This window comes from Centrocercus urophasianus, unplaced genomic scaffold, assembly GCF_019232065.1.
Source record: "Centrocercus urophasianus isolate 14NV4802_14NV808 unplaced genomic scaffold, USGS_Curo_1.0 seq_69, whole genome shotgun sequence".
In the NCBI taxonomy this organism is placed as follows: domain Eukaryota; kingdom Metazoa; phylum Chordata; class Aves; order Galliformes; family Phasianidae; genus Centrocercus; species Centrocercus urophasianus.
Genome location: NW_024885299.1, coordinates 198,344 through 342,522, shown reverse-complemented (window position 1 = coordinate 342,522; position 144,179 = coordinate 198,344). Strand labels below are relative to the sequence as shown.

Below are 144,179 nucleotides of genomic sequence, written 5' to 3'. Positions count from 1 at the left end.
TCACTGGGCATAATATTTTGAAAAGAAAGAATGTTTCCTCTTCTGGAGAGACAGCTCTTAACTGTGTGAAATGCCCTGATGTGAATCCAGGCCCCGGCGGTCCCTTCTGTTCCTACAACTTATTTGTGCAACATCTTGGAATTTTATTTCAGCTGAAAACTTCTTGGGAAAAAAAAACATCTGAATTTGATTTTCATCGGTAGTCCAAAGTCAGGGGGCCAAAAGGAAGCCTTTCACCAACTCATTCAAGCGTACCCTCAGACTGGGCAAAAGCACCCCTAAGGTGATTTGACCCTGTGGAGGTGCTGCCACCTCCGACGCTGCGCTGAAGAGCTGAGCGTTGCTACGGAGCACCACCTAAGGGCTCTCTGTACACCCTGCAACTCAGATGTAAAGGCTGCAGCTGTTCGTAGCCAGCTTTCAAGTTCCCTAACACACCGGGTGCTTTCCAGTTTTCTCTTCGTAAGAAAACGTCCTAAGCAATCTTGTTTTCTCTGTAAATCATTGTCACTGTTTCATCGAGAAAAAGCTAGAAAATGAAACTGAAAATCACGAGTAGCTTGCATTCTATCTAGCCCGTACAATATCTAAACCTCCATTTCACCTTTTCAATGCAATTTCCCTTTTCTTATACAAGTCTTGTTTGCGTTTTTCTTTTTTTTTTTTTCTGATTTTATGATGAAACCCATGTGAGGAAACATCTGAGGAAACGCTTCATGCAGTCTTAGTATTAAGCAGAAGCCAATAAGGAAAAAATTACAAGATCAAGCTCATTCAAACTGTTCAACAGGAATGCCCTTGCACTCTAGATGTTCACTAAGGGATACATGTTCAAAATATTAGATGAGAGATACCCAGATTGGATTCCTTTACGGGATCTGTGCGCATCTACAGAGTGATGTTTTCCAAGATGAAGGAGTTGGCAACGGGCCAGACAAGATTAATTATTCTAGTTCCCCTTCAAAAGTTCCTGTCTCACTGTAAATAAATCTACTACCTCAAAAGTGGGAAACAGACTCACTAATGGGACAAAAATCAGGTGGCCTGTCTTCTAGGACGCTATGCAATCACACTTAAGCATGTGCTCAAATGCCATCCCTTCCTGATGTCAGGATGTAAAGACAAAGTAGCATTTCCAGATACACAGCCAGGAAATTGTGCAACTGTGTGCAGAATGGAAATAACTGTAGAGAGCGGAGGCCGAAGCCAATCTAAAAGCTAAATGCACCCTGCAAGAGATGAAAATGAGATTTCCCTCTTCAAAATATTTTTTAAACAAAAGAACTGATTAATCTTGGTACAGAAATAAAATACATAGTGCCTTTTACTTGTGCAGCATAGTCAGCCCACTCGCACAGATGTGGAAATGACAACACTAAGAAGTAACAACATAGTAAAGACATTATTTCACTCCTAAGAAAATTACACATTCCAAAGAATAGGTAAAGGAAAGGTGAAAGATGATAATATCTTAATTATCTGAAATTGGAAACAGTGATTTTCAAATCTACTTAGTTTCTACTGTCACCTCACCCAGTCAGGTATTCTGCACCACAACACTTAAGAACAACAAAAATGATTTTGCTTTTACTGAAATTGTTTTTAAAAGCTTATTGATTTTGACCAAAGTTCGTTCCTTCTCCTGTAAATCAGGAGCTCAAAACACGAGTACAGCTACTTGCTTTGAATCCTGCATGCATAAAAAACAGCAGTTGTTCACTAGACAGAAAAAAAAAATCACATTCACTCAAAATGTGAGTGAATTAAGCTCAAAAAATGTGCTCTGTTCAGCAAGCGAGGGCATGACAATGAATCTCTCATGGGCTCAGGCAGGCAGCAGGCAGGATCTCCAAGCAGATCACTTTTTGCTAAAACATGTGCAATTTGAAAAAAAGCCAGATTTTTATAACAGAAAATTTTGCAAAGTAATTCATATTCCACTTTGCTATTTATTTCACTTCACTGAGCTCTGCAAGGTGCCAAAGATGTCATGCTTTTGATGTGATACACAGGACTAACGAGTTTCTTGGGTGGCTCCCTTTTCTGAAATGAGTATCTGATCTTAATTGTGCAATTCAAGCAACAGTAGTTCTCTTCAAGAGTCTTATGAGATGAGGACAGTTGATCAAGAAAGTTTATCTGTGAATTTCAGAATAGAAGAGACTGCAGACCAAGTGGGCTTGTGGCACACACGCTGACCTTTTACGATGCTGGCCCAAACTGCTTAACTTCGACCATTATCAGCTATCAACAGATCTTGAAGGTTAAGGGCAGAAGTCAGTAGTGGAGGTGAAGGGAGAACAGATGAACCTAGACAGCCTCAGCAAGTATTATTTTCCACTTAATGCCCACAAGCTTACAGACGTCTCTTAGTCATAACATTTTGGGCAGGAAAAGTGAGCAAAATAAAGTATGCTTAGCTGTGTCTTAGCTCTAGAATTAAAAGACAGGCACCTGGGTTAAAGAGCTCCTAGCCTACGCTTCTGACATCTAAGTCACACTAACTATCGCAGTTTGTGATATCACTATAAAACTATTGTTCAGATAGACTAACAATTTATAACCTAGAAGATGAAACATGGAACTTCCTCCTTGCTCTTACCCTCCAGGACCTGCCCAATTTGATCAGAGGTGAAAAAAACAAAAAGCTGTCCTGATTCATTGCAGACGCTTCATTACTTTCAAACGCATCCAATGTCCCTTCTAGTTCAGTTTGCAAAATGCCTCCTAAGAGATGTAGAACAGAAAATTCTTGGCACCCTCACCTCTCCTTACTCTATGGAGTATTTTGCTTACTCCAAAGTACTGAGAAAGCTTCTATAAATGAGAATAAACCTTACTGTAATGGCTGAAATCTGTTGCTGCTTCCACGAGTGCAGCCATACAGCCTGGGGATTAGCTAGGCCTCTTTTCTCTGTAAGTGATAGAAAACTTCTTAGCACAGCTGGATCATCTCTAAGCTTCCCATCCTTCCCAGGATGGTGCCTGTTTTCTTCAAAGGTTTGACCAAAAGGAGAAAGAAGACTAACGATCAAGTGTAATTAAGGGGTCAAGATGGTTTCTCATAAATGCTGCTAGCACTGAGCATCAGTTTCACATGACTTCAGAATTACTTGTCTTTTGCTGGTGAGCTCTGTACAAGCCAAGGTTCGTTGGAATTAGAAGAAAATAAAAGGTTGCACTTTTGTTGATCAGTGCTGCTAAGCAACAAGGCATAACAACTAACATTGCCCTTGTCTTCCACTGGTTGCAATTAGAAAACTACAAACGGTATCTTAGAGCCACAGTTGCAGGCCAAGATAAACTGTTAGCTGCGTGACTCTGAGCCACACAAGTATGTGACACGACACACAATAATGAGAATACTCTCATTACACCTACATTCTGTATCCTCAGCTAGCACGTGACCTCAGCCACACTGCGAGTCAGCACAGTCATGAGAACCTGTAGGTGCAGGTTTCTTTCAATATAAGAAGCAAAACAAAAATAATGTTACTCATAAAGCTAATCACTTGTTAAAGCCAATCAGTGATTATCTAAATTATTTTAAAAGGCAATAATTGAACAAGCTGTTTGTTCACTATTCTACTAGGGAAAGATCTAAGCATAAGAGAAAATGAAGACACTGAAAGTAATTAACATATTGCAGATAAACCACCTTGTCCTAGTGTTTTAAGGAAGAATACATGAAATTCACCATGAAGGGAAACAGAAAAAAAAAAAGTTCTGAAAAGTAAAGCTTTTGTTTTCTTGTTGCAAGTGAACGATCGGATTACAAACAAAATCACCTAGTTCCAAAGTACAACTCTCTACATTAGACTAGTCCCTCTTCACAAACAAACCCAAAAAAAACCAGAAAAGGGAATTTATCACAGAATCACCAAGGTTGCAAAAGACCTCCAAGATCATCCAGTCTAACCATCCACTTACCACCAATATTTCCCCACTAAACCAAGTCCCTCAATACAACTTACAAACGTTTCTTTAACACCTCCATGGACAGTGACTCAACCACCTCCCTGGACAGCCCACTCCAACATCTGACCACTCTTCTTTGTGAGCCTCACCCAGCAAATGCTGCGTGTATCACATCAGTTGGCGAGGATTGCCAGTGAAATGTCTGTGGCAATCCTTATGCTCTCCAGAGAGAACAGACATGCCGATTGCTTCTCCTTGATGCTCATTCCACCTAGACTACCATGAATGTCAGCTCCTCTATTGCTTACTTCTTCATCAGCTGAACCACTCTCTGGTGTGGCAGCAGGAAACCGAATACGCCTTTCACACTTCCACTCTAAAAATGTACTGTAACTGGTCAACAATTTCTCCATTTGGAAAAAAAAAAAATCTCAATCCACAAATATTGTTAATGTTCTAGTATTTCAGTAGTGGAGCAGGGCTTAAAACTGTAAGTGTATTACCACTGAGTACCTGATCTCAGTGAGGAACCCTGTGGTCAAGTTGTACACTGTAAATTGTTCAAGTATGTTCCAGGAAAACCCGCTGATTTCTCTTTAAATATACCTTTTATCTACCCCTGTTCAGTTACGTCGCCAATTATGTGCTCTAGAATGTCGAGCGTGAATAGAATAGTTTTGAAAGCATTAAGCTCTGGAAGAACATTTCCCATTTTAACTCACAGATAATGCTATATCTTGACTGCGCATTCAAGAAGGGAACAATGTAACAACGAGCGAGAAAAAGAAGAAATAGGTATGCTTGTACCGGAACAGACTAAGTCAATAATTATGTCCTGCCAAGGAACTCTAAGATCTAAAACTTTAGGAGGATACTGCATGAGACTGATTTTTTTAAAAAAAAACTTCATGTGTATCCTTTAGCTTCGCTCAGCCTCCCCCAGGAAATCTCAAAACCCACGAAGAGACATGTAACACACTGCAAATTCATATATTAGCAACATACTCAAGGAGAGCAAAAAACTGAGCAAGCCATGAAATTACAAAAAGGTGAAGGCAGACTAATTTTCAGAGGTAAGTTCTCTACAACTTCAAGCAGGACATTACTGCAGAACAGTAGTCATGAAGGGGTCACTGTGTCCTGTCGCTGAAGACAGAGAAATTAGATATGAAAGGAATAAGTCACACTGGGAACATGAACTTGCAAAGAGCATTTTTCCAACCTTAAGTAACACAGACGTAAATATACTGGGGGCTCGGAGTAAAGACTACTGAACTGTAACCCTTGTACCCTACTGACCTGTTTCAAAGGTCTGAGTAAATCGCTTATCTCACACTTGTTTTTCCAGCTGTTAAACAGCACCAACATCTATTATACAGGGACCTGGGGAAAAGTTTCACACTTAGATATAACTGCAAGACTTGATAGGACACAAGAGTTTATGCATCTGGAAAGTTTGTTCCTCACCTCCCATGACAATTTAACAGCTCATTGTGTTCTCTAGCAATCTTGCTATTTTCTCATACAGTTACATTATTTTCTTACGCTGCTTGGTAGTAGCTGTGGTTTACACATTAATGTGAAAATAACAACTCTAGAAACTAGACTAGATGTATGTCAACATCCTACTCGACAGATTTATTTACTATGTTTCAGAAGCCTATTTTCTTGAACGGCAATGTTTCAGTGCATTTTACCTTTTTTAATCTCACAGAGCTAGAATTGATGAGATGTACTTCCCATCTCAGGAAATACTGAATTATTTACTAAATTCTAGCCTACCGGCTCAAGCTAGGCAGTCCTGAACACAATGCGCTTAGTCATTTTGTTTATGTCAGTGAGGACGTAAAGAAAACTGCACAGCTAAATGAACAGTTGGCTTTAAAACATTTTGTGGCTGTATTTTACTAGCTAGAAAACAATCTGATTCCCACATGAGAAGCTCAGCGCTTAGTTCACGCAGTACAGCTTTCCAAATTGGTAGAGGAGCTACAGAAAAACAAAGCAAGGACCCTTACCTACCACGCCATTTCTGCAGATCCTTGTCAGCATCAAGCGTTTCTCTGTCTACTGAAGCGTGAGGCACAAACACATCAAGAAGGCAAATCTAATTCTTCTGATTTAAGAGGAAAATGCAGCTGAATAAAAAGTAGAATTTGCTTAAACCACCGCATTAGTGTTCATTAGCAAATTAACTACTCTTTAAGAGAAATAACAAAACAAGAAAATAACGACCCATCGTTTGAGTAGATACATCGATCTGGGTCCAGAAAACAAATCTGAATAACTACTCTACAGCAGCCCTCAGTTAAACAAAGCCACAAGTTCTATTTTACTTTCCTGACAGTTCCCACAGAGGAGACAAAGAATAAAGCAGTCTCTGACACCAGAAGAAAAAAAATAACGACCAAGAAGAGTTGATCTAGCAGATAAGTACAAGCAAGGTTATTTTAAACACTGTCACCTGAAACAAATGGACCATCAAAAAGTCGAGAACTTACCAGTTAAAATACTGCTGCTGTCATTCATTCATTTTCCATCCGTCTTTTCCACTGCTAGGTACCATCAGAATATTGTTAATTTTTAAAACTGAGAGGATGAAAGACATGGCCTTCGGTTTGGGGTACTTTTTGTCACATTCAATGGAGACCTAAACTGCTTTTAATTAATTTTTTTTTTTTTTTTAAGTGAAAAAAAGTAGCATTTTTACAGTTTCTAATGCAGAAAGGCAACAATCAAGGCCACGTTCTTCTGCCACCCCTTAAACACTCCTCTCTAGGTACCTCTACGTAAATGGCTGCAGTAATCCCAAATCGCTCATCGGGGATGCAAAGTTTAAGAAATAAGTGGTGTTAGAACATTGAGATGCTGATAATCCATGTGGTGGAAATCACTAATATCAGCTACACTGGTGCCAAACGTCTTGATAAAGAAATGCTTAGGCTTCATGTCCTAAAAAAGCCCACAGCGCTCTCTGTTAATATTTCACTACAAATATTCAGTGGGATCCTTGCTAAAAATTACTAAGTATTTGTACTTTACATTGCAGCTTCATTTCACTTTCTGCTCATGCTTCATATTCTCAGAGTAAGATATATGGACAACAAAACATAGACCCTCATACAATGGAAGAAGTAACTGAAATGTTAGCAGCCTGATAGATATTTCTTAGATATCAAATAGATATTGTTTAATTTATGCTGCTTAAAGAAGCACTTAAATACTTAATAAGACAAACCAAAGGGAAAAAATCCTCAGCATTTTCATTCATTAATCTTTTCTGATAGTTGCACTACACCTATGAAGGAGTGAAAACTTGGAAGTGCAGAGGTCTAGCAAGATAAAGTAGACTTAACTGAGAACACAGTATAACAATTGGAACACGGGAAGAGAAAAAAAGTCTCCAGAAGAAAACAAAAAACAACAACACAGGAAGGAAAAAAGAAATAGAATCAAAGGAAACCAAGTCATTGCTACCCTGGAATTGTTAGAGAAATCCAGACTCAGGTTGCCAGAACACAGATGCTCCGCAAAATGCACACTTGTTAGGAATCTGGACAGGTAATACTGAACTGAAATTTAAAAAACAAACAAACAAACCCACAACACTATCTCACATACTATAGTACAGCACTTAATACCTTTTACATTCCTTCATATAAGCAGTAGTAGACTCATTAATTTATGTTAACTTAATTTTTTTTCCAGCCCTCAAGAAATCAACTATTTTACTTATTTTTCCTATTTTACTCTTCATATCGAGGAGATAAAACCCTGCTTTCCAGTTCATGAATACCTCCAGATGCATTCCCAAGAGAAATCTAAAAAAATAAAAAATAAATTAAAAAGAGACCGCAGCTCTTAAGTACTTCAGTCCTAAATAGTCACGTCATCCACAAGAGAGGAGAAAAGTAGGCATTTTGTTTGAATACGGAAAGCTTACTTCAGTCAAATAAGACCAGAGATCAATTATTCTAGTATAAAAAGAGCTGCGATTAAAAACCTGCTGGATGACACTGGTTCCATATGCCTGTATTTTAAAACATCTAATTAAACCGTGCTTTCGTATTAAAACATCTAGTTAGAATCTATGATAGGTACAATTCTCCTCTCCCAGCATACAATAAACTTCCCAACAGCGATAGAACAACCCTTTTTATATGCATGCAACGTATTTAAAACTAAGACTCCAGTCAGGTGCTACCAGGAGGTCCAGTGTTCTTGCGGAGGCTTGAGAGGAAGAAAAAAGTAAATCAGAATGGAAAGTAGAAGTGTTTATCACCTCTAAGACAGTCTCACAATGAAACTGCTGCACCAAACCTCTCACTCACCCTTTCAAAGCCACATCACATTTTGACACAGGCTCACATTTTTGACCAACAAATCCATGATAATGACAGACTCAAACTAACTACTGTTGACCAAACACCATGTGTAGTAATCTCTGAGCGTGTTTGCACTGAACTTTGCATATACAGAATCCTACACTATTTTTTGCTCAGTATTTTTTTGGCAGAGTAATAATACATACTAATACCAATAAATATGTATTCCATTAGTGTCTGCTGTAGTGAGACATCTGAATTCACACAGACAAAAACTGAATTTAATATTTACGTTTACATGAAGAAATCAGCAAGAACACAGTAGAATATAATGATTAGAGACCATCCTTGAATGCCTTCAGCAGCAAGAACACAGCAGAATACAATGATTAGATACCATCCTTGAATGCTTTCAGCAGCAGGTCGGCTGCCAGCCCGGGAGACAAGACACCACTAAGAACTTTTTCTTCTAGAAGTGGAATCTTATCTTTGACTGCCAAATGACTCCGGAAATGTTCCAACATATTTTCTTGGATGAGATTCCACATCCACACTTTCTGCTGTTTCCGTCGCTTGGCAATCAGCTCACCGCTTGTGAGCATGAGGTCGCGAAATTCTGTCATTTTATCCCACATATCTGAGATCCCTTCTCCAGTCTTGGCAGAGATACGCATTACCTGTTGGATTCAGAAGAATTTTTAAAGCCAAGTAATTACTGGACTTGCGGGTTCAATTACTGCACCAGGTAGACTGCCACAGTCAGGTAACATGGAAGGCAAGTTTGCTTCAATGCACCTACACCCAGTGCCACTCAAAACAGTTTTGTGCTGCTCACACTTCTCTCCACGAAGAATGAAAAATAAAATTAAAACTATCTCAAAGACAGGATTGTACCAACCATAAGTAGATGGTGAGATCCATAATATTTGGGACAAACAGGGCTTGTCCAACTGCTTGTATAGCAAGTGAGAATCATTTCAAATATGATCTTTAGCTAAAAATGTACAGCGTTTCTATTTTACATAAATGTAAACTTGATTATGTATGCTGGTAGCCAGACTCTGATAGCTACCCTTCTGACTTCAAGTATTCTGGGAACGAGGCATTAAACTTCTTCTTACATGTGCTTCCCAGCCTAGGAATTCATTCTGCCACAGTATTTTAGGCATCCAACAGAACCTTTTAAATTGAGCTGCTTTTATCTTTTCCAAGAAAAAAATCTCCAATCTGATGGCTTAAGTCCCTGCATGTCAATATTTCCTTTTTTTTTTCCAGTAGTCAAACAATGCCATCACTGAAATAGAGACAGATTTCTGATAAACTGGTTAATTCAATAAATAAAAATAGGTGTTCCGGGTCACATTTATAAGGCTGAACAAACAGGTACCTATGCAGATATACTAGCTGCTTATAAGAAGGTGATGAACTAAAAATACAGTGATGAAAAGCAAAGAACCATGTACCACGTATACGATTACGTCACAACAATATGCTGCACCAAGAGGAATCCAAGTATTTTGGTGGAAACAGCTGTTTACGCCTGCAATAATTTACAGCGTTAAAAATCTTATCTGAAAGAGAATTCAGCATTAGAAACTCTTCTGCACTAACTTCAGTCACTGCATTTCTCATTGCAATGACTAGCAACTCTAATCAGATCTAGAAACAAACGTGGCAAAACAATGGTTAAGCCTCAGGCAGTTCAGCTGATGTAAAATTAATTCAAGGGGTCAGTTTTAGGCAGCGTAGAGCAAATCTCCTTTATACACTCACATACAGAGTGAGAATGCGTGCACATGTACTTATATATTAGTATTTTAGTATTTTTCTTAATGATTTGCTGTTACCTTTTAATATACAGGATAATGCATCGATACGAAAAGCACTTGGGATGACAAAACCAATAATTTAGACATTGTACACACCATCAAATGAGGTTCCTGTTCATAAGAACTTCTATTATGTGATTTAAAAAAGAAGCAAAAAAATGAACAAGTCAAAGAACAAAGATAATCACAGGTCCGAGAGTTGTAAGAAGGGAAAAAAAAGCTCAGAGAACATTTTAAGATACACATAATTTGCCAAAAGCGAGACAAGGTAGTCTAACTACAACCCATGTTAGAAATTGGTCTGTTAGCGCTCAGATTGTAGCTCACAACAGAAACCGCAGTGGGCAGAACTGTGGCTGTGCAGTGCCTCATGCAGCACGCCTTGAGATCAGAGGTGAAATAGAAACAGCAGCAAACAAGTCTCTCGTACAGGGTAAATAAGCTAAGCAATCATACTAAACTTTTTATAGAAGAGCTTAGAGAGACTTTATACAGCTAGGTGAGACAGTAACAGCTGTAAATCATTCAGCACTTTCTAGGAAAACAAAACCAGACAAAACACCTCAACAAAAACGCCATAGCAAAGTATACACACCTTTGGTCTCCAAACCTTTGAACGCTTGCGAAGCAGCTTCATAGCACTAACATATTCAGCTTGTATTCTCCGTGCGGGCACAATTAAATCACCATCAGCTTTATTTACAGCAACTAGATCTGCCATCTCAATTATACCCCGCTTGATACCCTGAACAGAGTATAGAGAGAAATCATGAATTCCCAGAATAGCTGCGCCGCGCTGAGCTAATCACGGAAAGCCGATCAGAAAAGCTTGGCTTTGGTGGCTCCTGCTGAAGGGAGGTTGGATACGCCAGTCATGCAACAGTTGTACCACTGGCCTCTATCAGCACCAGTTATTATTTTGACACTGGGATGCTACGTATGGATATCCGAGTTTGCACGAGAGACTACTTTATGCACAGAGTCTTAAGTTTAACCAAAACAAGACCAAGTTTGCAAAACTAGTTATATTGTTTTCCTGTAATAAAAAAAAAAACACTCCCAATACATCATATATAGCCAGTAAATATCAGAATCTTACAACCTAGCACTTCCTACATATGGAAAAAAAATCAGACCCCAACTATGTGATAAATTGGTAAGATACTGAAAAGACTCCAGTAACAGCAGCGTAATTGACAAAATGCTACTGAAGTGAATTTCCTGCATAGACTACATTCCTAGACTTAAATTTCTCTTTCCAAGCTTAGGTAGTACTTAAAAAGAGAACGTGAAAAATACCTGTAATTCATCACCGCCCGCGGGTGGCAGCAATAATATAAACATATCAACCATGTCAGCCACAGCAAATTCTGACTGTCCCACACCTGAAAAATTAAATCCAGAGTTTACCAATTCTGGCAAGCTTTCACAGTCGCATTAATGACAACACTTATAGCAAAAAGCAGTTTTGCACCATCTTGACAGCGGGTGTCCGTTTTCACCCAGTGACCTTGTGTAACAGCAGGAGCAAAATTCAAGATGAAAGATGACAAAGTTTCAAGTGAGAGACACATTAGATATTAGGTATCAGAGCAGGATATCTGGAAGAAAACCCTAAGCACCTACCTACAGTTTCCACAAGAACAACATCGTAGCCTCCTCCTTCGCACAGCAGAATGGCTTCATTTGTAGTCCTTGTTACACCTCCTAATGTTCCTCTCGTTGGAGAAGGTCTGATGTATGCATTCATGTCTCTTGACAACTCAGTCATCCGTGTTTTATCACCCAGTAAAGAACCTTAAAAATTTACTATTTTACTACTAAATGCACAAAACATTCAGATCTCCCTTCCCTGTTCCCTGCCACCCCCGAAACGAGCAAGAAAAAGCCACTGCCTGGCTCTTCTGGTTTTCAGAAGCTGGAAAGGCCTGACAAGCAGATCTCACTCCTACAAAATATGAAGAATTCCTTCTAGGTCAGAGCGGCTTCCAAAATTTCTAAGCAGCTTTTTTTGTAGCTTACACACCGCAGGCCACAAAATTCACCTTCATCGTTTCTTTCCAAAAAGACAAATTCCCACGTTATGACCCTGGTACTTGTTGCTGTGCTGGATTTTACTTGTTTAACACATGTTCCACAAGATAAGAGATGCTCAGTTCACATACGTGGTATAATCCTGGCATATTGCCATTCTACTGATGTGTCCTGAATGTACACACGCAAGAACATAACGCTCCCTAGTTTCAATTCAGTGTAAACTGAAATTTGTTTCTGTTTAAATAGTTCCAGTGCAGCATCTTCTAACAAAGTCCCCAGAAGTTTTGTTCTGAGAGTGACAGATAACAGCCACACAACCCTGAAGAATCCCAAATTTTAAGAAGCCACCTTGCAATCTGCACTGCAAGTCTGACAAACTGCAACAATACCGCAGCAGGTGACTGTGACACTGAGCCAGTCATCTCAAATCTGCAAATTCTTACTGAGAACTAGTAAGTTGAGAATGACTCTAACCTGATATACACATCTGGATCGCAATATACTCCAAATTAAAGTTATAAACTGGCATGTGCTTGCTGCCTAGTGATCACCGCTATCACTTTTGAAATATAAATACAAATCTATGTCACTTTACTGTTTAATTCACGCAACAATAAGCAGATAAATAAAACCTGAGAGAGAAAAAACAGCAGTTAACTGTAGTTTCAGGGAAAAAAAAAAAAAAAAAAAAGATATGAAAGAGCATTCAAACACTGGTCAAACACTGGAGAAGAATAAATCTGACAATGATGCCTAATTTTTGATTTCATATCGTGCGGGGAAAGTGAAAAAATTGACATAATGTTAGTTTTTAATATCTTATAGGCACCCTAACTAATCCTGTATTTGCCCCAAAGAAATATTTATACATTTCAAAACACATTAGAAACCTGACTGAAACATTACGACCTACTTACCACCACTTGTACTAGAAGAGGGGTCTACAGCCAGCACTGATACTTTGTGTCCTCTTTCTGTAAGCATTTTCCCAAAGCATTCAATGAAAGTTGATTTCCCAGCACCAGGAGGACCAGATAATCCTAAATAAGCACGCCAAGAAAACAGGAAGACAAAAAAGCCTCACCTTGTTAATGAAATAAATAACGCACCACATAAGCACTGTCAATGCTAATTTGAAAACAATTCACGTTGTATCACAATATCACAACAAAGATAAATAAAAGGCTGTGCCACAATTGATACACTCAACTAAGCACTTGTAATTAGCTTCAAAAACACCTTGGTCAGCAATGCTGACTTCACCACCCCTCATGCTATCCATACCATTAAGTATTTATCCAGCCTTACTCCCTCCTTTCTAAGAAATGTAACTACAGCAGCTTATAGTCCCTAAAAAAAAAAAAAAAGTAATAATCTAAAACTCTATTTTTCAGATTTACTTTGAAGGGCTACAGGGCAATTTGCCAGCATTTCAAAGCATGTAAGATAAGACCAGCTTGATCGTTTGCACTAAATACTTCTCATGCTTCCCGCACTCAAATTCTCATTTTTACTGCTTTTGTCCGCAGGAAAAATGGCAACTTGGTATGACAAGTTTTCTACGCAAGGTAAGAACATTTTAGAGTTTCTAAGAGAATCCGGTTCGACTCTCCTCAGATGAAAACTTGCTGCTTGAAGGCAATGTAATAAAGCAGAAAGATACATATTTTTTCTCTTACGGATTTTTGAAAGAGTTGAGAACGTACTCAAAGAAAACAGCAACTTCAGGATAAGAACAGATCTGTTACATTCTTCCCTAAGTTCAGATGACAGCTATATCAATCTGCTAGCTACATAGCATTTCAGTTCATAATGCATATCAAAACAAACACCACCACCAAAAAACAAAAAAATTAGAAAATACAAAACCCGAACAACCCACAACAGTAACTATGCCACAACAACTAAGGAAGCACAAATTACTTCTACTTTTTTTTTTCAAGAATTTTTCCAGCCCAAGCCATAACTTCACTGGCAGCAGAAGCAATCAGAATTATCAGAAATCATAAGAAACTAAAGATGCAAAATTACAGAGGATAATGTTTAAATTACAATAGTGATAATAAAAGGTGAACACCGTTGTTCTGCCAAAGCAACTACTGAACAGGTATAAAAGGACTAACCCACTCTAAAGGCAAGCGGCCTTCCTTGATTTAATTTTTCTTGTTCCCTGTGGTAGGATAATACCTTCTGAAGGAGCACCTGGGCTACTTTCTTTTTCCTAGTCTGAGATGATTCTATAAGTGTAATGGCTTCAGCTAAACAGGCTCTGTGACCCTGGACAAGCCCATTGTAAAGTCTATCTATAAGCCCTTTTTCTCTGTTGGAAAGCCCTTCTGCTTCCTGCTCAGGGGGACTTTGGTGACACAGCTCTCTGCTCGAAAACTTCGACAAACACATCTGTTTTGAACAATGTAGGTGCACTGGTGTAAGAGACTCAATGCACAGGAAATCTGATCTGGAAATGCAAGTTAAGTTCTTGAAGTAAGTTCTTTTAGAGAAATAATGATGAGGGAATCTCAGCAGTACAGAAGGAATCTTCATTTTGTTTGGAGTACCAGAGGTATACCACTGCACTTCTGTCTGCAGAAACCCTAAGGAGAGAGGAAAACATTTTTACTTCCTTCTAAGATCTCAAAGTTCTGAATCGTGAGGATTCAGACAAAACACACAGGCAGGCACACATCAGCTATTTCATCCCAGCCTGCCATCTTAAGCAACAAAGATGGCAGAGAGAGATCATCCTCTCTCCCCATTGAAAAAAACAAAAACAAACAAACAAACAAAAAACAGAACAGAACAAAAACGATGCTACGGAATCAGCAGCAGCATCACATCACTTTATTACTGTACGTAACAAATGAAGGCATTACTTGCTGAATGATCAGACAATTAAAAAGCTCTTTTAAGTACAACAGCCTCCAACAGCGTACAGACCACCCTAAGGTCCTAGGAACAAACACTGCAAACCCACCCTCGCACACGGCAAGTCAGCACACGCTTTACTTTGACGAGCGCAGGGCTTTACAAACTACGACACGTTATTTCCAGACGAAGCACGGCCACGACACGAGAACATTGAGCAGCAACCTGCGGGCGCCGACACGCTGTGGGCCTACAGCGAACAAGCTCAGCCAGCACCGGCCCGAGCCCCAGAGGCTCCCACAACCGCTTGCCTCTCGGCGGCGCTCCCGCGGCTCAGAACGGCGCCCACTCGCGCCGCGCCTCGCCGTTCCGCTCCCGCCTCCGGGACCGACGGTTGGTGAGGGACCACCGCCGCGCGCCAGCCTCTCGGGGCGCCTCCCCAGCGCCGCGGGGACGCGCCGCTACCCGCCGTCCCATCACCGGCGACCGCCCCCAGGACCTACCGGCGGCCGTCCCACCCCGGGGAAGTGACGCCTTCGTACCGTGCCGGAACTGCCGAGCAGAACCCGCCCCGGCGCCGGGAAGCGTAGCGGCGCCCGGTAGGGGCTGCCCTGAGGGAGCGCGGCGCGCGCGTCGCTTCTCGCGCTCGGCCGTTACGGGGATGGCGCTTGAGCGGCCGTTAGGCAGCAACGGCGCTCGGTCAGAGCCCCGCAGCCGCTGACGGGGGAGGGAACCGCAAAATCGCATTCAATTCCCGACGTCTTCAAAACGGCAGACTGTAATTTCTGCACGAGCACTACCCGTTCTCCGAGAAGAAAAGCTGAAGCCCGCGACCGTTTATTTATTTGTACTTCTTCCTTGTATTTATTAAGCTCAACGACCGCATTTTAAATAATCCAGAAATCAGCGATCTGAGGGTGAGAAGTTCTCGCTGTATAGTCGTCTTGTGGACCAGAACTAAACAGTGCAGTTGGCAGTTCAGAACACGTAGTGCTCCATGCACAACAGCAGGGGCATTGCCTATCTGCTATGACCATGAGAAACCATGCATGTATTCTACTGTACTGATCCTGGAAGAATCATTTCGAGACACTTGAACAAATATGATTTCCTGGTGGAGCTTCACCAGTGGTTAAGTCAGCTGTTTTCCATCCCCCTCTCCTCAACTCCAATTTTAAACAGTCCCCCCACATGCGACATGGCAGACAGGCTTCGTATTGCACTGCAATTTACATTCACTTGTTCTCTCAGACCATTGGAAGAGAGATTGCACAGATCTACTGCAACTGTGCACTTTCCTTGCCTCCCTGACTTCATATAAAACAAAGTACTTCCTTAGAAGCTGGACCATAGCTCCTGTCTTCTCCATCTACACTCTGTCCCATTACAGCGTTCTCGTTTCCCAAATGGTGTCTTAAGGTACACTACCAGACATGCTGCTTTTTGGTTTTTATTACACCCACTCCAATACCTTTTGGTTAGTGTCACTGTTTTGTGCTTTCTGATCTCTAACACCAGTAGCTCTCTTGGCCCACATGGGTGGTTGGTTACTTACAAAGTTAGTGTCATAGTTCTGAGCCAGTACGATAGCAGTCCTGCTGCAAGTTGTTAAAAAGCATTGTGCCATGGAGTAGAGGTGTGTGGGATACATATATGTTTGAACAAAATATGCAAGTGGGTCCCAAAGTAAAAAAAGGAGTACGCTGTAGCTTGTTGCAACGCAAGCAGTAATATGCCATTAGCATCTTTGCCTAATTCTACCATGCATATTTACATTTCATTTAATCAGCTTCCCCTTGCAGTTTTAGTTGGATTATTTCTTCCCTTCTATTGAAGAACTCAGATTTCCATAGCTGTGCTCATCTCTTAATAAGTCCAGAAGCAATTTTTGTGCACATTATTGTCAGCATTTATAACATTCATGGAAACAGCTATAAGCTATGTGCTGCTAAGGCAAGTACAAAAGTGAAATCCTCAATGACATAATTGCAAAACGCTGATAAGAAATTTAATCAAGACAAATAATTAAATGAACAGCATCAGCTTGAAACCCACCAGCTTTTGCCTGAACATAGGAAGACGTACTGTAGCTGTATGCAGGAACTAGCTGTATTGGTCTCCCTCTCTGGATGTTCAGTGGTTCAGCAAGGCTACACTTGGTACTGGTTATGGTTACAAGATAATTATATTCATTTTACTAGAAATGATGTTTATTCAGAGATGAGGCTTTATTCCATTTGTTCCCATGCCATTCTCCCCTTGCAAGGATAGGAGGGATATTTAAGAAAGCTCAACCATTCCCCTTCTCTGCTGTGCCTTCTTACTAAATGATCTTCTCGTAATGAAAAACAAATTCAGTGAAATTCCTATGCTGCCAGCCCATTCTGCACTTGCAGTAGTACTATGCTACAAGTCTTTTTTGCTGTCACTCGGGTGCTCCAACATTTATCCATTCTGCCTCTCAGTTCACCCTGCTTGCTTGCAAATGCATGGTTTTGGCTAGTATGGTTACAACCAGACTAGTAGTTTCACTGCTATTATAAGCAGTTCAAGGACAATAAAACCATACTTAGACCACATTAAACATTTTGGCTGACATAACAGAGATCCATACTAAGTATCCAAACAAGCTTTCTTACCCAACCACTGTACGCTTGTCTCCCAGCTCCCAGAGACAGCAGCAAAGCACTTCTTCCCCTTTCACAGCTGTGAGCGAAACACATTGCATCCCAATGCACCAACCGGGGTCTCCATTGCAATCTCCCACTGCCGACTACAGCAACAAGCCATAATCTTGGGTGCAAGTTAAATCCTGCCAATGTGTCAGGTGTAGGTGAGTTACAGAATGACTATAGTCCCTACTACAGTACAAAATGAAACTGCAGTGGTGACCAAATGACTGCTTGTCCTTTATTTCAGAGGACACTCCTCAATTCATTTCAGTCCGTACACAGAGAAGACTAAACTAATCTGAGCTTCACAGAGCAACATTAAGCAAGGCACCGTCTGATTAACAGCTTTGTTTTCAGCTAAGAGCATAAGACTTAAATAAGAACAGTCTCAGACTTAAAAAATCCTTCTGCATAGTTTTAAAGAAAATCGGACATCTGAAAAAAATACAGCAGGAAACTTATTTGCATCAGAAAGTTCACCTACTGCAGTGCAAAACCCGAAGCCTTGGCTCAGGATATGTTCATGACTCAGTTAAGGAAAGAGCCCAAAAGAAATAATCTCCAAATACCCAAAGGCTTATTAACAGTTACACAAGCAGATGTTTACTGTGTTCAAGACAGAAGCAAAAGTTTGCCCTTTGGCTAGGTCTGGGGACAAAAGCCTTGCCCCAGCTTTCTCAGCTGCCAACCTACACACAGGGAATGACTGGAGTGGTTGAGCAGATTCACTGTACTAGAAAGGAGCTGTAACATTGTGAGAGCTGCTAAAGCTGTCCAGTCAATGTGCAGAAAAAGAATTTGCTCTTAACTTTGCCTGAAACCTATCAAGAGAGTACCTGAAGAAAGAGGAGACAGACTTCATCTTAGATCATATGGTTTATATTTGTAAAGCATTTTTATCAGCAAAGAAGCTGAAATTTCTCCACAGAATTTTATGGCAGTGACTTCAACATTGTCTTTTTGGTATTAGCCGAGCTATGACAGAACATTAGTAAGCCATGGCATCACCCTCTAGAGGACAATTTCCTACTGGTCACACAGAAGTTTTTCCAACTGTTCACAATGAACTGCCTGACGTAATATGAAATGTAAAAGATCTTAAAAATGTTTATCTTCTAGAAGTAGTTTTGTTATGTTTGCTTGCAAAAGCAAACTAAATTATGTTGCCCAAGACTGATTAATTCTTAAGAATTATAAGTCAGGAAAGCTAAGTCACCATTAAAATATTGCCCAAAAAATAGCATCATTTTTTCTTTCTATTATTAAAAAAACACTTGGTGTAAGGAGTATCTTCTTCTCCACAGCCTCCAGTGAGTCATGATATCAAAATATTTCACACACAGGGCATCACTGAACAGCTGGTAACTGTTAATTGCCTCCTGATTATTTTCAGCACAGCAATGAAATCATAGCGAGCATATTCAAATACAGCATGTACAGTAAAATCTGGTGCTTGACTTTTACAAAGCATCCTCATTCCCAGCTACTTTGTGCCTATGGAAATCATTAATGGGCGGCAATTTTTAAGTTCTTTCAGACTCGACAAAGTTGGTACCAAAGGCAGATGCTTACAAAGCATTAAATCCTACCTGCCTTCTCCTCCCACTCTAGTATGCAAAAAAAAAAAAAAAAATTCCTTAGATTGGTATGAAACTGGCACAGTCAGAGATATAGGAAAACTTAAGTGTTTGCAGTTCAGGCCAAATTCCCAATAGAAACAGGGAAGCTGTTTCCTGCAGTCCAGGTAAACATCTCAAACATGAGGCTATCGTTTATCTTGCAATTACTTTTGGTTCCTTGTATGCTTCCTCTCCAACACGTGCAAAGCTTCAGTCTTCTTAAAATCACTGAACTTTGCACTGTAAATGTCTCTTCTCCAGGCAACTGCAGCGAATAGAGAAGAATCTTTCAACTTTGTCTAAGATTCAATGATATAAGATCATCCTACCCAAAACAGTAGTAACACAACATTGCAAGGGCTGGCAATCTAGCTGAGAAATGGCTTTTAAAAAATGTCAGTTTGTGTTGTGCATGCATGGTTCCTCTATGCCATCAAATAAACACACTCATGTCAGTATATCTGCATTTACCAAACTTGTGCTAATGCTACAAAATATTATGCCACAGAATGAAAAATAAGGAAAAGCCTTTAAAATGTTAAGACAGAGCAAGTAAGCAAGCAAAAGGTAAATTCCAAAACGAAAGTAACATCCGTAATGGATTCAGCTACATTGGAAATACCGACATAAAGAATACAAAAACGCAGGAAATTATTTGTTTCTAGCATCAACTGACAGGAATCTAACATGGACACTGGGAACTGCACCATTTATTTTTTAATGTCTAGTTTCCAAATTGGGCCCTCATTTAGAAAAGAACTCTTTTACAACTGTCACCCTATCTCATTCCTTTATTATATAATGGTTCCAATAAACTGTGTCTCACCAGCACTGTCCTTCCCCCTCACTGGCAGTTAAGTGCTATTTTCTGCTATACAATAAGTAGTTTCTATCTTTAGCATACAGAAACAAAAATGATAGAAAATTCACGCGTATCTTGCCTCCAAGATCCTTTCCTTCTTTTGGCCAGGAGGGGAAGCTAATGCTATGTATTTTGGTCACACAGCTTGGATACATTCTGAACACAAAAGAATTTATTATTACCTCACCATCACAATGATAAATCTATCCTCTTTGGTCACAGCAGTGTCTTAACAACCTGAGGAACAATCTCATTCAACATTTATGTGGGATCATTCAGTTGGATTCAGAATGTGAAAGGCTGAAGTGACTTAAGTACCAGCATGAGTTCCATCTTGGCAGGCTTATTCACATAAGACCAGCAGCAATGGGCTGTAACCCTCTATGGGGACCTTTTTCAGACAGTTTCAGCCTTTTCAGCAGAATTTTGGTGTTTCCTTCTCTATAATTGCTGCAGTAAACCAGGGAATCTCCCTACAATATAATGTGTATATATATACTGACGTCATCTTATTTCCTACAAAAGATAGACAAAATACGGAGTTTTAACCAGTAATTCTATTTCCACATTAGGAGACCTACCCAAATTAGTAGTACAGGGAACAGGATTCAAACTTCATATACAAGATACGCAGTTCTCATATACCATAAATATTTATTCAATATCTTCTTGTTAAGAATGAAACAGAAAACTTCATCATTCACCTCAGATGATTCACCATCAGTACCCTTATTCATTTGGAGACCACATTCAATTGTGTTGCAGTATTAGAAATAAAAGGGAGGACAGACAGTGAGTCAAGTTTTTCTCCCTATACCAATACCCTATTTTAGCTTATCAGCAAACAGAAACAGCTATTTTGCTGATATAAGCTAATCCGCTGGCGATACTAGATTACCTCACAGTACCATAGAAAGAAACCAATAGTCAGATATCAAAAGCTGTTCCTGGTCCTCTTTAAAATTTTCTAGTTTTGCACCTGCTTGCTCCTAATTTGGCATAGTCTCAGACTGTGCACTCTGAAAAGGTCAGCAACTGACCCATCTGCCAGGAGCGCTCCAACTCTCAAGCATCCAAGAAGCATCACAGACACCTGTCCTATGCCCAACAGAATTTTTATAGCCATCTCCATTGGTCAAGTCTCCAAAACCCACCCAGACAACTTGTTATGGCATTTTGCTACTTCTACTGTTCAGAAAGGTAACAACTCCACATTAATCCGTATTTTATTCTCTGCCATTTAAGCCCGCTATTTCTTATCCCATTCCCTGTAAAGGGAAGAAAAGCAATAAACTCTTCTTCAGAGTACCTTCCTGTGCACGTTTTGAGACACTTAACACCCCTTGCCGTCATCTCTGAAGACACACTCAGTGGATGAGTCAGCCTTTCTGCCCAAGTCTCATTCTACGTATTCATCATCATTCACACCGATTTCTCCGGACGGTTTCAATCACATTCTGATGCACAATGCCCAACTACACACTGTATTCAGTAAAACACCACCGACCCTTGGTAGCACAGTGAAGTGCCTCAGAGGCCACGCAACTCACTGAAACATCCGTGTGTTCCCTCTTACCTCCAGCTTCGTTGCAAAATTTTGAGCAGAAGCCAAATAGGTCAAATCAAACCACTACAGATGCGCACTTCCTATCTAGTCTCCATATTCATGCAGTTGTTTATTCTTGTAGTGCAGGCTATCACATTTGTCTCCATTAAAAAGCAAGCTACCGTTTCCAAGTACAAAACTACTGATGTCAGTACCTCAGGGGCTTTGAGAGTCAATGAAGTAAGTAAAACAAAACCTTGTCTTCACTCTTTACTGGTCCTTGTAACTATTATAAATAAACCACAGTAGTAAAAAACTCTTCTTGTTTATTTCTACCAACTTAACATTATAAGTCACCTTTTATCCTAGAAATGTATGCGGTAGATGAAATCTCATCTTTGTATCACAGAAAGCAGAAAAAAACAGCAAATACTCACTAGTAAAAGCCCCAGGACAGAGTTATTGCATGACACTACATAAAACTAATGGTGTAGACTATGAAGATACTTATTTGTCTAAATAGTTAAGTCTGTTTCTTGTAACTGTATTATTAAATGCTAAAACAGGTGGTAAACGAAGTTTCTTAACCATAAAATACAAAATCCCATACTTAGTTATTTTAGAATAAAACTTTCCATAAGTAATATCAGTAATATTATATATAAAAACGTATTAATTATCAGTTATATATTTATGTATCAAATAATCAGTTATATTATATATCAAAACATAATAAACTCTCACAGGCAGTATCATCACTGGATGTTCCTACAACGCACACAAATACTCCTGCATTACCTAATGAGGACTGGTCTCATAGAAGCTTAGACAACAGCAAAACAAATATTTTAGTGAAGGTTATTTCTGAGAAATTTATGATTGACCTTTCTGGAAGAAGGCTGCAAGTAAAGACCTAATGCTAGCTAACCACATGCTTCCATAATTCATATGCTCTATACTGCTAAGACCAAACTTTAAATGTTTCACCTGCAAAACAAAATTGTTCATTTTCTCATTCTTGATGCTCAATGAAGATGACAGCACATGCATTTTCCATTGAAATAAGAGGGGAAAAACATATTTTACCTCTCTCCTTTGCTTTAAAGCAACCATAGAAGGGTCTGTTGTTTTCTAAAATCATTCTCAGATGCTCGTCAGCTAAACATTTCAAGGCTTGCTTAAAGAACAGCAAATACTTACTAAAAAAGTTTTCAAAAGAATTTTAAACATTGAGGTTTTTTTGTCAAAAGGACAACTAGAAAAGTATGACAAAGGGCAGGAGGAGCACACCTTTCTTCACAGATGTAAGGCATTATCAAAATGACAGTGAATGATTTGCTGCATCACCAAAGGCAAACTGAAAAGGAATCAAGTTCACTTGCAGAAAGGCAAATTTTAAATAGTAAGGGAAACTAATAAATAACTCTTACAAATAGTAAGAGAAACTAACTACAAAGATGACTAAGAACTTAAAAATGGTACACAGGGAGACTTCCAAATACCTCCCATTTGAGTTCTACTGAATCCTTGTACTCAGTCCTTCTGTCTATACCATACATATCAGAGAGACCACGTGTATGGCTAACCCACCACCTGAATGGGACTTACTGCTCTTCTCCACGTCTGTAACACGTACAGGGCTCAAACAGATGCAATATGCCACATTACTGGAATAACTGCTCTCAAATATTTACGCAAAAAGCCACATTTTCCACTCACAGCCTCTTTACAGACAGTATCCAAAAGAGCATTTGCAAAAACAAGGCGATTCTAACAAGTGACAAGCTGTCACTGACTCTCAACTACTCAGTTTGACAAACCTTTGCTGTTTCCGCCTCCTCTGCCCTCATGAGCATTTTTCAAACCCAGACCTGAAAGCAGGCTGAATAGATTCTACCAACAAGAGTCCCTTCCTATAAATCCTGAAAAGGGTGTGGGTAACCAGTCAAAACAGAAAGATGGGGTTAAAAAAAATCACTTCCCACTCCTCCCTCAAAAAAAAAAAAAAAAACCAAAACAAACCTTCACCACCTACAGCTTGCTCCTCCAAGGGCTTCTCAGAAAAGCAAGCAGCCAGAGGCAGCGCTGCTGAGGTGTGCTAGGAGGCCAAAGCCTGAGCAGACATTTTCTTGGATGTAAAGCAAGTAACATACAAAGCCACTGAGTTCCCTGTTGAATCTCACTTTTTTTTTTTTTTTTTTTTTTTGCCTTTGTTATTGTTTTCTGATATTCTCAAAACCCTCAAGATTTTAAACCAGACACTGGGATCTATTCCCCCATGAGAACTCCTGTTGCCGAGTCAGCTTGAGCCAGAAGGAAACCATATATGCCAGTAAGTTCATCCAGACTTATCCTTTCCCTCTGGCAGGACCCCCAGGGGCAGAATCACTTTAGAGGACTGGGTAGTGAGAATTGAAGCACCTCTCTGCACCTTAATTAAAGGGGAAAAAATGAATATGAAGACTATTATCTCTCATTTCCTTTAATCTGCCTTCCTTCGGCTTTCCAAACAAAAATAAAATGAGATCATCACTTCAGCACATTTGATGAGACAACACAAACCTAATAAATGAAGTGATGTGCACTCCAAGCTTGGCTCTGTTATTAAAAAGTATTTCCAAATCACTGTACCACATCATTATTGCTGAGAGGTGCTACGGCATACGTAAAAAGTATGAGCACCTATAATGCAAGATCATTTCAGCACTGCATGAAGAACTGGGATGCAACGGCTATGCCAGTTTGTAGCAAATTCACTGGGTACTGTAGAGATGGGACTGGCCTCCGTATTTCAAGTACAGTCATTTCAGATAGATTCTACTTTGACATTCAGGGAAAATAATACACGCACAACTCACAACAGATGCAGCTAAAAGAGAGCAACAAACCAGCTCCTACAAACACCACAGACGCACCTGTTTGACCGTTATCCTCAAAATCAAAGCGACTTGGGAGTGTGAACTGTCACACGCAACAAATCTGTGATGAGCTAAGTAAAAAATTACTGCTTTCTATTCCTACTTCAACAATATTTTCAAGGTCTTGTGAGATTTGCCTTTCATAAGGAAAGTAACATACAATTTAATTCCTACGTCACTATTTTTCACATCAGTGGTAAACCAGCAATTCCAGGTTAAGCACATCAAACTTGCAGTCTTGAAGCTACACTTCTCACCAGCAATACACTGAATACTCTTATTAAACACACATAAAACAACTGTTTTCCCAGGTATACTAAATGTTTTCTCACAGTACCACATGTAGTTTGTACTCCACTTGTATAAACCTGCCCTTTTCGAGTTCCATAAAAACTTGGATGGAGGGAGCAGGAATGCAAGGCAGGAACTTCCCAAGGCATTTGAAAAACAAAACAAAATATTACCCATAGATTATACACAAGAAAACACAGAAATTGACAGTCAAAATTTCATATGACAAGTGGGGTATCAGTCCACTGCTGTATTACATGGTACTCTTTCTGAGGATTTGAGAAAGTTAAGCCAGCTATCACTTACATATTAGCCAGCACTTTCAAACACGCTGTATTCTATCTTTTTATAACAACTCTGTATTTAGTCATAACGACCACTGTTGATTACAGTTCAAGTATGTTACTTCTGTGGGCTTTGTTTTGTTATTTAAGCTATTTATTGTTGTAAGAAACTCAGATGATCGAAAAAACCTCAGCCTCATTTGGAGTGCTACAAGTCCAGCCCGGTTCCCATGTGAACACTTTTACACATGCAGACTTGTACTCAGAATTGCTTCATGTAAGGTATTTGTGCCTCAAACTGGTTTTAAAGAATGATTTAAATGTGTAAGGCAACAGCTGATATCCACATATTCATTGAGCACATTTTCCAAACTTGTGTGGCACAGAAAGGTTACCATATGGAGATGACTAACGGTCTTATTTAGATTAGGTTTTCAGCTACATTCAGTCCCCTACAAGAGTTGCTTCCTGTTTATGCGATATGCATGTCACATTTTTCAGGCTATGCACAACTGTAAAAACAACTAAGTCTGGCTGGGCTCCTTGTGCACATTGATTTGAGGCCATCGCCATTTCCCATGCAAACTCAGTAAAGGGATGACCAAAGCACAGAGAACAAAGGCATGGCCACACACCCTGCATATGCTTTCATCCCCTAACTAAAGAAAGAAAGAAAAGCCGTGCCAGACAACCCAAACAACACAAAATAAACTACACGTATGATAAAACTACTCACAGGGTGATCAGGCCATCCTTTCCCTGTCCCGAGTCCCACACAGTGCTCACACACACAGCAGCCTCCTTGTAAGTTCAGCTGCAATGCTACAAGACCAATCAAGACATGCAGGACCATTCCATCCAACTGAACAGCCATAAAACTGCCACCCACCCACAGCTGCTGGCACAGAAAGGAGCATTTTCCCTGTACTTTCTCAAAAAAAAAAAAAAAAAAAAAAATTGTTTGCAAACACATTTGCCTCTAGCTCCTTGGCCAGTTGCTCCTCATCCACCTGTCCTTCATCACTGACTCCCACCACTCTCTCTCCAGCATAGCTGCAGGATATACACACGCACTAAAACTACCTCCAGTAGAGTATCAGGAACGTCGTTCCCCTTGTATAACTCTAATCCTAGCAGCCCAAACCACACACACAAAAAAACCCAAACAAAAACATCATGAGCTTCAATGAACCCTCCTCTTTCTGCAACATGCACACCTTTTCTTTTCTGTTGACTGCTCACAGAACAGATTACTCGAGGGTTTGTATAACACTAATGGATACCTCAAGCCAAAAAAGATGGTGCCCCTAAGATGGCTCTGCAGAATCAGGTTCCTCAAGCAGGAGGCTCCTAGCTCATTGCAGTTGTTTACAATGCCACGTGCCTTATCAACATCAAGATCAACATCCAAGCGCTTTTCCAGGAAATGCTTTGAAGAGCATCAATTTCTAGAACATTTAGGATTTTAGTATTTTGATTATAAAAATGCAAATAGCTGCTTTCAATAAATGCTATGTCATCCAATTTAAACTGAACTCCACTGCTATATAACTGTTCAAATTTTCTTCTTGTGCAAATCATGGAAATATTTACTGCATTTACTACATGCTAAAAAAAACAAGAGGAATACAGTGGGCCATAAAACAGACTGGCCACAGCACAGGTAATATAATTGGAATTGGCATAAAATTAACCATCACCAGCAGGGGTACAAAGAAACCCCAAATACAGAAGAAAAACATACCCCATGAAAGCATTTTGAAAAAACTCCTCTCTTGGCACAATGTAAAAATCCATCTCCTGAACACCTAATTCTTCAAGGCACCAGACTGAGATAACTTCCTTCTGTATTGCTTCAGAAAATGGCATGGACACAGCACAAAGCTGCGTTTGAGTTTTTTTGTAGTCAGACCATTGCTTGAGTCATGCTCATAATGAAGCCATGCTTGGATCCATTTTTTAACAGTGCTGTCGCCAGTTCTATGGTGATTCTGATTTGGGAAAGCTGGTCCACAAGTTTGAAGAAATATCTGATGGGATAGTAGCCATCTTTCAGACTCTACATGTATCTGAAAATGCTCAGGATTACCAACGCCAGAATGATCAACAAAAGGCAGAAGCAGAAGGCTCAGAGGTGAGACAGAACACTTTCTCTCCTGCCAAGAACCAAGTGTTCTGGGAAAACCATCTCATTGCAGCGTTGCACACACCAAGACTCATCCCCCTTCTTGTAACGAGTTAGGCTCAGTAAACCAAAGAAATATAAAAAAAAAAAAAAAAACTAATTCCAAAGTTACTATATAAAGGTAGTGAAAAAGGAACTCAGGGACAACATTTCTTCACGTGAAGGAATACATCTACATGTTAGAGGGATATTGCATACAGAAATAAGTCCTGATTTAAAGATTGGAATATCTTTAAGAAGGCCAGTTGTGTTTTTCACCAAGCCTAAAAAGCAGCATGCCTACTTAAACCGAATTCTTTGAGCAAGGAAAGCCTACTTGTCAAGTCCCCACTGCAGTACAATCATAGCTCACTTCATATCTAGTGCAACAGAGTTGAATGTGACAGGTTTTTCATTGCTACAAGAGACCCTAAGACCTCTTAACAATCCGAAGCATGCGAACATTACAGTTTCTCTTTCAAAATTTACCTTAACACCTGCCTCCTCCCAGTTTCATAGATTTCATACAAGTCTCAAAGGAGTTGACAGGATTATGAAGTGAGGATGCGGATTTTTAAACTCATCCATTCATGACAGAATAAACAAACCAACTCTAAAAAGAAAAAATGGGGACTCCACACTTGCTAGAATAAGAATTCCTACACTGCTTACAGACGACTGAAATGAATTTCTGTTTGTAAAGTTGGCTTTGACGTTATTTTCAAGACTTTAGATATCTTTGCATGCATATGACAAAGAAACATACAATGAAGATCCACACACCATTCATAATTATAATGCATTTAATCAGTCCCAAGTAAAAACCGTACCCTTCTTTTCCATTCACAGCAGTAGAATTGGTCATCTTTGTACCCATACTGCATACTAATGGTATGCCTGCATTATAATCTCACTGGAGTTACATTTGTATTTTCAATAGGCTTGTATGAATCAGGAGTCTGTCTCTCCACTGAAACAGCTTCTTGATTACGACTCTGCCATACACCACAATCAAACCCAGCTGTTGCAGCTGAAGAGATCATCAACTCCTACAGCTGGGATAAACAGCCATCTTGTCAGCTACCTCAAATGAACAAAAGAGGGAAATCAGAGCCCTCTTTCTCAGAAGCTCAAAGCACTAACACAGAGGGACAGTTGGTAGCAGTCTGCCACTGCACACCAGCATGGGCCTGTGGCACCTCAATAACAAGCATAGCATCTCAGGAGCTCTGCAGACTATGGCAACAGAGCCACTCCAGCCAGCTCTCACGTATCTGCTATCTGAGTGAGCTGGAGACACAGTTTTGTACGTCCCAGAGATTTCCTCTCCAAGGAGTAGTCACCCAGGCTAGCAGTCAACACAGCAGCTTCATTCTACAAACTACACTACTTGTTTATTCCGGAGTCCATTTGGAGAGAGATGGCAAAAACAAGTGTAGGATTTATCTTGTAAAGCTGATGGCAACAGTCAGAGAATACTGAATGCAAAACCTGGCCGACCATTTCAGTCCACTGCAAACCATGCAACATACAACCATAAAAAGAAGCCAAGTTAATGATATAACGTGAACTCCTGAAAACAGTAATCCCGAGCAAAACAGACATTCAGTAGCACTCATTTCCTCTCTCCAAAAGACTTATGATTTGAGATAGCAGGGGATGAAAAAGACTCCAAAGCATTCATATCTTCTAGTGTCTACAGCAATCTATAGTTCTTTACTGGCCTTTGGCAAGCATATTTAAGAGGGATTTTTGTTGGACTGAAATACAGATCATCCAACAGGTATGAAAAAATAATCTGACAAAAAAATACAAGAATTTGTCAAGAAAAATAAGACAAGTCACGAAAAATAAAGGAGTTGAGAAGAAAGTCTAAAAGAATAATGAAAAGGTAGTTTACTGAAAAGGGACAACGTGATAAGGTGGTGTCTTGGTTTAACTGTTTAAGTCACAGAACTATACATATATTTGAAGAAAATGAACTGAGAGACACATGTAAAGAACACACGGCTCTACTATGACTGGTGGTGGTAAAGTTACATAGCATATTTAGGCACAAATCCAGAAAAAGCAATTGCCAGATCTCAGTTACAAATCAAAGAGCAGAGTAAGAGGCAACAACATACTGAACAGAATGAACCAGGATCAATATAACAGATCATCAAGACACAGGCAGCTTCCAACATTCTGATTAAAGGCTTAAAGACAATTAAAAAAAAAAAAAAAAAAAAGAGAGAAGCACATTGAGAAAGGGCCACAACATTTTTAGACACCTCTGCACTGATTTACTGCCTTAAAGTGATTATATTCACACAGCAGACTAGAAAAATCTTCAGTTGTGAAAACCTCTACAGTAACAAAATAAGCAATTTAATAAGAGAACAGTTTTATTTGAACTTGTAATGCTATAACATGATGGAAATCATAGCAATAACAGTGAAGTGGCACAATCCTAGGCTGTAACAAATGAGAACAAGCCCAAAAGTAGCAGCTCTAGATGCAAAAATAAAGGAAGAAATAACTACTTACCTTTTAAAGGCCTCTGGAAGGCAGGGATCTCCAGCAAGAGGTGCCCTTGCCTCCACTGCCAACCCTTAAATGAGGTCTGGAAAGGAATGGATCCTGGCTCCACCCCTCTGCTCACTCAGGAACATTGCATGCACCTGAGCTCCCCCGGGTGAGCCCTGCCTTCCCACCAGGTGTTCAATCACTGCTTCAGGCCATGTCTTAGCATTTCTGCTGCAAAACTACATGGCAATACCAGCTGTACAAGATTAAAAGATCAGGCCCATGATTCTTTAAAGCAAGATTTTTCTCTATCCCCTCTTACAAGTAATAACAACTACCTCTCTTAGCTTCCATCAAGCCTTTTACAGATTCACCAAAGGCTTTTACATAGTTAAAAGCCTATCCTCATTTGGAAATAATTTTCTCCCTAGCACTAAAATGCCAAAACATGGTACCTCCACAGAAGTATTTGTCTCAACTTCAGCTTTAGACCTTGGAATCGTCTCTTCCACATTTAACCGGGTTTTCAAGAGATCAGGCCCATGAAACCATGAGGAGAAAAAATACCATATAACCAACAAGGACTCACCTGGTTAGAGAGTGGACAGTGCAGGTTCTCCCTGAGGAGAGCTCAGAGAGCTCTTATCTTTCTGTTCTACGAGAGGCCAACACAAAAAAAAGCCCTTTCCTTCTGTCCTGCGTCTTTGCTGACTTTCTGATTTCTGATTCCAGCTATCTAGAATAGAGCAGGTCAGTAAGAATATTTCTCCAAGCTGCTCCAAAAGGTCTTCACAAACACCTCAGGCTAGCAGTTACTTTTAAAGTAATTGCCGTTCTATCACCTGTTTTTCTGGCAATCAGTCTCAGGTACTACTCAATCAACTTATATAACCAAGTCCAGCTGGGATCTTCTCAGTCATCACACGAAGGGGTACTTTTCCTCTACAGTTCATGTCTCCTTACCACAAACAAAAAGCTGTATAATAAGTGAAGAGAAAGTATGCACACATACTTATACACACATACTTTTGCACACAATTCAACTATACCAAAAGCACAGAAAAATTCTTAACAATTTCAAAAGACTGGGACCCCACAAAAGCATTAAGTTTCTGGCACACCACAAATACTAACTGATTTCAATCCCCAGTTAGGAAAAAGAGAGGAATTATGGTAATATATTCAGAGAGTTTCTTGAAATATAAATCCATGTTTTCTGATTGCATTAAACCAGGAAACTCAGTATGATTTTATAAAAAGAAAAAAAGACATCAGGGATACTGACAAACTTTGTTTAGCATGTTTTTAAAATTAATCTTATGGCATTATCTCTATTATTTCCTCAAACAGCAACAGAAAACATACATTTTGCAAAATCCAGGTCTGTTAGTATGCCTTGGGAATGAGAAAGGTCAAACTGACCTGAACTGGTTTGATTGGTTCAGTCCCTCACCTGGCTGCCCAAAACTTACAAGACAACAGCACTCAAAAACCACTTGCAACAGAACTGTCTTTACTTCAAAGCTATTTCAAAGTTTATTATAGTTCTTACAGGATCATCCATATAAGGGGAGGCAGAAACACTTATATTACTTAAGACCTGCGTGACTGGTGGATGGTTGTAGCACTTTAAAAAAAAGCTGCCCAATTTCTGTATTCCAACAGAAGAAACGAACCTGGTTGGGAACAGCTGAAACTGAATATGGTAGAGGTTGAAGACAGGAAAAAAAAAAAAGGCAGAGTGAGCCAACAGCAAACAATATTATTTTCCTTCTATAATCACCTTTAACTTAAACTTTTAAGACTTGTGCTTGTGCATTCTACTTTGTAAGAAATCTAATTTTTTAAAATCTAGATTAAAAAAAATTGTTGTTAAAGGTTCTTAAAAAAAACCAAACAAACAAACAAAAAAACCACTGCCATTACAGCCTTCACCTCCAGCACATCTCCAGCAAAACAGCTGGGAAGCAGCAATGCTCTGCACAAGGCAAACCAACCCAAGGCAAACAGACAAGAGATTGTGAAGGCTGATACACAAAAGCTGCATCCAAACAATTTCTTCATGGAACACGGGCATTGAAACAATGATGATTAAAGAAATGATTACAAAAAACTGTAAAGGAGGAAAGTATTCATTTTAAAGGAGATCTCTAAATGTTTCATGAAAGAGGATCGGGTAACTTGTTTATCCTGAAACAAGAGAAAAAGAAGGCCACAAATGAAGTCATAGCTCATTCGAGTTCTTACATTATAAGAATTTCTTACCGAGTTTCTCAGAACTCAGTGAATATGCACCTGTACTGACTCAGTCACTTCTACACCATCTACAATCTGCTAGATATTTCTGTAAAAGGCAGAGAAACTCCCTGCTCATTCAGATATTGCATGCTGAAAACACAAATTTTATTAACTGGAACTTCTGAGTCACTGCATCCGTGTTAATATATTCTATAATTAAGTCGTCTTTCCCTCTAGAGAGCTCATTTATCTTCCATACTAATTCTGTAGGGTTACTAACCTGTACTAGCCATAAATGTCAGTGTCTCTTCACTCCTAGCCGTTCCTCCCGCAAGATCATATCTTTATCTGGTTTGTGAAAATCTACTAAGAAGTGGACAAGACGAAGTTTTAATCAAATGTAAGCAGTAACAACAGGTTTTATTCAAAACTTCCAGTAAAGAGAACCCACTAAGTTTGGAATAAAGGTACTTAAAGTTCTACAGCTTACGCGAATATAAAAGATCAAAGAGAAGAAAATAAACCAAGCAGTAAAAAAAATTAAAAATATATATATTTTTTAGAAGTTTGAAACAGACCCACATGGGGATTTTGAAGCCCTCCAAACAATTGACAGTTTCGAGATTTGGCAAAACAAGATTCTCTTACAAAATTAAAAGCCTATTTCTGTTACATACACTGTATAAAACTGCTCAATAGTTAAAGAGCACACTGTACAACTTTGTCTTGAAATACATAGAGCTGCAGCCTTCAAACTGCAGGAACTAATCATTTCGTCCTCTTCACAGGTGAAAGAATTAACCAGCTGCATAATTGCTCTGGGAGAAAAAGGAGGAGTCCAAGCAAAAGTCAGGATTAACAAGGTGAAGCCACTATAAAAATGAAATGCACAGCAAAACTCAGACCTCAGTTTAAACTAACAACCTATGTTTACAATATATTCTACATGTCAGTTGTCATCTTCTCTTCCCGCTCCCTCTTCCCCCCATTCAAATACTCCTAATTCCTTTACGGGTCTACGTCTAAAGGATTTCTAAACTTTCATAAACACCGTACATTTACCAGAAAACATACCTAACATTCTTACAGCAGTATGGTCAGGACACAATTTCCAAGATTATTACAAGTTATTGATATTAAAACTTCATGTCAGGTGTTCGGGTCGTTGTTTTTGGTTCGTTTGGTTTCTTTTTTTTTTGTCTTAAGAGGAGACTAACCATCAGTTTAAATAAATGATTTTAAAATACACTGCAGAAAGCCTGTTAAAAGCAGGTTTCACCAACATCAGCTCTTAGCCCAAAAGGACAACGCGGAGAAAAAAAATAAGAGAGTGCTGGATATCAAAAAGGAAGAGAATCTCAGAATGCCAACTACAGGAAACTCCTTTGTGAACTCGGTCCAACAGATAGTTGTTTTGGCTCAGTAGCCTCATTTACGATAAGGCCTGTAAATCAACTTTGCAATAGAATGTTACTATGTAAACTAAAATACTTGATACCAACAGTATGACGCCAAAGGGCTTGTTTTTTGTTTTTCTTTGTTTTGTTGGCGTTTTTTTTTTTCCCAAATCCAACAGTTGGTTGCAGAAGTAAATTATTTCCATGGCTCTTATTCAGCTGTTACAAGTTCAGGGGGGGAAAAAAAAAAAAGCGTGTGTCTGACTCATACGTCCTTCAAGTACATGCAAGGCTCAATTGTTTCCAAAATGCAGGAGCTTGGGACCTTAAGACACTGAAGAAATAGGATTATGAGGAGAGCCCATCTGAGTAAGTACTTTATCCAGCCACTGAAGAGGACCGTGAAGGTGTATCTCTATCCAGCATGGAGTGCTTGTTACATCTTGTCGATGGTATTCAGCTCCCCAACCCTGGAAACAGAATCATAAGCAGGGAAAAAGAAAATCATCTCATTTTATAATAGCAAATATTTGAGAAGCACACTTGAATCTATTCCCTTCTTACTGAAATAACGTAGCGTTCATAAGCAATTTTCAGCAGAATAGTGTCTGATTATTACCACATTTCAACAAACAAATCTTAAGTTAAAAAACACAGCATCTGTAGAAATTGTCATTTTGAGATCTCTTGGAATTGAACTCTAAGTTCTCAAAAGAGATGACTTTCGGAACGCAAGACTTCCCCACACTTCACTGCCAGTTATATCATGTCCAATAAACCCTCTAAAGAGAAAGGTAATCAAGTCTTTGACATCAAGATCAAAAACAAGAAAAATGTTGATAAATAGACGAATAAATTAAAAACTGAGGTCACAGAGTGACACTGCGGAATTGGGGCTGAGGTATTTGCCTGGTAAGAACCAAAGCACCTTTTGCAGGATAGAAAGAATACGAACAGCAATATATCAGCAAATACCTCTTAGAATAAAGAAAGCATGATCACTCCCCAGCAGGGTATTTCCCAAGTTAAGGCAAGTTTCTACCCAAGTCTGTAACACTTATTATCAAGGATACGTGCAGACACTTAAACAGCACTCACGTGAACTGTTTTGTGTCTGTCCATATTAAACCCGATGAAGGAGTAGCTGGGCTCCCAATAGGTGGCAGCAGCTATAAACACAGTGCAGCACAGCACTGCACATGCAGGAGTCATGCGCATCCATACAACGCTGCAGTACAACTATTGGGCTACATCCCACACCAACAATCTGCTCCATTTCAGGAACCCCTGCCCTAACACATCTGAAAGATGCTATTCTCTTCCCATACTAGAGGGCATTTCAGCATCATATCAGCTTCATTTGTCTAGTTTCAAAGATGAGACTAGCCATTTTACATCAGAATTTACATATATAACTTATTCATAGCCACATAACAAATCTTTACCTTACATAGAATAGAAAGGTACATGTGTTCATTGAAATAATTATTGCCACTCCTAATATGGGAGCTGCTGTTCAAAACAGACTCCCACAACAGCTACAGTGACTTACAAGCTGTACTATCTCACATCAAAAATACCAGCCAAGAATAAAGGCATAAAGTTCAGCTGGGAACCTTTGAGAACAGGAGATGGCACAGACCACTGCAGCATCATTTAAAAAGGCAAACCAGATGCTATGTAATTAATTTGTGTCTTTCACAGTTTTAGGCCAAGCGATTGACAACTCAACCATCTAAAGCTTATTTGTACTGTATCATGCCATATCCCACAAAATTAAATAGTACCATAATTCCAGACTAATTATTGAAATAATTATAGAAATATACACGATCATATTAAATACAAGTATTCAACCGAATAATTATCTAACACAAGCAATTTAATGAAATAAGAGTAGAGAACAGACATGACAGGAATACTTCAGAAAGTAACTGAAGTGATTGTTAAGGAAACACCTTTTACAGGTCACCTCAGTTTTCCAAGTCTATACCAACAGATGGATTTTTTGTCTATGGACAACTTCAAATTGTTAAGGTCCATCTTACACTTAAAGAACAGTATTCATAAATATTTCGATTTAACAGTTATTAACAGGCCAATGGAGGGAGGCAACCAACAATTCAGAACCACAACATTTTGCTTATTTTGCTTAGAAAACAGCCCCAAGCAAATGTTCACATACCTTTACAAAACTCATGCGGAGAGTGCACATCTTAGTAAGCTCATACACCGTCTCAAAGCCATGGTTCACCGACTGTGCTAAAAGCTGAGCGAACTCCTGATTATTGAAAATCTTCAAACTGCAGCCACTGGGAATTTTGCACACCGTGGTTGGATGGAAACCATGGTGGTAGTTGCAGTTTCGACTTTGCACAAAAATACTGCTGTCGCTGAGGCATTCAGCATACACTTCTCCACCAACATAATAGAGATGAACACCTGGGAAAAGAATGTTGACATGAGGAGGTCAGATTAATTCATACTGAGCATCTGTTTTTCATGGTCTGTTTCCATGTGTTTCTTCTCAAAGAAATGAACATTAGTAGTGCATCAGACCATCCATCCTGTCTTAAAACTCTTTTTTTTTCTCCATGAGTAGATTTAAAGGATGGTCATGTATATATGTATGCCTAAGGAGAAAAATCAGTAATTGCTGCATTTTAACACGCTGTATATTCACCAACAACAAGCCAGTAAGTAACTACAGTAGTTTTGATGCGGTGCATTGGATGGATTGCTCAGCTAAATTTTCTTTCGCTACATTTACACAAAACAATAATTGGGAATGCATGAGGAGAGAGCAGAATCTCTATTATATTGATTGCAAATACTAAAACAGCCCTAAGCTGGACAACCTGTAGAAATTCTGACTCCTATTTTGGCAAGTTCAGTGTAGTTGTTTTCAAGTTTCACACTTGAATGTTTTCACTGCAGAAAACTAAGAATAAATAATGCATAGACGTATCTCTTAAATGAGGGCACATACCTACCAACTGGACAGTCCCACCCTCCTATTTCTCACTCCCTCACCCACTGCTGATGGCAGCAAGTCCCAAAAATGCACCCCATAGGGAACCTCTTGAGATGTGCTGTCAGGATGATTCGATATGCAAATCTTTGACGAAGCAAGAAAACTTTCCTTTAGTGTTTAGAAATTGATTATTTGATGCCTAAACTTTTCACCTCCCACAGTGCAACAAGTCCAAGAAGCAGACAATTCAAATACTGAAGTCAGAAAGCCTCGACTGTGCTCGGTCACGTGAGATGTGTGTACGTGTGAGGGAACACATAGCACCATCTGATCATCAAAACTATTTATGGCTGCCTTCAAGTACGGGATTTACTACCTTTCCTCAAAGACTAACAGTTCTGCGTCATCATTAACTGTGTACATTTTCTTCTTCAACAGCTCCCTTGTCTTTTCCGTTCTACTTTGGTATCTACACGGTTAAGTGCTTCAGCAGAACTCCGCTCGCAGCTGGGTTACTTTTAAAGGGAAAATGAATGAGGTGTTAAATAAATATCCTCATACTTGGTAAGATGGATGGGGAGGAAAAGAAAGAATAAGTTTTAGGACTTGAGTCCCACAGCACAGGTGTGGCGTACTGCTGAGAGCTGCACACACCCTCACGCAGAGAAAGGTTTTCCAGACTAACGGCTATAATTTGATGACTGAATAGTTCTCTTCAGTTTCAATTCTTTTCTCCTCAAAGAAAGGGGAAGATAATCAATTGGCATTTGTCACATTCTCACTGCTTGGGCACGCTCAGCCCTGAACCGTAAGCTCCTAAGAAAGGTGTCTGGCAGGAAAAATCCATGGCAAGGGCGACATCAGACTCACATGTAATCAGTATTACAGACAAGTCCTCAAAAGAGGGGATGGTATTAAGTCTGACATAAAACAGAAGGCCTTTCTCCTCCGCTGGACACTGTCATGGCCATTAAAGAAAAGAGAAGCACAAAATTCCCACTGAAACAGTCACGATCCTCTTTAAAAATGCATTTGAAAAAAACCTGCTTTAGCAAGCTGCCCCTCTAAATACATCTTAGCGTAGCTCATTTGTGTCAGAACTGCAAAATAGATAAGATTTTGTGAGAACTATCATTTGGATTTCCACATTACCAGTAATCAAGAGAAATCAAGACATATCATTTTAAAAAGCCTTAAGCTCTTGCACAAATTAAGATTACGATAGGCTTTAGGCAATAAAAATGGCTAGGGATAAAATCTTCTGGTAATTATCCAGCTGGTAAGAAAAACACACTGGACTCAAAAGACATAGCCAGAAAACTACGTATTTATTAACATTCTAAATAAGCATTTATCCCACATACTGGGAAGAGCAGCCTGCTCTTGAAGCAAGTGGCTCAGGCTACCGTGCCTAGAGGAAAGAGTCCCAAAGAAACCCCCCAAAAAAGAACGCAAAGATTGAAAATTCACCTTTTCCAATGTGTCTCCTTGTATTCTCAATGGTGGAATTGCGATTAACATTGGAGAGCAGCCCCAGGCAAAATCTGTTTTTGTTGTTTGAAGGATCAGTGAAGCCATCCACCAGGATGCTGGTGGAAGAAGCGTGGAAGGCCTCCCCAACACGATTATTCAGCTCGTAATAAACAATGGAGCACCAGTGCTTCGGCTCTTCATAAGCAACAGCCTGAACATCTGCAAAGCAACCGGGCAAAGTTACAGTCTGGCAGTGCTGGAACACAGGCCTCAGATCTAAAGATTCATAAACTTGCAGATTTTGGCAGAAGATCACTAAGAGATGATCTGGATAATCAACTGCAGTTAAATGAAGTGTCTTCTGTTCTCAGATATTTTTGAACTTTTCATTGCCACAGAAACACAATAGAATAATTTCACCTTAGCTTTACTTGCACAAGACCCAAAGCAGAAAATACTGGCAACAGTAAGGCGCAAGAGCTCCCAAGCACAGAACAAGCTGTGCCCCAATAACCCTGCTGCACATTCTACAACCCACTATGGCACCGGCCCAGACAGCAGAGAAACACCTCAACCCTAGAGCTCAACTTTCTTTCCAATCTAGTAAGTTAAATCGTATTTCAGCATCATTTTGCTCTTTTTTTTTGGGTGTTTTTTTTTTTTTGTTTTTTTTTTTTTTTTTTGTCATTTATTTTACCAAATTAAAAGTAATCTTTGTTCTTACTGTGAAGTTCTATCACAACAAGGAGAAACTGCAACTGCAGAAGAAACCATTACAACTGGGTACCAGCAAGCCTAGAGCTATCTTAAAAACAAACTCAGCAGACCAGTAGTTTGGCCTTTGGGGCTTGCACTAATCTTTCTTCAAGAAATAAAAGTTGTTGACATCTGTCTGCAGAACATGCAAACTACCTGGGATCCAAGGTTGATCAAGGCCATAACACGCAATCCTAACAACTCTGCTGGACAACAGAATAGATGCAGAAAAAGCAGATATTACTTAATGTGAGCCTTTTATTCACCAAACGCTAGCCAGTACAAATCCTGCAATTGTTCACCAACAGAAGAATTACTTGTTGAGCAATACCAAGCATTTCTCAGGACTTGGTTTTCTAGATTATGGCAGCAACAAAGTCCTCCTCAGCAGCTCCTAACTAAAGCTGGGAATTGCACAGAATGCCAGCAGAACATCCACGGTTCCCCATTTCTATCAGGCTCTACAAATGCATGAAAGCCTTGAGCTAACACCTGTGACTCTGAACTGGGAAAAATTTCTTCAAGGTACAGAAGGTCTTCACCAAAAGCAGTTTCTCACTGGGTGTCCAACAGCACCGGCTTCTTCAGAGGTCTCCACCCAATAGGTATTCTTTCAAGTGTCAAATACAGTTACAAATTATTATACTGTCTCCAAATAAAAGGAGGCTAGCAAAGGGATGTGGTTGCTTTATGTGGTTTCTTTCAAACTAAGGAGACTACTTCCCTACTCAGCCTAGCACAGTTGGACCTGCTGTTGAGATAACAGCTCAGCAGATTGAAGCTCTAACTACAGGCCAAAGTGCTAAAATGAAAATAAGATCAGTATTCCAGGGAAGCTTGTTTCTCTGGCTGAAGATTCCTTCTCTCAACCCCAAGCCTACACTGAAGTCAGCCAACTAAGTCCAGTGTTAATATTTTCCTTTCTTCACACATCGTGATTTTTCTGATGTACAGAAGCAAAATTAAAATCCCCTCAAATAAACATTACATATCAGATACAAACGGTAACAAATAGCAGAAAGCAGGACAACATATCCTACTTTATTGTGCAAAACTTGAGTATGTCTGCATCTGATTACTACCTTGCTTAAAAGACGGCTAAAAAGGAGCTAGTCTTTCCTGATCCCTAGCATGTTCTATCGTCTCACATCACTGTTAAAAAATTAAAAACCATTCATTACTTATTAGTAAGAGATTACTACACTTTCAACTCACACGAAGATGCCAGCAATTATCAAAGCTGCAGCTTTACCCCAGTTCTCAAAAGTCAGGAAGAAATCCTGCCAGCTGGCCATTCTTCCAGAATGAATCATATCTCTCTCACACAGATTTCATACTAACTTCCTTACATTTGCTTTAAGTCATGCAGAGCAGGTGCGCTTAGTCTCTCTATTCCCAGCATGGGCCAACAATGGAAATTACCCAACTTCATTGACAGGATGCAGCTTGTTAAGTCAAAGCTCTTAAGACTAACAAATCACCATGAAAAACACGCTTCTAAAAGCTTGCAACAAAAATGCTGCAGCCAGTTTACACTAAGAACTGTTCTTTTTTGATCCGTGACAGATTTTTTTTTTTAAATGTAGTGAAATCACAGTCTGGGTATAGAGAGAGCCCGTATGAGTGTGTGTAAATGCATACACAATACAAACAACACACAGCGGCATACAAAAGCAAGGGTTCTAACTTGGTTTTGCTTTACTTATTTATTAACTTTATTAACTGAAGAGGCAGAGGCGAGATTCCACCGTACTTAACTACTAAGAGGGAGAAACACTGACAGTACTTTTATTTGGAATGGCTGAGTATTAAGAGAACGGTTTGTATTTTCCTTCTTGCTTTTTATTAACTCGTGTAATAGAAGAATTACACACACATGGATTTTTAAGTAGGATAAGCATGCAAAAGTTTGCAGTGAGGCACCAACACTGATAAACGTACTTCGGGCCTTCAGCAGCAGCGAGGACTGTACGCACACAGTGTATGGGATCAGAGAATACTGGAAATGCTACACAGATGGGGTTTATCACATGCAAAATTCATTCCACACAGAGTAAATAGTTTACCAGGGAAGCTATCCAAACTGTTTAAAGAGTGCAAATATACTTCCTGAAACCAGACATCAAGCTTAGCAACAAAACAAGCACAAAAAAAAAAAACCAAACAATAGTTAAATTGTTCATATGCTTGTGATCTTCATAATCATTCTGGCACAGCACTCTGCTCTTTCTTGGCACGGTCAGTAACTGTGCACGACTGTTTGTTCTCTAAAGGGGCTATTTCTCACAACGTTATGGATGCACTAAATCCTTTACCCAGCAGCAAAGCTGACCGAAAAGGCTTTAAAAAACAACATGCTAAAAAGATTCCTACATCACAGTAGGTAAAGCAATGGGTTATACATTTTATTAAATATAGATTTCAAAGCCTGTAGTGCTGTCATCTCAGCAGACAGCTTAGAATTCTGAAACGCTGTCATTGCAGGACTCATCAATGGAACAAAAAGGTTCCAGAAGCAAAACTTTTTTTTTTTTTTTACAGCTCTTATCACCAGGAGAAATGGTAACCGTACAAAACAGAGCATATGCTTCAGGGACTTGAAGGCAAGCACTGATTTTAGAACCAAAACACAATGAGAATGGGAAGTTTTATTACATTTACTGACATGTGACATGTACTGCCTGGAAAAAACGTCTGCAGGCATTTACATAATGGCCATATTAGCACCCATTCTCTGACCACATCCTCATTTAGAGACTACATGACTGTATCTGCCATCTACAATTCAGTAGACGCTATACAGAACCAACTGCACTGCTTCAGTCATAGGATCATTGAAGCTGGAACAGAGCTCCAGTCCAACCATCCACTGACTCCCAGTACTGCCCACTGAACCACATTCCAAAGTACTACATCCACCCTTTCCTTAAACATCTCCAGGGACGGTGACAATAAACCAATGTATAAGAGATAAGGAGAATCCTTTCCCTGCACGTGTACCATTTCAGAATTGAATGCAAAAATTCAATTCTGAATAATTGTCTTCTCTGAGACAAACAGAATTTCCACACAGAAATATAGAAAATGATCTTGACCATGACGTGATTGGGCATCAGAAAGTAATAAAGTCCATGTTTTTTTAAACAAGAGCGTTCTGGTCCTAAATAACTACATACTTTAAAATTAAAAACTCTTTCTCTAGATTTATTGTTTCATGCCTTACAGCAACAGGGAAGAGAAATGACATGTTTTTTTCTTTTCAACATATAAAGATGTCCACAAACAGTATGCATCCAATATTGAAGTAACCAAACAATTCTGAATACGCACTCTTAAGAAGCGAAGCAGAAGATGAGAAGGAAATGTTTTTACCTCCTCTGTGTATGTCAGGGTGGATTCCAGGTGCCAACATGTTGGTATCCATTGGCTGGGAGGTATCGTGTGTCATCTGATCTTCCGGAGGCAGGTAAGCAGGAGGAGGAGTATCAGCTAAAAACAGAAGAGATAGAGATAGATGAGCCCTTTCTTCTCTTTAAAGTACATACATATTCACATAAACAGCATTTGTCTGGAAAAGTTTCCAGTCTGACTCAGCTATAAATTTCCACTCATCAGAAATCAGAGAAAGCAATCATGGACCTTGATTCAGGAAAGCAAAAAAAATTACCACGCGTATCAAGCACAAGCACAATAAAAACAAGTTCCTTCCCCCCGTCAAACCACAAAGAAATCTTAGCTACACTGCCTGTCCACGACTTTGGCAGGTAGAAAATTACACAAACAGCACATAGAGAGCTCTTAGGAAAAGGTCTGAAGTACATACTGAATGCTGTACACGTGAACAGAATTCGGAGCAGAAAGCTTTTAACTTCAGCTTTTCTGCTTGATTGATTGCTTCAGTGAAGCATGCAGACACTCCTGATAGATCCACAACTCTGTCACTACAACTAGAGAGTACTAGCTCCATCTCCCTAGATAGGAAATAGTAGAAAGTACTGATCAACCCCAGTTCTGCAGAAGTAACTTTCGGGTTTGGAATTTATTTGCTGCCATCTCCTCCTGGCTGCATTGGCCAGCTCAGCACTGAACCACTAGCACAAAAACCATCCTAAGCACTACGACCATACTCACTCACCCACTGTCACCATGCTGTTTGAAGCACCATAGGCAGGTGCTTGCACTGCTCTCCTGCTGCCTGCTTTGCTTCCTAAACAGCTTCCCAGCAGCTGCAAGAAGCTGCCAATGGCACCGCTTTCCAGGAAAGCAGAGGGCTCGCTTCGTCACAGCAATCACAGAGGTGCATGCACAAGAGAAACCCTTGCCCAAAGCCTACAAGCTTTTACTGCAAAAGCTGAGGTTAGATTGCCTCTCGTGAGCACTGCTGCTGCTCATCCCACATTTACTGCCATCAATGATTGCCAGTTACCACAGTAAGGAATCACGGGTGCCTCCAAAAACCTGAAAACCAAATTCACACCAGGAAAAGGCAAGAAAACCATACCACTGATTTCCAAGCTGAGAGTTTTATGTCTAAAGCTAGCTGGTACATTGCTAATTCCCTTCCTTTTTGGAGGAGCAAGCAGCAGGAAAAGAAAAATGACAACAAGACTGCTTTAAAGCTTAGCAGTCTGCAGTGGAGTTCAAAAGCTTTTTGTTATAATAAAACTTGGACAATCATGTGCATGGAAGCACAATGTTGGAGATGCACAGATAGGAAAATCAGTCAGTTTCTGGAAAGTTTTCGAGATTTTTGGACATCTGTCTTGATTTTTTTTAATTTTTATTTTTTTAATATTTCCAGTAGTCAGCCTCCTCTTTCCCTAACAGATTAAGATGGACAGCTGTGCAGAACTAAACATGATGGACATCAGCATCGCATCTTTCCTCTCAATCAGTTTCTTCAATGCAGCCCAAGACTTGTCTTTATGGGTATGCAGACAGAACAGACCTCTCAAGATCAAGCAAGCTTCCACAAGACGATGTTCAGGAAGGCCTTCCTGCTAGAGAAGCCTTTGGAAGAGACCCAACCACATTGGTCATATTTAAAACAAAACAGAATGCAGAAATAAGACAGCTGTTTCTGCTGCAACTTCTCACATTTAAAAAACAAACAACCAAAAAAAAAAAAAAAAACCCACCACCAAATACATCCACTCTTTCTCCTTCCCTCCTGTCTCTGCAAGTTTACTCATCTTCACACAACTATCAGCACTAGAAATCTCTAAATGTTAATTTCACATAGTGGAAAGCACATTTTCACAAGCCCGTTGGCTTTTGTTTACACACGCTCTCCTACAGCCCCCCCCAAAAAACACATAAACAGAACCATCCGTGGACTCTGTACACACGCTTTACTCCTAACATTTAGGTCAAGAGATCCCTCATAAGCAGCTTCCGCGGTATCTTAACATCCCTGTACAGAAATACAATAACGACAGCTTCACAGAATTTTCTGCAAACAGTTCAGCCAAAAAAGGTTGCTAATTCTTTGAAATTACGAATTAAGAATTCTCAAGATTTATTTTCAGAGCATCCCATGTTTTTCAGTTGATATATATTTGGTTTTTGAAATTACATCACTACGTGAAGAAACTTTATCAAGTAGCAGCAGCATGATACCCTTGACAAACATCCTTCTGTAGAACTACAGCTCTGTGCTGAATTTATGATTCTCTCTCTCCTAAGCAAGACTGATCCATAGCATTACTCTCCTTGTGCATTAAGTTTTACACTCTATGCAATACGCTGTCAAACCATCTCCCAAGAATATTCATGACATGGAATCCTTTCCTCTGTCCCAGAAGATTTCACCTGTAACATTTGAACTGTGTTGAAGAGGAAACAAATTCAAAGCCTCAATAATATTACAAGAGACCAACCAAGTCTTCATTAGCTAAAGTTTACTCCTGAACACAAGCATTGGCTGAAGTATTACTAAGCAAAAATACAAAGATATTTGTTACGTTCAACCACATTTTCACTTGTCGCAAGTCACAGAAGTCGACCATACCTGGCATCTGAAAAGGGCTTCCTGGGTCTGAGCTGGCTGGAGAATGTGGGTAGGTGCTACTGCTGCTTCCAGGCGAGTTTGGATAGCTGCTGTTTGGCGAATGGGGAAACGGGTGACTGTTGGGCTGCTGAAAAGAGTCCGGGAAAGTAGCGTTGTGTGGCATGTGGGGCTCATTCTGTCCCAAGTTGCGGAACTGAGCCAAGAGGCTGTGCTGAGGGTTGTACTCACTGTGCCGTGGAACCAGCACTGGAGGTAGAACTGCAAAGGGAGAAAGCAGGACAAAGCAACGGCATTAGAGACTCAGGACAGAAGAACGAGGCCATACCTGGAAAAAACATTCTTCATCGCATAAGGCGTAATTCACATCTGCCTTAAAAACAAGGTAGTCGAATCCAGGAACACGTTTCAGCAAGAACTCTTTTCCTTTCATCCAAGTTACTGTATAGCTTGAATTTATAGCGACCGCGCTAGCTACCTGGCTCGCCAGACAAGCTCGATTTTAGAGGGCCAGGGAAGATCCAAACATAAGCAGCAATTCAGCAGTGCAGGCTTTTTTTCTGCACCAAAAAACACTGAAGTAGCCACAGCACAATCATGACAGGCACTTTGTTCTACTCTACTTGCGATCTTGCTAATCATGTAATGGCCTGTAACCTAAAACCTTGCTAGCAAGGACAGATACGTTTTTTCTGAAGAAAATACTAATATTATACAGACCTTGAACTGAGCCTGGTCCCAACAGTTGCAGTTATATTTTTAACCTAGTCTAGGTTCTTGTCTGGATTAGTACTGAAATGGTTATTAACACTAAACGTCAGTTTATAAATGCAATTTGAATAAAGTGACACAAAAATAATAAAAACAAAATAAAAACAACTGAGCAGCCATTGAATTCCAAGTAAACGCTACTACATGATCAGAGAAACACATCACATACTGCTGGCCTCCCCACACTCTCAAGGCCTCCTCAGCAGCAGGAAACAAAGGCCTCTTTAACTGGGAATATGAACATGATACCAGCTACATCAAGATAAAAGAATCAGCCCTTTTTCCAACACTTCATCTTCTATCTTTAAATGCCTCACAGCAAAGTCCAAGCTACTCAAAAGATTAAAAGCTCATCTTGTTTGAGAGATTTTGTGGGTTACAGAGGAAAGAGGAGAAGAAAGAGCCTACACAGGAGATCTATGCACAAGGAAGTGAAATAAGAAGTTACTGCCCTCCACACCTGCCTGCATCCATTCACTACCTATTTCACAGCTGCACAGCCACATGGGACCAGGCAGCCCCCTGCGAGTCTTCAAGAGAGACTGCCAAAAAGCACAAAGCATCAAAGCAAGCCAGGACACCTCAGCCCCTCCCCGAGAGCCCTGCCCTGCACCCTGACCAGGCGGCCATGCAGGAGAAAAGCAGGAGCACAGCAGAAGCAGCTACGCAGGAGAAGCCCCCACAGGCAGGACTGCATCACTCAATTAAGGAAGGTGATTCGTAACAGTTGATTCACCATAAGGTGAATTAAGAACTGCGAGTAAAAATACAACAAAGACCAACATCGTTCTGACAAACAGGTTCTTCCAATGCATTAAGAAACTTATTCTTCCAGCACTTTGCTTACACTAAAGCATTCAGGTTCTTAGTGGAGTCTCCAAGGATTTAAGAAGCACCCACTATCACTACAACTACAGACCAGGCCTAAAGCCTAGGCCCAAATTCAAATTCAAAGCAGCCAGTTTTGCTTGCCTTTTATATATTTATTTTAAAGATTTAATCTGATGTTTCATTTTCCTAGAACAGCTTCACCAAGTTTCAGTGGATCTCAAACACTCGAGACAGATGTCATTTGTAGTGAGATTTGTTTAGGAATGACAATTTTAGCTGACACCCCTTTAAAAGGAATGCAGAAAGTTGCTGATCACAGCATTTTCTGAAACAAAGCACACCTATCTACCATTCTTTTGAAGTTCCCAATTGCAGAACACCGCAGTAGAAGATGGATCTCCCTTGGCCATACAGGCTGCCTCTTGCCTCTAATGCAACTGTTCTCATAGGCCTCATAAGCCACTGGAAAAAGCCAGGAAATAAAAAAAAAAAAAAAAAAACATTTGAGTTGGACATCATAAATCCCCTCATTCACAACACAGCAAATGTCAGGCCCACTCTGTCTGAATAGTAGGATCCCTCCAAATTAAACACTTTCTGTTAAGCCTGACAGTCCTTTTGTAGTGAGGTCAAGCAATACTTCAGCTGTCATGGTCAACATCTGCTGGACTCATAAATTACAAGCGGAAAAAAAAGTAACAATGAGATCATGTGTTAAAAAGTATTTTCCCTTTCCTGTCTTTATGGTTCTTCCTTACTTTGCTGAGCATTAAAAACACATCTTTCCTATCTCTTCCTTTCCTGCAGATGAAGGTCAAACCATTAACTTTTCTAAAGTTAATTTGTGCAGAAAGTACATCACTTACCTTTCCCATCCGCAGTCTCACATTAAACAATGACATGCATGACATCACAGGAAACCATACAATTTATAGCACTTAAAAGCTGGACAGCAGGATATTTTCTGTAGGTTTTCTGTAATTAAAATATAGCAGTGCCAACTTTGCCAAGGTACACATGCACGTTCTCAAAGTTCAGAAGGACTCAAGACAAGAAAGCATCTCCTCCTCCCAACCATCCCTGTGATGGGATGGGACCTGTGCTCCCACTACTCCTTCAACCTAAAATACTTAAATGCCAAAGTCTTTAAAATACACACAGGAAAGGGAGGATGGGAGGAAGAAAACGACCAGTACTCATACTGCCTAAACAGCCTCAAAAACATCACCGCAGAATTTACTTGAATGCTGCCTAAAATTCACATTCTCCTGCATACAAAATTTAGAGCAGGAGTAGAAGCCCCGAAGGCCACATCAAGTGGGACTGAGCCTACAGCACTGCAATGATTCCGACCCTGAGACAACCACTCCCTGCCATAACCTGATCTCTCTGAGGCACAAGGGTTTTTGGCAGCCTCGACGCTCTTGCTGGAGTCACTGAGGAGTTCATCTGAACACCGTCCTCCCGTGAGCAAAGCCATGAGTGGGACTGGGCAGTTCGCGAGCAGAAATGGGCGCCAGGAATTCAGTGTGTGAAGGGGGTTACATACCGTTCTTGTTCCCCTCACCCCACTCTAAGGCAGTGAGCTCCTGGTCAGGTTGCAGCCCTCGGCCATATGGAATAACAAATTACCAGGGCTCAGTACAGCAGAGGAGGAGGCTGATCTCTGCAGCAGCTGCCAACTTCAGGAAGAGGTATAATTGAAGAGGAGAAAGCATGAGAGAGTTATTCTGTGCTAAGCCAGCACACCTGTTGCTACAAAATAATGAACGAGGGCACATCTTTGTCGTGGGGATCTCTGCAGGACACCAGTGTAGTGAGAATCTCTATTTTGCTGCCTTTGGTGGAAAACAGTTGCAAAAGTATGAAAAATACATATATTTTAAATCATCACTAATTCTATTCACGGATGCACATACTTAAAGGAAACACTAAATACACTGCTCTCTTAAAAAGCTACTGAAACAAGCACATCAAACAGCATCTCACAAAATCTGTAAATTCAACCCCAGAAAAACGGTTAAAACCAGGTAGTGGAGTAGAACCAAGTCAGACAGCTCGATTTCTATACTTTCTCAAACACCGGATTACAAGGTTTTAAGGGTTAAGCTGCGTCTAAATCTTGCTGCAGACGTGCACCTGAATGCCAGTGCTGAAACATGCCTGCTACTAGCAGCACTGCTGCTAAAGGCTGAGGAGGAAGGTAAACCCCCTCGAAGTCAAGCTGGGTATGTTTGCAGAACTGTAGCAAAGAAGAGATCCTATATCTGTCAACAAAGTGAGACAGCCTGGGAATTAGGTAGCTTGTTTTTAACATGCAAATTGCATTCCGAGTTTGCCTGCACCAAACAAGCGGAGCTGTATTAAAGAAATTACAGCTAAAGGGCAATTTCACCCACAGGGCTATTTCATCTAAGAGCCAAGAACGTCAAAAACACAGAATATAGACCAAAGACAACTGGGCTGTTCAGATCAATGTGCCAACCAACCACACCAAGAAAGAAACGCTTTTATGAAAATGTTACAGCGGCCTTTGAAGAAAGCTACTGATCTCTGCTCTTTGTATCTCCGTTCTTCAGAAAACTAACAGGTGTGCTGAGCTCAACATTTTCTTGGTTTTCCTTTTTGTTCTAATTTCACATTCCAGAGATAATGGTTTCAGCAAAGATAGAAAGTCACTGATTTATGATTACAACTTACTTTTTAAAGCCTCTCTGTAAAAAAAAAAAAAAAAAAAAAGAAAAGAAAAGAAGAAAAAACCCTACTCCAGACCGAAGAACACACTGCACATTCCGAGTACGTTATTTTTTATCCAGATGAATTCTGCTTGCCTGACACAAGCCCAGATGATAGCTAGTTTCCCTCACGGGCTTGTTACATGAAGATCTGGGCAAGGATTTCTTTTTTCATGTCTGGAAATTCCAAGAACAAATAATGGAATATTCCAAGCAGCCACACATAAGCAAGCAGGCTCTGATCCCCCTTTCCAAGGTAAATTCCACTATTTCTGCTAGCTTTAGCAAATAAATAAGTAAAAGATGAGCAATTGCTTCTTCACTTTCAACCACCCTGCCCTTAAAAATCATGACAACTTGGTGGATACATGTTACGTAGAATTGCTTGTGCAGCCTTACATGAAAACAGGGCCTTCAGCCCTTATAAAGGCCTCAAGGCACTATAATTAGACTGTGTACTTAAATTTGCAAGCATCATATGGCTTTATTTTCATATGAATTTATGCAAAGTCACTCATGTTTCATGGGGAAAATAAAACTGCATGCCGAGAAGGAAGGAAATCCTCACACAGCAGCTGGCACTATCTGGGGATGGACATGAATACACAAGGCTCACTCAATGCTCTGGATGCGTCCTCCTGTAAAGGCGAAGTGGCAAGGGAAAAAGTCAGAGAACAACAGAAGAAACACCGAGCCAGTGCGCACACACACACACGCACACACAAAATCCTAAAGCACAGCAGCAATGTTAAACTAACAAATTTCAATGCTTCTAAAGACTTCTGCCTCAGTGTCTGCCTTTGAGGCCAGTGTAGCTGGAGCAGGCTGTGACATCCCAGCATGTAACCAGTCCCATGGTGGGAACAGAGCAGGTACCAGCACACACCGAGCTCAGCGCTTACCTCTGCTTGCTGTCTCCAGCATTAACAAGTCACTGAGGCTCTCTGACTGACATGTCTCGCCAAGGTCTTGCTTGTAAACAATAAAACACCAAACAGAAACAGAAGTTTTCATGTCATTAGGTCTTCTTGTGCTGCCTCAAACAAGACCTGGCAAAATTGAATTTTTTTTGACCAGAGGACAAGTTCTCACATAGAAAGACACTTAAATGCCTACACTTAGGATCAAGTTTACTCTTGGTTAAAAATGATTACTGTTGTGGCAAATGCAATTCCCCAAGAATCTCGCTACTTTCTGTTGTTAAAATACCTCATGGCTGAAGCAGACAGCGCTACAGGCTGCAGAGCACAGCAGCAGAACTGCCAGCCTTTCGAGCAGTTGCTCCAAACCTACTTTCTAGTAGCTGCAAAGGAAAAGGCTCAACAATGGCTGTCCAGCAGTCTGTGCTGGGTGACAGACAGACAAACATTCCAGACTTTCTCTTCCGGGAGAAAGCTGTGAACTTTCTCAACCCTTTGTCTTATTTTGCAGTTTCTGTAGACCCCACAGCTTGCTTTGTCATCTTACATAGTTGCAACTCAAGTCTGCATTTAAAAAACAGAAGGGAAAAAGAAAAAAAAGCACAGTTGTTGCTTCGCTGACTTTACTTTTACATCAGACATCTGGTCTAAATGCATTTGGCAAGTAACATTAGTACATTTCCTGCACTACAATATTCAGTTAACATTAGATTTTACTTGCGGATGCTCTGATAAGCTAACATTTTGATTAAACTGACATTTGTCAAGGCCAATTTCAGAATTTAGTACTAATCATATGCACATTAGTGAGGGAGTTCTTGTAAGCTGATTTGAAGGGAGAAGCACTCCTGATACAGGAGTAAGTAAGGAGAAAGTTACAGTGTGATAGCGTGCATTAAGTTAGACATTTACATAGTCCAGAGTTCAAATTACCCGTATGAAAACCATAATCACCATCCTACTGAATAGGTTCAAGTATGAAGTCTGCTCTCCTAAGTCTGAAGAAACATCTGCATCTCATTAATTAAAAACATTAAGAAACAAACTAACATCCTTCTTGACAATTTCTGTACCTTTACCACAGCTCCCCTTCCCAAGGAAAAATAAGTTTGGGCCATCCCCCTCTCTTCTGTCTCCCTGCTTCGGTTCTGGTGGGGAATTCTAAAAGTGAATTCAGCAAAACTGAAATGAGGAAAGTTTCACACTCCTTGCCAAATGAACTGACAGTTGTTTACTATTTTGGGGAACTATCTTATAATTGTACCCACCTGTTGTAACATGCTATTTTTAAAGTTATGCCCAACAGCAGGGTTATGCAGCAATAAGGCAAAACTTCCCAGCAACGCCATCCTCTCCTCACACACCCCTGAGCCTCCAGAGATGCACAAACACTGCTATGTGAAGGGGGAATTTTTGCAAACTGGTTCTGTAAATTAGTTTTGTAAACCGGATCTCCTTTTTCTCTATTTCAAATCAGCTGCTGACCTGTTCCTCTAGTATTTCCCCCCCCAACTCCTCTCTTTTCCTCCTCCTGCTGCACGCGCATTCTCCTTCTCTGGTCTCCCCCCCTTACACTCCCCACACAAGGCTCCTCTCCGTGCTCCCTGCATCCCCTCTTATCCAGCACCACCCTCCAGAAGGCCAGGCAGTGGGGGAGTGCTGCACACAGCTGGTCCCCAGCTCCCCTGAGCCCTGGCCATCAAAGCTTCTCCATCTGGCCGGAAAGCAGCCGGAGGCTCTCCTGCCGCCTCCGGTCCCTTCCAGGTGCTGGGGCCATGCAGGCCCTGGGAACCCTGGAAGCCCAGGCAAGCTGGCAGTCCCACTGGGAACTGCTGCTCCCCCCCATTTTCCGTCCTGCTTCCCTACTTGACCCTGGAGGAATTACAGCCTCTGCCCATTTGATGATGCCTGCAGAAGCAGCCAGAGCCACAAACAGCACACTGTATTTGAACTCTGCTGCTTATCTGAAGCCTAAGCTCTCTTTGCGGTGATGTAACAGGTACCAGCTTGGGTACCATAGCTTCATACACAGCGATCCTAGCCTAGGTGGGTACCAGGGAACGAGACTGGGCTTCACTAATGGGCCCGCTTCTTTTTTTGGTACAGTACCTATATGGAGAAAGAGCACACACGAGCAAACATAAGCCAGCACAAGCTACACAATCACACAACTAAATATCTGTATGATTTCACAAAGCATTAGAAAGATCCCTTAAACATTTTTTCTTCTGCTGAGCACCAGAGCAGCAACACTTGTCTGTGGAGCATCCAATTCCAGGGTTGCACAAATCTCAACCTGCCTTAGCCAGGATTTCCACCATTTTGAGTTTCCTTCTGCACCTCAGGTGCACGCAATCAGGTGTGCGGCCTGACAGATATATTCAGAGCAAAGAACAGAGAAGACCAAAGACAAGTATGAAAGCAATCAGGTTAAAGTCACAGGCTGGAAGCACAAACAGCACAACACAGCTACTGCTCCTCACAGAGCCCAGGGACAGACTCGGTCTGCTCTCGCGGCATAAAGCACCTCTATATTTACGTTAAACGTTTCTTGCTGCTGAAGACAAGCTTACTGAGGTAGACATCTACTTTAAATTCATGGTTATACTGGAAAGGAACATGATCCTTAGACAAAATTAAAAATTCAGCCGTTCTGACAACGCTTTCATCCACGTCACAAATAAGCATCCACTGCTTGTTCTGCAATTTAGGCAGAATACAGGCAGGCAAGCAGAAGAGTTCATCGGTTGATGAACACAACGAGAATCTCTGAAGCACATCAGCTGGTTCTGACAGAGCAGTTTTAGTGCTCCTCTGCACTGTTTGGTTCAAGAATAGTGCAGCATTAGTCATCACCTCCAGAAATGAATACCAAAACATAACAACTACATTTCCCAAGCCAGGCTTAAGCTTTCTAAGATCTGTGCAAAGCAGGCTTCTTCTGAGCCTGACCCCCAAATACACCAGCATATTCTAGCACACCACTGTCAGAAGATACCACACAGCTGTGAGCTTGTATACACCCTACATAAAATACTCTGCACCATCGGCTTCCACACACCAAGCTAAAGGAAAAGTTAACCACTCTCTTGCTTCCTTTGCAAAATATTATAAACTCTCTTTAATCTAGAAGGCTGATAAGCAGCAGGGGCCAGCTAACACAATTCTGCAGCAGATGGAAACCATGGCTGGTACCCATCAGTTCTATGGGAATATCAAACACACAGTTCCTTCCTTCCTTCTGTTCAGCTAAGAAAAGGAACTGAACCACCCCTCCTCCTTTTTTTTTTTTTTTTTTTTTTTGAAAAGCAGTGTCAACATAAGCACCTCTTCATCCTCCCTGTTTCCCTATCCCATCCCTGTTTTGCTATTAGAGCAAACTAGATCCAGGCTTTTTAATTTCTCCAAATTCCGAGTCATATCTTTCACCTGATTCCATTGGCATAACTGAAGAGAGAGGCAAGAAACAGAGGGTGCATCTTCGTGAAACCAAAACTACAGACTAAAAGGAGGAAAGAAAGAAGCATCTCAAGAAAGACTTCGGGATGTCATTTCACGTGTTCTCCAGCAAAACCAGAAAGGTCATTTGTGACATTTTCAAACACAGTTGAGGAACAACACATTTGCTTTTTCCTCTCCCAGTGTCTACACCCAATCTTGGGTCTCAGTTATACTTAAAGAGTCCCAGAGCGCACAGAAGCCTCATCTCCAAGTATCTCTAAGCCAAAAGCTAAAACTGAGGAGAAAAAGCAGATTCAGCCACACAAGCACGCCAATTCAGCTGACTGCACCAGCTTTTAAAAGGCATCATATCGAGACCCTACCCACCTTAATTAAAAGCTTTGCTTCGCTTTGGCAAGGGAAAAAATTTCACACCTAGTAACTACAGCCATTTCTGCACCAGAAATAATTCTGCACCCAACAGACCTATGAAACAGCACCAGCAAGCTACTGTAACACACCTCCAGACAATATTTCATCCTGGCACCAGACAATGTGTTCCTGTTCTCAGCAACAAAACAGCCTCCACTTGGCCTGCGTGTTTCACACCACCTCTGCTCCCACCCACGGGCCAGATGCGAGGCCCTGTGGGTACATGGGTGTTCCTCTATCCCCTGGATGACCCTGATCAGTCCATGAGATAAGGCAGCAGCAGGATGGGAACAAAACACTGCCAGGCTGCTTCAGCACAAGGCCACGGAGACAGCTGTGCTGGCACAGCCCAACGCAGGAGCTGCTCATGGATGGCATCTCCGAACAGCAGATTTCTGTCTGGTTAGTTTTTGTGACCATATGGGTGTCAGTGCCTGCACAGAGCCTCTGCAGCAGGTTAGGAGTTACTACCGTAACTCCAAATCACACCCAAGTCTCTTGCTGGATATCAGCAGTTAGGGACACCTGGGAGACTCTGAAACTCCAGGCAGTTCTCTCCTCAGCCTCCCCAAAACTCCCCACAACCAGTTTTTATCCAACCTCCCTAATGGAGAAAAATCTTGCTTAAATTCAGGTGTAAGATCGTGGTTCAGACAGACAACAGCATGCCAATTGCAATGATTTCCAAGTTCATATTTTTAAGCTGAATAGCAGGGTTGCACCCCTCTGGCACTGTGAAAACATAAAAGCATCCATGAGACTAATTTCCCAACTGAAAGCACTACAGGATTTTATCTATTTGAGGATTTACCGTTAATCCACTCTTCAGAACTTACACAAACACCAACCACGTTGGTGTCCACGTGACAACTAGCAGGAAAGCGAACAGAGCACACTGATCCCATCCCAGGCAGCACCCCACAGAGCAGCTTCTGAGCAGGTGGGACTGTTTGAGGCAGTGAAGCGCTGACCCAGCTGGCAGGCAGAGCCAGGATTTCGCAATGTACTTGTACAGCCTGCACCGAGTGCCCATCATGCACTCCCTTGAACTTCTAGCTTCGTTTAGTCAAGTACAATTCCAATCCTCCTGGCTGTGGTGATAACCTTGGAAACACAAGTCTTGATATCTGCTTGGGTACGTAGGCTCTTGGAAACAGTGACTCACGCGTGAATTTCCCCTATCCATTAAACTCCAACTGTAAGCACTTAGGAAGCAATAACAGTGTTTTGATGTCCGGGCAAAAATGGGGAAAACGGTTAGCCAAATTTGAGAGTGACTGTCAGGAACTGAAGCTGAGACTGACACTCTGGGGACAAAGAACAGGGAAGGGAAAGGAAGAGATGTTCTAACTTATGAAGCGCACATCTCTAGGCCAAACGGCAGCTCACTTAGCACCTGTTCCCAAAAGCCACATATTCCATATTTATCCAAGCAATATCCCTCAAAACAACGATTGATCTCAATTAATTAAGCGGAAAAACCTCCTTCACAAACCCAGTCAGAGACCTCAGTGAAAACTTCTGCTTTAGACCCCACTCTTGCATTTTGGAATCCACTGAAAGTTCTTCATATGCGACTGCCACATACACACAACTTTTATACCTGCAGCCTGTATCTATACCTATGCTCACTAGGCAGAAAGTAGCTCCTGTTCAGCACTCCCCTCCAGAAAATTTCAGCTGGTCAAAGCGGCACACTGATCTTCTGAAGGACAGAATACTTCCATCAGCTCTGACAAGCTGATTCCAGCCCTCATCTAAACAAGAAAGCTGCCCAGTCATCTATGAAGCAGATGACCAGAAGTACCTAGTTTTTCCTTAAGGGCAGTGGCTGGGCAGAAGGGAAACATTTCATTGCTACCATCTCCAAACTGGTTAAGCCACTCTTAGTTTTTCCAACAGCAAACATTCTCTAACTACACAAACTCCAGAAATTTTTAACTTACCCCAAAACAACTTAACAGGAATCCCAAATTCAAGCTTACGGTTAATAACATTTTGCTGGTTCCCAATTACACAATCTATAGGATGACACAGGACCCCAAACCACTTTCCAACTACTTAAGCTACCTAGCAGTACTCGACGCATTTTAGTTAGACATCTTTTGAAAGTTCTATTCTATCCCTACCGTGTATATCTCAATGAAGTGACAGGATACAAATACATATGGCATAAATGACGAACATTAGAATGTTCTCGAACTCAGTAACTGCTTCCAAGATAGAAGGGAAATGAGTCGTAACACATCACTTGGTGTTACCATGACAGCAAGAGCCTAACTGCTGCTCACTCTGACTGAACTAGATGTGCTCTGGGAATCTTACTTTTCAGTACTTTGGAACATTGAACATGTGCACCTGGTGCAGACACATGCAAACAACAAATAGCACAAACTATGTATTTTATTGTCCCATTTCTGCTTAACATACAACCCTTAAAATCTTTTAAAACTCTTTTTTTTTTTTTCTTTTTCCTTCCAGTGCAGAGGGTTCCTTTGTTAAAGCATCTGCTGCATAGAAGACATACTTAATGAGTATCACACACATGATTTCCAAACCAATACTAACACACCAAAGGGAAATATTTGCCATCTAGATACGCACTGTGTGCTTCAAATACAAGATAAATGCAATTTCCATTAACAGGAAAACAATCTGGTAACGTCATTTCCACTGCAGTTCTTAAACAATCCATGCCACTCTGCAGAAACAGCTTCACAGTTTACAAAGTGGCTAACGCAGACAGATTTCCTAAATTTAAACCAGAAAGGCCCACTCACACCTGCAGTGCATTTCTGCAGATGTCCCTGTACAACCTCACAAGTAACTGGAGACTACTGGAGACATGTTTAAGCGCATTTCATCTTAGTCCCTGGAAATATTCTGAAAACAATCTCACATGAGCAAATCAAGCACAGATTTACTAAAAAGGGATTTGGCCCTTGAAGAGGAGACAGAGAACAGGCTGCACTTGTTAAAGCGTGGAAGTGGGTAATGGGTAAACAGACACCACTTGCAGAACAACTAAAGGTAAAAACTTCATGTACAAAAAAAATCCACTATCAAAGCTCCAGGTTCAAAGAGTATATTCTGTAGTCTGAAAAAAAAAAAAAAAACCAACAAAAACTCACAGACTTCGAAATTCCCAAGTTGTAGGAGGTCTTAAAGACAGTAGCATCTTCTGGAGTGTGAAGGAGCTGAAGAGATAGAACTGAAATAATAACAGAAAGGCCATACAGGAAAGTTTTTCACCCAGTTGCAGTTATCCCTCCTGCACCATTTCACACATACTCAACCTGCACAGTTCAGTAAAAACAGAAAAAAAATAAAATGAATTGGGGTATAGTGGCCACCAACAAAACCAGGAAGCAATAGGTCCAGCAACTTAAGGCACATACAGAGAGTATGCCACCGCACAGTGAAAAAATGCACTTATAGCAAGTATTCATCCTACGAAAGGGAGAAGTGCAAATCAACGCTTATAGCCAGATAGATTGCAGAGTACAAATCTGACGTGTGCAAACAGCTACTTCTGCTTACTTAAGCTGATGAGTCACATGATTAACTGCCATACTTTGCATTGTTTAGATAAGGTGCAAAGGTACAAACAAGGAAGAACTTACCAGGACTTTCTACCCGCTTGTAGTGGTAAGGATTGATGCAAACCTCCTTCTGCTTTGAACCAAAAGGAAACTCACAGCATTCCAGTGGTTTCAGTTCATGATGGCTTTGCAGGTCTGGCCAGCGCCACACTCTGCAGTAAATTACATGTGGCAGCCCTTTCCGGTGTGAAACCTGAAGCCGGCCATCCAAGGACCGAGGAATTGTGACACAGTTGCTGGGCTGACCAGGACAACTTAACGCTTTCTCCAGCTCCTCCATAGCACCTTTCTTCTTCTTCAGTTTTTTCACTAGCGCATCAACAGCCTTCTCTGCCCATTTTTCTTCTTCATCTCCCTGCTTCCACCCCAACAGTCTCTTCACCGCTGGGCTGGTGAAGGAAAATAAACTTGTCACGTTCATGCTGACCCCACTTGGTCACACCGGATACCACAGACCAAGCAGGGGAGACTGTCCTGTTCTTCCACCGCAGCTGCACGGCAGATTTCAATCAGTAGTCAAAAGCAGCCTGCCCAAATAATGGTGGTGCTTCTGCTGTTTCAGTCCTCCCGTCCCAGGACGGCCATGCTGACATTCCCCCTTGACAGATGCAGCCTTCTCATCGTACTAAAGCCTTCCGGCTGAGAACCTGCAGGAGAAGAGAGAAAAAGGCAAACAGATTTTACGCTTTTAGTTAATCACCAACAGTTAAAAACATTCCACCCCTCAAGAGCAGTATGACCAAAGACCTACTGAACAACAACAAAACAAAAACACAAAGCGTCAGCAGTCTCAAGCAGTCTCAAAGGAACAGCCTGACAAGGACTTCTACATAGCAGAGCTTGCTGGTGAAGCCTTTATACTCTTGCTACCAAAACAGTCCTGAATAAATGAGGGGATTGCCCTGAAAAACAGTGACACTGCATAAACAAAACAAAACAAAGTTGGAGGAAGTTAGGGAAAAGCAGGAAATAAGTGCGAAGGTGGGGAAATTTAGAAGGTAGAAGGACAACTGCCCCTCTGCTCAGCTCCCTTAACCAACCTGCTATGTAACCTCAGCAATTTTTGTGCCATGCAGCAACGGCAACCGCATTTGCCAGCTTCAAATAATGCTTCTGCTCACTGCCCAAGTGTAGCCTTGCTTAGTGTTGTGAGAAAGCGGACAGAAAAAAGAAAAAATAAGTCACAATTGCAGTCCCTCACATACTTGCCAAAAGGACAAAGTTTTAGGAACAGTTAGGAACAAAAGGGCATTGTAGGAACGCAGTTTCATCAATTTCAGCTTAAAACAGTCCCCTATATTGCATCTTACACTGTTAAGTGAAAACTACACTCCTACAGCCTATCAACTTGGCAACTTCACACAGCAAAACATCCCAATAAACTCACGCAGCATGAGCAGTGCTTTTGGTTTTGGTTTCCCAGTGAAGATGAAAGCAAAATACCTCAACAGCACTACACTACCCAGCTCTCTGCAAGCACTACAAATTGAAAATTACTCCATGGGACCTATGCGTATCACGATCTGAGACAAACTGTTCAGCTTCACCTGAGTTACTTTGAGTGGCAAACCAAAAACAGAAAAGTAGCAAGATCCGTGCCCTCATTCATCTCTCCATAAGAAAGCAAAGCTCTGTCTTCCCAACCCATCAAGCAGCCCTTGCATAAACAGAATGAAAGGGAAAGACATCATGAACTTATTTCACTGACTACATCCTGATCGCTCCCTTCACAATGCCAGCCTGATGTGCTCAAAGACATGAAGGAGAGGGAAAGAGGAAAAACTGATATAAGGGTTTCAGGTTACCACCAGTGATCTTCAAGTTGGGAGGCATGAAACAGCAATGAAGTGATGGGTGAAGGTGGGAGAACTCTGCTTGCCGAGAAGTCCCCGTTACAGGACCTTCTGTGAGCAGCAGGCTTCACATTCACTCAGGTTAGGAGCAAGCAGGAGACTCACCTCTGTCACGGGGAGCAGGGGAACAAGGAGATAAGGAGCACTAAAACAGAAACATTCAAATGAAGCATGAAGACAGACGGGAAATGTATCCCAGAGGAGATATCAACAGGTCGCAGAAGAAGAGGAAGAGGATATAAATGTTTTTGTTACCACCAGACAAAAAACAAATAAATAAATCCATACAACTACCCATACACAGACAGGTTAGAAGGTATCAGAGCAACCATGAGCCTGAATTGCAAGTTTATAATAAAAAACAATTACAATTGAAATTGTAAATGTTGAGCCACACTTACGCTCCTAACTGTCGTAACTGTAATTTCAATGCGTACCTCTACACTTACAGCACTTGAAGCTGAAACCCATCCACTTGATTCAAGTAAGTTGTCACTAAAATAATTGCCTAACTGCAAAGGTTCCACTTCATTAGGTCAAATGCATAAACTACATTTATGTCAATAATGATCTTGAACTAAGATAAAGACCACATCTACCTGCACTTCGCAGCAGTACTTCCCATGTCTTTTACGCTGAGACTTCTACTTGAAATGTCAGCGCAATGGAAGATATGCATAAGCCTGGGGCAAATTTAACAATATATTTTGTTACCTGAGCATGAGCTATGCTGTTAACTGAACTAAAACTCCATTACTGTCACTGACTGCGCTCCAGGTATATTTTATCCTTATATACATTCAAAAGTGCTCTACTAAAATGCTGTTTTAGCTCAAGCATTTTATTATCAGAGATCCAGTACACTTGCTTCAGATGTGCATGCAAGTACCGGAGTTATTCTTAACTCATATATAGCTTCTATCTCATTCCATTTTCTAAATGTTTCTTCTACTTTTAGAAAACAAAAAACACACGTTCCACACACAAAATGTACACCACTATTATCAAGCAATCAAGTCAAGCTTTCTATTTCACACCTATTACATTTAAAACAACAAAAAAATAATTAGAATACTTGCATTGAAGTTCTCAGTGAAAAAGAAACCAGTCTAAAAGTCTAAATCTCAACCCAAGCTTGAGTCTACATCCATAGAGCTGTGTCAGCATTGATTACCATGACATGACCCACTTGTACCAAGCTTCTTCAAAAATAGATGGGCAAACTACTTGTTATGCAGGGATAAAGTTTTCTGCCTATTAAAATAGTATGCTTTCACTAGAGTCTGAAAATACAGCCTTAACATCTGCTTGCACATAAGGTCTGCTCAGACCAGAAAGACATGCAGACGTAACCCCAAGCAGCCACGCTATAGGAATAGATTTTCTGACATTCTTAGATCACATCCTAAAACGAGCACACACCCCATTCCAAAAAGCACACATTCCAAAACACATTTCAGCATCACAACCAAAAGTGTTATCTTAACAGCTGGCACCTCTGGAGCAGCAACCAGTAGGAAATACACTTGGAGCACAGGGAGTCCCATTGGACACAGTACTCGGAAATACAGATGAAAACAAGACAGCTTAGTAGCTGCGAGCTGCACCTACAACCTGCTGCTAATGCTCACCCTGCCCAGAGAAGATCCAGGTCCTGAATTAGCCAGAAAGAAAAGCAAGACAAAATGAACAAACAAACAAACAAAACCCCCACGCTGCTATATACCAGTCGAATGCTAAATTCCAATAGTGGTGTCAAACTAAAAAAAGGTCGTGTAGGTGGAGATTTTCATTTCCAAGAAGCCAGAAGCACGCCTCTAGCACTGAGCTTCTGCCAGTACATTCTGTTTCCCTTTCTGCCACTTTTGGTTTCTGCAATGCATCATTTCCTGTATTACTTTTGCACAAAGTGGTCTTATCAGCTGGAAGTGCAAAATAAAGATTAAACCGCAAGTCAACAGATGACAGTCTGCATCTGCCTTCCCAAATACACATGTCCTTCTGGGAAAATAGGAGCTGCTACTCCAATGGCTGAGCAACCACCAGCCATAGAAGGTTATGTTTCCTCACAAGGTACCAGTGCAACAGGCTAAGCCAAACAACAGGACCCTCTCCAAAAGGCAATCTGGAATCAGTTGAAAGGAAATGAAGTTGTTACCCACTTATCAGCCACTCTTTACACATCAAAAACTACGTGGTTTTTACTGCGTGTTCTGTCTGCTGAGGGATGAGCTGGAATCAACCAACTCTTAATATCAGCACTGCTTTATTCCCCCTCCTCCACTGCCGCTATCTTTTGTGCAATCTTTGGATTGACATACAGATAGACCCACATGCAGCTTGTGAATGGCGTGGGACAAAAATGAGTGTTATACACAGAGCTGTTCAGCCAGCCTTGGGTTTAAAACTGCCATACTTGGGCAAAACACCTAAAAACAAAGCTCTGCTTTCCTGGGCTCACAGTTACCCTACCGGCAACACGAAGCAGACAGTAAAACACTCAGCAAGACTGTTCTCAAATTCCCACAGGAGATCCCATAGGAAACAGCCCGGCTTTGCATAAGTGATTGTTTTTGGTGGGTGGAGAGGGCTGGGACAATTAGGTGATCCTGTGCTGTGCAGAAGGTGAAACAACTCCAAACCCGAGTTTCAGGCAAACAAGCAGCTCTAGCCCTCCCAGCTAACTTCCATATTTGTATCACAGCTCAGGGATGCAGAAAGGATCCCATTAAGTACTTTTCATAAGTGCTCAGCGCAGTTAGACATAAGAAGAGGCAAGAACCACAGCAAATAGAATCTACATAATTGTTACTGAAGAAAGCTGTCTAGTTTTTTAACTTAAAAAATCCAATGTTATTTAATGTACCTTCTCCCAGCATCCATTGATTATTGACATTTGAATTTGTGTCTTGAAAACAGTCAAACATTTACCTTCCCCAAGAGACAACTTTCCAGCAGTTCTCGCCTCCTCTGAGTATGACACTTATTTTTAAAAAGTTTAAAAAGAAAAATGATCAGATTTTGGCACAGAAGCCAGAGAGCTGTCACTTTCCCCCCTGCAAGAGCTATTTCCATTTATTCCCGTTTAAGACCAACTCCAAAGACTGAGCTAACGCTGTGTTAGGTATCGGAATGAACACTGGGCTAACGTTGCGTTAGGTTTCAGAAGAATAAACATGTAGTATCCTTTAGCCAGAGCCAGCAGGCCTGGAGGGGGACGTGACTCAAGATGCTTTGAGGATGTTGCCTACTTCGCAACACAACTCAAGGTCCATTACCTTCATTGTAATACTCAAGTACACACTCATAGGTCAAGAAGACCCCTGCCCTCATGATCCTCATGATCCCTCCCCTGAGCAGGCGTAGCAGTACAAGTATGGAGTCAGCAATATTATAATTATATGTAAATTATGAACTGATCATCGTGAGGAGGACTGAAAAAATTACTAACTGTAACTTCTTAGTATAGCATGGATTGTTCCATTTGGTGTGTTTGATATGTGGGAAACCACTGAGCACCCAGGCTCATACAAACCTGAAATGAATAAGCTGTGTCTCCCCGAATGCACGATTACTGACAGTGCACAATACTGACAATCACACTGGGTGACAATCTGCCCTTCAGACATTACCATAAAGCATATAGTCCAAGCATCTGTTACATCAGGTTGTGCAAGACTTCTTCTGGCTCCTTATTCTTGGAGCAAGCAGCAAAAAGGTTTTGATTTTCTTCTTCACATGAAGTGACTTGTTAAGGAGCCGAGTCTTCTGCTGATTTACTTTGCTAATCAAAGAATTCTTTCTTTGTACCTTCTTAAGGTACAAGATCAGACCTCGTTCATCTTGGAAGAATGCACGGAAACCTTACAGAAGCCTCGGTAGCATCACAGTACTCATGCAAAAAGAGATAGTAACTTCAGACTGCTGTAAAACTCGTTAGAGTTTAAACACAGCCTGATTTGGCTTTCCTCACATTTCTGAAAAGGATAAGGAGAATCAGTGCCAGGAGTGGGCAGGTAGAAAAAGTTCATGTTTTTAAAGAAAAAGCTCTTTAAAATGCAAACATATTTATTTCTGATATGAATCAGCATGTGACACACAATGTGCATATTGAGTGTTCAAATAAGAAGTGAGTACTGCTGTTGAAAATACTTCAAAATATTCAACAGGCTTTTTTCCTGGCTTATAGCAGACAGCCAGCAAGGGCTGGGATACTTCCAGCCTGCCCAGGCTCTGTCTGGATTCCTGAAGCTAAAGCCAAGCACCATGTCTGAGAAAGAGGACAAAGACAAGCGCTCACCATATTTGAATGAGAGGTCGCCCTTTGAAGGAAGTCACCAACGTGTAATTATTCATCCCTGAGAGCAAATCCTTTTGGGCACCAACCTGCCCCGCAACACAGCAGACTGTAATAGAGCACAGCAGTGGTGTGAAGAGCAGGTACCAACTGGAGCCCAGCTGACCACAGCAGCGGTCTGCACAACTTCTTGCACAAACTCCCTACCAGTTATTGGAGATTACAGCTATCAGTAATACTTCCCTCTGTCGAAGGACTTGCCCAGCTTCTAACATTTGATAAGAAAATCAGATTTACGAGTTCTGAACATCACCTGAGCACCAAAAAGCAGATCCACCGCTCACTCAAAATGAGACAATGAGGCAGTGGATGCCTTACGTAACAGGGGGCACACGACAACAACCTCAGCAATGAAGTTTCCACTGCTCAGTTATTCCAGAGCATGAAGAAACGACCACATGCCATCATTATCCGCCAGCCCCTTGCCAGTTATCATCACAGCTCAAATCAGATACACAGGCTCTGGCTGGTTTCTACCACGAACCAAAACTTTTTCCTACATTCTCTGACCACAGGAACCAGTTTCCAGTTCCCAGGTTTGAAAGACTTCATTAACTTCATTGTTGTTCCTCCTGAGAAAATGCCTCATTTCTGTACACAGTAAAACCCTGTGTTACTGTGTTACAGTCCAACTAAACTGGCATAGGAGTCATGGTAAACAAATATGTAATTGTGAGAAGTAACACAATGAAGACACAGCAGAGGTGTTTCCCCGATTTTAACAGAGATACATCATCAAATGAATATTCTTAATTTAGAAACAAACACATACACACACTTCTTGCTAATGCCAGATGCTGTTCTTTGTTATTTCTGACATTTAAAAACTGTACTCCTGAAGACAGATTGGAACAACACACCTTGCAAATTAATTTATACCCTTAATAAAGCAAAATTCCTCCCTGTTACAAGAAACATTAACGTGTACAGTCCCTTAATCATCAAATCCTCAAACCACGGGCTTTTCACCAAGGTTAAAGAAAAATGGCAAACTCCTAGTTGGCACTGATGAATTTTGCTTATCCTAATGTTCAGACACAAGTGAGTCCCAGTGAAGTCAGTAGGTGCCATTTTTCTGATGAACACCTGATTCATCACACCAGGACAACAGGCAAATAAGAAACAAAAACCAAATTGAATTAGCTTCATAATTTCATAACTGGGAACAGCCCAGAGCATAGGTGGGCTCGAACAAAAAGAACACACTGAGACAGAGACCCAGGTGTGGAGAAACCTCTTCTGGTATTGGCAAGCAGCTGCACTGAATCAGACGTGTTACCAAAGATTCTCTCTCAAACTGCAAGTTAATATTTTAACTTCAGTCAGGAAGGAACTGTAATTCGATGATTCGGTTAGAATTCTGACACAGATGGGATTACAAAACTATGAACTCGGCTGAAATAACTTACAAAATGAATACAATGCTGGGAACCACAAATCTTGACAGGATGGCATTCATGTGGGTTATTTTTTGAAAAGCTATAATGAAAGATTTTTTTACACTTTTTACACTCTGTGCAAACACAAGGTCACTTACAGAGATTTACAAATAAAGCCAAACATTCAAAAGAAAAAAAAAAAAAAACAGAAAGATGTCAGAAGACAGAATGAATTACCAGCCATTGCAGCTAGCATTATAATGTACATTCCTGGGGCAAATTTATCTATATTACTTCCACAGGCATTATCCCACTAACCACTCAGAATGGACAGGACAGGAGAAAGCAAGGAGCTCAATTAGTAAACGACACAGGCCAAGCTGTGAAAACGCAGAACAGTCTGCAGACCAGTTTGAACCACTGCCATCAGCCCTGGCCATGGCTTTGTGAACACAGGGTACCTATAAAGATTCCATAACCAATCTAGCCATCTACATTAGAAATCCTCTAGTAAAAGTTACAAAAAAAAAAAAGCTGTGGGAAATAGTTTGCTCTCCCTTTCATCGTAAAACTCCAGAGCAACTCCCTTTTTCCACAAAGATCATTCCCTTTCCTGACTTTTTGAACTGTCTTCAGAAAACAGGTGTTGTTTACAACAATAACAAAACACACATCTGTGTGGGTGTGTTACTACACACAAAGGCAGGATAACTGAAACCTCTTCCTATATTTAGATCTGTCTGGTCAGCTCTAATTGCTGAATTTAATCAAAACCTTCTCCAACGGAAACACATCCATATTCATCACAGGCATCAAAGGAAACATCTTTACAAACTATATCCTTTTACAAACCAACACATGGTCCCACGCCACTTGCCCAATTGTTGAATTCCTCCTTTGGGAAGGGCATGGAATTTTATTTCTCTTTATCAGCTGTAAAAAGCATTTCCCTGCAATTCATCAGGAGGTGGGAGGAACTTCCTTCACAGGTGAGGGGGAAAATATACTGACATGTCACTGTCAGGGTTTTTTTGTTTGTTTGTTTTTAGGGGTAGTTAAAACATACATTTGCAACATAAAGGAAAACTTGCAGGAAAAAAAAAAAAGCCCATCTCCTCTAAAGCTTCAACATTTTTTGGACTGAAGTCCATTGAATGCAAAATGTGTTTTGTCTTTACAGAACAGCACAGACTGCTTGGAGTCAGGACAGGCTCTGCTGGTCCCCATCTAGTGTACTTCTACAACAGTGTATTTTTAAGAAGACAACCACAGCAAATGCAATCCAGTTATGCTCAGCTTACACAAGCTGCTGCTCCTACAAATAATTCACTTCACTAAGACCACGCACTGATACAGTTACATCAGCTGCATTAAACCACTTCTGAAGACTATGGCCCAGATCTCATTCATCAGAGATTAACTAAAGATGTTAAACTGCAGCTCCAGATACCCAGCTTTAAGGCAGAATGTTTCAGCAATGCAAGAGGAAACAAAAACCAAGAAGGAAAAATTATTTATTCACTAATTGAACTGTCACTAGGTCAAGCCTGAATGAAGAATAGACCGATGAAAATTAAACCAAGGAAAGAAAGGCCATTAAGATAAACAACTCTTTTCACAGCTTGGCTCTCCCCCCACACCCCAGCACACCACTTGCAAATTCAAAACAAGAACAGCCTCTTCAGATTGCCACCATTCTTGAGGTACACAGCCATTCAGATGTGTGCTTTACTTAGTTGAAAAAGGACTCCTCTGGTTTTGCTGCTGTTTTGTTGCTGTTTTTCTTTTTTGCCTAGTCTGCAAAACCAATGGAGGTATTTCTTGCTTTAGAACATGATCTTCATCACATTTCTAAAATGACAAGATGCAGAGTCAAAGATCAGTGTTAAATTTTGTGGATGGTTCTGCAGTTCACAACTATTATTCTAGACAGAGAAAGTGTTCAAAAACGATACAGCTTCACAAGCCAAGTTTACACAGCCCAGAAACAAACATCCCGATCTGCCAGATTTCCACCCTCCAATGAAGCACTGTTTAATTACTGCCTGCCGTTAGCAGCCTTCTGAAAACCAGGACTGGAGTGCAGCCCCACAGAGACGGGTCTCTTCCCATCGTACCCAGACAGACTCAAGCAGCTGCTGCACCACAGCAAATGCCCCCAGTGCTCACCCACTGTCTGCCAAGCAGGTCCTCTGCAAATGGAAGAGACCAAGGTTACATCATTTAGGACTGCCTCTTCAGGTTATACACGAGATAACAGAAGTTAAGACTTGCAGTTAAATACACATTTACAGAAATCTGAGATCGTGTCAGGAAACTTGGGGTTCACATTTAAAAAAACACCATAGATGCAGACTGATAAAGGCCTTTACTGGACCACGAGCTACAAGAACCAAAAAATCCGAAAGCATGAAGGCCTTCAACTATGCACCACTGAAATTCAAGCAAGCATTAACAATCCCACCAATATTAAAAACAGTACTGGTGGAAGAATAGTTATCAACACACCACTACAGTGGCATTTAAGTGTTCTCAGCAAAGCTCTTACTCTAAAGCAATTCAGGTTAAATGGCAGATTAAGTGTTAGAAGCACAGGCACTCCTTCCCACAGGGGTAGGCATGCCTGGTGCAGAAGGTATTGCGCATTGCCGTGGTTGACGAGCAAGTCAACAGCCTCCCAGATGACAACAAGGTAAAGCACTTCTATCTCAAGATGTCTGACTGTAAATTGGTTATTGGTGCTTTCTTCTTGCATCCCTAGGCTTGCAGAACCTCGTCAGCAGGAGTAGCATCACATATTGCTGAGCTGGTGCTCAGAAGACACAGATCCCACTCCCTTCGGCCAAGCTGCTTTCTCACCTGAAGCCTTACTTTCTCCCACCAACAATCAGAGAACAAATCTCAGAAGGTTACTGCTCCAGAGGTACATATTAGATGAAGAAATTCAGAGAGGTAACCATCAGCAAAAAACATTTGCTGGTAGGACCACTTTTTGAAAGTCATCATACTAAGCGACATATTCACACGCCACAGGCCCCAAGCAAGAACTCATCACAAGGTTTCAGAAAGAAAAGCTGGAGAGTGAGGCACCACTGCCGAGACCTGAGCGCATGTGAGCACTACTGCATCAGTCCCAGCTATCGTAATTGCCTCCTAACTACCATCAGCAGAGAATGGGGTAACAAGGATCCATTCAGGGTTGGACTCAAGGATCCCAGGAGGTCCCTCCAGCCCCTACAATTCTGTGATTCAGTGATTCGATTCAGGGACATCTGTCCAATTTTAAAAGCACAAGATGTCGGTGCAGCCATGCTTGAAGATTCAAAGAGGACCGAAAGGCCACAGAATCAAGCAAAAACATTTCACAGCCCTAAATCAGAACATCTGCAGATGTTCAAGCATTTTCTCATATTCCCGAGATCAAGGCTTTGTACAAGGCTTCAGCCCACAGATAGGAACTGAGAGTTCATACAGTACTTGCCAACTGCACAACTCGAAAGGAAGTGGGAGATATCCTCCTACAGTGCTTACTGGGAATAAGGAAGTTTTACAACAAGAGAAAAAAGGTTTTTATCTATGTCTGGTCCCCTGCTTATCTGCAAGCTCTTTATGACTTCAGTAGGGAAATCAAACCACGTACAAAGGAATAGCGAGTACCCTTTAAATATAAGATTGAAAGGAAAAAAAAAACAACAACACAGCCAGTATAATTCTGAATACGGAATTCAGGGAACTTAGTATCCATCCCATCATTATTTTCTAAGGCCAGCTTAAAGTCACTAAATTCAGGTGTCCCAGCAGTGAAATACTGCAAGCTTACATCTGAGACACCAAAAAACACAGCGTTTTCTGATCAACACACGCTCTTTGGGGCCAGCAGCAGACTAGATAGAAAAAGAGGCACCACACTTTGCAAGTTTTCCACTGCTGCCTACTATTGAATAAGCAGTGACAGCTGTCCCAGCACAGTGGATAAGACAACTCCAACCTACCCAAGTCAGTCACAAAGAAAGATTGCAAGGATGAATTTCCAGGACTTGCAGCTCTGCAGGACTACTTAATTTTAGGCTAAATGCCAGTGCACAAAGAGAGCACACAACTACACACAACCCTCATCTTTAAGCTGAGATTCTAGATACCTTCAATTCTGAGGACAAAACCAGCACTGCCACGTTCTCCCAGTAACAAGACTTCAGGCTCAGACAACCCCAGTTGCTGGACAGCCTGCAAGACTGAGAATCCCTGTGTGCCAAGTGGACGGAGGCAAGAAGCTTGGCAAAAGGGTAATGGAAACTTGCTTATATTCAGAAACACAGAACTGTGGTTCAGTGGAATTTAGTCCAAGCAGCTTGCCATCAGTACTCTCTGATCTCAGCTCCTCCAGCGCAGGTGCTCAAACTCCTCCCTGCACAGTTGCAGGCATAAGAACGCAGAGCAGGGGAGAAGTGAGAGGACACTTGCTGAATTTTTGGGAGGACCAATACAGCCAGGAAAGCATATCATACAGAAACTATGGTTAAGACAGCACAGTGCTTTCTTCCCTCCTTGCAAGCAGGATGAGTCCTGCATGGGCACCAGCATCTATTCCAAAACACTATGAACATCTGGCTTCAGGAACAACATCACTCTTGCTAACAGCCAGTACCATAACAGTCACTGATACCTGGGCCTGGCACAGAGACATGGAGTCAAATGGCAGTAAGATCAGTAACAGTTTCTTTGGAGTTTTCTCCATAGTGCACGTCAGACTGGCACCTTCCAAACAGATACGCATACTTACGAATGTAGCTGAAGTTTCCTTCAGTATCTCCTCCAAACTGAGGTGACACAGACAGATTCTAAGTCATTTAAGCCACCCACTTCCACCTAATCTTCTCGCTTTCTGCCTCTCCAAAGTGACTTCTCTCCAGTCTATAAGCATACATGCAGGCACAAGCATTCCTCAACTAATTTCAGACAGAATAAAAAAAAAAATTAAGTGGCAGACCTTTGGAAACTCAGGTTAAAAATCAGTTTGCTGAAACCATGTGGGGACTTTCACAGAAAAAAATCTGCCAGCAGATCTTCAAGCAACTACAAAGGACATCAGGCAGAGCAAATGTGATAGAGCAAGCAGCTCTTCAGACAGCTATATGATGGAGCACACAGGTAAGTGTCCTCACATTGGGCAAATCAGAACATGTATTTGCAGTCTCCATCTTCATTAATTCTTTCAACAAAAGGTCATTTGGGTGACTGAAAAAAGCAGTGGGGGAGAACAAAGAAAACACATCATGCAGAGGTCTCAACAGGCCTCTAGACGTGCATTTTTTCCCACTCACCTGCTCCCGGTTCACAGACTACGGGAGATGCACCGGGTTTGGCTAAGAGTAAGAGTCGCAGCTGATGTGACTAGCGTGGGCAAACGCAAAGAGAAAAGTTAGCCAGGAAGCCATAGTAAATAGCCCTTGAGTACTTACACCAGTTATGTTAGGCAATGTTTTCTGAACTGAACAAAATTTCAAGAAAGCCTATAGACAAGTTTGAGAGGAAAAAGGTTAGTCAGAGTCCCTGGAGTCTGGATAGTTCCTCAGTATTACAGAAGGCTACAAAGGAATTTAGTGAGACTCTCACTCAGGCACTGCAGTTAACGAAAATACCTGAAGTTTGTACTTGGAATTTGTAGATATTTAGTCCAATTCCTTGAAATTAAAGATACATATAACAAACATGTGATGTTTGAACACATGAAAAAACTAGCAGCAAGAAGATTCTTTTAAACACATATATAATACACAGTTAAGTGCTTTCTCAATTTCGAGAAAACTGGACTGACAGCCAAAAATTTCCAAGTGACCACTGCAGTAGTGTAGAACCCAGGAAAGCTACAAGCAGTTTACAGGCTTACAGCAGCACGTATCATCTTCATCCACACCAACTGTCCTCACTGTCAGTGGCTTCTAGTAACACCACCCTGCTTTTATAGAAGGGCTTCAAATGGACTCACAATTTTGCTTTCCTCTAGTTTCTTGCTAATGACAACTACTGTACCTGGTCCAGCAGATGTTTCATATTATTTCATCCTGTAAACACAGAGGTTGAACTTGCAGGTCATACTTTTCCCAATGAAAAATAAAATTAAAAAACCCACATTTCACCTATCTTTAACGGGATGCCCTGTTCACACATCATATTAAAAAACATTCCTACTATAGTTTCCATTCTATAACAGAAGAACAGCACTTGACCAGAAAAGCTTGTTCAAATGTTCCTTCCCATCCATCCTCCCTCACCCCCCATAAAATAAACCATACCATTAATCACTGTCATTTTGCTGCCAATATAGCTACACCAGGGCTTTGTGACTGACGTAACTATTGGCAGTCTAACCTCACCACGCTAATCACTGACATAAGCATCTGGGAAGAAAGAAAAACTGTAAATTAGACCTTTCCTTGGAAAGCACTTTGGGCAAGTCTGTATCTGGGATTGCTCATTCACAACAGGTTACCTCCAACAGCTGCCTTTGGCCAGCAAGGTAACCTGTCTGCAAGCACATGAGCAACTCTTAACAGTTTGCTCCCAAGCACAGAGAAAAAGGCTTTCCCTCATCCCCCTTTGCCAGCGTTGACACTCCAATGTAATTCTCTCTCCTGCTTAGCCTGTTAGCCCATTCACTAGAAAAAAAAAACCACCAACATTCTGCCGAACAGTTCCACCAGTTCACAGCAGACTGAGCGAGAGTTACCAGCAAGGAAACCTGCAGCTGCAGCAAAGAAAAATGGAGCTGCTCAAGTCCTCTCCATCCACTACTACCCTCCTGATTTTAAACGATAGTCAGGACAGAGATTAAACATTAGCTTCAACACGAGTGCTTCAGCCTCTGTGGCATCCCAGTCCATTTGCAAAGCCTTCTCCCGTCCCCAAAGGAAAACCTCTGCCTTGTCTGGTTCTAAATAGATAAAGGATCTATCATCTGAAGAAAATATAGAAGTGATTTCACAGTCATCTGTCCAAAAACATCCCATAATACAAGATTTTAAGCTGAGAGTATTCATAAAACATTTTCCAGATGAAATCTTATGTCACATAGAAACTATAATCAAGTTATCCCAAGTTTTTAAGTTAATATGGACAAAGTGTTTTCCTTTAGCTACTGTGCTTCAGTAGAAGGACTTAACACTGACACTCATGTGGCTAAAATAAAGGATCTATTATTAAGTATGCCGGGCTGCAAAGCCAGAAGAGGGCAACAATGGAGAACCAGAAAGTCTGACAGCTGAGATGGAAACTATATATATACTAGCCAGGCTTTCCTAGATATCCAGCAAGGTCAAAATTCACTTCTTTTGAAATGGCAGCATTCTTCACTGCATTCATCAGGCAAACAGAGATGAAGTCACAACCAATTTCCATTTTATCCATTTTCCAGACTCAATGATGGAAAGGCAGAAGTATCTGATGACCAACCAAGACTCTGCATGAAAGAAGGGAAACCAGACTCTGGTCCTGGACGTTGCAAATTCGTGGCGAGACCTCAGTAATGCTACCTGACTTGTCTCTGCCTTTTCCACCTCCCTCTTCCCTCCTTGTGTAAGACATTAAATACCTGAACTGAGATACGTGAACAACTACACATTTGAAATTAAGCTCCTGTAATCATATCATACACTTAGCAGTCCCAGAAGCCAGAACACGTGTCAACAAGTCTATGAGAAGGTCTAGGAAAGAAATTTCAAAACTACTTCCATTACTGTCCTGACAGTGTTCTGGAGTAAGTTTAAGGGCAGAAGTCATCAGATAACTTGTAACTGTACTAACTTGAAGAGATGAGAGAAAGTCATCCCTACCTTAAAATAAAACCAAAGAAAAGCCATCTTCTCCAAAGCACATGCTAGTCAGGAAAACACAGCAGTGGTCAAAATAATAATAATAATAAAAAAAAGAGTAGATTTAATAACAGAGCACAAGATACCATGAGAAAGACCCTTAAGAAACAAAACATAAATGAGCAAATTTTAACTTTTGCAAACATTCCTAAGTTGAGGCTTGTGGCCTAACAAGCTTTCTTGTTTCATACAATGCAGTTCAAAAAGCCTTAAGAAAAAAAGACAAATGACCAACAGTGAGCAAAGGCGCTCTGCCAATTTTTCTCCCTACAGGAACATGAACAAGTGTTTGTTTTACCATGTGCTGTGAGAACTGGAAAGAAAAGAACAACAAAGAGTTAAACAAAATTCTCACACACTTGCTATCCACTTGGTAATTTACTGGGACACCACAGAGAATTAAACAATGTTGGTAACCTTAAAGAACTTATCAAATGAAACAGCAGGAGATGTCAGTTCCAGCAGGATTTTCTTTTGCTTCCACATTACCTCTCCCCCCTCCACGCCACCCACACACACAGCCAAATGTATCTTGGAGAACATTCGAGTCCTCTCTCAACTGCCCCAGCAAATATGAACATCTAGAAGCCATATACTCCGGTCCCTCACATCAGCCGAATCAAAATCTCCGCTAGTGAATTAAGGCAGCAAATACACTGCATTAATTCTTTCCACATCAATATTCAAAGAAAACAGACACAAAGGAATAAATAGTGAATGGAATAAAATCAAACGCATAGCTTATTAGCAGTACCCCTCCAAGCAGCAAGTATTGCCTCCTACCACTCACAGAAGCACGTTTCAGTGGAAGCCCCAATTTGTCACACATCCTCCCAGATAGTAACTTCAGCAATCAAAACTAAAAGTGACTTCATAAGTATTTAAACATTTACATACAAACAGTTACTATCCACACATCTTGATCAATTTTCAGGCACTTCCCAACTTCATACTGGTTTAGTCTACCTTTAAATGGTGCCAATAACTTCCGTCAGCAATGAATGTTATTTTAAGCCCTGACAAGGGCAAGTGCAAATGCAGCACACCTCTTGAGTGTGAATAACCCCACCTATAAGCTTATTCTTACTGCGGCAATCTTAAAGGATTTATGTCCTGGTTTCATCACATTACACCCAACCGAATGCTGCTATTGTTGGCACTGCTTAAACAATTTGAATAACCTGAAGTCTGAAAAGATCATCAGAAAAACATCCTCAGCAAATCAGTTTCATAAAAACACAGAAGAATAAATTTTCAATAATTTCAAATACTGAACAAACAGAGGAAGAAAAGCGAGCAAAAGAGTTATCAACTATGGCCACAGTATGATACAAGGAATGTGAACACAAAGTTTTTCCTGGGAATCATAAAACCCTTTTTGAGCTGCCTTGTGAGTGTTAACTCTGTATGCATACATGGCTTTTTGTTCATTTGCTTCCCTCCACCTGGAAAAGCTTTTAAACACATACATTCTGGAGAAGAAACTCTAACAGAGTAAATCCCCAAACCCAACCTTACACACAAAATATATGGTAAAACGATAATTTCCAGGTCCAGCAGTTCAAGCTGGCATACAGATGACTCTCAACACATGATGTGCACAGAAGCAGGAGAACATATTCAAGACAGTCTAAAATTCCCTTAGCAGGGGAAAAAAAAAAAAAAAAAGGATATCCGATTTCCAAGTTAACCAGCAGCATCTTGATAGTCACAGGTCACTGTGATGTGGACTAGCATTTAATTGATTTGAATGACAAATCTTGCAAGTTCTAAACACCGCTATATGCTATTCAGACAATCTCATTTGTTTCCACATCAGAAAGAGTTTATAATCAAACAAATATGGAGTTGATCGTAGGATCAGCCGACATGCCAAGTCAACATAAAAGTTGCCTTTAGCTGATACTGCTTTGAGCACTGCCTAAATACAATGCTTTATGTAAAGGCATGCTTAAGAACAACTCGTCTTCCTCCTTGTACTCCATGCTTCGCCTCTGCATGCTAGGGAGAAGGTGGGAGAGGAACAACATGAAAAAGATGGGTGACGTCTATTCCAACATCACACTCCCTTGTGGGTAGCCTGCACTGAAAGAGAAGTGACACTGGCCCAGACCAATTACACAGTTACATCACGATGACTGCATGGTGCAAGTGTTCAGAATAGCTGTTGTGGCCAAGTTCTCTACACTGGTAACTCCATCCTTCCTGGAGTTAAAACAAAAAAAAGATAACAATTGACCCATCTATACCGGGTTTTCAACTGGGTAGCGCTGAAAACTTGACTTCACCCAATCTAATCTGAAGTAGTGTGCTCCAGCATCGCTCCATTCAGCAAGCAGATTCTCCCAAAGCCAACAAATACCGGCATAAAAATTCAAGTGGGAAGAGATTAGATACAACACTTCTTAATTCTGTAAAATACTTTACATTCCTCGAAATTAGTCTGCTTATGTTATGAAATGCTTTTTTCTCTGTCCCGTTCAAAAACAAAGCCACGCCTCACTCAAATACACACAACACAAAAAAGCTTCTCTGATGCAAATGAGCGTTTGTTCTCAGAGGAGGATAGAGATCTTTGCGGCAGCCATTAACAGCTCAGAGCGTCCTTCTCATCAGCCCCGGACCCACTCTCTGCAAAGCCTTTCACAAAAGGCCTAATCCAACATTTTACCTTCTCTTCAATCTTAAGTAGCCACATTCGCATGGAAATAGTTGTTATACAGCATTCTGCACGGCTACACCTTCATCAGTGAGAGAAAAGTCTCAAATTTAAAATCACTGGTTTTCCACTTCAAGCAGAATCTGCTATTCAAACGCAAAAAAATCCTCTACGCCTTTCTGAAGTTATACCACTACAGCTGGAGTAAAACGGCCAGAACAGCGCAGGATGCCCGTGTATGCCGGCCTTTAAGCCAACGGCGTGTCAGGCCACGTTCCCAGGCCTTAGTGAGATGCAACTGAACCTGAAGGCTAACACCTCTTTCACAGCTAGTAGCTATTTTTATATAATAAATATATATACATAAACAGCTACTTCAATTATATTATATTTACATATCTCTTTATTTCTCCCATCTTGCTCCAAATTTGCTTTTTCGTTACCTTTGCAACTGAAAAATAAGAGATGTTTCTTTCTGGGGACTGGGAGAAAGCTCAAGAGATGCAGCATAGAACTCTCGCCAATGTGGGTAAGAAAAGTAGGTTTAACTGCCAATAAAAGACGTCGCTGGTCTCCAACTCTGGAGGCACACCGACCCCTGGAAAGAAGAGTGTTAACAGGATTTGCCCAGAACACTTCTCAGTGATCGCATCAGCAGAAGTGCAAGACAGTTTAGTATGCAATACAGTAAACACTTTTCCGTGCGCTATGTTCCTTTCTAAGCTATTTAGAGGATAAACATGAACATGAAGCTTGCAGTTGCCTTCACCAAGAACGCAGGATAACCCGCAACAACCCATATTCATAATCACCACCTCTGTTCTAAAATAATTTTGCTCATATATTTCAAGTTGCAAATAAACGCTGTCTCACAAAAGAATTCAAACGTACAAACATTTCCGCTGGCTCTTACAGAACTTCATAGGACAAAAACATTAAGGGGAGGAACAGCTTTTTTTTTTTGCCTAACTGCCCATTTGATACCTGACAGCACAGCGTGCAGGTGAAGTCGAGGAGACTTGGAGACTAGAGAAAAAAATACCTCAAATGCAGAGATGCCCACTCACAATCACTTCTGCTCCACACACCTCCACGCTGCACACGCATTCATCTATTTCACCTGCTACTGACTGTAAGGAAAAGGTTAAGAGTCGACCTAGATTGGTTCAGCATTTAACCTGCACAGCACCAAGAGCTTAGATTTCAGTTACTCTTTGCATAACCTAAATAATAAACATGGTGCTCCATTTATGGGATTCTTAAGCCACCCATCTGAAGCACAATGGGATGTGTCACACACGCTTGCATTGCTGCCCTCATAATACAGTTTAATTATGATGACTGAACTAACGGCCTCACATCATAGACTTTTACAGGTTGACCCCATGTCATCCTGATGTATCATTTTGCACCAGTTCAGTGCTGTAAATCAATTTAAGATCTCCAGCAGGTTGAAGAGGCTGGTAATGATGCTTTCTCTGCAGTCTCCAGGGACTCCACATTATGCACAACCTACATTATTTATAAAGCTGAGATGATGCCTCCATTAGGCTTGCTAAGACTACTCGAATAAGCTTTTATTTCACACACACAGCTTGGACCTCAGAAAGCACACCATTGGCCATATGTGATATACAGCGCATTAATGCTTCAATTAAAAAAAGCCACAACCCCTTCATTTTCAAAATTTAAATGTTTATACTAAGCAACTGAACTCAGAATTTAACCTGAATAATTTTCCAGTATTTCGGAACACAGTAAGTACTTTTCTGAACCATTGTATTACTTTGCCAGGCATTCAACTCCTTACTTTGTGCTCAAGCCACAGAGGAACTGCAAAAGCTCATCAGCTTTCATGCATCTGACAGTTAATATTTATACAGAAACAGAAAGAGTTTCATCTGCTTATTCAATCATTTTTCTCAAATGCATTGGATCATCACGTATTTAAGGGTGCACAAGAAGGCAAATCAAAGAGGAAGAAAAAAAAAATCTATTTGTTCACATTCCCAATGGTTGTGGGGTCAAAACTGCAGCAAGGACAAATCCCTGCCCTTAGGGTAACCTGATCGTGCCTTGAACAGATCCTCCCTGGTAGCTGTGCAGGACTCGGGATCACCCAGCTCAAGGGAAATTTCTCTCAAGCTCCTCCTTGCAGTCTGAAGTAAACTAAGAGGGTTTGATCCCTAAACCGAGGCAGGAATTCCAAAAGGGGCTGCAGAGCTCTCAGCGCTCTGAGGATCTTCAGGTCACAGTGATGAGCACTCCGAAGTTGCTCCAAAATCCAATAAGAACCCCTAAGAAGCCTCACAGCATAGCTCTCCGGCTCAGTGTGGAAATAGAAGGAATGCTCCTCAGCTATAACTAACAAACTAATCTCCCGTAATTCAGCACGGTAATTACAAACAAGCAAAAGAAAAAATTAAGCCAATGTTGACACCTCGACTTTCCTCACATGATCCGTTCCCATTGTCTGGCAGGCCAAGGTGCAGGCCGGCAGCCTCACGGGCTGGAGGCTGCTGCACACACACTCGGTGGGCCAGGTCAGCTTTAGCTCTTAGTCCCGGTCTAGAGCGCTGCTTAAAAACACACGGATCTACCGGAGTAGATCTTCAACAAGAAAGCAGAATCATCTACACAGCATTTTCTCTTCTGGACTACTCATCTGCATGCTAAAGCAGCTTTTAAGGATCAGCTATGACATATGTAAAGCACAGTTTTTTCCTCAACGCGTCAGCCTCCAGTTGCTGTATTTTTAAGCATTAATGACACGCATTAAACTGTGACACGTTTCACGACAATGAGCTTCCCACTCACTTGTGTCTGGAATACACATCTACCTGCACAGCCATCTCGTAACACCTTTTCCTTCTCCCTCAAATAACACTCAAAACTCGATTAACACCCGGCAAACAATTTTTTTCCCTTGACATACACTACAATAACGATAATTGCTCAGGCTAAGTTACAGTTATTTGTCCAACGTAACAGCAAACTGGAAGGTCAGAGCACATATCTGGAGACGGGTCTGCTAACAAAAGAGCAAGCGCCGTGCCGCTTCCACAGTCACAACTCGCACTGACTTCGGTTTATGCAAAAAAAATAAGTCAGGATTTGGGCCGAATCCTCTCCAATGTATAACTGAATATTTACACACCGTCAGATTTCAATCAGCTTTGAAGATCCATATTCAGGATAAGATAACCTGGCTGCAGAGCCCAAGCATACGAAGAAACTACACTGAGGAGGAGGAAATGTCGTGCATCCCAACCTTCTAACGGCAAGGAAAAAAAAATTAAGTGAACTTTCCTTGACCTCTAAGCAGAGATTTGTCATTAAAGAAAAAGAAAAAAAAGAAAAAAGAAAGGGAGGGGGGCTGCGGAGAGAAAGGAAGGAAGATTAAGACACGACGCAGGCACAACTGCGGGCCGGCCGAGGAGAAAAGCTTCTCCCCGTAAAAACAAAGGCGTGCGCTCGCCCCGTCCCGAGGCGCCGCGCGTCCCCGGCCGGGGCACAAAGGGGCCGGCAGCGAGAGCGGGGCCGGGCGGCGGCCGCGAGCGGAGGAGCGGCTTCCCGTGGGCCCCCTCCCTCCGAATCGCGGCGGCACCCGCACCTACCCGGGAAGCGGGGGCCGGCAGCGGGGCGGGACGCCATCGTGCCGGCGGGGAGAAGGCACGGAGCCGCTTCTCCCGGACGCGCCGGGGACCCTCGCCCGGCCCGGCGCAGCAGGGAGGAGAAAGAAAAGGAGGAGAAAGGCGCAGCCGCCCGCCGCGGGGAGAGGCGAAGGGCCGCGAAGCTGTTACCGGCTGTGGTACGGCCGCCGGGCGCTGAGAGGGGGCGAGCCCCGCGCCCGCCCTGCCTCCGCGCCGGGATTGATCTCGTCGCGCTGGCGTCAGGCAGTCGGAGCCGCCCAGCCTCCACTTACCGCTGCCAAGGCGCACGGACACACACACGGACACACACACATACAGACACACACACACACGAGCGCGCACGCACCGGCCCGGCAAGGGATCCTCTCCAAATTACCGCCCCCGCCGAGCAGGGCTCGGGCCCCGCTAGGAGCGCTGCGCACGCCCAGCCCCGGCGCACAGCGCCGCGGCGCACTCGCTGTTTTTATCCCCGCCCGGGGCTCGGCCTCCGCCGCCTTCGCTCCGCGGGCATCCTGGAGCGCGCCGAGGGCTCGCGGTGAACGATCGGCAGCGTGCTGACAGAACGGCGTTCTGCGCTACCCTTGGCTTACAGAGTTACTCCTCGTGTACGAAAGTAAAGCCGTGAAAGCCTGCGCTCACGTAAACGGAGATCTTACCCCTGAAATGAACGCGCGCTCTCGGTCCGCGCTCTCAGTCGCTGTGAGGCGCATCCAGCCGAAGGTTCGAAGCCCGCTCGAAGATAGATAAGCGCTGCTACCTCCTGTGCCGGCAGGACCTGCGCAGCGCTCGGCTGAAAGCAGCGCAGATGAACGAACGGAAGCTCATCGCTGTGGCAAACACCTTGGCTTTCACCCAGCCATCATCCCTGTGAAGAGATAGGAAGCAACGAGTGGAAGACTGGAAAAGATGATGATCCACCCTCTCCTACAACGTTACATCACTATACACATGCCAGCAGGTTCTAGGGATGGTGTTAACCTCGTTTTTAAACACAGCAAGACTTCAATGTCTGCCCCAAGAGTTTGGCAGCGTCTCCACATGGAGAAACATATGGAAAAGGCCTGACATGCATCCAGAGCCTTGGGTACTCGGCAGGCTGCCTTGGCAGGGCTGGGACAGGCAGCAGGCTCGTAGCATCTCACTGCTCCAGCATCTATTCAGTACATGATTCACACTAAACAGATATGACAAGACAATAATTAGGGCAGCACTGCAGTTTGTCAGGTGTCTTGTTAGAACCACATTTTTACCTCTTTCACTGTCGTTAGGCTTACTGGTTGGTTTGCTTTGGCATAGGAAAATTAAATTATTTTCTACTTAGATTGAGGCTTGGGGAGGATCACATTAATATGAGCTTTTACTATGAAGGGAAACAAAATGGGCCGTCCCTCCTGTAGCCTATCTTTGTATCAGTCTGATTGATGACACCATCAGTCATAAGGCCCTGAGCCTGAAATTTAATGGAATTGGGATACTTACGTGGATAAACTTCTATTAACATTTTCAAAGGAAACATTCATCTCCTATATACTTCTTAAAATCTCACCAAGCACCTGCCTAATCACTTCCAAAATCCCTCCCCTCAGAAGCAGCATATCAGAGGGCGTAATGCTAACAGATGCTCAATTATATTGCATATTTCTATTCAGTTACACCACGTAACAAATACTTAAGAAATACTGTGACAACAACTGCTACCACTACTACTACTGATTGAGCAATCATCCTCTATGCTTAGAGTTCATGTGCAGATTACGATTTACTATTTCCTGTTAATCTCAGCCAGGCAGCCTATGTTTAACCAAGTTCACCCACAGAAATCCCAGGGATAGCAAGTACTTTTTGGAGAAGGTTTATCACTAAATGCATTAACTTTGTCTTACCTCCACTTCACAAGGATTCTGCCAAAAAACTAAAACCTCACAGACAATTAAATTGTATCAAACACTCAACTTATTATTTGCATTAAAATCACTGGAGTCATTTTCTTTTTGGCCATTACAATGTTGCCCTAGCGTGGGAAAATACAAAGAGCATTTTCTGAGAGGAGAGGCAGTTCTGTCAGGAAGAACAATGTTTTTTTTAAGGACACTTGATTTCATAATTTCCTTATTTCTGGTCTGGTAAAACAGCACCCATCAACCTCTATTCTCCACAGCTTGTCTTCTTCTCTGAATAGGTGAGGTACTAAACAAGCTTCCCACCACAGCGTTATTAAAACTGGATATGCAGATTGTTCAGAAGTCACACAAATAGGTTTGGGAAAGATGCCTCTGGCAGAAAACAGCATGTGAGAAAAGGTAAGAAGTATTTTTAGGACGTCACCATAACAGTGCAGAGCTCAGTATGCTTCTCCAAACACATTTAGGTTGATGGATCTGGTCAGCCATGGCAGGACGGCGCTGGCAGCTGATTTCCATGGCTAAGAAAGGCACTTGGATTTGAGCTGGGCCAAGTCACTTCAGTCTGCACAGCACAAGTGTGACAGTGCACTCGGACTGGCTGAACTGCAGCCTCGAAAGGGCAACTGAATGGGGCACCAAAAGGATAGCAACGGCTGAGCTGCCCATCTGATGCCCTGCCCCTATTAAAGAAGACACTGATCTCCTGTTCCCCTTCTTGTCTGTGCTGCCGAGTGCTCTGCTGGCATCTGGCAGTGGATAGCTGGAGCAAAGTAAGCTTTGGGGCAGCTCTCCTTCCTCCCCCGCTCCACAGCAGCATAAGAGTAGTACCTCAGCAGCCTGAGCACCTGCCCGAGGTTGGCTGAGTGTGACTAGCAGAGGTTCCCTTCACCAGTGCTTTAAGGGGGATGTGAGAGTGGTGGCACCTTGGGCTGTTCAAAGCAGTTAATGCTTGGAGGAACTGCTCTGATGCCATTCCCACAAAAGTGATTCTTGCATCTCCCAGTGGAAGCCCAAAGAAGGTACTCAGTGTCAGAAGTTGACCGGACCTCATCCCCAAGTATCAAGATTCAACTTTCCCTGCTCTGAAAAGAAGCTTTGAGCTGGCACCGTGTGGGTTGGACACAAACATAAAGGAACTATCCAAGACACAAATTGTGAGGCTTTTCCATACACGTTCTTTGGTGGGTCCAGCCATTTGCTAGAATGAACTCTTCATGAGCCTGTCCCTGCAGGGTCAAAAGCCTGCTTGGGACCTACCTATGTTTCCCGTGTCACTCATGCAGAAGAACTATTTCACTCTAACCTAGTACTTCTTCCTAAACTGGCCTATCGTGATCAAGTGGGATTTATATAAAGTAAATGTGGAACTGATAATTTTACAACATTATTATTTGTATTTTCCTTTGTTGCATTAAATAAGACTTCCGCATTAAATCTATTTGCAGATGCCAAAAAGGTCTTTGATCAGATTGAGAAGTCATTCATTTTTCCCCCCATGAGATGATGGGATTCAGACCAAAATTCACGACTTGCCTGAGATTAATGTACGTGGGTAAAGCTGCCAAGATCCTTATTAAAAGTTATGAACCTGAGAGGTTTGGGCAGAGAAAAAGTGCTAAGCATGGCACTCCCTTATCTCCTTTACTTGTTGTTTTCTCTGTGGACTCTAATGTAGGGACTTTGCTCCAGCAATACTATATCACTGGTAAAAAAAAAGGGGGGGGGGGAATATTGGGTTGCACTCTGCTCTGACTACAGCTGAGCACAGAGCTCCTGCCCACTATGCTGCACCACTGCTGTACTTTCAAGGGAGTGAAAAAATTTTCTCTTTGTATCTTTTCTGGCACTATTCAGAAGCTTCTGAAGGTAGATTCACTTTCTCCTGGCTTTCATTTTAGTAAGAGATAGTGGACCCCATGTAATCAAGCTTTGCTGGTTCTTTTAAAATTAAATTTCCCTTTAGTCGCTCAGCTTAAAAAGATTTACATAACTGGAATAACCTTGCCCTATTATTGGCTTCTTGGAAGATACCACTAAGGGTAATCTTATCTCCTATTTTAATTACTATTTTCAAGTTCTTACAGCCTTGTCCCAGTTACATCTTGCTGTAAAAAAAACACCACAGAATGATACATTAAAATTTACTCAGGCAGGTGGCGGATACAAAATTAAAGCCAATAACACTACCAGAAAAGAAATGAAAAGGTGGCTTGGCGTTCTGGGCTCTCACTGCTTGGTCACTTGGTTACACCATACACTAAAGCAGTACACTAAAACCTGGTGCTGCATGAGCAGCTGTGTGTCATAGCTTGTTACCCTACTGCCTGTGAACTAAAGGGACCTTGAGATGAGACTGGCTCAGCAGATCATGGTAACTGGATACAGAGATCTATCTCCTTTATACCCGAAATAATGAGCTCATTCCACACTAAGAACATCATAACTGATTAAAAACATAGAAGAAAAAGCTCTCATGCCCCATTTTTGTTCCCCATATAAACAGTACTTAGTATAAATCTTGAGGAATTCAAAACCTTCCTATCATTTCTTTTCTGAACCAGTGAAATTCTAATTTGTGTCACTTCTGGCTGCGTAAGCCAGCAGTAAAACAGTCCCAACCTTTCTTTTCCACAAGAGCTGCTCATCCCTAGCCCTGTGTTACCCACCTCCCTTGTGCTGGCACAATTGCTGGTGCAGCTGCAAACAGAACAGGCCTAGGGAACTGGCGTGGTTGGGAGAAACAAATGTTTCAGGGCCAAGTTCATTTTTAATTTGAATCAGTTCCCTGATATGGTTCACTGTGTGGTTGTCCAAATGCTTGTGCTGACCCTGTACAGGAGCAGGAGTATGGTGGGTGAAAGGGTGAATGGCTTCAGCCAATTTAAGTGCTTATGAAACTCTAATAGATACAGCGAACTTCTTTTTAAGCAAGGAAAAACTCTTTCATTTGAGTACAGCAGCACACATGGGGTTGAAGAGCTAAGTTAAACTGGGCTCCCTGGTGAATAAAAAAGAGAAAGAGTGATAGGACCAAGGAATTGAATGAGCTGGTGAGATTGCTGCACATTAGAAAAAGCATATATCGGGCCCTGCATTAAATGGTAAGAAGCAAAAACAAAAAAAACAAACAAAAAAAAACCCTATTGCCCTTCCACTGTTCACAAACAGAAGATGCCAAAGAATCATAACGATACCTGTCAAAAAAAAGTAACTCTTCAGAATGCTTCCTTACGCTCAAATAAAGAAGCTGATGCAGCTGAGCACAGGGTATGCATGCATTCCCATGCCTTGTTCTTCCGTGTATTCTCCAGTTCCAGAGTTTTCATTTACGTGAGATATGGAAGTAACTAAGCTCTGGAGAGTAAGTAAATTAGTAATTAATTAGTCATCCCAAGGCATCGTAGGCTCAAGATGTCCTGGCAGTCATGCAAGCTGTTAAAAAACATTGCCCACATGACAAAGGCGTTGAGACCAATGTTCAACTCTTTCTTTCCTTGATAGACCAAAAATAGCCAAATTTTAGACAAACAGGTTGAGTAGATTTAAAAGCAACCCTCTATTCATTTCATATACTATTGCACAAACCTCACCTATAAATCCTTATTATAATCCAAAAACTGCTAAACTAGGCTCTTGAAAGTTAGGACCTATCAGAATCTATGCTGTTGACGTTATCTGAAGTACTCAGCTGAGATGTGCTGGCACCAATCCTTGACTGCTTACGCTCGTTCTTTCCAAAAGACCCGTCGCTGCAGCTAACCATTACAGAAAGGGTTTTGGCAATACCTAGTTGTAAAACTGAGACTAAAATGAGGCTGGTTTGCAGCTTTGTTCATCTCCAGACACAAAAATCATCTTTCCTTTCCCTGTCAAATTGATATATTTTCCCAAGTGGACAGGACTGTGACAGCCTCTCAGAACAAAAAAAAGAAAAATGTTCTCTCACGTTTTCAGCCCTGGCAAATCTATTTGTTCATTTCTTTATCTTGTTTTCAGAAATACTTGAACATTTGTGCTGACATTTTCTACACGTATTCTGCCTGAAGCACACACCTAGGATAATTAATATTTGATGAAGTTCTGAATACATAAAATCCATGCAGTCTCAGTGTAGGTAACGTGAATGGCAAACAATGATCTTAGCCCACAAATAATATACGTAGGTTGCTGCAAAAGTAATGCCTCCTATTTATTTAATAGAAACTACAACAGATACAAAGAACATGTTAACACTACTCGATAGGGCAAATTCTCAGCCACAAAACAATATGTTTCAATACAGTCACCACCATTAGCTGTGCATTTTTGTCAGCAATGAACAGCGGTCTGCACACCACGCTGCTGAAAACACGCACGGCCACCCGGAACATGGCTTGTCTTTCACACTGCTGTCACCACTGCTGAAATGCACTACCCACTGCCTCACAGTGCCAACATCCTTTGTCCGTCCTTAGTACACATTCAGCAAGTGTCCATGAATGTCAAAAGGTGCCAGTTTTTCTGCCCAGAAGAACTCAGTGACAAGTCCTTGCTTTACATGCACTTCTACAGCAGACGTCATTTGTCAGACTGCCCCTCTGCTGCTGCCTGTCACATGGCAACAACGTGTAAAGGGATAGTGGTAGGTAAGTTCAACCTCTACTGCCTCTAATGCCATGGGCCGGCATGACAAAACAGGAGGCGTTATCTTTGGAGCAGCCCTCATAGCCCTTAGGACTGAACCGTGCTGAGCATACCCAGAGACTGTGCTGATGTCAGAGGAAAAGACCACACGGCTCACCAACGCTTCAGAAAGCAACATTCTAAGTTCCACAGTCAGCGAGACTAATGGTCTTCAGACAATTAGATTTCAGTATGAAGCATTTTATCCGAGCTCAGAAAAGTATCACTTCTACAGACAAGGATCAAACGTTCAATATGGACGTAACCACAAGGAAGTCTCCCCCAGTAGCTGCAAATAGCAAGAGATAGCAACGTTGCCTTATTCTAACTGGAAACCTGTAATCAGAGCTGGGCCACAATGCACAGCTGGTCCAGCTTCTGCAAAGCACTGTCACACAGTATGTGACACCCCTACAGTTCAGTTGTTCATGCTCCTAAGGCTTTCAGCACCTAGAAGATGGCAATGATAGAGAGTATATCACCCCGATTAAGCAAAGCATATGCCTGTCAGAGAGTAACCAGATGGAGGAGTGCAACAATTTATGGCCTGCAGTTAGACAGTCTTGCACTGTGATCTCATCAAATCTTTAACAGAATATGTCAAACTTGGTCAGCGTGTCAGTGCACAGATAAGATACACTCCAGGGAAAACACAGACAGCTTAAGAAACAGTTTAGGATTCTGACATAGGATTCGGATGACAACTGCACTGCTAATGCACTGTTTCAATTCTCAGCTAACTTCACAGATGTCTGATACCCCAATCTAGTTCTGGTTGGTAACATTTGAGAGTCACTGTGCTGCTGGGAGCAGATTTCTCATTTCTCAGATGAGAAATAAAATTACAGTCATGCCTTGTGATTAATTAAAAAAATCATCCTTGGTTTTGCTTGAGGGCATGGCATTTTCAGAGGCAATGTAATAGAGAAAGGAAGATTGCTTGGTTTCTTTGATCCTGGAATAACCTGCCAGCCTTCTTTTTTCAAAATCCTATTTTAAAGTTTTTCAGCACTAGGACACCAAAAGCCAGAAATGTAAGTTGGTTTAAGTCTCAAAACATCATGAGAATTTTCCAGAAAGACATAAGCAAAAAAAACACAAGCAGATGACATAGGACATATAACACATTCTTCTGCAGATACTTTCTTTTCTCTTTACACTCACATTTCTGCTAATTCACACCACTGAAGTAGTCAGCTGTTACCTCTACTCATTTCCCCAGATTCTGATCCAATGTGCGTTCATCTGCATGTTGGTTTGAATCTCTTGGTTCCAATCCTTATCTTCACCTGGAGAACACAACACACATAGAGAATTTTACATATAACTGTCGTGCTCTAACACAGCATACTAAGTTTTATCTCAAACTCATTAAAGATAGTGACAACTATGCTTCCTGGGGAACTAACTAGTCAGAACATAACTAACCAGCCTGAAGTTTAGCCAGGGCACCAAATAGCACCAATAGCTCAAGAGGAAAACGTCCAGAGGATTCCAAGCAGTCAGGTTCCTATCTCCTACACAGTATAACACCGCCCACAGAGGGGTTGCTAAGACCAAAGTGATTTTACAAACCTTCTGTTCTTCATACTGTTTGGCTGTATCAGCCTATAAAATAATTAATTTCTGGAATTTTTAAGCTGAAAAGCCTTTGCATTTTTTATACTCGCTTTGTTATGATTTTTCCATTCTTTCAACTTTGACAAAAGTGAAAAGAAGCAATGCCTGCCTTATCTTGGATTTGTGGTACATAATCATGTTAAGTACAGATCGCTGGCCTCCTAGTTACTGCAGTGCCATTTATAAGAAACAATTATCCCTGCGTGGTGCAGTTTTCATGATCTAGTGATTGAAAATGCTTGTTATCAGTGCAGACCCAGCTAAACGCTGTGTGTTTCTCTCTCCAGAGCTGATTTGATTTTCCCGTACTGCCTGTCATCCTTGAAGTTTCCTGCAGTGCACCTCAGTTCACAGTCTGTGCACACCAAGAGAGAACCTTTTGATTGGAGGCACATGGAGCAGAACCTGCATGCTGCTCCCAGCTGCTCCAGGACAGCAGTACAAGAAAAAGAAAAGAAGCGCATCTACTCTGGGAAGTCTCCAGCCATTGCAATACACTGAAAGGAAGCCCTGCTAAAGGCAGTGACCATGTGCAAATGCCAAAACAAAAGGCAAGGGGGGATGGGGGGTGGAATACAGCAGCTTTGGCTACCAAAGCACTTTCAGTTAGTTTTAAAATTAGCTGGAGAAGATGCAAAGAAGCCTAAGTCTTAATGACCTCAGTCCTGTAATATACTACTAATTAGCTCTATGATGAATAAACAGAAACAAAATAAGGAGTGACAGACTAGGTCAGCCAGTGGTTTTCCAAGCCTTGTCTCATCTCTTCTACTTGGGTCTGTATGAGATGCTTTTTAATTGTGTCTATGCTATCTTTTATTAGTAATCAGGACCAGAATTGCATTGCGTTACACACTACATAAAGATACACCATACAAAGGAACATTGCACTTGCTCTTTGATCCTGTAAAACACGGCAAGAGCAGCTCCTCCCCAGCTGCTATTTGTGCAGCTCCTTCTGGTGGGCAGGCACATGCCTTTGCTGTTTCTCTGCCAATCCCTCTATGTCCTGCTGGCCTAACCCAGCAAGCCTCACGTTTTTCTGCCCTGCCTCTTTCTGCAGCCTATACTGTTCTACACTGTGATTATTTTTTCCTGTATGTATTCACCTCTTTGGTCTGTCCCCTAACATTGTTCTCTCTTTCCCTCCTTCCTGTATGATGAAGACTTCAATCATTCTTTTTCATCATCACCAAACAGTACCTAACTTGCTCCATTTCTATTTGAAGTGTGTGAAGATGTGATGGCCTTTAGACCCCCGTTCCTCCACTGAACCGGAGAAACGTGGCCTTAATCTGCCAATATACTGCTTGCATGTTGAGCGTGTCAGAGGATCCATTGGAGGACACCTGTTCCATCCTGCTGAGTCTTCCCAGAGGCAGAAAACTCTCAGCATAGAACAGTGCCGATGCTCAAGTCACAGCGCTTCCACACTAGCAAGGAGAGAAAGAAACGTCTGAAAGTAGCCTTCAGTTTGTTAGAGAACGGGCTCAGTTTTCTAACCAAGTGGTTAGAAAACCACTCTAGTCCCTCTTGTAACTTCAGTAACACGTGTCAAGAGACAATGAACATTACCCTCTGCAGTCTTTGTGCAAGTTAACTATTCCTTCTTAGAAGGATGCACAGCACATACAGCCTGGCAAAAAAAAGACTTCTGGAAGCCTTGAATATTATATCATTTCCAGATGCCTCATTCCTCCTTAAAATCCATCAGTTTTCCTCAGCCCACAGAGGATCTGCTCCTTGAGGATTACTGAACACATTAGGCATTTCTCTACATTCAGAGCAATGGCGCAGACCCCCAACCCAGCTGAACATGTGTCCTAAGCAGTCAGTCAGCACTGCAAAACCACTCTGAAACACCAGCAGTTTGCTGAGATGGCTGTTGCACGCAGCTCTCACAGCACAAAAGCTCTCCTAGCTTTTCTTGCTAGGATCTGCTATTCCTTGCATACATTCCTGGCTGAGGCGGAGTCTCATTTTGTTTTAAAACTCATCAACACAGTGGTTACCAAGATCGCAAATACAGCAAAAAGACTCTTAGAAGCAGAGCAAGTTATTACATCACTGGGAATCTGGTAAATGTTAGAGCAATGCTCTAACAATTGATGGCAACACTGCACTAACTGAGACCACTCAAGCAACATATATTATCAAGGTATACAAGCTATCAAGAAGAAAGTACCCTGCAGGTATGCAGGTGTTGCTTATGTGGGGGTGGGGCATGGTTCAGCAACAACATTTTGGAAAGGAGGCCAAGGTTTTTAAAGAGACCGTGCTCCTCTGACCAGAAAAACAACAAGACCTATTATTAAATAATTCAAATGTTTGCCATTAAAGGCTTTGCCATAGTAGGAGTGCTGTAATTCTATTTGCATCATTACTCTTTATTTCATTCATGGTAAGTCCTTTAATGACCAGGTACACATTTACCAAGCAGTGGGCAGCCAGGAGGACTTGGGCTCGTCACCAACTGGACCCAGCACACTGTGCCTTACAGATCTTCCTCCTATTTCTGCTTAATTGAAGCTATGCTCCCTTCTAGTCAAATTTACTGAAAGGTAGGGTCAAATAATAGCTTCATTTTCATCTATCAGCCACACCTACACGGGCATGCATACAGCAAACACCCCCCCAAAAAAACCTTCCTCCTCTTTGTTGTAACGAAAGTGGGATCACCTTTTTGGTATTAGCACCTAAGAGAGTAGACACATACGCACGCTGTTACCAGCAGGTCTTGTGAACCCAGAGCTCTGCTTTCAGCAGGATAGATGTGATAAAATCTTCCTTCTTTCTTCAACAGCATGACTAATAAACGTAGAAATTCCCTTCTCCTCTCTCCCACTGCCAACATCTGTCTTATCTCCTGTTCTTCCTTCGACATAATTTCTAACATGAAAGACATGTCTGTACTATGACAGGCAACCTTATTTCTGGCATGAGATCCATGGCATGCTGCAGTTCAGTGTTAGGGAGCTGAAAGTTAAGACCTGGCATCTTCAAAATACAGCGATTGGAACGCCTGCTTCTGGATCTCTGCTTGGCTGGTTCAGTCTGCTCTTTCTCATGAAGACAGCTGTGGTTCCACTGCTGGTTTCTTGCCACAGCAGGTGCACAATTGAAAAAACATGGCAGGCATGCATGAAATGGTACACCACTGAACACTATATCCAGCAAGTAAAGGGGACCATCCCAAAGCCTTCTCGGAATTTTGGCAACATTTCTGGGAGATCATCTGCAAATTACTAGAGATGGGTATTACATGTACACTGTAGGCAATAAATGAGTGATTTTAAGAAGCAGTGGATACTGACAAAGTAACACCTCTAAGAATAGAATACAATCACTGGAATAAGCAGCAGTTATGCTAGCAGTAATTGAGGAGGATCTAGGGAGCATCTTCAAAGTATATTTAGTAGCAAAAAATTCTTTTAACTAACAAAATCCACAGACTGCAAAGGGCCTCATCCATACTAAAGCCAGTATCCCAGTCACAGCCTCCCTGAATTATAAAACATAACAGGCTACTCATATTTTGCCCCTAGAATGCGAGTTTCGCAAAAGCAACGTCTTTTCCTGACACGTGTTTTTGCCTGTGGCCTTTTTCTTTTAAGATTTGTAGCACGAGTATTAAGTAATAAGGAAAAAAATTATATTGCATTGCCTAACATACAAACATTGAAACTTTGAGCACAGGGAGGAAAACCTGCAGGCAACACCAGTAAGTAGCAGAAATAAAACAGCTATATCCCAAACCAGGTACAAATACCACAGTACTGTGTTGTGAAACAAGTCATAATCATGGGCCAATACTGAGATTCCCCAGAGAGGAATGTAATATTTTTGCATCACATGAGGGAAGAGTTAGGACAGACTCAACACAGATGTAAACACTTCCATGTTTAACCTGCCTATATTCTCAAAGCAGCAGGTCAGCTCTAGCATGGATATCATCTCACAACATGCTTGATATCCACCACACTTGAGCAGAGCTTTCTACTTCTGCTATGCTTCTGCCTGCCTCGCAGGCAGAGCCAGCTCACACCTGTTGACCTTGTAATGCAGCAACAAATAACTATGCTATTGTGTTTATTCTTGGTGCCTTGGTGTGGAACAACAACTGCTGTCAAATATTAGAACTTCAGCCAGAGAACTGCCCTGGAATATCCAGGTGGAAAATGCTGAGGCTTTGGCACACCTCTAAAAACTCTTTCCACTTCAGAAGTATTTACTCAGAGCTGCAAGTAAGGTGCCTACCCCCCATTCACACAAATGGGAGTCCTCACAAATAAGCAAAAATATTTCTCAGTGGGAAGCTGAGCAAGAGATGCTACTGTTGCTGCTATTCTTAAGATCCAAAATCTCTTTGCTGGCTGGAGGTCTTCCTATGATGCAGCTTCAAATGGTCTTTCACCCCTTCACAGCTGCAGTAGAGGAACTGCCCAGCTACAAGGGAGAGGCCCACACACAGTCAAAGGGGAGCTCTGCACCGTCATACAGAACTTTTGGGCTCAAACTTGGATGAAGCAAGTCCCACATTATTTATGCTGCATTCACAAATAACTGCCAAAGTCCTGCTTTGGTCACTTCTGCAGAATTTAGATATAGCCCAGTCTGCTTACTAGAGAAAGGATAAAACTTAACCTCACTGATCACATAACATCAGAATTAGTTTGAATACATAAAACAATATTAATACAGGAGAATATAGGTAATAACAGAAGAGCTCCTTCTAAGTTCCTTTAAATTTCTCTTGTTGCATGATGTTAAACTTGCAATATCACATTCAAGAAGTTGTCAATTAGGGTTTAGCCCTGAACAAACACTTCTTACTTACACAAATACCAAATAAGTATCCAAGACAAATCGTTTTCCTGTAACAAAATTCATTCGTACAAAATAATACTAGGGAGAACAATAGCATCAGAAACATTGTTACATCCTTCAATGTGTTATCGCATTTCTTTTGGTTCTTTTCTGAACCTGAATCAATTCCTGTCCACACAAATTCCCCTTGCTCTACCCCACAGGTCAAACAAGCTCATTTGCTGAGGTACTGTTCCTCAACAGCTAGATTCATTTGGCATTTTCAAACGTGCAATGTAGTGCAATCTTCCACAGCTACATCTATGCCATATATTTTGCACAGATCACGATCTGCTCCAACTTGTGCTTTGAGTTGACCTGCAGCTTCATTAACACGTGCTGAGCTGAACCTAGTATGAACTGTTGAAAAGTTAAGCACTGGTGACAGGTTAGAACAGCTCTGTAACTTTGTTGGCCAGCTCATAACAAAAAGGCAGCAGTGTCATCTCATCTTTGAAACCTACCCTTCAGAAGTGTGGTACTGGATTTTTACCATCATCCAGTGATATCCGAAAAAAAAGCGGGAAGACTCTTACTGAACTCTGAAGGATGCCAGAAGAGGCCTTACGACTTTCGAATGACCATTGCTAACCTAAATTTTTTTTTTAAATGTACTACAAAAAGTAACATTTCCTCCTTTATAGAAAAGGTAGTTGTCTAAGCTAAATAAGGATGGTTTATAGTTTTACAACAGCTTTTAAAACGGCACGGTTACCAAATCCACCTCAAATTTTTAAGCATTAGGCTCCCCTCTACAAAAAATGACCACTAGCTAATTCCAATTGACTATAAAGCAGCACTGTATTTTACACTATCTGTTTATAGTACAGAGCTGAACTTGTGGTTCTGCCAAAGCTGGGGTCGTAGCACAGTAGGAATTCGCTAAGAGTTTCAAACAGATCGAGGAGAGGAAAGTGACACAAAAATTCAGCGTTTGGCCAGTGACAACAGAAACCAAATATTTTTTTTTCTGTTGAAAATACCCAAAGATCGTCTTGCCTTCACAAGCAGAACTAACAAGATGAAGTGAGAGAAAAAGCTTCTTCCAGACCATCTGAGATGTATGATATTGTAAACCCTTTAAATTTTGCTGTCTAAAGACTTGTTTTTTAAACTAGTTTTGCATGTCTGTGCATTAAGACTATTTCTCTCACCCAGGAAAAGCAAACACTGGGATCTGAATACTTCGCAATTTCATGCTAGAAGAGGCCACAGACAGGGAAACAGTTTGATCAGTGTGGGAAGGATCAACCCAAAATAACACTAAGATATATTATATCATCAAAAACAGCACGTCTGGAAGGAACATCTCGAGTATAAATTAACAGCGACCTTAGCCAAAACAACTTGCTCTCTTCAACATCTGCAGCTGTGTAGTTGCTAGGGAGTTATCTAGCTTCATGCGCTTTTTTTCACATCTGTCAACTAAATCAGAGATGGAAATACAAAAATTTAGCATAAAGGGACATGACATACATTTACAACACTCCTTAAATGACTTGAGGTCTTCCTACTAATCAAGATATTGCAAAGGGGCACAGGTGTAAGTTTGTCCAGCTCTGTGCCTGCTCCATTGTGTAATGGAAAATCTATATCTGCTCTCCTCTGATGAGCTCTCTGAAACTTCCAAACATGGGTAGACAGAACTACAGCACATGAGACAATAAGTTTGGCATACATGTATGAAACTTCATACTTCTGGGATGAGCAAAACGAATAAACTTTCATATTCATTGCCTTACAACACTATGTGTGAGCTAAAACAACAGAGTAGGAACAGATTGTAAGAGGTCGGAGAGACTCTCACAGCTCATCTCATACAACATATTCATGATTCTCCATGATTTTCAACATCACTAGTGACTTTCAAAGACTAAACTGTGAAGCCTTAATAGAAATGGGCATGACAGAGTTATTCAACAGGAATAACAACATTTTTCAGTACATAGCATGCAAGTTAGTGAAATGAGTGGTATGTTGTATTTCCCCTGCCTGCATCATCTCAGGTTATGTTACGGTCCAGTCTAAATGACAAGGTGATGAAATTGCAGAGGTATAACATACTCTTATTTCAGCAGCATGTGTGACACAAAGTACTAAAATCCCTAAACAGCAACAGTCTTGAATAATATGGCTTTGAATCTTATGGTGTCAGAGGGGTATTTGTAAGTTGTTGCTCCATGATTGCAAAACATGGGAGTTCTAAATTACGTTCCATGCTTTTATTAAAAACAAACAACAACAAAAGCCACTCAGGCAAAAATGTTTTTGCCCTTATTTTGAATATCTAAGCTTTTAATTCCTAACAGTTTTGCAATTCTTTTATGTCCCCTTAGTATCAAACTGCATTTTCGGTTCAAAAAAAAATGCAGGGTGATACATTCTTAATATACTAAAAAAGATTCAAGGTCATAAATACGCAATCAAAAATCAAACAATTGTGTATGCTTATGTAGACATAAACAAAGGAGTCGACTTTCGTTTATAGTCATCAGGCAAGGTGACAGAAATCCACTCAATTCTCTCTGCATAGCCACCAACAGCATTTGTTCCTCACAGCAAGCAAACATTTTCATATAGAAAGAAGAGCAGAGAAGCCTCTGTAGCAACGAGCTAAACCAAAGCAGAGTTGTAGGAAATAGAAATATTCTTATTCTTACAGAAAGCCATTTTCTACTGAATTTTTTTTCCTACTGGATCAGCATAATGAAACAGCTCAGACCAACATCAGCACTGATGCAAAAGAAAAGGGCTACGGAAGATTTCTTTAAATGGTCTGATCAACTAGACTGTGGCTCAGAAACAATGATGGACTCAGTTGTGCACCAAGTATTTGAGTCCAGAATGGTTCTGGTAGAAGTTTGGGAAGAGCAGCTCCTGAACAGATGAGGTTCTGCATGGGAACAGGCAGGGAGGCGTATCATAGGCAGGGACACCTTCCTCTAGACCACTGTGCTCACAGCTCCATCCAGCCTGGCCTTGAACGCTTCTACGGAGGGGGCACCTACAACCTCAGGAGTTGGGCTTACTTGGGTCAAAATTTCATAGACTTAGATTCTTGCATCTCATTTGGGTGATATCTTTTGACTCTCATAAAGAAAGTCTCTGAATTACTGCGAATTCATCTGGTCTATGACTCCATGGGTAAATTTGAAATTAATGTAGCAGCTTTCCTAGAACAAAGGAAGTAGAAAGCGTAAATACTGGAAAAAAAAAAAAAAAAAATACAAATCTAAACTGAATTTATATTTTCAAATAAATTTTCTTCATCATTTTTCTCGACCATTCTTTTTGTTCCCTCCCAAAAATAATGGAGATGCTGTCATACACGCGTATACAGTGCAAATTTAAATGTTCTGCAGGAACAGCAGCAGAAGCTGAACTTACTTTAGCACCAAGTATGAAAAAGTATTTTCACACTAAAACAATGCTACCTGGCCAACAGCAGCCAACTAGATGCTACTATAATCCAAAAATGAAAAGGCATTATAAAGGGTGGATAAAATGTAATTTCCAGTATCAGAGGAAATAAAGAAAATATAACAAAAGAAAAAGCTACAGTAGTTTTCATTTTTCTTGTGAACTTTTCACCAAAAGAAGTTGTAATGTGGCAAAGCAAGGGTTCCTTCCCATCAGCAAGCGAGTAGTTAACCTAAATACTTGTAAATAAGGCTGTAGCTCATGGGAGGTCTCTCTAAACAAAGGTCTTGGTAGCAGGCTGAGTGAATCAGTGCTTCTACTCTCACCCTTCATGTCACCAACCCTCATTCCCCCTTTTTGGCTGCATTCAACCAGTACATCCCCTCGGGTCACAGCCAGAAGTTTCTTTTAGGGCCCTGGTCCTTATCTCAACCTTCTTCCCAACCCCATCACTTCATTCCTGGCCTCTGCTGCCTCCTCAGGCATGTAATTGCACCACTTCGTGGGGTGGCTTATCAGTGTTATTTTTTAAGCAAGTGTGATTGCGCACTCAGCTCAAGACTGTGCGTGGGCTACGTTCACATCAGCAATCCAGACTTCCCATTTTTTCCTCTGTGCTCCTTAGCCCCACGTAATCAAAAACTTCAAGCTTTAGAACTTCAGCGGTTACAGCCAATGTTTAAACACATCCAACAACCTCTTAATATCTACAAAGTTCTTTCAAGTAAATCCAGCATTTCTTGAGCAGATAAATCTGGTTGTTTTGTGATGATTTGAAACTGAAAACAGACAGCCTGGGTAACTGGAATTTAAAAAAGCAAAATCTACAATGAATCCAGTTTAGCTTTTGGCATCGTATTGTGTTCGTCTCAGCAGTAATAACAGTGATTATGTTTTAAAACTTACCTAGCAACAAAACAGGTTAGATGCATTTCCAAAAGCCAAAGCCAGTGTATTTTTTTTCTTGCTTGACAAGATGATTCATTTACACACTCCTTACTAAATCACAGTGTTTTTAATAGGAGCAGAAATCCAGGATTGCCTGAGATGAACAACTGGGTCAAGTTAGCCTTCAGAAGAAGTCAGTGAACTAAATGTGAAACAGAAAAACTCCTGAGCTTCATGCAAACACACTCTGGAAACTCAGTACCTCTCATTCTCCAGGGTTCAACCATAGCACCAGGCCTCCAGGGATGTACTTTCACTAGCACCTCATGCAGTCACTGCCACTGGTAAAGAAAAAAAAAAAAAAAAAAAAAAAGCAAACAAAAAAACCAACCTGGTCTTTCCCTCCACTCCCACACCCATCTATTTGCTGTCCACTTTGCACTCATCTGTAATGCTGATCTTGGTTAAAGCTGAACTGCTTATGCTGGTTTGGCTTCGACCCTCTAAATAGCTCATCAACTGGATGCGCAAGTGCCGGCATAAGGAAAGAGGTGGTGGAGAAACAAAAAACAAAAACAGGCGAGTCTGCAGCAGGGTTAGCCCTGGGTACAAGCAGAAGATGCAGCTAAGCAAATCTAAAGGCTTGCTGATGCCAGAAACATCAGATATACACCCTCCCTCCTCTAGGTGAGACAGGCCTTTCTTCCTTGGACTCAAAATGACCTTGCAGAGGGCTAGGCCAGCTCATTAAACCACTGTTTAAGTGTTGTCATAGTTTAACTGCACAGATGCTGAAGTGGCCTGCTGAAGGATCAGAAAAATAGAGCCAAGTGCAAGAGGAGTAAAGGCAGCACATGGCCAGCAGCAGGGAGGCCGGTTGCAGGGACACACAGCAATGCCAGCCACTTGCAGTAAGCGACCTGTTAGTTTGGCTCAGCCTGACCAACTAACTGCACTCTTGCACTGTTTTGACAGCAGTGCAAGCTTATGTCAGCTCTCAGTGTTGTGTAACTACATCCTATGTCTCATTTCAGCCATAGGTGAGCAAGACTGTAATGAGCAATTCACATACCCACAGTTAAGAATATGCTGATACACATTTCACATTAAAGCTCCATCTCAAGTGCCACATATAATTTCACAGGAAGCCCAACAAATGCCCTTTAAAGAGGTTCACTGATCTGCATTTCAAAAACTCCGACCATTACACCAGTACTACTCCTCTCCTGAATTATAGCTTTAAGCTCTTGTTATTGATTTAAATTTTCAACTGGTTTGTTTTGATTCAAAACATCATTACACCTACAACTTCATTTGTGTTGAATTACTGTTCAAGTCCACACATAAATTTCTGGATGTCAGGGGGAAATTCTTCACAGAGAGAGTGGTGAGGTGCTGGAACAGGCTGCCCAGAGAGGCTGCGGATGCCCCTCCCTGGAGGTGTTCAAGGCCATGTAGAATGGGACCCTGGTCAGCCTGGACTAGCATTAAATGGGGAGGTCGGTGGCCCTGCATGTGGCAGGGGGGTTGGAGATTCATGATCCTTGAGGTCTCTTCCCACCCCGGCCATTCTGTGACCCTGTAAATTATTTATCAACTCGCAAGAAATCCAAGGCTGTGATTCCCCATGCAGATGTTGCCAGCTGCAGGAACTCCCAGCATCTGTCTCCTGTTTGTCCTAACTTCATGTTGCTGCTTCCTGTCCCTTCAGTTTTTCCAGCTTGTAGGTATACACTGTAAAGTGGATAACTGGACTCAGACAAAGATACTCCAGCCGGCCCCTTCTATTTTGGGGAGTTAGTACTTCAGGCTGTAGTGCCAGCAGTAATATTGGCATTTTACAGCCAGACATTTTACACAGACCTCTCTGTGTTCCACTTACAGCACCCCTTCCATTGTATCACCATGCACCGTTGTGCTAGGACAGCGAATAGAGGACTTACCAAGCTGAAACGTCATCTGGAAGGGAAAAGAACCTAAAGACACTTAATTCCCTTCAGTAGCTCACAACAAAGGCAGACAAATGATGTGATATGCTGACATGATGGTGGCCACGGTTAAACAGATTACAAGCATTTTGCATACAGAGCTTCCCACTGTTCTTTTCACTTGCCTGGTGGTATATCCTCATCCTTGAGCTTCTTCCCCCATTGTGCCAGACAATGAGCAACTTCATGTCCGTATTACAGTCAATAACTGTAGATAGCGCTAAGAAACAGAAATTTTCCATTTATCTTCTTTATGCCGCCATTTTGTATTTTAAAACAAACAAGTTTTAAAACAAGCCCAGACTTCGCCTGTCTCAAAACCATCAATGGCATCTGAATCAGTTGCGACCATCTCAAGACAATCATCCAACAGAGAAAAGAAAAGGTGCTGAGCAACAGTGAAGCACCCTCTACACTACCAACAAGCCTAACAGGCTGTCCTGGTTGCCCTAGGCGTTATTGGCTTTGTAGAGCAGACCACGCCACATCCAAACCAGTTAAACTGGCTTCAGAAGTACTACAGGAGCCCAAAGGCAGGTAGTTGTTCCTCCAACTGGGATAAGTACAAAAGTTGCAAATAAGTGTCAGAGATTCTTTCCCATTACTGTTGTCATCTTTGTCAGGGCCGCAGGGCTGACAAACACAATTAGAAAGTACGGGAGCTGTGTAGACAGTAAATCTGCTTTGTCCAAACAGCCGGCATACAGCCCAGGTGAAATATGGACAGTGGCAGATAATACATAGCGCTGATCTGTACTTACCAAATGCGACAGAGCACTCTGACAATGAGTTGGCCAGCAGTTTTGACAGCAAATGTCAGGTGAAATTCTCAGTTACCTCACAAACTTTTGCTGGCCTTGTAAAAATGATCATCTTTGTGACGATGAAATAGAGTTCCTCATCTGATAAGGAAAGGTGAGGCATGTAATTAACCATGCAAGTAGCTAAGAGCAAGTCCTGGAGTGTTTGTTTAATGGTTTCTTGGGTGAACTGCACTCATTCATTCAGAAGAGAATTACTGTTCTTTATTAAAAGTACAGTAAGGATAATCTGCATGTCAACACCGTTAACTATTTCAGCAGTAGGGAAAAGAAAGTCAGAGATCTGCTCAATTAACTCTGAGCAATGTCTCACTTCTCCATGCCTACGAAGAACGTAGTATAGAGGAATCTGAAACACATTCAAGGCAAACCAAGACACCTAGACAAGCTGCCTTTTCATGACTCATGCGAGCAGGACTTAATTCGCAAGCGAAGCTTCAAGGAGTATGGTCAACCTCCCTCTGGTCACCAGACCAATATCTCTGACCGCTGTCGTAACAGCTTGGCTTTGCTAGACCTTCCAGGTAGTGTTTGCAACACTTGAGGACACAAAGACACACAAGATGGAGTCAGAGGACCTAGCAGCTCACAGCTCGCTACTGCTCCTCAGTGTGACAGAACTATGTACCTGCTTCTGTCCTCGAAGCTGGTCAGACCCATTCCCTGAGCCAGCCCAAATCACTAATTCAGGAGCCAAGTGATCCAGGAAAAAAAAAAAAAAAGAGGTGCCTAGTCTTTCACCAGAGAAGTAAGCTGAACAAAAAGAGCAGCTAGAGCATGCAGGATATATCAGAAAAGATTCCAAAGTGGAAGCAGAACAGACGGTTGAAACAGCGATGGAAATGGACAGTTTTCAATCATTAGCTCTCACTACAGAGATCATTACGGTTTAAGATAACCCATTTTCCTTTATGCAGTTTGCTCTGGTCAAATTTTACCTTCAGTGTAATAAAGCCAGCAGTGAATTTATACCTAAATATGTTAGTGAAATCTAACACAGTCTAAGCTTCTAATACTGACAAGGTAATAGCACATTCATGGTATTAGATAATTACATTGAAGCTAGCTAACAGGTTCTTACAAATCATCCTTTATGAAAGTCTACACCAACCTGTCTAAAGATCGATAGATTCCACAGGTTTAAACACCAGTATCACAGAAAGGCTCAGACTGGAAGAGACCTTAAACGTCATCTATTCCAACCCCTTGCCTTAAGCAGGTTTGCCACCTATTAGGTCAGGCCACTCAGGGCCACATCCAATCTGGCCATGAAAATCTCCAGGAATGAGGCAACTGCAACTTTTTTCAGCAATGTGCACCTGTGCTTTACCATCCTCTAAGTAAAATCCTTACCCCTAACATCTGACCTAAACCTCCACTCCTTTAGCTTAAAAAGTCTGCCTCTCTCTCCTGTCTATTAGCTTCCCTCAAACTAGAAGACTAGAAAACTATTAGCTTCCCCTCCTACTAGAAGAATAATCCTCTGAATCCTGCTTTTGCATTTGCAGCTTAGAAATAGATACCAGCAATAAGTTCAATAGGAAAAACAGTATTAGCAAGAGATTAGCAATGATGAAAGAAAAATTACAAATTCAAGAGAAGCTGCTATGTGTAAGGAAGGATTCTGAGGAACTTGCAAGTATTCTAACATAGCCACTAGCGAAGTGTAATTTAGTATCCAAACCATAGAGAATTCAGATTCATGAAATTACGTGGATTTAACAAAACAGTTTGTGTGAAGTATTCCTCCACTCCAGCCACTGATTGTTGCTTCCAAACCATAGTTGCCCACTGAGGCATGTGGGCCATTCGATCTATTTCAAATAAGGTCTGGTGGGCTACTCTAAAAAGGTACATTTGTTCACTGATCTACCACACAAAGACCAGTATTTTTTAACTACAACGTACATCAGAAAGGCACAAACTTGCAGTAAAGTCTTCGCTATTTTTGGACAGCAGGTCACACAAAGGCATTCCTTAAACAAAAGGTTTTATTTCAAATTATTTTAAGATAACCAAACTTCATTTTTATGAAAACTAAAGACATGCAAAATTGTTTCTTGCATCCCTAGCCAGCCATGAAACTATACCACTTTTTCAGTTAAGCTAGCTTGACCTCCAGCGTTGCTTGCCGAAACAGCCTAATGAGCTCAATGCTGATGCAACAGTTTGATGACAACAAGCTCAGCTTTGGGAACTTTTTCCATCTCGTGATTGCTCTTCATAAATATCATATAAATCGTCAGAGCTTTTGTCATTTTTCTTTGTTCTGTTCCTGCTTATTTGCAGATTTCCTTTCTTGTTCGCCCAAACCAAGGTCTCCCAACCCTCTGAGTCAAACTTCCCCTCTTTTACATGCAAAGACTTGGATCAGAAAGTATATAACAAAGTATGCATAGACTCCACGCAGGCAAAGCTGATCAGACTCCACACCTCGTGTTGCAGCAGGGGCCCCTTGCACCTCCAGCAGGTTCTCTGAGCTCCTCAGAGCCTCATCAAAGTGCTGCCTGAAGGGCCTTCCACTCATTTCCCTAATACCTGCATCTTCTGCTTGCAAAGACACCTCCTGAGACAACTGCCTCTTGCCCTACAGCCTTACTCTTCACAGCTCCTTGCCTACCTAAACCAGAGAGTCTGGGATCTTGCAAGCAGCAGCACTGCTGGGCCTCAAGCACAGCAACACCTCGACTTACCTTGAGCCTGAAGACAGAAGAGCACAGGGAGGGAGGAAGCCATTTCCTCCTAATCTATTTGCACCACTGCAAGGACATAATATGGCTCAGTGCCAACTACACCTGGTCTCTCCCCACTCCTCCTTTCCTGCCACCCTGAGGGGGCTGCTAGAAGGAAGGAAATTTTGCAGTAGGGAAAGAAGGGTAAGAGAATGGCAAAGAGTAAGTGTAGAGGAGAGGCCAGACAGTATTCCTGGCCTGCTTGCATCCCTGTACAGGGGAGCCTCTTTCCTATTTCCATCCAAGATGAGCACTTGCTATCATTACAGGCAGAAATGCAACAGAGTGTTGTCCTTACCATTTTAACGTGACATTTGATCTCTCATCACCATTTCCCCTGAATCCAGTCCCTTGAAAGCAAAAGCTTTTTCTATGAGTAATGCTATACCCAAGTTTGAGCTTACTACACACACATATTGCCATTTACACTCTCCAGTCAGCTGCCTTTCCCTCTACTTCTCTTACCTCCCCTCCCAGGACAGGCGTATTGTCTTCTCTCCCTCTTTAAAGCTTCTTCAAATATTGGGCTGACCTTGCTGGGGAGGTGACACCCTGATCCAATAAGAAGTGCAAGACTGAAATGCATATCAGATCACCGCTTTCTTGGAATATGCAGCATAGCTCTTAGCAAGACAGCATCCCAGGGCTGTCATTGATATTTGTATCACTTGGTCATAACCCCTCTCTTCTTGTTGTCTGACTAACATCTGCTAAAAAGGGAAGAATAATGTAGAAATACAACTTCCCATTCCTACGGAGTTTTCACTAACTTAGCAAAATAATAATTCTGTTCCGGTTAAGTCAAATGGAAGTCATCTCCCGGAAAAGGCAATTGCTTCTGAGAACTCAGGAGACAAATACCTTTTGATTATAACAAAGTTCTATCCACTTTGGACACATCTTTGGTACAAACCCTTTAAATGCAAGGAAGTCACATTATCACATTTCTCCACAGGTCGAAGCAGAAATGCTACCTACCTACCTATTATAATGGCAAAAGAAAGGAAAGTAATCTTCCTTTTCCGTTGCAGTCTATCTCAATTCTGTGTTATTTACACTCGGGGTGCTCATGACCAACTTCTGCCTTGGTTATATTTACACATTCCAGTAGAACAGTAACAAGATACCACATTTTTCTCAAGAAAGTGTGTTAAGAGTTAATTACTCATGATAACTACTAAGTGGTTGAAGTGTTTGCTTTACTAGGCTCTACAAAAACACATTTTAAATGCCATAGGATAAGCTGGTTGTTTTAAACAAAAAGCAAGAAATCCTGCAGTTCGGATGCTGTGATACGCAATTCAGTAGATAGGCTTCGCCTGGCAAACAAAAAAACTGCAAAGTCTAATTCCAATTCCCCTACAAATCTAATTTAAATGTGGACATAATTCTTTTTAGAAATGACAGATCTTAAGTTCAAAAAAGTATTTGTAAATCACAGTGAATAATGTACACCCAGCTCTACGTGCAATATTTTTCACCTCATGACTGAAATTAGCATCACTAGAAACTGGGAGCTTCCTTAGCACCCTGCAGAAAGCTATCCTTAAAGGGCAACACTTTTCTATTTTGACTTTGATTAAAGTCACCAGTCACACTGATATAAAACATTTGATTAAGATCAACTTGACTTGACCATAATTATTTATGAAATCAACATGAAAGTAAGAACCTCTTGGGCATCCCAAGTCATGTCCTAATTACAAATCATGACTTATCCATGTATGTTACACATAATTAATACAGCCATGCATATGTGAAAAGTGACTTGCAAAATGAGTAAAAAGAACGGCTCTGTGAAAACCAACCTTTCTTACAGGAGCTTCAAATCACAGAAGCTTCCTGGTACAACTCCTGCTTCCTCATATCTCAAATAACATGTTTCCTATCCTACTTCACCAAGATAACATTAATATAAACTGTATTTGTCAAGCATTATAAATACTGTGAACACAAACTTTGATCTGGTCACCGTTCTATAAAATATTTTGGTGAAGACACATCAGAGCAAAAGACTTGTCTGTTATCAATATAGGTGCCAGCAGCTCACCCTTAAGGACGTGTATAATCTTGCACTCGCAAAGCCCTTGCAGGAAGTATCTTCAAGGCAATTAGATACCAATGGTTTTTATTTTTTAACTCTACTTCAGTGCTTCCTGAAATGACAAAACAATTGTTTCTTTTCTCCCTGTGCTACTCATTACAAAACTGGATGGAACAGAAAAATATAACAAAGCACAAATCAAGAGGCATGTGTCTGAAAAAAGGAGTAGGACTGCAAGTGCCCAGGAGGAGTGCTGTGTGTATTTGTGGTGTGCAGTTTGATAAGCCATTCCCTAGAGAGGCACCATCCTATTAGAACCTCAATATTCCCATTAAATCAGACTGCAAACCTCCTCATAGCACACAAGGCTGGATGATGGCCTCCCAGCACTCAACTGAAAAATGATATTGAGGGATAAGTTTACATTTGATGCCTTTGCAGTACTAATAAAACTTTTGCAAAAAGATGAACATTAAAAATCCTGTTTTTACAGCAGAGACCAAAGCCAGTAGGCATGACAGACAAGGGACATGTAAGCAAAGTCACAGAAAGAAATAAAAATTCCCCAGTGAAAAACAAGCGTTCGCATTTGTATTAGTCCTCTCCACTTTCACTGTAAAACACTTGTTCCAAAATTACGAGAGCTCCAGAGGCAATCAAATGGTTCGATTTATTTCATTTATGCTTTTTTTATTCTTGTTCTTATACCTCTTTCAGGCATTTGCCTCCCTCTCCTAACCAATCCGACATTTCTGGTCAGAAGTCTCTCGGTAATAATCCCTCGAATTTTTTCTATTTCTCATATGCTTTATAATACCATAAAGATTTGCGATAACAAATGCCTTCTGTTAAAGCATCTGCTAGAGATGGGAAAAGTACCTAAGCTTTCATATACAAAAGGATGCTTTTCGATGCAGACACTATTTCGGCTAAGTAAAGGCTCCCAGGTGACTATCAATGAACTACATACGGAATGAAATTATCTTCGTTTATTGAGAAGACTTGAATTACATCTCATTTTAGAAAGTCTGTATTTAAGCAAGCCTTCACAAAGCATTGAGGAATGTGAACTTTACCAACACTTTTTGTTAAGCAGCTTAATCCACACCCACATCAAAACAAAGACAGAAGGCTGAGCTCTTTACATGTGAGAAGGTAACTTTTCACACATAACCTTAACAGCAAACCTTTTGCTTTTTTTCCAAGATAATGATAAGCCCCCAGATAACAAAGCATCTATGTAATCTACATATCTTCCAAGAAGGGGAAATTAGAAAGCTACAGACAGTAAACATTCACTGATCAGTCCAGAGAAAAAGGTGCAAAGGGAAATCTCAGAAATCGGTTTAACGGTTACCACAGGCAGAACGGATCTTGAGCCACAAGCGTTCTTGTTGTGCTTATCTACCTAATGCTCCAGCGACAAAAAAAAAAAAAAAAGCCTTGAATAAATAGTTCTGACCGTGCTAGTGTGAGTTCAGTAACCTCTTAAAATAAATAACGAAGTAATAAACCCAATATCTAGTTTGTACTTTTCCAAATCTTCCTGAAGATCTGTTTTCTCAAACATAAACGTATATAAAAAAAAAATAGTTATCTCATAGAACTTCGAGAGAAGTCAGCACAGCCTTGCCTACTGGGAGCTCGTTCCGAACCTGCAGCTCTTACTCAACACAGCTGTCAGCCGCAGAGCCTGAGGAAGCTGTCACACAGACAACGTTCAAACGCAGTTGCGTTTTTCCCACAGAGCTGTTGAAAGGAAACCAGTTTGTTAACAAAGCCTGAGAGACGTTAGGATCCTGAAGTGGAAGAAAAGAAAGGATTGTCTCCCCAGCCGATTAACACCTTCCACGTGCTATGTGTCCCCGGTGCTGAAGCTACAAACTACCGATGTTTTTTAAATCTCTTCCACAAGTATAGGAGAAGCATGAACAATTTGTGGGAAAGTTTTTTCTTTGCTGTAGGCCAGCGCTTTATGTCTATTACATAGCGTAGCAAGCAAATGAGAAGCTAAGCACTTCGAAAATGGTGCAGCATTTTGACTGCTTCACCCACATTACTGACAGAACAGTTCACTTAACTGCTAGCATATATAATATTTTCAAATGAATTCTCCAAAACAAGCTTGAGCTTACAGCAGCGAAAAGTGAACAGAAGCTGCCTAAGTGTTCAGCTGACTTTTAGATTATTAACTATGAATGTTAACTGCCTGTAGAGTTTGACACTGTCAACAACAGAAATGCATTCCTCTACCTGCAGTACTCCAGTTCTACAGTGTCTAATTCCTTCAGCTGTCATTTTAGAAGGGAGAAGCCAATTTCTCTGGTATCCCTTTCCCCATCCAGGTGACCACAACTGTTTCAGAACAGGCCCTGGAAGCCCTCAGTGCTGCATCCACAAGTAGCTATGATTTAGCAGCGTGCTGTCACTTGGCCCGTGCTGTTCCTTCTGAGTCATGTCAGGCAGTTACCAGGAGAGCATCTTTAGCCCCATGCCGCTTTGTATCTTGGCTCACAGGCAGGGACTTATGTCTTGCTAATGGCAAGCTACCTCATCAAGAGTGACTGGCAGAAAATGAACAGTACTTCAAAGAAACTGAAGAGATAAGCCTGGCCAGTAACACAAGTCTAGGGCTTTTAGAAACCTTTCAGTACTACAATGACACAGGGATATTATCACTGGCTTAAGATAAATTACCTTTCCAAACAAGCCTATTTTGTCTCGGCATTTGGCTATTCAATTCCCAAAAATTAATTGCCACCACAAACTTTCTATAGCAGCAGTCATGTCAAGTTAGAGTGACAACAAGGATACGGGTGGCAAGGGGGACCCAGAAAGCAGGATAGCTAGTCGGTGCACATTTAGCAGCTGCAGTTACGCCCGCTCTGAAGAAAGACCTACAGCTGAGCTTCGTCTGTGCCCTATTTCAGCCTGTTGCATGACCAGCAATGTAGAGTTGGTCAGAGCCTGCAGGAAAAAGCCATACAGGCAAAAGAGAAATATATGTTTGTAAAATGAGCCCATGCAGCACCAATTATGAGCCATTCTTAATGCATCTGCTTATAACTACAGCATACATGCTTGACATTGGAAGTACCTTCCCTGTTGCCAGAAGGAAGCACTCTCAGTAAAACTGATCAAAATGATAAGTCCTTGGAATGTTTTGGACTACATCACTTCATGTACGGCAGGTAGGTCATCACTATCACAGCTGTCTGCTCTACCTAGTCAAACTGAATCTTGTTACTGAGATGCTTATTCCAGCCAATTATCAGAGAGCTTCATCGTAACCTCACGCTCTCATTGACAGCTTTACAGATTCTGCAATATCATGGCAAGTAGTTCTAGAGAGGAAAAACATAGCCAAGTTTCTGCTAGAGAACTACAAATAACCAGTTAACTCACAGGTAAATCTCTGACCAGTCCTCAACATCAATGATTGGTTTCTTTTAATTACGCTGTATTTTCAAGGCTCACTTAATGAAAAGTCTAGCAACTTCCCAAACTCTTTCATCTTCCAGGCCTCACAAATTAAAGAGGTGCAGCAGCAATGGGTTTTCAGAAGCAACAAAATGATAGCCTCTAGCTCCAGGTAGTATCTTCCTACTCTGATTACTGTTAAAAGTAATATTTGTGATTATGGTTTTAATGATTTTGATATCAAACAAAAATAAAGCTTCCAAACCAGCTTATCCAGACTTGTAGATCAATATAATCTGAACCCTAACATATGAAAGAAATACCTACATGGCTAAAAGAACAAGGACTGACAGCATTTAAGAGATGTGTTGGTTACTGAGCTAAAGGCAGAACATGAAAAACGACAGTTTTTTTTTTTTGTTTTACCTCAGCAATGGAGTTCCAGTTTCAGATTGAACAACTGCCCTCATGTCCACTGTGATTACCTTGCTACAACGCTCCTCACAGAAAAGGTAAAAGCTAGGTATATCGCATTAGAACATTAGATACTTCCCTTTATCATCAAGGGCTTCAGAAAGTGAAGGAGTTCCTGAACTTCTTAAGTATTAGTCATAAATTCTATCTTTAGCTTTTGTTGTAATGGAAATAAAATCATTACGATCACACTACCTCCGATCAAATCTTTCTCCAAACCTGAATCACTTCTGCATCTGTTGTTCAATCGCAGCCAAATTTGAGAAAATAGAGAGGTCCCAAGGCAATTACATTTCCATTAAGTTTTAGACAAAAAGGGAATACAGAAAGGACAAAGACTCTAAGGTATCCTTATATGTGTCCTTACCAGGAATCAGAGAAAGGCTGAAGCACAAAATTATTAAACATTTTGGAATTCGCTAAGTCCTCCTTTCTGAGTTTCATTCAGAGACTTGGCCCCAGACATGAAAGGAAAAAAACACCTGACCAGCACATAACCCACATCTTGCACATTCTTGCACAAGCAAGATGCAAACCAGCAGGAAAGTAAATCTCACCATGAAATATATCCACAGATGAACCTAAATCAACATTGATCTATAATGAAGTTAGACTACATGCATTAGTATGTCTTATGAGAATTAGCACCTTACATTCAGGTGACCAAACTACACTCCAGATTACTTTCTAGTTCTTCACCAGACTCCAGTTTTAGAATTGACAAAAGCCTACATCATAAGCCACACCTGCTGTTTTCCAGAGGTCCTGCTCTGGAATAATCTCCTGTGTATCTCTTAATATTTAAAAATAAATTATATACTAAAAGTCACACTGCGAAATACTGACTTTTATAACACAAGATGTTTTAGATTTAAGCAAGTTTATTGCTCAAATCATGTTGCCAGTCTGATTTGTGGAGTGTCTACCTTTGCTTACTGAACCTGCAATCTGAAAAGCCAGATAGACGTAAGGAAAAAAATATATATACCATAAAGATTAAGAGAGAAGCAGAACTTAAAAATGCCACTGTTTTTCAGTGACTTAGCCTTCCAGTAAATTTCTGGGAACTCCCAATAACTATCTTTGTTTTAAATCTGATTTCACGTAAGCAAAAACTTTCAATCAGAAAAAAAAAACAACCAAACACAGGCAATGCATGAAACCGCTGCAGGAATAGAAGGGAAAAATGAATCACGTAGCTACTCTGGAATATTTTTGATGATACAAGTCTGGAATGACTGCGAACTGCAACATTTTTCTTGCCCCAAATCATCAATTTATTTTGGAAGACTGTATACATATGCACAATTACCCTGAAAGCTATTCTGGCCAACAAAGTGGTTAAGCATGAAGTGTGATTTTCAGAACCATACGCAATTTTATTATTCTCTGGCAAGATAGTAGCTTAGATCTATTTTCAACATGAGAGTCTGCAGCTAGCAGAATGTGAAGCATAACTTACATCAGCCATTTTTTAAAAGAATCGTTTATTTTCTTGCATAATCTTCCTCTAAACATTGTTATTTTCCTGGTTTTGTGTAATGAAATTGAAAAGAACGCTGAAGTGACACAAGGAATTGAAAATGACATTACTCACTTTGACAGCTCAGGCAATTTTAATAAGTATTTGCTCCAACATTAATATTTTGTCATTGAAGTAGATCAGATTTCACATAGAAATCAGTCTAAATCCACAACATAATTATAATCCTCTAGGGCAAATGCAAGCCAGTGGCTGAAATCCATAGAGATTCAGTGAGAATGACTGAGGATCGAGAATTATTCCTCTTGGATAGCTCTATGCTGACTGATAGATCTACTGAACTATCTCAACCCAGTTCCCCCTATTAAAAATAACCACAATAGAAAAACGACCATGTAATCAGTGATTCCATTAGCTGCCTCAAGGTACTGAATATGCTCTCCACTAAAATATTCAGGGACTCTTAAAAAAAAAAAAAAAAGTCTTCAAAGAGGCTTTAAGAGGTCATCTTGACCTAAAGAAAACAACCTAACTTCTGCCAATCTTGAAGGAAAAGCACCCAACCCATACTTACAATTGTTAGTTTCAAATGCAGAGTAAAACCAAGAGCAAACTCAAATTTTCATGAGTTTTCCTCTCATACTCGAATTGGGTAAAAAATTAGCAGACATTTGCTAAACTTCATTTAACATTTTATACTGCATGTATGAAACAGAAAGGAGCTTTAAGGTGATTGAATTTGACACCATATCTATTTTAAAGCAGTTTAGTTAACAGACCAGATCCCACAATGATTTTCTGACTGAGCCACAGAACTGCAAGAACTCATGGAATCTGAGAAGTCTCTGGACTGCTTCCAGAAGGTCAGGGAAAGATAAAAGGGATAGAAAAAACCCAAAAGAAACAGCAAATGAAAGCTCATCAGGTAGCCACACAACCATGAAATATTTTTGTCGGTTAATAGGGAGGCTGATCTCAACTGTTACCAGTAGTTAGAGAGGAGCCACTTGTGCCAGTATAAAGACAACATACAGAAACACTTAAAATATTACACATTGTGAGCTAGCCTTCAATCCTAACAGTATCAACTGAAATATCAATATTGATAAAATAATTCATCATTCATAGAGTTACCTGTTTTAGCTGGGACAAAGTTTCCTAGTGTTGCTTTATAACAGGATTCTTTATAACATCATGCAGGCAACAAGTTTTAAAAGCAGTGTGATTAAATCAAACATGAAGAGATAATTAAAAAAAATAACTGTCATAAACAACTTACATGATCATACTGTTCTCTAGTGTATTCTCCTCATAGGCCATGGCTATAGGTATTCACATTAGGATTTCTGTGACAAGTTTCTTTCTTCTTTTAAGTACACACACCAATCTTAAATGGTTTTGGAAAATAAGAACTAACTAGCTTACAAAAGCAGAACAAGTAGGAACAAATGCTAGATCTAGAAAATCATTCCTCTATGGCTGACTACATATTTAAACACACTAAGCTTTAACCTTCCAACACAGTAGAATGGTTACACATTTTCCCCTATCACGTCTCCTATAAAGAAAGGTTGAGAGGAACTGGGCTTGTTTAGCTTGGAGAAGAGAAGGCTCTGGAGAGACCTCACTGTGGCCTTCCAGTACTTGAAAGGGACATATAAACAGGAGGGGGAATGGCTGTTCATGAGGGTGGATAGTGATAGGACAAGGGGGAATGGTTTTAAACTGAGACAGGGTAAGTTTAGGTTAGATATTAAGAGGAAGTCTTTCCACACAGAGTGGTGACGCACTGGAACAGGTTGCCCAAAGAGGCTGTGGATGCCCCATCCCTGGAGGGATTCGAGGCCAGGCTGCATGTGGCTCTGGGCAGCCTGGTCTGATGGTTAGCGACCTGCACATAGCGGGGGGGTTGAAACTGGATCAACGTTGTGGCCCTCTTCAACCCAGGCCATTCTATGATTCACACACAATCACACCTCAGCAAAAAGGTGAAACTAACAACAGCCATATATCTCAACATTTTCCAGTGCAGAAATTAAAAAACATTTCAATAGGCTCCTATAAACAAGTTTAGAGAGTGCTGTGAAAAGTAAGTGTGGATTGTGCACTGCATTAACCACTTCAAAACGTCAAGAGTGAAAAACATAAACCTCAATGTAGCTAAGATTAGGGTAATGAGATTTACAGTGCTTACCTTTATACTCAAACACTGTTTTGTGAATTGTCATCTTAGGTAACCAGAGTTTGATTTAAAAAGGAGAGAGAAGCAATTCAGACAGTATTCATGGATGCAAGTTGTATCTAAAGCCCACCTTTGACTGAACTGAGTAAATTGCAGAGTAACTCAAACCTTATTTGTACATTTATTGAAACAGAACTGTGGCATCAGAAACACATTTAAACACAGAAACGAAGCTCAAGCCATTTAGGCCTGTCATGCAGCACTCATACATACGCACACAGACAACCACTTTCATGCTGATAAACATTCTTTGAAACTGTCTGTTGGCAGGCACAAGAAGAGACAGTCTTGTTAATACATTGGCATTTCTGTTTCCAAACAATTTTAAGGGTCACTAGACTTCGCTTCCCATCTCATGCAGCCACAAAAATACAACAACTGCTAATAACACACTGAAATCTGTCTCGCAGTCAGCCTGCGGTATTTCAGTCACTACAGAATTGAGACATCATTTTCTCAAAAAATCCTGGTTATTTTTGTTATAAGGAGAGCCAGCATAATTTGAAAAAAAAAACCAAACCCTGTATTTTCATGTTTCTAGACTTGTAAACCTCGCTGTACCCTGTTATATATAATAAATAGTTCAGACGGCAAGCATATGGCTTTAAGCAATTATGTAAAATAGTCACTAATGAAGGAAACTGTTAAGCAGGAAGAAAGAAATGTTTTCTACTACAAAACCAAATCTCAGTGGTACTACCAGCAACAGCATTCTCTAAACTTTTCTTATCCATAACTTATCTGGATACAGGTGGAAGCCATTGGAAGAGCTGGAGAAAGCATTAAGGCATTTTGCATAATCTCTACTTCTCCCTTTATCTCTAGACACACAGAGCACTGGAACAATTAGTGCCTTTGAAGAAAACTGACAACTTACACTCATGAAATCCATTTAGCAAATAAAGGGAAGATACCCATACACTACCCTGTGCTGAAGAAAACAAAACAAAGCAACATAGTAGCACGTACGCAGACAAAGTAACTTTTACAACCACATAAAGATACATGTCTATGATGTATCTAAGGAGTCACAGCATTTGTTGACATTACTTCAAAATAAAGAAATTCAGTGTCATATCATTATCTAGGATATGCAAACTAACTAAAAATACAGAAAAGCATGGAATAAGCATTTTTAAAAAGCAAATATTTCAATTTTGGCAACGACTACAGTATCCTTTGGGATGTATATTACAAACACAGCCTTTTTTGGGAGTTTAAGCAAGGGTCTTTTTGGAAGAATATGTATGATAGTGGCCAAAATTTCATGGTGTGTAACGGCCACAGCAGCTGCCTCACACAGCTAAATGTGAAAGCCTGTAAGGAAAATATGGTATTGCTCAATACAGTGTGTGGTTTTGTGGTCTTTTCAGGATTAGATACAGCAACAGGAGTGTCAAGCAAAGGTCTGGGCAAAACTTCCCCTTCCAGTTACCAACGCATAGGCCACAGCAATTGCTGTCTTAATGGAAGTGATCCTTGTGTTATGAATCCCAATTATTTGTCTTACTCAGCAAAAGTAAGCTTTTGGTTTTGGCCTGTTTGACAGGAGTGCTATCTTTCAAAGCCACTGCCATTGCTGAAGAATTGAAGGCATATTTTTCACAGTCTTTCACAAGGAGAGCAGTCACATACAACAAGGAATTTAGTAGCCCACAAGGGTAGAATTTACAAGCTTGTCCATCAGCCTGGTAATACTGCAAGCAGCAATAGTATACTTGCCAGTTGGTTCAACATTGCCTATTCGCTAAGAATAACCCGTTCTAAATACACAAATTTCATCTCTATCACAGAAAAATCTCAGCAATTGTCACACTTTAAGAATGAGAAGGCAAGGAAAGGGAATGTTCAGATAACCATCTGGAAAGACCATCATAAATATAGCAACAAGCTGACTTTGAAGAAAAAGTATTGACTGGTATTCAGAAGAGTACTGTGTTTACTAAGTAGCACTACCACTACCTTCTTTTCTCCTAAGCAGCAGGCTTGATTATGAAGAGCTAAGCGCTTAACACACGGCTGAGCTCCAGTTATGCCTGCATCTTAACGTAGCCTGTTCTCTCACTCTCAAAACTAAAACATGACCTTGTGTTCATACGTAAAAATCTCAACTTCACTATAGCTTAAGCTTTAAGAGATGCCTACTGCACTTCTCTCAGCACAGATTCTCTACCATTTCACCCCCAACTAGACAAAGTGCTAAGCTCTACTCACTCTTCTGCAAACAAGGCCAACAGCCACCTGTGCTTGGTATTGAATGAGGAAAACTGCTTATGCATAGCAGCCCTCCTCTTCCAACACTTCTGGGATTGGTATAGGTGGTGAGTCAAAGTGCTTCAAATAGTAGCTTTCTGCTCACGTGCTCTCTGTTCTTCAGACTCTATTCTTCCCTAAGAACGGATATTTTAAAAATAACACTTTCTACTTCTAAGACATTATAAAGAATTTATGGTGAAGACGAGGGAACGGGATTTGCTGATTAGTACTAGATTATCACCAGCTATCACAGATTTATTATGCTGTAAGGTATAAGGTTGGGACCAAGTTTGCATTACTTTATCACAGTGCTCTAAGTCAAGTGATGAAAGATATGGTTACACTGATGCAGATGCTGAATAGCAGTCCACGATTTTGAATGTTCTCAGACTCGTATACACGTGCAATTTAGGCTGATGGGAACAACAAACTGCTTTCTGAACTGCTACTCAACGTTATCTCTATCTATGCTCAAGGACTAGAAAGTTGAGAGAACAGTAAGAGCATATCTATGTACATTACTCATGCACATTCATCTGTCAGCAGATACAGTTAAAGTCTTCCAGATAACTACTTCAAATATTGATTACGATATCATGCATCTTATACCATAAGTAGAGCCAATCTCCTATCTTGTGTGTATTTGACACGCAACACTTCATTATTCACTGACAAATTATCATGTAAATGAGTCAATTTAAACAAGGCAACAAAATTTTGGCTGCCTTTCAGTTATTTCCTAAGTGTCATAAGGTTTTACTTCTAAGCCATAACTGTCACGGTGCTGCAGTTCTGCACTGTAAGTTTCCTTTTCCACTCAGAGTGTATTTATTAGGCTGTGCTAAAGGGGACTAATGGTTAAAGTACTCATGTTTCTTTGTGGCTGAGGGGAAGCATCAGAGCTCAACATTTCACAGATTTCTGGGAAGCTAATAAGATGTGCGGCTGATGCTGCATGCCAAGAAGTGGGCAAACAGCAGCAGAAAATCATTTCAAGTCACTTCAGGATCTCTGCTGAGTCATATCAGTTTCAGCGTCTGTATAAATAATTTTGAACTCGAAACTACCAGAACAGATCTGCGCCTGTCTTTATTGTTTTAGTAGAGAATTTACAGTATCTGCCTAAAAAAGCCACGTTAACAAGATTGGAAAATGTAGACTCCGACTGCATGGCTGAACATAAAGCCACCAATTTGACAGACCTAAATCCAATTGTACACGCACCGTTACTGAGAAATACTGTTTTCTTCACAGTCTGTCTCTCAAAGGGTGAAGATATCACCAACACAGACCAAACAATTACACTATAACATTTCTACTGATTCCTTTTCATTTTCTGGCAGAGCAGCTGCTGCCTCTGTTATAAGGATCTATGCCTAACCTTTTTTAGACCCAGCGTGCATCTCAGAGCTCCTGCCTTTGTGTGTACAAAGTAAAAACTGATTTTATCAGTTTTTATTCCAGATTCCATTCTGGAACACAGTCTTACCCCTCGTTTTCTTCATCGCTCCATGAAAGGAAAAGGGACCATGCCTACCAATGGGCAAATCATAATAAATGGGCTTCACTAGACCCAACAACTACGCACGATCTATTTGGCCAAAATGCAGAACTAAGATTTGCTTTAATTCCTCTCTCTGCCTGTCTACTTGCTAATTATCATACCTTTAAGTCCCACACTACTTCCTCATTGCCTCATGTGGATACATGGAGTAAGCTCCTGTTCAGCATATCCCAGCCATCTATCCATGAGTAAATACTGTTAAAGACACACGTGACCACTCTGATCCCTCATTTGCTGATTAGAAACAGACAGAACATAAGCCTTTTTTGGAATGAGTGCTGTTCTTCGACTGCCATTGAGGATCTTAAGCTATCCAGATGGGCAAGAAGAAAAATGGATACATTTCTTGTCTTATCCTTGTCTTCCTTCAAGAGACCAGCATTATCCTGGATTTAAATTAGCCTACACTCATCTGTACTCTCACCCTAATCAGACAAATGTCTCAGTAATAAGAGTTGGGTCAGAACAGAGGGAAAGAGATGAGCCTTAATTTCACTGGCATACCGAAGTACCCCCACAACCCATCTCCCCATTGCAACCCTTTCAACAAATCTCAGTTGTCATAATGGATAGACTGAATTATGAGGAGCTGTGTTAGACATTTACAACATTAGTTCTTCAGAAGTTTGAGTTTACTATGAATCTGCCTTAAAACACTAGGTAAAAGAAATTATACTTGTAATATAATTCATTGCATGAGATCATAGTACCAAAACAAAATTTTACTGGTACAAGAAAGTAAGGCTATCAGAGAGAAATAAACAATCGCAACATCTGTATGAACTACCCTTCATACTGTTAGGAAGCTACTTGTATCCCCCAAGTCATTAGAAAAACATAGCCTAGAAATTATGCAGCGGTAAAAAGATTGTAAGGTCATCCTACCCGTTACAGCAATAAGTTTTGTTCAGTCGCGATGCTTCTTTCATTTCTCTTAGAAGATTACTGGAATTAAAGTAATTCAGAGTAAAAAAAAATTACTGTGCATGCTGCAGTTTATTCACTCTGTCTTTAATTTTATCATACTAATTAGCTGCACTAACATAAACATCAAATTCTCCTTTTGTCATCACTGTTCCCGCTCTCTGTATTTACCAGCAGATGCCATGAGCACTTATTTACTCTTGCTATAAGGTAAAGATTGTTATGGCAGGAACCCTACTGTGATAAAGCTTCTCTTTGACAAGCATCCACCCTACAGGGAAAAAAAACAATGTTTGCAGCTTAGTCACAAGAGGTAATTGGTTATTAGGTGGTAACAAACTCAAAAACTTAACATCTAAGTATGTCATATGCTAACAGTTTGAAGTAAAGATTTTCAAGAGCCTAGGATTAGTCACAACTATTTTCTTATCTTCATTACCCTATTAACTCTGTAGCTAGCTACTACGTATGTGGAAATATACTTCTTTTTAAGCAAATAGAAGAATGAATGTGATTAAGCGATACCATTTTAACAACAGGTAGAAATGAAAAGCATTCCTAACGTCTTAGGAACACAGAAAGGAATTGCAGCTGATCAAAGAGAAGGAATAATACGACAATTCTTAAGATTTGGCCAGTTTTGGAAATATTTGGAAATAGCTTAAAAATACAGTTCAGCACCAGTACTTTTACCTGATGGTAGATGGTCCTACTATGAAAGACTTGTTTGAATACAGTGCGCACAAAACTTAGCTTGGCATCTCAGGAAAATGATTGATCTCTACTTGCTCCTCTACCAGTATTTCATAATCGCGTTGTGCTTTTTAAGAACGTACTTAGTCCTAAACAAATGATGAAGTACCCACAGTCAAACGTTCAGTGTCACATTTTGAGGTTTTATGCAGTCTAACTGCAGCCCAGACTTGTAAGTTACATTTTTCTTATGAAGAACTACAGTTTGCATAATTCAGAAGAGTTTTACGCAGAAACGTATTCTCAGATGGATGAAGATGTGCAAATTCCTCAAAAATCAAAGACAAGTGATACCCAGGAGGGCAGAGCAGACAAAACAGCCCATCAGCAACCGAACCACATGAAAGATCACAAAGAAACTCCAAAGCCACCCACACAGCTGCCTGAGGAGTCTGTCAAGGAATGAGGCTCTTGTTCATCTCATGTTGCTGCTGGAAATGTGTTTGAAGACCTTGGCAATACATCTGGCTTGCACAAGTGGTGCACAAAGATGAGAAAAAAACGAAACTGGATTGAATTATATGCTGCAGTACATTGCTAGTGTCACATCTCTGCTAACTAGCATGTAATATAATTTAAGAGATCGCAGAACGATCTCCTGCATTCGTTATTCCCAGAGGGGATGCTGATAAACATATCCACCGTTTATATACAAAGACTACTTAATGTGACAGTCACATAAAAAATAAACATTACCCTTCCCATATTATCTTTAACTACTGAATTTATTTTTTAAAATATTTAGGAAACCTCTGCTTCTGAAAAATGAATATTCAGGCTTAGAATATCAGAGGTGTAAAAAAATCAGAACAGATTTGGTGAAGAATCAAATCCTTTGTTTCTATGCCCTTTAGAAACTACCAGTAAACTCTGGTAGAGTAACACAGGTACTACATCACTCGTTAATGCTGTTTTCTTCTGTACAATTGTAACAGAAACACACTCCCCATCTTAGTCCTTTAACAGACAGATCTGAAGGTATCCTTCTTAAAATTCTTTGCTCTTCTCAGTCAATAAGGAACATTTTGTAAGACACACATCCACAGTACTTGTCAATAAGCATTCAACACAACTGGTCTTCAATTTTTATCTCTATAACACCAACACAGCTCAGCTAGCTGCACTGAAAATTGGATACAGGGTGCTTTTTTTTTTTTTTTTTTTTTTTAAGATGAGAAAACACTGGAAGTACATTTTGAAGTAATTGTTAGAGATAGTTTCCAGCTGCTGCAGGAGTAGAGGAGAGAATGAAGAACCTAAAATAATGAAAACACTTGTCTTCACTGCTTGCTAGATGCTCCCTTGTTTTGTTCACTTCATGAATTTGTAATAAAATGAACAGAAACTTAAATATACAGTGAAGGCTGTGAACTCCTTATTCAGTCTCTGTTTAATCTTCCACAACACATTTTGTTTAAATTTATGAATGACTCATAGCAGTGGCTTCAGCCAAACTTAGCTCAGACAGACACTGTGCGTGCCCACACAAATACTGATGAGTCTGTTCCCACTGCTGGCTCGTATGATTCTCACTATCACTACTCTGAGCTTTTTTGAGGAGAGATTATTCTTTGTGTCAGTCCCTGCCAAAGGATCTCATATTCTGGTGAAGGGAATAGGTGGAAACAAGGGACTATATATTCATTTTCATTTATGAGCTAATATAATAGACTACTTTTCACATTAGCCCAAATGAAATACTTGCCCCAGAAATTCTACTTCCATAGGCCCCCACACAATGCTCAGATATTTACAGTTAAAAGCTCTCCAGCTGGTACCTTTTGTATATTAAACACAAGTACGTAGCAACAACATTCTCCAAATAATAATCTATTCACATGCGACTGCTTGCTGTTCCACAGAAGAAACTTTAGTGGCCAAAATAAAAAAAAGCTCATTTGCTTCGACAATCTGATTCAAACCTTAAGTCCTCTTTGACATGAGCATCTTCCTCTTGCAAAATTCCAGCACAACTAGCTTAGAAAAACAGCAGTAATTGCCCTTCTCCCATAATACACTGACAGTTCTCTTGTTTAATGTGCAGATCTTTCGATAAAAGCAGGCAGGGTGCAATCACCCATTAAATACAGAATGTCCAACCTATGCGATCATTATCGTGTTAAAACCATCTCCATTTTTAAAGCTAGGATCTAAATTTTTAAAGCTAGTTCTAGCCCACCCCACTTTTCTGAGAAGGATTATTATTTTTTTTTGGAGAGGTTGTGTTGAGCCAGATCAGTTTTGTCATCTGGCATATTTCCTGGCTGCTCACCTGTCAGTGTCATGCTAGAGAGATGCTGTAGAATTGCACAGCTTGGGACAGACTGAGCAGGATCTCCCCTCTCACCACTGAGCTTTCATTAGCATAACTAATCCTGGCACCCCACTTGAAGATTGTGAGCTATTATTAAGGGCACCATCAGTGGTGAAGAGTAACAGTGTTTATGACTACTGTATTGTTCCATTTAACATCCCTGTTTTAGCACTGGCACTCTAGTTACTCTTCAGTCATTTTTTTCAAGTCAGAAATCTTACCTTCTAGCTTCAAAACCAACTTTGGCTGGCCTATCATTTCTGTGTACGCTCCAGATGTACCAAGAGGTGGATTTTATAACTGATCACCCAACTAAGATCCTTGAGAATACAATGGCATGTGCTATATCAGTTTAGACTTTAGGGCTCTGGTATCTTCTGATTATACCACACTTTTTCATGCTACCCTAATCACACCTACTTTCTACAGCACTCTGACTAGAATTTGTGGGACCTTGGTGTTAACCGACCCCAAACATTACAGAATGTAACACACTCAAGAAGTTACAGTAAGAAAAAGTATCAACAAGATCTTTAGAGATAAGAGTTCCTCCTATTTATATTATTCTATAAAAAAGTAATGATTTTAAAATGGAAGGGGAAATATAAAGTACTTAAAACAAGCTATTGCCCAGGGACTTTTTTTTTTTTTAAATTTTTTTTGCTGTCCACGATCTAATATAAAGGTTCCATCCAACACAAGACAGAACCACAACATGATGTCTTTCAATACAAGTTATAGTGGAGATGATGGTAACTGAAGTCAGAAATAATTAGCCACTTACTTTCCTAGACGTTTAAAAAATAAATTATCCTGAAGATGCTTAAACCTATCCCTGTACACATTTGTAAGACCAATAAGTATACTGATGTTGTGAAGTACTGGATAATCAGTAAGCATACAGAGAAGTTAGGCTAGTAGGATTACTACACTGGAAAACATAATCAGAAATAAGTGAAAAGTGCTCACCAGTGTGGTAGGCTCCAAAGTAATTCTACAAGGAGCAATCTCCAAACGAGATTCTTCCTCAGTAGCAGTCAGCCCTTAAGTGGGGTCTACAAGAGATGCAAACAGGTTCCACCCCTTCTGATCACACAACTGAATCGCCTTCATCTGTGCCCCATGGCTGACTCAGTGCTTACCTCAGGTGATCAATCCAAGGTTCAGGTCCTGATTCAACAGATCCCACACAGCATTTAACTAAAGTTTTGATGAAAATGGGCTGCTTCACATTTGAGCTTCTGAAGAGGCGGGAGAAAGTTCCTAAAACTTTGCAGCTACTGCCACACCACCAAACAAGCTTTAGGCTGCACATCATAAAACGATGCCTGGAGTGTAGTGAAACAAGAAGGAAGTTGTTTCAAACACCAGCTGGGCTCACATCATCTGAATGCCTACCAGATGGGGCTCTGAGCAGGTTGGAGATTCCACCTGGGGAGTCAGATTAGTCCCTAAGCTCTGCAGTGGGATGAATGGCCTCTGTGTCACCTCCTCCAAGAGTATGAAACCCAGCTGGTCACATCTGGTGAGAATCCTGAGGAAGCTACTGGAGCAGAATTCAGTAAGGAGCTCACGGGCAGAACGAAAGGCTGGCAGCATTTTCTTAAAAACAATGTTAAATTACAGGGTTTTGTGCATAAAGCCAGCAGTTCAAGCAAGTTATTTCATCTAGAAATTGTATCTACTTGTCCATAACAACACATGTATTAAAATTTTGAAATGAAACAAAGTTTCACTGAACACTGTGCAAACAGTAACATCCCATATTCTTTTTTATAGTACCTTGTGCCCATTGCTGCAATTGCAGAAATTTAAGACTCTCTTAAGCAATATGCTTCATATTTTGGTATTTAAAAATGGACACCTACTCCTAAGTATTTCGCAGTCCAAGAGAAGAAAGTTATTGGCTCCTTTGTTAAGAGGCTGACGCTTCTCTCAGCAGCACAGAGAAAACAAAACTGAACTCCTATAGGGCTTACAGAAGCATGGCTACACAGACAAAAATTGGACACACACTGAAGAAAAGAATACTTAGGGAACCGAAATTAATACAGGGAGTCAAAGATATTCTCCTTTTTTCTGTCTCAAACTCCAGAATGGAATTATTTAAGCCATTTGACATCAATTCACCAAAAACATCAACTGACAAATTTTATGAAACATGACATGTTTGTATGAAGGTTGAGAGTGAGCTGAATAATTCAACGATTAAAAAAGTAACGAGGGGAATAATGTCTTATTTCAACCATGAGATGACATTGTGCCTTAATTTTCTGAAATTATTCCGGTCCTGAAACAGGACCTGAATAATTTTCCCCTGAAAGCAGGGGAAAAATGCTGATGGCTCTCAAAGGGAATAAAGTGGTACACAACCAGGAGAAAGAACTGAAGGGAACAGAACAGCAAAACTGCTCAGGAAACGATCCAGATATGGAGTGCAGACCCATTTGGTAAATTGAGAAGAAAATTTCACATCCCCAAAATTGAAGCATTTCCTTACACAGATGGAAGACTATCAGTTACTCGTAAGATAGGAAGACTGCAATGAGTCCAGTCCAAATCTTAATGATGAAATCAAAATCTCTACATACATTTCCATTAATGTCAGTTGTTAGCGATGCTAATTACTGCAGATAACCGTGGAGACAGACACGCGCAGCCTTCAAGGTGTGGTACCTCTTAGGCTATTCTTTATTGGCAACCTTTCTTTAGCAAACGCGGTCGGGCACATCCTGAGGCAGGAGCAGACCTGCCAGCTTAGAGCTAGCATCCCTCAGAAAGGACTTGGTACAGACCAGCACATCTGGATCACAGATGATTCCAGCAGCTCACTCACTTCAAAGACTGCGATAGGACACTGAGATCCAGAATGATAGGTCATAAAAAAGAGACTAGGAGAGAGCTCAATTACTATAAGAGAAGGGATACAGAATATAAATGTAGGGGAATCTAAATGGGTTAATAATACGTGAGCTGATAAACTCAGTTACGCTTCATCTATAACTGAGCTTTCTTAGCCTTCTGTCACAGTAGACAGGAAATATGGAGCTTTTTACTGAAGTATTCAAAAATTTCATTTTCTGTGTGATTCACATGATAACACATTTGCTTTTGTTTGTTTTTATTAATCTCTGTTCTTTTACAAATTACAGTACTTTGAACAAGGCAATAAATGCAACTTTACAGGAGTTAGTAGCAATGAGGTGTCTGCTAGTAAAAAAAAAAAAGTAAATTTCAGGGCAAGAATTCCGCAGGGATTCGTGAGAAGCCTTTAGTGCACTTAACTTACTGGCTACCTAAAGGAACCTCAAGTACACTGAAATGAAACAGAGATAATAGCAGGCTACACTGTGTAATGCCTAGGCAGCAGAGTTACAGCTTCCCAACCTGACCTATCCAAGTTCAGCATGTATAGAATGAAGGAGAAGCAGAAATGAAGAAAAGGCAGAAAAAGTCTAAGGGAAGAGACATCACATGGCTTCACTTCATCTGCATAAAGACCGATTAATTTTAAGGAGAATCATTTTCTTCCTAATGATCTGTTAAATCTTGAAGTTATTGAATCTTGAACTGTATAAATACTGATTACATGAGGGTAAATAGAGAGATGTGCAGCTTTAGATTTTTCATCACTGGTTGTTCAGCTAAGGGGGCGGAGTTGAGCATCAGGACTATATTTGCACAAGGAATGCTTTTTAAGAGTTTCCTTGCAATCACTGAGCTTATTAATCTCCTTTTAAGAGATCTTTCTAAAAATTTTCATATAGATTCCTGAAAAGCAGTTTTATCAATACAGAGGCACATCACTGAAGAAACTGTATTCCTACTTAACTGAAAGCTTACATTTACCTGTAAGATCACTGCTGTCACAAGAACAAGCTACGACCACAAAAAGGGAATCTTGTATGTTGCATTCATCTCATCGTATTGCATTCAGCTAAACGCATAGAAATGCATGTAATTTTAACTATCTCCTCAACTTCTTCCTGAATGAGCCTAGCATTACTTCCAATCCAGTCCAATTTTTTGTTTAGGTGCATGGAAATTGAAGGACACAAGGTAATATGCTAATTCTTAAGGAGGTAGCATTTCTTCTAGAATTTCTACATAGAACGTATTCTTCTATGTCCCTTCTTGCTTCATTAATATTAATAAAAACTTGTGCGTTCAAGACATTTATAATACTGAATTACATTAGTCAGTGGCTCTAATTATGTTATGTCTTGAATTCAAAATTGACTCCTAGCCTTACTCATTTTACCAGGTTTAAATAAGAATGATTCATCATTTACAGAAAGCACATCACATAAGTTACACTGTTTCACAATAGAGCATACTGCCTGGATGGAAACTACAGACAGAGAGGATTTGCTATCCCTAGTTTGAAATTCAATTTAGACAACTACAGCAATCACATGAGTTCTGACTTAAATGAGAACAGAAAACATCACGTTTTTGACGTTCTACGCTAATAATAGTCTGGGATTGGCTTTAAAAAGATATGGCTGTGCTTAGGATGGGTGTGAAGCCTGAGTATAAGCACTGTAAATAAAAGCTTTGTGGGTTTACTCTCTTTTATAGCCTGTCTTACTCCTCGTGAGGAAAATTTATTCCATATGTAGTAAATACAATGGCTTTGCAATTCTAATGAAAAGAGTAAGCTACAAGCAAATTATTACAGCACCAAAAGCCTGGCACATTGAGCTGTGCACTGTGGCTTACAGATGCGATTCCACTAATAGTAAGTGAGCTCATCCTTAGTGTAGATTATTCATTAGGGAGAGGATAATGTAAGTGATATGATCATTACATCACCTTTTCCTCTACATTATTCGCACTACAGCTGACAGGAAAAACATTTCTCAATTTCAAGTTAAATGATGTCCAAATTATATAGAGTCTAGATCGAAGTGTTCTCTGGACACACACGTGCTTTTAGAGTTTCATTTGATGAAAAATAAAAGGCTACAGTGTTGAAACGAATTATTTCTTCAGTATACCTGCTTTCTTCATATGGAACAGCTACTCCACAGCATTACATCCCACAGTAACCATTTAACTTTTAGATAACCGCTTTTAAGAAAAAACCCTTTGGATGTGTGTAAGAAAGGCTTGCAGTTGAATGATACGATCAGTTTGATCAGTGTAAACGAGGCCTTAATATTTAACTGAAAACAAAATTGATAGGCGCAACAAACAGGGAAATTTGTGTTCAGATAGCAACAATAGGGTATTTCCAGGATGATGGAGACAATGAAAAAATAGGAAAAAAATTCTTGGCTTCTCCCATGCTTTCAGTAATAGTAGTTTATAATCTATATTCAAGTATGGGATGGAGATCGCATTTATTATGATTAGGGAGGAATTTACCACAATTAGCAGTGATTTTACTGGTACTACTGCATAAAGGGAGGCACAACCCAAGCAACAGCAGAATCTCTGAATGTAGAGACCACGGCAATTACAATTCTGATAGCATGGGTACTTGGGTCTTATTTTTCCAAATTTAACTGCTTACTCACCTACCATCAGAATGAGAATGGTTCTCAACAGTTTGTAAAACTCTTAGGCCAGACTATAGACAAATACAGACAGACACGTGTGTATATCAAAGCTTATTAAAGCTTCCAATAAATCAGGATGTTGTAATCATTTGGCATGCTTACGGGTACATCAAATATCACATTTTTAGATCTGAGCTAAGTTAGGGAAAAGGTACCAGCTCCAACATGTACACGGCAGTCCTGTTTCTGTTGTAGACATTCTTCAGACCATTAATATAAATCTTAATAATAAGTCTGGAAAATACCAAAATCCTCATTTTCTTACACATGAGAGTAATTGATTCTCTCCTTTGCATCCTGCTGCAATTGAACAACTGAGATGCTTCACTAAAAATAAAAATATTTTTGTTAGTAATGGTATTCTTAAGTAATCACCTGGTTACAAATGTGCCTATATGAAAAGCATCAAGCATTGCAGGACCTTATAAAACTATCCCAATCATTTTAAAATATTCATTTTTGTGATGTGGACAAATCCACACAGTTTATAATGGTTGAATTCAATCCTCTTCATAGTAAGTGTTACTTTAATCAACGGATTCCAAAACGAAGCCTGTAATTTAGCACCTGGATAAACTGATTACAAGTAGTTTTTGGAGTAGGTATTATCCATACAGGCAACGTATGTTTGTACAAAGTCCTTTATCAAAATGCTTCACTCTCTTCTCTCAAAAGACATGCACAAGATGCAGAAGCATCCATCTCATCACTTTGATATGTGGGAAACAGACACTTTCTGCAGCAGAATGCCTTGTTGCTAGCACTTCTACGGGCTCGTATCTGACCTTGCTGTGTCACCAGAGCACACAGTCAGAGGCATGCCTTTGTCAGGCCTGCACATCTGTCCCTGCATGACATTTCAAGGGTAAAATATACAGGTTTGCTATAAGCGGGGGGCAAAAACTTCTAGGTGCCAGGGCTGTTAAGTCATCAGCAGCATAGCTGAGGGCTGGCACTGTAATGGCAAGACAGTGTGCTTCATGAGAAGGGATACACTTTGACAGCTTACAAGCTTGTGGGAACACAAGGCAACTTTTCATAGCAAACTGTGCAGTGTAGATGAGGCCTGAGGAAATGAGGCTCCGCAGTTCTAAGTGCTTCCAGCCCCCTTCTTGCATGACCAATCATTTCCATGCCTGCACTGACACCCTTATTTGTTGTAATATGATTGTTTGTGGAGATGAGATCAGAAACCTGATCTAATTTAACAAGCACTCCTACTCTCCCTTTTTTTTTTTCCTGTTCTTGAGAACATACCATTGAGAGAAACATCCATAGAACCAAGGCCTGCAAAACTAGGGATGAGATTCTTAGTGATACCATAGCCAAAAAAGAAATTAGTTACCTAAATAAAACTGTTAATTTGATCTTAAATGACCTGTTAAGAACTGTGAGCATACAGATCCTTCAAGCTCAGCAGAAATTCTTCTCTAGCACCCTAATGCTCTGTTTTCCTCATTTAGTAAATGAGCAGTAGTTGAATCTGCCACCTTCCAGATGCTAAGGGTGCATATATTTCACAAATGAAATACCAATAGAAGTACTAAAACAAGTTTATTTGAGCCCTAACTCCAAAATATACAAGTGTAACAAAATACCACACTTAATTAGATCAGGTTGTTAATGCAAATAACTGTTCACACAAGTTCTACACTGTCAACTTGTCACATCTTCCTTTGCAGTCTGACTACCTCCCTATTTTACAGGGAGATTTAGGAGGTTTCTTTCCTTCCCCGGGGATTAAAGACAGTGCTGAACCTTAATTAGCCACCTGCACCCACAGCATGGTGCTGAAGCTTATTTACTTACAAGGGCTGCTGCACCCCGGGGAAGAGTCAAACTGTGGTGGTTTTTTTCTTTTAAACATCCTATGTTCAGTTATTCTAAAAAACATTAAACATTTTTGCATTACTAGGGAGAGAAAAAGGCTCCTTTTCTCACAGTACTACCTGAGTGCTAGAGAAGAGAAAATACCTGCTGTTTATTTTCCTTCTCTCTTTCAATTGTAGCTTTGCCATTAGCAGACAGTGTCCAACACCAACTGATTCACACACTTCGTTCACTGGTTTCACTCTGTTCTCCGTAAGATACCTAAGGGGATTTTTGAAAATAAACACAATATTCAGAATACACACTTTTTTCCCCAAGATTTTTACTCATCTGAGCATCTCACATCTGAGCAAGAACAGCCCCAGGTACTGGTATAGGTTGGGGAGTGACGTGCTGGAGAGCAGCACACGTGGACAACAGGGTGACCATAAATCAGCACAGTGCCCCTGAAGCATACTAGAAGGGGTGTGGTTAATAGGTAGAGAGAAGCTCTCCTCTGCTTCTACTCTGCCCTGGTGAGACTGCATCTGGGATATTATGTCCAGTTCTGGGCCCCTCTGTTCAAGAAGGACAAGGAACTGTTTGAGAAAGTCCAGTGCAGGGCCACAGAGATAATGAAGGGAGCGGAGCATCTCCCTTACAAGGAAAGGCTGAGTGAGCTAAGTCTCTAGTTTGAAAAAGAGAATGAGGGGGAGACCTCATTAAAGTTTATAAATACATGAAGTGCAAGTGTCAGGAAGATGGAGCCAGGCTCTTCTCAGTGACACCCAATGATAGGACAAGAGCCAATGGTGCAAGCTGGAGCACAGGAGGTTCCACATAAATATGAGAAAATAAAAACTTCTTCACTGCGAGCGTGACAGAACACTGGAACAGGCTGCCCAGAGAGGTTGCGGGCACTCCTTCTCTGGACACATTCAAAACCCAGCAGGGCATGCTCCCGTGTGACCTGATCAAGGCGTTCCTCAGCCAGCAGGGAAATTAGACTGGATCATCTTTTGGAAGTCTTTCCGACCCCTGATATTCTGTGATGCAGAAGTCACTAGCTAATTAAAATACAAGAAAAAAATTGAAAACAAATAAAAGAAGCCTCTCCTCAAATCCTTTTAAATGGCAAAGTTGAAGCAGGCTTTCTATTTTCAAACTCTGTCCCTGAATGAAGCATTATTTAACATTAGCAATTGATAGCAGAAATAATCTAAACTGTTTTCTCCATCTTATTTACCATTCTTTGATAACACAGCTGACTTCAGAGCAGTACAAATTGGTCTACTTTGTCTTTTATATGCTCTGATTCAGTGGCAGGCAACTACCACTTACAGGCCTGATCTAAAGCCTAGCGAAGTCGACTGGAATGTTTCCAATGACTTCATTAGACTTTGGATTGGGTCTGAAGTGCAGCAATTTACTCAACTCTGGAGCATAAATTACAGACATAAAAAACAAATTATTTGTGTGTTGCTGGATTACTGACAGCAAAATGTATGATGTCAGAAAAATAATAGGCAGAGATAGCCTGTACAAGCTGGAAAAGCTTAAAATATAGACAAAGATAGGGGAATACTCTTTGGCAAGAACAGACTGTCTCAGTTACACTGCTGGTTGATGAAAGTTGAGTAATTCAACAGAAAATTAAATGACTGATGTATAGTTAAAGATGACACTGTCTGTCCCAGTATAACTCTGCTGCCTGATCACCAAGTTTATACCTGAATGAGATGATGGTTTGCCATCACAGCAGGAAGAGCCCTGAATCAGTAACAACCTGTGAAAAACCCTCTGGGAATATTAAGAATTTCAGGGGCCAAAGCTCAGAGCAAGAGCCGACCATGTGTGCCGACCTTGTGAGCCAAACACGTCAGCTGAGTCTGTTGCCAGGCTTACTATGATAACATTCAGGAGAAGATGAAATTCACTTAATAAATCAAACAATTTCCACTTGAAACAGATACTGATGTGTCTGAATTCCATACCGCACACCTTCGTATATTCAGAGAGATACAAGAAACCAGGAAGTTATTTCAGCTGAAATAATTCAGCTTCTCCTTGTTTGAAAGTCTTCAAGACATTAGCCTCTGACTGTAACTACATCAGGGAATCCAAGAATACTAAAACACTTGTTATAAAGCTCCTATTTGACTTAATCAACTCCTTCTGGATAAGTAATGTACTTTCGCATACAATAATCCAATTATTGATGATTAATTCTGTTGTGTAAAAAGACTGATTGGAAATAAAACTGTTTTTTGATCCAGAAGAACCTATTCAAGCAAGAGCTAAAATCCTGGAATAGTTGATAATACAACAGCTGTATTAATCCACTTGAATTAGTGGATGACTTCAATATTTAAATATTCATTCTCTGCAGCTCAGGAGAATATACTCACATTTAAATTTAGACTCAAGTTGTTCTTTTGCTATGCATGTATATCTTTAAATTCATCCTAGCAGCAATTTAAGAAAAAAAATTAATTTCAAAAGACACATTCATGGCACATTTTTTGAGTTAAAAAGTTGACAACAATTGGATACAAATAAAGCACCTTCATATCAACTACAAATAATACATTGCAAAAAGCATAACTGAAAGACACAAACATTTTGTTTATAGATTTAACATACAAACCACAACAAATATCTTCTAAAAGATACACAAGTATAAGACCATTTTTAACATAAGACAATGTAACAGGCCAACAAACACAGCAATAACAACAGAGAAACAAAGCTCTAGACTGCAGCAAGTAAGAATATGCTCAAACATAATACCTATGAACACAAAAACCAAAGGAATAAAAAAAAAGCTACTTACCTTCACAAGACCTCAGATACAGAGAAACCTCCAGCAAAACACTTTCGCCTCCAAAGCCAGCCCTTAAATGAGATCTGGGAAGAGCTGGATCTTGGCTCCACCCCTCCCCGTCACTCAGGTACACTGCATGCACCTGAGCTCCCCTAGGTTGGCCCTGCCTTCCCACCAGGTGCTCCATCATTGCTTCAGGCCGTGATTTGGCATTTCTGCTACAGGTGCATATCTTCTGACAAACAAATGGTGCATATAAATTCAGGTCCAATGAAAATTGTTCCCTTTTAAGTAATATTTTGCTATTAGACATTGTCTTCTTCTCCCAAAAGTGAACAACAACAGAAAAAACAACTGTGTAAATTATGTATAGGAACTGTTGAATCAGGGCCTGAACCTTGGATTGATCACCTGACATGAGCTCTGAGTCAATCAGTACGGGAGCACAGCTGAAGGCAATTCACCTGTGTGCTGCAAGGGGTGGAGCCTGGCTGCGCCTCTCCTAGAGCCATTTAAGGGCTGACTGCCAGTGGGGAAGGAGCTCTTCTGGAGATTTCTCCTCTGGAGTTTTGCGGCAAGCCTAAGATACAGGTAAGTATTGTGTGTATTTTTTTCTTGTTATTTTTGTCAGTTTCACTAAATTATCTAGTTTATTTTATAATTATAGTATTTTATATCTATTGATAATGCAGTTACAATGCATCTAAAAAAGTTTTTAACTTCTTATTTTAAAATCAACTTCATTCAATTGCGTATCTTAATTTTGTTTGATTTACAAGAGCAAAATAAAAAATAAAAGGAGAATACAAAGGGAATGATTAAACCAGATAACATAGTCACAAATAAACAAAAAGTACTGAACAAATGAACTTCTCCACTGCTAACATCTGAGTTTTGAACTACAGTTGTTTTTTTCTCACCATGTCAATCTAACAGCTTATCTTCAGAATATTTTCTGTCTCCAAAAAAGAAAAAAGAAAACAGATACAGAAAAAGCATACTTGTAATATAGATCATATCTTGACAAATACAACAACTTTAAGTAATTAGAAATATTTGTGGAATTACTACAGGAGAAAAACTCATGCTTCTCCAGGATAATTTCCTCCTGCCTTTTGGTACTAGCTATAGCAGGTTTATATTACTGTAACTATTCAACAGCATCTGTTTACTGCTGGGTAGATCACATTCAACCTCACCTTACATTCCTGCTTTGTTGTGGAAGGATGTGCATAATCTGATGTATTTGTTTTCTCTGTGAAATAACAATAACAGATAGAAACCTATTTCATGCAGAAAGCTTTCTTTTCCTGTAATCAAAAAAGTACTTTAAAGTTTTGTTAGTGAGAGTTTCATAGACATTTTCCTACCAAAGATAGGCAATGAAAGAGAAGTGACTTCTAGTTCTCAAGTTCTGTTTAATTTAGGAGCCAATATGATTTACAAACTAGACTAGGTTGAAAGACAAGGGGCCAGAAGACTTCAGTGTTTTGGGAAGGCTGAGTGATTCACTGAGTCACCTTGGGCTGATTGCTTAACTCCTGTGTTCTGTAATGAAACCAGCTGGAATACAGGGTCAAAACACACACACAAAACCTCATTGAGAAACAGATGCTTAAATCTGGTTCAGTTCTCCAAAGTAAATACATTACAAGAAAAGAGCACGACAAATATGGCATGAGAACAAGACATTCCTTTAGAAGCCTCACTAAATCAGACTGAAAGGCAGCTGCAATGAATGCCTGTTCAAATGCAATGTTGAGCTAATTGCCAGCATAAAATAGACTCTGATATCTACTTGGTTATTAAAGACTCTCTTTGATACTAGAAGACAAATTTCAGGCTTCACAGACAGACACAACCACAGTGATTTCAGAAAGAAAAAACAAGCACAAACAAATAACAACAAAAAAGCATTGCAAGCTCATGGAGTGGTATCTCATGGAGACAAAGCTTCATGCATACAAAAGAGACATTAAGTCAAAGAAGTAAGCTCTGCCAGCATCAAATAGTTTCTGAGCTTTGTCGATACCTGCACTTCCTCTAAAGCTCTGTGCATTTTAGGGTACTCTACTGTTCTAATCTGAATGCTAGCTCACACTTACGGCAAACAGCAACACGCAACACTGTTCCATATAAAGATGTATATTAAATGCAGAATAAATCTAGTAGTTAAGGAATGAGAAGACAGATCCACAATCCACCCAGGTTTCATTTTCAAGTATGTCAGGTACCTCCTGGATGATAACGTGCATATCATAAAATTTTGATATTATGAGTGCCTCATCTACAAAATGGATCTAGCAGCACTTGCTGAGAAAGTTTGGTGTTGCCAGACTGAGGTGAGAAAACCTTAAAAGGCCTGCAGTTAAGGAGGAACTGCACATGGCTAAATATGGCTGCCATACTTAATTATTCTCCCTTTCCATTAATGCTCAATCAGCTAGTTCAGGGTATCAGTGAAAATATTATGGAGTGGAGCTATACACAGTTTAAATGTCCCAGTGTTGTTCATCATCAGCTAAATTAATAGCATCTCTTTGACAGAATACACATGAGTTTCATGCCAGGAACACGGTGCGTTACACTTCTGTTCAGAATCTTAAACACTACTCCTTACTGCAGTACTGTCACTTCACACATTTACAGTAGAACTAGAGTTAACCACAGAACAGGGAGCCACTAATGTATAACTTCAGCATACAAAAGACTCACTCACGGCATCAAGCCAAGAAATCTGGGTATTCCTGTGCCTGCACATAGCTGGCAGAAGCAGAATAGATAGGTAAAGTAACCTGACAAACCCCTGCTGCTTTATTTACACCTCAGAGTGGTTTCAGTGCAAGCCCGGGGACAAACCAAGCTCAGAATTTGATGTTTTTCAGCCCTGTCTTCTGGAGCTGGGCTGCATTCTTCATGCTTTCAGTCAATATTTTTTTTTTTTCTTGGGGGTTGGGAGGGGAGATGGACTGTGGCCAGCATGCCTTCAGCATGCTGGCTACGTTCCCTTCTGCAAAATATTGGTTCAGGAGTTACTGCTATGTTTCTTTTCCATTATCTCACAGTTGAACGTGCTAGAAAAGAAAAAGCCAAAATGTTTAAGGAGCTATTGCCACCTAGAGGCTAATAAGCGGTACTACACCGTACTGTCACAACCACTAAGAACACCGTACTGCCACAGCTAACTGCTGCGTGCGTTCTCATAGTACAGGCACCACAGAGCTTTAGCTGGAGGAAAAAAGAAAGTTTTTATGCATCGAGGTTACCTCGTTTAAAATTGGTATCTTTTTGTACGATCTTCTAAAAGGATTTTTTTATTTAGCACTGGAGCTGTATTAGTAACGTGATTTATCTTAATGTTATTCATATTATGTAATGTCATTGCTCTTGCCTTTACTTCAAGGAAAGCTGTCAGCAGTATGAACTGCTGCTTATTTCAGAACACAGGTGTCCAAGAATAAATGTCCTATAGAAATAATAGGTTTTTTTAATTATTAGTAACTTATTTTTTTCTAGCTTTGCAAAAAGGCAGGCTCCACAAATCATCTCTGGCCTTCCTAAACATGAAGAAAAACACACCTGGTTCCAGAAGTTCCTGATGTTGTTGTCAGTGTAAGCACAAGGCTAACAATTATTTCCTCCCTGGTAACTCCTCCATGCCCCCGAAGTAAAATAATGGCGGAATCAATCAGATTGATTCGTTTGTAATAAAATAAAATTGCCTTACAAAGGGAAATGCTACAAAAGTAGCATTATTAGGCAATATGGACTTTCTGTTCAAGCTCTAAGAAAAGTCAAGCAGCTTAATACTCTATTTCAGTTTGCTGAAGCTTTTGATGAGTATCTCTTTTCCTGCAAGCAGTGGCAGTACTTTATTCATTTGTTTCTTGAACTAGTTCATTCAAACTGAAAAAAACTGAGTAAGAGATTTAAAAAAATCTTTTTTTTAAATTACTGTTTGTATCCGTAAGGAAAAACACCCAAAACATCAGGAAGGATGAGATAATATCCACATGCTTGAAAGACTGAGTGATACAATTAAATTTTTTGACTACAAGTATACTTCCATATGTTAATAAAACTACTTTTGATAACAACCCAGATGGTTGGCCTCTTTGAAAAAATGAGTGATCTCTCCTGTTTGATCTTTGGGCTGGATGATGAGCACATGCCAAGCCCTTCAGCACAAACATACCTTTTTTCAGAATCCCACGTGATACCTGCTGCTGCTTTGGGGTCATAGATGGGCATGTACCAGGGGCATGTCAAGCTTGTGCTACTATTGTGGTAGGAAGAGGGTAGGGATAACATAAAGGTGGAAGACACAAAGCAGTGAGAAAACAGGATTCAGTACTGTATGGGAACTTTTGAATGGCCTCTGATTGATCACCTGAGGCAAGCAATGAGTCGGCCCTGGAAGCACTGGTGAAGGCAATGCAACTGTGCGACCAAAAGGAGGTGGAGCCTGGCTGCACTTCTCCCAGATCCCATTTAAGGGCTAACTGCCACTGAAGAAGGTTTTCTGGAGATTGCTGCTTTTGGGGGTGTTTCCTGTGAGCCCAGGACACAGGTAAGCTTTTTCATTTGTTTCTGATTATCCCTTCTCAACATCATAATCTTTCCAGTTATACGCTCTCTAAAGACCAGCTTAACTTCTCTGTATATCTGTTGATTATGTCTGTGTACCTGTTGATTATACAAATACTTAAGCTGTACCAAGATGAGCTACGCTCACATTGCGTCTATTTGCTGTTCCCAGAGCCTTACATGGCTTTCATTGCCTCAACTCTTAATATTTCTTGACTGAGCAAACAAATGACCTCAGATTAACATCTTAAAGACATTTCAATGAAAAAGTATTCCTTGAAGGGGGGAATTACAGCTTTTACCACCAAGAAATCCAAAGAAGGAAACATTCTGCTCCAAGTTAGAGGCTGCAGTGTGATATTCTAGCTGGTCTCGGAATGCATTCGCATCAGCACCATCAAAAGTAATTCTGGTAGTGAGTTAAATAAGTGTGACGGCATGTTACGTGTAGTCCTTTTATCTCCTCATTTAGAAGAGCATTAATTTATTACTCTCAGAAAATAATTGCATGAACTCAAACCCTTCTGTTACTTTCTCTACTGTGCTAAAATATCAAGCTGTTGACTGTGCGATCAGTCCATCATTTAAGTAACACTATCATAAAATGCTAAGTACCTTGAATCTGATACGGTATCAAATCTACGTGGAATCAAAGCAGTCAAAATAATGGTCCTGATTTCTAGCCTTCTCCAAAACTATGGAGAAGACAAGGCGTTAGGATTACTGTATTTTTGGAGAACAATTTCAAACTCAAATAAGCTGCATTTCTGTAGTCCCCTGAGATTTAATAGTAGGGATGTAATACTGAGACCATGTGCTCTTTCACTTGTGCGTGAAGCACAAAGGTGCAGTCACCTATAAACAGAAGTAATGCAACCATTGCTACATACTTTATTAGCTATTATTACATTGCTTTTCTGCGAGACAAACATAAAATCTGGGCCTGTTTTTCATCAGCAGAAGAAAAAAAGTCTACACACAGATCTGTAAAGAAAATGGTTGAAGATACTCTGACCCTTATATATTTAAGCCTGATCTTCCTACTGACAATTAAATATTGGACTGAACTATTTACACTACCTCTGTTATCAACAGAAGTCATGTTTTTTCTTTTACCAGTAATAGTAGGTAGGTAACAGTGTCTGCTATTTATTTTTTTTAATTATTTATGTATATTTTCTTTTTAAGAGATTCTAAATGAAGGATTTAACTGTTTTGGAGGTAGAAGTATAAACACACCTTTCTTACACCTTGTAAGAAATTGCAAAAACATCCACGAAAGTCTCCAAGTAATCCTAACTTATCAGAATCATGGAATGGTTTGGGTTGGAAGAAACTTTAAGATAATCTTGTTCCAATTCCCCTACCATAGGCAGGGACACCTCTCTGTGGACCAGGTTGCTCACAGCCCCCTCCAGCTGGCCTTGAATGCTTCCGGGGAGTGGGCATCCACAACCTCACTGGGCAACCTCTCAATGTGTACCTCTCATGGGAAATAATAGTATCACCACAGGTTTTAAGTGAAACTTGGAATAGGCTGTTAAGGATTGGTACAATGGGTTTCAGATAACTCTGATCTCACATTTTTAGATTCTCAGGCAGAAGGGTGACGAGGATCTGGCTTGGTGCTACATCAGACACAAAACCTGTCATCTTGTCAAAATTTTCTTTCCACCCTCCTGTGTTGCTGTTTGTACAGTAAGTGCACAGCAAGGCAACCGAGGACTTTGGCCCACAGCCAAATATTGTTGGGCTTGGTGTGAGGGAGGGTTAGCTATCACCCAGAGCATTGCTCTCACCATGTTCCTCTGTAGGAGCCTGCACAACAGCACAGAGGCACCACAGGTACTGAGCTGGGATTTTGGGACCCTGAGCCTGGGCATCTCAACCTGGACTGCTTTTTTAGTGTGCTGTCTTCAAAGTACTGCTCATCTGCCAACTTCTTCAATAGGAAGAAAGTGGTTTGCACCTTCACATGAGGAAATATAAACCTCATAATTGACTGCTTAGCCAAGAAGCTAGCTGGGAAAGTTTTTTTAATAACCAGGCTACGTTTCAATTTTTTATTGTCTTTAAGAACCGGGCTTCATCACCATCATTCGTATTTACACCAGACAGCTTTCAGTATTTATTTGGTCTTCTCTGTTTGTTGCTTGATGTCACCTAAATGTCTGTTTCCCTCTTCCCTGACCAACAGCGGCTCCTGCCCTGCACCTGTTACCCTGGGCTGTTAACCCACAAGAAAAAAAAGTTACCTGTCAGAAAAATCTCTTAGAAGCATTCCCTCCTGCATCCCACAACCTTTTGTAGTGCAGCGAGTCCTGAGAAGAGCGGGAGCTGCTTCAATAGATATCACAGCCAAAGCAGGAGGGTTGCGCTAAAGCAGAAGGAATCCCAATTCACACACGTAGGGCCGCGGGGCTGTACCGACAGGAGCCCTCACACCGGGCTAGTACCGTGGGCTGCACCTTCAGGCCAGCTCCCGCCCTAGCAGCGCGGAGCGCACTCAGCCACGAAGGGAGCTGAGGCGGGGCGCGCCGCGTGCGGGCAGCGCTGGGCCGTACCACTGCGTGCTCATAGGGGAGCGCCGCTCTCCTCAGCGCGGCGTGGCACTCCGGAGCCGCCCAGTGGAGGAGCCCGGCAGCGCAACCGCCGCTCCCCCCACGCGGCGCCTTATTTCTCCCCTACGCGGGCGATGGTACGAGCCGCAGGCGCCCGCGCAGGTGCGGCAGATGGGACAAACCAACGGTGCTGCGGGGGGGGCGAAGGAAGGCGGGAGCGGGGTGGGCGGGCGCGCGCGTGCGGCGAGGAGTGATGAGAGGCGGTGGAGGCGAGAGGTTGAGGCCGGCACGGGGCCGACAGCGGGCGCATCATCGGGCAGCGACGCGGCCGCCGCGGGAGATTGAAGCGCCCGTTCCGCCGCCGCGGGGCCGGGAGGGGGCGGCACCGCAGCTTCTCAACTGCTGCCCGGGGGAGGGAGGGAGACAGAGGAGTGGGCGGTGCGACCGCCGCTTCACCGGTAAGCGCCGGGCGGAGGGGGCAGGCCGCGGGCCGCGAGCCTGGCCGCGTGTTGAGCGGGGCGGAAAGGCTGTGGGCTGAGGGGCCGCGTCGGTGTCCTGGGGGGGGGGGGAGGGGGGAGGGGGGGCCGGGCCCCGGCCCGGGCCGAAGCGGGGGCGGGCGGGCCTCGTGTGACGGGGGCGGTGCGGAGAGCCGTCCGAGCAGGGCCCGGCGCAGGGTGGGGGTGTGCCGGCGGCCAGCCGAGGCACAGAACCCGGCCTGGTGCAGAAAATAAAGTTGTGTGGCTTGAGTCAGCTTCCCGAGCTGATTCTCGTGCGGGCGCTGGGGGTGCAGGGAGGAAGCGCGCACTGGGCTGCCGTGTAAGTGCGGGTGGGATGCCTTAATGCCATTACTCGGTAATTGTAATGTCTGTAGCGACCAACGGGCTGTCCTTAGTGAAGCGTTCATTTGAATGCCGAGGGTCTTTAGCTTTCGGTGGATAAGTTTCTCCTTATGCCTTACGAATCACTGAAGTCCTTCAGCGGGAGCCTCACCTCTCCAGAAGCCTTTTGTAGCAGTGTATGCATGGGAAAAGCCTGTGAGTCAGTGCTGCTGCTGGCCCTCAGCAGTCAGTCACAAGGAGAGCAGGCCTCTTGGGGATTAACTGCTACATGGTGTGGATTCTGTGATTTTTTTTTTCTGTGTGTTCTTATCAAAGCCTGTTCTGTCATGTAGGGGGTGGCCTTGTGTTTACAGGCACAATACAGGGCATCTGCCATTCCTCTGGCAGACCCTGACAGTCACAGTGTCAGGAGCTCAAATACTAGAGAAGACAAATTTGTAGGCATGTTAGTACATAGTTTGGGTGCTGTGTGTGACAAATAGAATGAGGAAAAATGGAATAGTCTTCATGAACTTTGTAATCGGACTCTAGCCTGCTTGGCCTCAGGAGCGTCTTGCCAAATCACTTGACTCTTTATGAGAACAAACTCTAGCATGCAAGAGCCTGCTACTTATAGTTTGTGAAGTGGATGTAGCAGTGGAACCAGTGATAGCAGCTGTTGGCTGCTCACTTCTATGAGTTGGCCGTTTCCACCTTGTGGTGAGGAGTTAGGGCTCCTCCCAGCACGTTGACCCCACACTGCCCATCTTAGCCCTCACGTTGCTGGGGCCTAACAGCTCCTAGTCATATAATTGTTTGAGTTGGGACTTTTAAAGGTCATCTGGCCCAATTCTCCAGCAATGAACAGGGACAAACACAGCCAGATCAGGTTGCTCAGAGACCAGTCTAGCCTGACCTCAAACGTCTCCAGGGATGGGGGTATCCACCATCTCTCTGGGCAGTCTGTTCCAATGTTTCACTACCCTTATCATAAAAAAACTCTGAAGTTCAATCTAAACCTCTTCTCTTTTAGTTTGAAACCATTTCCCCTTGTCCTATCACCACAGAACTTCCTAAATAGTATGTTCTCTTCTTTATTATAGCCCCAGTTTAGATGTTGAATGGCTGGTCTCAGGTCTCCCTGAAGCCTTCTCTTTTCCAGGCTGAACAGCCTTTCACTTTCAGCCCTGAACAACTCTCTCAGTCTGTCCTTGTGAGGAAGGTGTTCCATCCCTTGGATCATTGTTGTGGCCCTTCTCTGGACACACTGTAACAGGTCTGGATGCAGTGCTCCAGGTGAGGTCTCACCAGCACAACCTAGAGGGGCAGGATCACCTCCCCTGACTTGCTGGCCATGTAGCCCAGGATGTGGTTGGCTTTCTGGGCTGCAAGGGCACATTGCTGGCTCATGCCCAGCTTGCCATCCACTATTACCCCCATGTCCATTTCAGCAGGGCTTTGCTCAGTCCTTTTGTTCCCCAACTTATATTAACAGTGAGGTTGCGTCCACCCAGGCGTGAGCCCTTGCACTTGGCTTTGTTGAACTTGATGAATTTTGCCCGGGCCCACTGCTTGAGCCTGTCTAGGGCTTTGTGTCCTGTAGGTGTCATGAGGCTGTACTGAACTACTTGCAGTTTCTATTCTCCTCTGCAGAGACTTCTTTTGTAACTCCTCCTCCTCACAGAAGCCCAGTTTTGCCAATAAGGAAGTTGGATGCTGCTTACGTGAAGCTGCTACAGAGCTTTCTCCTGGCTTGTAGTTTGTTAATCCGGTCATTTATTCTGTACTCAGTTCTCAGCTCAAGTTGTGGCCTTCTCTGGCCTTATTCTGTTGGCTAAGAGTAACAACCAGAGTGTTCATCGCTTCTGTATTCACTGCTTTTTGCATCAAATTTGGTTCATGTAAGCTAAAGGGAAATTGCTCACAGTTGGTCCTAGTGCCAAGCTTTCCCTCGAGGGAAGTTACACAACCACTGTGAAAAATAAAGGATCCTCACGTGTTTGGGAACCTTTTTGTGTCAGATGTTGTGCACCAAAGCCTGTTTGTAGGGCTGAGCAAAATGTACTCCAGCGATTGTAGTAAGCATTAGTAGCTTCTTACTGTTGAAGTAGCTTCTTACTGTTAACAGCAATATGCACAAGAGCGGTGTGAGTGTGCTGAAAGCATTGATCATAAGTAGCTTTTTTGCTTTTTCATTACGGTGTGGGGTTTGTTTGTTTGTTTTTAACTGGGCCAGTTTGACTGACTCTCTCGCACGTGGCTGCATTTCAAACTATTATCTTCCCGTCCGTGGAAAAAAAAACCACACCCGCGGGTGGGATGGGGGTGGGGTGGGAAGGAGCCGGGTGCCGGCTGAGCCCCCAGCGACTGGCGGCGGGGTGCGGGCCGGGGTGCGCCCGCTCCTCCTCCGAGACTACCGCTCCCAGCAGCGCCCGGGCTGAAAGTGAAAATAAACTCCAGGCTGCGCTCCCCCCGCCTCCCCTCCGCCTTCCCTCCTCGCACATGTCCTTTCTCTTTTGTTTTCCGTCCCGCAGGCCGGCTGCGCTCCGGATCCGCGGGACCGCCGGGAATCGTCGCTCCGGGAGAAGCCGGACCGGGATCCCGACGCCGCGCCGTGCCTGCGGCCCGCGGCCCGACCCCGCCGTGAAACTTTCCCGTTTCTCTCCGCGGCTCCCACATGCGGGTTGCTAACGCGGGGCCGGCGGCTGCGCTTCCTCTCGCCGCTGTTCCTTCGGGTGTCTGCGCGCCGGCGCCCCTGGGCCCCGCCGGCTGCTGCTGCCCTTCCGCGGCGCTCGGGCTGCCATGTGGGGCTAGGAGGCGTGCAGGCTGTCCCCGCGGCGCGCACCACTGAACATGGAGGCGGCGGCTAAGCCCGGCGGCGGCGAGCAGAGCCGCTCCGCCGGCGGAACGGACGCTCCCGCGGCCGCGTCCATGGACTGCTACTTGAGATCTCAGGGCTTGTACAGGAAGAAGGTTGCCAAGGATGGATCGTGTCTCTTCAGGGCTGTGGCGGAGCAGGTAACTAGTTGCTTAAAGAAAGCTGTTGCACGTGAACGTATGTTTTGTAAAATACAGACAAGCGTAGGCTAAGCGCCGAGGGAGAAAAAAATACCGCTGTGCTGGTGGGGGGAGAGAAGTGCGGCGTGTGCGCAGCACGTGTTACTCTGTAAGCTTTGACCCCTTACTGCTGCCTCGGAGCGTTTGTCAGATTGCAGCATTTGGGCGCAGCTGCCTTGTATTGGGACTGCAGGAGAACGAGCTGAGTGGAAGGAGTTCAAAAGCCCTGTGAGTAATTTAACTTTGCTTCTTCCTGTTGCGTTCCCTTCCCCCCCGTTTCGTGTTTCTGTTAAAGAAAAAAGCGACGGCGTCATCTTGTCTTAAATACAAACAAACAGCAGTGGGAGCTGTGGTGCCTTGCTCTGAGAGAGAAGCCGAAATGCCTGAGCTAATTATACGCAGTTCACTTTTTAACTAATTGAATTCCTTGCTTCAGATGAACGATGACAACAAATGCTACTCCTTTCACTTAGTGAGTCCACACAGAATTGAACATTTCAATTTAATGAGTACATGAATTCTGCATTTACTTAATTTTGGATACGTAGTTGAGATACTGTTACTGAGTATCTAAACATTTGAAATGTTCTTCAAGCTACAACTAGAATATCTCTAAGCCTGTATGTAGGATTGAGTCACTAATTATTTACAGACAGTTACCAAAAATCAAAAGCACTGGTCTCACTTGTTTTGTTTTCTCCCTTTGGTAGGTGTTACACTCTCAGTCTCGGCACGTTGATGTTAGGATGGCTTGTGTAGACTATCTTCGGAAACACAGGGAGAAGTTTGAAGCAGTAAGTATTTCTGGTTCGTTCGTGAGCATTTAGTAAAAATCTTCCCTGATTCTTTTTTCTTAGCTATATTGTTTGAGAGTATTGACTGTAGCTGTATACTAGTTGATGCTTTTTGAAATGAGTGCCTTTCCTTAGCTGGCATATATGTGGTAGTAACTCGTTTTCTGAAACCTGGAGAAAGACCTGTGTACTGCTTGGACTGGGCAGATGTGAGTGGGAGAGTGGAAACCCCAGTGTTCCTTTAAAGAAACAAAACAAAGTAAAGCTTTTTAAGCTCTGCAGTCTGCAGCAGACTAAAATCTGAATTTTATTTTAGAATGACGTCTAAGTTAATAAAAATCACAAAATATTCTTGCTGTGCTAATTAATTGCTTTTATAGTATATGAGCCATTTGTGTGATGAGGCTGGTGGGTTTTGTTTCCAAGTCTGCAGTTTATTATACGCTGCCACAGTGATTCCCCCACCCCTTTCCTAAACATCTGTAACAAAAAGCTCCGTCAGCCCTGGATATAAAATAACGACATATAGATATTGGTGTATATTTGGCCAGTGTCATCAATGCTACAGTTGTGAAATGTATTTTTAGTTCCTCTTAAAAGAATAGTAATAAACAGTGGTGCTTCTTTTTATATTTTAGCGTAATGCTGTCTAACTAGTTTCGAGGGTAGCCATAGTAGGAGCGTTTCTTACTAGGGGATTATTGCTTGCCTCTCTTTTTCTCTGTTAAAAATCACCCAGACACCACTAAGAAAGCTGTCTTTGATGCACATTGCTCAGAGAGGAAAAGGGATGAGTGTGTATATATGCTGTAATTTCTGGCAAAATGCCCTGTACTCAAACGTAAATGATCCCTGTTAGTGATGTGGAAATGGTCAGGGAGGATTTAAGCAAATTAGAGTGAATCTCTCCAAGTGGATGCGATGCTGACTCACCTGTTGGTGTTTGCCAGGACAATTGGATTTGTTAATGTCCAGTCCCTCTCCTGACTTTGCAACTCTTAGATCCTTCTTCCTATTTTTCGTCTTTTCTGCCATTTCTGCTGATTGTTTGATCCTTTTGTTCCAAAACTGCTTCTTTAAACTTGTTTCCATGTGGTATTGTGAAGTTTTTCAAAATGGAGTCTTTCTTGACTGTAAATGCATGTTTCTCCTTCCCAGTTTTGTCATTTCAGTTGAGTAACATTTTCAACCCTAGCTGCTTTTGCTGTTTTTGTCCTTCTCCTCCCAACTTTTAGTGTCCCTGTGTGCAGGATCTCACTGCTTTAGGTTTTTTCCTCCAACTTGACCCAAGTGATGTGATCTCCTCTAACCACCTCAGTGGTTCTTCTGAAAAGCTTCTTTGGGGAAGAAAAACGAAATTGTGCTTTTCAAAATAGCTGTTTCCTGTACAACGTTGGGGTATTTTTTATCTGTTCTTGTTTCCTAGTGTTCGTGTTCTCTCAGATACCTTGCCACAGCTCTGCTGATATCCTTTGCTTCCCATATTGTACCTTTTGCTTTCTGTCTATGAAATGCTGTTATTGTTCACTTTTTTTCTCTTAAAAATATATTCCTCTTTCCCCATGTTGCTGTGACTTCGCTCATCTTGTGCCTTAGTGGTTAAGTGCTACTGAACGCTTATTGGTGCTCCTCAGTGAAATTCCTCCCTACCTATTGTAAGCATTTCACCTTCACTTTCTGCCTCTCTTGCATTAGTCCTGCAATAACCAAAGTTTCAGGTGACTGTACTCAGTCTTCCATTTCATCCTCATCTTCTCTTCAGGTCTGTCACTGATTGCTTCTGTCTTCTCTTCACTGTTGGTTTTTTTTTTTTTGTTTTTTTTTTTCTGTTTTCTGTCTGAACTTCTGGTGCTCTTCCTTTTTTCCTTTATGCATTATCATTAGGTTATTTTATTTCAACACACCTAACAACTACTGTTGATGCTGCTGTTTCATGGATCTTTTACTTCATATCTGTTTGTTTCAGGTAAATTAAAAATGTTAGCCAGGCTTTTTGATGGTTTTTATGAACCGTACTGTCAAGTCTGGTTCAAAATTGCAAAAGCAGAACTTGAATATCACAATTCCGTTCCATTTTTCTTATCACCTTGTTTCTTAATCTGTATAGGCAGAGAGGCTAGTTTGCCTGTATCTTAAGTTCACAATGGGGACTACTTTATTTTTAGCTCCTGGGTCTAAAGTTTAGCTCAATTAAGCAGATTGACTGTCAGCAGCAATTTTAAACTATAGCCGTTCTGCTGGCCAGCGTGGCTGGATGGTGGTAGTTAATGCTTCTCTGTTTCTGCTGCATTTCTCTCCGTAGTGTTGACAAATGTAATTTTGCTCTCTGTGCACGTTAAGCACAGCTGGGGGATTTTATTCTTAGCTTATTGCTTACAGGCTTGTCTGGTTTTTTGCGTTCTTACACTGGAAGCAAAAGCACTTTTTTTGAAGTGATACAAAAAAAGGGAAAAACTTCTTGATTTGCCTGCCTGATGTACAGGTGCTACAGAAAATGGGACCCCATTTCTGTCTGATTGCTGCCAGATTCTTACAAGATACTTGAATCAGCTCACGTGTACTCTGGTTTGTGATGCTGTGCGTGCCATAAACATCTATTTGACAGC

At 41.2% G+C, this 144,179-nt stretch overlaps 3 protein-coding genes across 10 annotated transcripts in view; 1 reads left to right on the top strand and 2 right to left on the bottom strand.

The window, feature by feature from the left end:
• Window positions 1-8,502: 8,502 nt before the first annotated feature.
• MMAA (metabolism of cobalamin associated A) lies at window positions 8,503-15,492 on the bottom strand. The gene is made up of 7 exons (XM_042837174.1): window positions 15,478-15,492; window positions 14,668-14,703; window positions 13,027-13,149; window positions 11,699-11,869; window positions 11,372-11,457; window positions 10,668-10,817; window positions 8,503-8,920 (listed from the first exon to the last, which is right to left on the bottom strand). Exons 3-7 carry the CDS (start codon window positions 13,091-13,093, stop codon window positions 8,633-8,635), a joined length of 762 nt encoding a protein of 253 aa, XP_042693108.1. The 5' UTR covers window positions 13,094-13,149; window positions 14,668-14,703; window positions 15,478-15,492; the 3' UTR covers window positions 8,503-8,632.
• A 15,854-nt stretch (window positions 15,493-31,346) lies between these two features.
• SMAD1 (SMAD family member 1) lies at window positions 31,347-79,925 on the bottom strand. Of its 4 annotated transcripts, none has more exons than XM_042837172.1 (7): window positions 79,841-79,925; window positions 57,437-58,062; window positions 44,687-44,944; window positions 42,049-42,165; window positions 37,918-38,139; window positions 35,659-35,915; window positions 31,347-33,943 (listed from the first exon to the last, which is right to left on the bottom strand). In XM_042837172.1, exons 2-7 carry the CDS (start codon window positions 57,834-57,836, stop codon window positions 33,800-33,802), a joined length of 1,398 nt encoding a protein of 465 aa, XP_042693106.1. In that variant the 5' UTR covers window positions 57,837-58,062; window positions 79,841-79,925; the 3' UTR covers window positions 31,347-33,799. The 4 variants fall into 4 exon arrangements, with proteins under 4 accessions (XP_042693106.1, XP_042693107.1, XP_042693104.1 ...); XM_042837173.1 differs by lacking the exon at window positions 79,841-79,925 and adding an exon at window positions 79,531-79,610; XM_042837170.1 differs by lacking the exon at window positions 79,841-79,925 and adding an exon at window positions 79,335-79,416.
• Window positions 79,926-140,582: 60,657 nt separating this feature from the next.
• The window catches only part of OTUD4 (OTU deubiquitinase 4), a 26,127-nt gene continuing 22,530 nt past the window's right edge, over window positions 140,583-144,179 (top strand). For 3 of the 5 annotated variants that reach the window (XM_042837177.1, XM_042837176.1, XM_042837175.1), the window contains exons 1-2: window positions 140,586-140,740; window positions 141,490-141,573. In XM_042837177.1, the coding sequence (XP_042693111.1) occupies window positions 140,654-140,740; window positions 141,490-141,573 (171 nt within the window). In that variant the 5' untranslated portion in view covers window positions 140,586-140,653. Of the gene's footprint in view, window positions 140,741-140,778; window positions 141,008-141,489; window positions 141,574-144,179 lie in introns of those variants that run through there. The other 2 variants (XM_042837181.1, XM_042837179.1) reach the window with 2 other exon arrangements.

Excerpts from the sequence above, each read along its gene's own strand:
- MMAA (XM_042837174.1), bottom strand. The coding sequence starts at position 13,093 with ATGCTTACAGAAAGAGGACACAAAGTATCAGTGCTGGCTGTAGACCCC. Across the intron at positions 11,870-13,026 it reads CTCTTCTAGTACAAGTGGTG|GTTCTTTACTGGGTGATAAA; the intron begins GTAAGTAGGTCG and ends TAAATTTTTAAG. Across the intron at positions 8,921-10,667 it reads CAAAGGTTTGGAGACCAAAG|GTAATGCGTATCTCTGCCAA; the intron begins GTGTGTATACTT and ends TGAATCCAACAG.
- SMAD1 (XM_042837172.1), bottom strand. The coding sequence starts at position 57,836 with ATGAACGTGACAAGTTTATTTTCCTTCACCAGCCCAGCGGTGAAGAGA. Across the intron at positions 44,945-57,436 it reads CAAGCGGGTAGAAAGTCCTG|TTCTACCTCCAGTGCTGGTT; the intron begins GTAAGTTCTTCC and ends CTCCCTTTGCAG. Across the intron at positions 42,166-44,686 it reads AAGCCCTTTTCAGATGCCAG|CTGATACTCCTCCTCCTGCT; the intron begins GTATGGTCGACT and ends TTCTGTTTTTAG.